Source organism: Phyllobates terribilis, unplaced genomic scaffold (genome assembly GCF_046119375.1).
Source record: "Phyllobates terribilis strain yellow unplaced genomic scaffold, ASM4611937v1 Scaffold_1__5_contigs__length_1240528914, whole genome shotgun sequence".
NCBI lineage: Eukaryota > Metazoa > Chordata > Amphibia > Anura > Dendrobatidae > Phyllobates > Phyllobates terribilis.
This window is the reverse complement of record NW_027362761.1, coordinates 728023711-728167889: the sequence shown is the minus strand read 5'-3', so window position 1 is coordinate 728167889 and position 144179 is coordinate 728023711.

The window sequence follows — 144179 nt, the reverse complement described above, 5'->3', positions numbered from 1 at the left end:
TCAATTTGCAACCTGATGGAGGTCAGTATAGATGGACTAATAGAACAAGTCCCACACACAGCTAGAAGCCCAAATATTTTTTAAGAGGTAGATGCAGAAAAAAATTATATTCAGTTTGCAACCTGATGGAGGTCAGTATAGATGGACTAATAGAACAAGTCCCACACACTGCTAGAAGGCCAAATATTTTTTCAGAGATAGATGCAGACAAAAAATTATTTTTAATTTGCAACCTGATGGAGGTCAGTATAGATGGACTAGTAGAACAAGTCCCACACACTGCTAGAAGGACAAATATTTTTTCAGAGCTAGATGCAGAAAAAAAATATATTCAATTTGCAACCTGATGGAGGTCAGTATAGATGGACTAATAGAACAAGTCCCACACACTGCTAGAAGGCCAAATATTTTTTCAGAGCTAGATGCAGACAAAAAATTATTTTTAATTTGCAACCTGATGGAGGTCAGTATTGATGGACTAATAGAACAAGTCCCACACACTGCTGAAGGCCAAATATTTTTTCAGAGCTAGATGCAGATAAAAATTATTTTTAATTTGCAACCTGATGGAGGTCAGTATAGATGGACTAATAAAACAAGTCCCACACACTGCTAGAAGCCCAAATATTTTTTCAGAGGTAGATGCAGAAAAAAATTATATTCAGTTTGCAACCTGATGGAGGTCAGTATAGATGGACTAGTAGAACAAGTCCCACACACTGCTAGAAGGACAAATATTTTTTCAGAGCTAGATGCAGACAAAAAATTATTTTTAATTTGCAACCTGATGGAGGTCAGTATAGATGGACTAATAGAACAAGTCCCACACACTGCTAGAAGGCCAAATATTTTTTCAGAGCTAGATGCAGATAAAAATTATTTTTAATTTGCAATCTGATGGAGGTCAGTATAGATGGACTAATAGAACAAGTCCCACACACTGCTAGAAGCCCAAATATTTTTTCAGAGCTAGATGCAGATAAAAATTATTTTTAATTTGCAACCTGATGGAGGTCAGTATAGATGGACTAATAGAACAAGTCCCACACACTGCTAGAAGCCCAAATATTTTTTCAGAGCTAGATGCAGACAAAAAAATATTTTTAATTTGCAACCTGATGGAGGTCAGTATAGATGGACTAATAGAACAAGTCCCACATACTGCTAGAAGCCCAAATATTTTTTCAGAGCTAGATGCAGACAAAAAATTATTTTGAATTTGCAACCTGATGGAGGTCAGTATAGATGGACTAGTAGAACAAGTCCCACACACTGCTAGAAGGACAAATATTTTTTCAGAGCTAGATGCTGAAAAAAATTATATTCAATTTGCAACCTTATGGAGGTCAGTATAGATGGACTAATAGAATGATGCTATGCCCAAAAGGTTTTACTTCACTAGGTGCAGTAAAAAAATTGGTATTCTATACACAGGTGGTGTATCTTGCAACACAGATAGGCTACTCCACTGACTAACACACTCTGCAATAGGCCAAAAAAGATTAGCTTTGCTAGATTCAGCCAAATGCTGTGAAAAAAACTTGCACAGCACTGGCAAAGACCTGCCTGGCAAAAACTGATAGGAACTGATGTAACTTAGTCCTGAAAAGGACTGCAATTACAATTAGTCTTTACTCCCACAACCTATCTATTTAAGAGCACAGACCAGCCTTATAAAAGTCGTAGAAAATGCTGTAACCTAGTCCTTAAAAGGACTGCAATCACAACTATTCCCTACTCCCAAGCTATCTGTAGATTTGTGCGAAAATTGGCTTGAAATTAACAAGGTATAGCGCACACAGCAACAGCGGTGCCGTCTAACACGCAGCTGCAGCAGTGAGAAAATGGTGGCGACGGTGAAAATGGCTGGGTCTTATAGGGCAAGGACATGTGACATACACTGCCAATGACACATGCCCTTGCTTGTGTGAAAAAAAGCACTTTTCTCCGTGTGTGCGCTGTTGATAGGCTGACAGATTGCACCTCCCCACTGTAAATGCGGGAAAGAGAAAAAAAAATGGAGATCTTCATTATTCCTGCAGATATCCATCCCCTGCCCCTCCCCCCGCCCCGCTGTACACTCAAACTGCGTATTAACAATAATTTTCATCATTACTGAGAAAAAATCCAGTTATGATTTTGGTGCACGAACAGTTATCGAACATAACCTCGAACAGCCGAATTTTTCTCAAATCGTTCGTGTTCGCCGAGCGGCTCGAACACCGCCCAAAACAACTCGAATTTGAGATTGGCGAACAGTTCGAGTCGAACAACTCTCATCTCTACTCCCTACCTAATACACAATCTCTTCCTCTCTGTAGTCTGACTTTGTTGTGTGCCTTCAGCTCTGAAAAGAGCTATTTTTTGGTGGTGTTATGGAGCTAGTGAGCAGCTCCTTTAAACACAGAACTAGTCTAGTATACACTGCGGATAGCCCTTAAAAGAGCCAAGATGTCTGCGGCATTACTGTGATTGGTTAAGAAGCCCAGCATGTTTAGTGGCTGCAAAGAAGGTGCCAAAACTGCAGGGCTCGACATCCGAATATAGCGAGGCGAGTACACAAATACTCGCAGAATACCGTACTATTATCTGTGCGAATAGCAAATAGTAATGAATACACTCGCTCATCACTACCTGGGAGGTTTGTTGATTGGTTGAGAGTACTACACAATGGGGCAGAAACTTTTGTGCTCGTGAACGGTTGGGTCGGCCATCCTTTTGAGATAAGGTCTGGTGTCCGCCAGGGCTGTCTTCTGAGGCCACTGTTAAAAGTGTTCGCGATCGACCCCTTTTTAAGGAGGATAGAGCGCGGACCGTTGGTGGGAGTCAGGATGGACCATGAAGAGCCAGGGGCCTCCTTGAGGGTGGTAGCGTACACCGATGACATTTCTCTTTTTGTATCATCGAGACTGGAGGCAGACATGGGTCATGTCTAAGGTCAAGCGCTACTTGGTTGCATCTGGGACCATCAACCGGGAAAAGTGTGAGAGTCTCTGGCTGGGAGGGTGATATCGCAATTTTAATCTCCGGACATCTTTCCAGGTCCTCAAGCCTTAGCAAAAATTCTAAGCATCGATTTTGGCCCGGGGGACTACCCCCAACAAAATTGGGAAGGCAGACTTAAGAACACCGCCTAGAAGGTGGACCAGTGGAAGAGTTGGTCCTTGACCCTGAGGGAAAGGGTTATCCTGGCCAAGGGGTATTTGTTCCCTTTGTTAACCCCTTCACCCCGAAGCCTGTTTTCATCTTCCTGACCAGGCCAATTTTTGTAATTCTGACCACTGTCACTTTATGAGGTAATTACTCTCGAACGCTTCAACGGATCCCGGTGATTCTGAGATTGTATTTTCATGACATATTGTACTTCATTATAGTGGTAAAATTTATTCGATATCACTTGCGTTTATTTGTGAAAAAATTGGAAATTTGGCTATAATTTTGAACATTTAGCAAATTTCAACATTTTAATCTTTATGCCCTTAAATCAGAGAGATATAACACATAAAATAGTTAATACATAACATTTCCCACATATCTACTTTACATCAGCACAATTTTGGAACCAAAATTTTTTTTCGTTAGGAAGTTATAAGGGTTAAAAGTTGACCAGCAATTTCTCATTTTTCCAACAAAATGTACAAAACCATTTTTTTAGAGACCACATCACATTTGAAGTGACTTTGAGGGGTCTATATGGCAGAAAATACCCAAAGTGACACCATTCTAAAAAACTGCACCCCTCAAGGTGCTCAAAACCACATTCAATAAGTTTATTAATCCTTCAGGTGCTTCGCAGGAATTTTTGGAATGTGGAAGGAAAAGATAAACATTTAACTTTTTTTACAAAAATGTTATTTTAAACCCATTTTTTTTTACTTTCACAAGAGTACCAGGAGAAAATGGACCCCAAAATTTGTTGTGCAGTTTCTCTTGAGCACACCAATACCCAATATGTGGGGGAAAACCACTGTTTGGGCGTACGGCAGGGTTCGGAAGGGAATGGGCGCCATTTGACTTTTTGAACGTAAAATTTGCTGCCATAATTAATGGACGCCATGTCGTGTTTGGTAGGCCGCTGATGTGACTAAACAGTAGAAAGCCTCCACAAGTGACACCATTTTGGAAACTAGTCCTCTCAGGGAACTTATTTAGATGAGTGGTGAGCACGTTGAACCCCTAGGTGCTTCACAGACGTTTATAACGTTGAGTAGGGAAAATAAAGAAATCAAATTTTTCCACAAAAATGTTTTTTTCAGCCCCAAATTTTGCATTTTCACTAGGGTAACAGGAAAAATTGCACCATACAATTTGTTGTGCAATTTCTCCTGAGTATGCAGATACCCAATATGTGGAGGAAGACTACTCTTTGGGCGCATAGAAGGGCTTGGAACTAAAGTAGCACCATTTGACTTTTTGAATGTAAAATTTGCTGGAATAATTTGTGGACGCTATATCGCATTTGGAGAGCCCCTGATGTGCCTAAACAGTGGAAACCCCCAATAAGTGACACCATTTTGGAAACTAGACCCATCAGGAAACTTATCTAGATGGGTGGGGAGCACCTTGAACCCCAAGGTGCTTCATAGACGTTTATAACATTGAGCTGTAAAAATAAAATTTTCAAATTTTTCCCACAAAAAAGTTTTTCAGTCCCCAATTTTGCATTTTCATAAAAGTAACAGGAGAAATTGCCCCATACTATTTGTTGTGCAATTTCACCTGAGTAAGCCGATCCCCCATATGTGGGGAAAAAACACTGTTTGGGCGTACGGCAGGGCTTGGAAGGGAAGGAGTGCATTTGACTTTTTGAATGTAAAATTTGCTGGAATAATTAGCAGACCCCATGTTGCATTTGGAGAACCCCTGATGTGCCTAAACAGTGGAAACCCCGTACAAGTGACACCATTTTGGAAGCTAGACACCTCAGGGAACTTATCTAGATGTGTGGTGAGCACTTTGAACCCCCAAGTGCTTCACAGAAGTTTACAACATTGAGCAGTGAAAATAAAAAAAAACTAATTTTTCTCGAAAGAATGTTTTTTAGCACAAAATTTTGCATTTTCACAAGGGTAACAGGAGAAAATGGACCCCGAAATTTGTTGTGCAATTTCTCTTGAGTATGCAGATACCCCGTATGAGGTCAAAAACTACTTTTGTGGCATAGTGCAAAGCTCAGAAGGGAAGAAGCACCATATTGGAGTTCAGATTTTGTTGGACTGGTTTGAGGGTGCCATGTCACATTGGTAAAGCCACATATAGTAAAAGGAAAGCCAGCTCACCCAGTACTTATAATCCAGCTTGCACGGAACCAGGTGGATCCACACTAGAATATGCTAAAAAAAAAAGGGATTGTTGTTCCAGTGTCTGGTAAAATAATTCTTTCTTTATTTTTCGTCCATTAAAAACTTGCAAAAATTACAATGATTGCATAGACAGGGTAGGGGAGCAAGGTAATTCCATCATGCATTTTTCTAGTAGTCAACCACGGCATGTAGCTAAAGCCATACCAGTAGGTGAGTTCATAAGATTTGTCAGAAATTGCTCTGATCCCATAGTTATTGAAAATGAAGTAATATCAACCTCAAAAAGATTAAATCAATGGGGTTGACGAAATGGACGAAAAATAAAAAAAGAATTATTTTACCAGATGCTGGAACAACAATCCCTTTGTTCCTGGAGAAACTGATGCTGGAAGAGTCGAAGTTGTGGTGGGATTCAGTAACTTTACAAAAATATATAAACAAAGATATGATACCGAGGGGTCTGAGACTTAAAAAGATACCAACTAAAGTTTACAATGTGGATTTCATGAATGACTGGAGCAGCATTTTGAATATTTGCTCTTTGAATCTCATGAAATTAATTGTAAAATTTGAGAACATACAACTTTTATCGAGGATTGGATTTTTCTGAACAGATTGCTATACTGAATTTGGAAGAACTAAGAGGAAATTCATCTGAAGATGCTTTAAAGTTGGACAACATTAAAATAAAAAAATCCTTATTTTTATCCTATCAACTCAAGGGTTGATTGTATGGAGCGGTTTCAGGAGGTTTTGGAGAGGGAATTGCGTAGTTTAAGCTTAAAAGTTAATAAAAATAACTCCCCTAAAAACCTGAGTTCAGATTTAGTTAAAGCATTCAATGAATTAAAATCCATGAAAGACATCACAGTAAAAAGGGCTGACAAAGGTGGCAAGATAGTTGCTTTTATCTGATGAAAAGACATATTCCTGCTTAAAATTCAATCCAACAAAAAAATTTAGTGAGCAAATCAACATCTTAATAGCGGAGGGTGTAAAACTAGGCATATTAACAAAAAAATCTGTGAATATTTAATATCATTGAATCCTGTAACACCTACAATGCATGCTCTGCCAAAGATGCATAAAGACATTCTTCCACCCCCAATGCGACCAATAATCAAAGGAATTGGATCATTTAATGAACGTCTCGGTGAGTGGTTAGATTCGGTCTTACAACCTTTGGTACAGTGCGTGCCTGGATATATGAAAGACACCAAGGATATTTTAGATCAGTTGTCAAACAAAAGATGGTCATCAAATTACACCTGGATAGGCTGTGATGTTAATTCTTTATATACTTCTATACCATGTTATATAGCTATGGAAGAATTGAGATTCCATTTGGAAAAGTACAGTCCGTATCCTGATGTAATGCAAGAATATATATTAGATGTGACCAATTTTTTATTAAATCATAATTATTTTGTTCTTGACAGAATTTTTTATTTACATATCCAAGGCGTCTCAATGGGTGCTCGTTTCTCACCTTCTTTGGTAAATTTAGCTATGTCATATTGGGAACATTGTTTTTTGTATTCAGACAGTAATCCTTATATACCTAGTTTGTCCTGGTATGGTAGATTCATTGATGATATGATATTCATCTGGCAAGGAGATGAATCTGCCATTCTAGGATTTGTTCCATTTTTGAATGACAATTCATTTAATTTGCACTTTACTGTTTCTTATACAGTTATATGAAAAAGTTTGGGCACCCCTATTAATCTTAAGCTTAATGTTTTCTTAAAATTGGTGTTTTTGCAACAGCTATTTCAGTTTGATATATGTAATAACTGTTGGACACAGTAATGTTTCTGCCCTGAAATGAGGTTTATTGTACTAACAGAAAATGTGCAATCTGCATTCAAACAAAATTTGACAGGTGCATAAGTATGGGCACCCTTATCATTTTCTTGTTTTAAATACTCCTACCTACTTTTTACTGACTTACTAAAGCACTTTTTTTGCTTTTGTAACCTCATTGAGCTTTGAACTTCATAGCCAGGTGTATGCAATCATGAGAAAAGCTACTTAAAGTGGCCACTTGCAAGTTGTTCTCCTGTTTGAATCTCCTCTGAAGAGTGGCATCATGGGCTCCTCAAAACAACTGTCAAATGATCAGAAAACAAAGATTATTCAACATAGTTGTTCAGGGGAAGGATACAAAAAGCTGTCTCAGAGATTTAACCTGTCAGTTTCCACTGTGAGGAACATAGTAAGGAAATGGAAGAACACAGGGACAGTTCTTGTTAAGGCCAGAAGTGGCAGGCCAAGAAAAACATCAGAAAGGCAGAGAAGAAGAATGGTGAGATCAGTCAAGGACAATCCTCAGACCACCTCCAGAGAGCTGCAGCATCAACTTGCTGCAGATGGTGTCACTGTGCATCGGTCAACTATACAACGCACTTTGCACAAGGAGAAGCTGTATGGGAGAGTGATGCGAAAGAAGCCGTTTCTGCAAGCACGCCACAAACAGAGTCGGCTGAGGTATGAAAAAGCACATTTGGAGAAGCCAATTTCTTTTTGGAAGAAGGTCCTGTGGACTGATGAAACCAAGATTGAGTTGTTTGGTCATAAAAGGCGTTATGCATGGCGGCAAAAAAACACAGCATTCCAAGAAAAACACTTGCTACCCACACTAAAATTTGGTGGAGGTTCCATCATGCTTTGGGGCTGTGTGGCCAATGCCGGCAACGGGAATCTTGTTAAAGTTGAGGGACGCATGGATTCACCTCAGTATCAGCAGATTCTTGACAATAATGTTCAAGAATCAGTGATAAAGTTGAAGTTACGCAGGGGATGGATCTTTCAGCAAGACAATGATCCAAAACACCGCTCCAAATCTAGTCAGGCATTCATGCAGAGGAACAATTACAATGTTCTGGAATGGCCATCCCAGGCCCCAGACCTGAATATCATTGAACATCTGTGGGATCATTTGAAGAGGGCTGTCCATGCTCGGCGACCATCAAACTTTGCTGAACTGGAATTGTTTTGTAAAGAGGAATGGTCAAAAATATCTTCATCCAGGATCCAGGAACTCATTAAAAGCTACAGGAAGCGACTAGAGGCTGTTATTTTTGCAAAAGGAGGATCTACTAAATATTAATGTCACTTTTCTGGTGAGGTGCCCATACTTATGTGACACACCCCCTGGGCCTAGTGTGGACGTGTGTGGGCTACCCGGAGCCGGGTCTCTGGGGGTTGTAGTCTCCGTGCCGGTGACCCGGTCCCGTGGCTCAGGGTGGTCAAACCAGTGGCAGTCTTTTATGGGTTTTAGGCTAATTGTCCGACTACGCCACCCGTGGATTGCGGTCAGGGTGTACCGCCGCTGCGAGGCAGTCCGCTGAGGCTGGTGTGGTGTGCGCAGCAAAAGATGGGATAACTCCCCACGGGAAGAGTATGGCCTCAGGGCAGGGAATGTGGATGATGGGAGTGATGGTGCACGGGCGTCCCAGTACTAGTAGTGCTGTATGCAGTGAGAAAGCAGGAACGACTCAGAGTCTTTGCAGTGCAGTTCAGGGTCTTTACTGATGATATTAAGGCAGACCCTCCCGGGAGTACTGGCTAGCATAAGGGGCCTAGTCAGTCTGCGAGCAAACAGGAGTTCCCCTGGCCAGGTGGAGTTGTAGGCCTCCTCGTCTATCTGCACTCTTCCTGGCTACCTTGCTGTAAGCGAGTGGAAGTAGCCCACATCCCTGAGTATACCGTGTGGTGCTCACCCGTATGGCTGGTGACTTGGGGCCTTCTGATAGCCTCCGCTCCTCGATGGCGGTGCTGGTCCCTTCCTTGTGACTGAGCCTCCGGGCTTCTTTGGCCAGAGGACCTGGAATCCCCTGCCGGCTGGTTTCTGCTGCTGGGTGAATATACATCCCCACTGCCTCGGATTCCGGTGTCCGGTACTTGGATTCTTCTTCCAGGGCGAGCTCTGCTCAGCTCCAGCCCCTGGTCTTCAGCTCCTGCTCCTACAGAGCTCCTAGCTGTAACTCTCCCTGTGTCTGGAACTGTCTCCAGGCTCTGACTCCCAGACTCTGACTAACTAATCCCGCCCCAGACCCAGTTTATAAGGGCAGATTCCTCCCCTCCCAGGTCCGGGCAGGAGGTGTTGCATGCTTAAGGGCTCCTGACCAGAGAAACCTCCCACTTGCTCTCAGACGTAATATTTCTATTACTGTGGCAACCAGACCCCTGGGGTGCCACATTCCCCCCTAGTGAATTTTAGTACTCCGGGACTAAACACATTTTTAAGAAAACACAAATACAGGGTATAAACAACAATACAACAACATATACACAAGAAGCTTTAGTCTTTAGAGGTCACGGCGTGTCCGTAACCGGGTGTCCATGTCACCCAACAAGGTGAAGTCTTGGCACAGAGTAGGGGACCTGTCCAAAGCAAACCCCAAACGTTGGCCCTGGGCATGGCTGCAAGGCTGAGGCTAGCTACTTTGGGCCACAAGGAGGCCACGCCAGACAGGTTTTTCTCTTCCGCGGCCATCTTCGCAAGAGGCACCAAGGTGCAACTATCTACATTGTAGTTCCGGTTACTCAGCGTCCATAACCTGTCAGTCCAAATAAACCTGAAGGGCAACTAGAGAAACATAATTAGTAACCAGGTAGCAAAACATAAACCTTTTTCAACATTGGCAATTTACAAGCAAATTCACATTACATTTTAGATTCTCCAGCGAGCGGGCATTTGTCCTCTAGTGCTCCTGGTGGACCTACGTAACCCACTATCTGGTTCTGCACTACAGGGTGTAGGAGGTGTTACGGGTAGGTCTGGCAGCTTTCTAGGGGCACGGCAGGCTCACTACTAGCAGAGGGTTGATTCTCCTGGGCTGCTGGTATGGATTCTTCTGCCTCCTGGGCCGGCTGCTCTTCTGACACTACCTGTTCTTCTGTAGGCCCTTGAGGGGCTGGCTGGAGAAAGGTGAGGACGGGTACCACGACTATTGTTCATTTGAATTCAGGACCGGGGAAAGTCTCCGAGTACGGTACTGATCATTTCTTCCCTTTCCTCTGCGGGTTGAGGGTTCTCTTGATCTTCGTCAGGGCTTTGCAGCTGCTCGGGACACTTTTTCAGGTGGTCTCTGGAGACAATGGCTGTGGTCTCTCCTCCATCCTTACTGATTACACAGACTTTTGGGTTATCATGACTTGAAGGCAGTACTGCGTACAGGTCTTTCTCCCACTGGTCGTCCAACTTGTGGAGCCGCCTTTTTCTATTCAAGACCTGCTCTCCAGGTACCAGGGGAACAGCGGGAGCATGCTGGTTATAAGTCTTCTCTTGCCTTTCTCTTGCTTGAGACAGACTTCGCTCGACGCTCTCCTGTACTTTCCGATACTGCTGCTGCCATTCTGTATCCCAGTCTGCCTCTGGCGAGGTGTCCTCAGGTGTCAGGACTCCCATATCCAGGTCAATAGGCAGCTTACCAGGTCTTGCTCTCATTAGGTAAGCCGACGTACAGTTGGTGGAACCTACAGGGATGTGATTATATAAGTCCACCAGATCAGGCAGTTTTTCAGGCCAGAGATTGTGTTCTTCCAGGGGCAACGTTTTAAGCAAGTCTATCACCACCTGGTTCATTTTCTCACATAGTCCGTTGGTCTGAGGGTGATAGGGCATTGTTCTTATCTTCCTGCAGCCATACAGATTGCAGAACTCTTGGAAGACCTCCGCTTTGAAGGCTGGCCCTTGGTCCGTCAGCACTTGCTCCGGATACCCGTGTGGACGGCAGAAGTGCTGCTGGAAGGCTCTAGCTGCTGTTTGAGCCGTTAAGTCCTTGACGGGAACCACCACCAGGAACCGGGAGTAGTGATCTACGATTGTGAGGGCGTAGACGTACCCAGATTTGCTTGGAGCCAGTTTCACATGGTCCAGAGCTACCAGCTCCAGTGGCTGCCTGGTGATGATGGGCTGCAGAGGAGTCTTCTGGCTGGCACGGTCCTTCCTTCTTAGGTTGCACGGGCCACAGTCTCTGCACCACCTCTCGATGGCTCCTCTCATGCATACCCAGTAGAACCGTCCACGCAACAGGAACTCCAGCTTCTTCCAACCGAAGTGTCCTGCTCTGTCGTGGTATGCCTCCAGAACCATAGCCGCATCTCGTCTTGGGACCACTACCTGCCAGGTCAGCTCATGTGTTCTAGAGTTGACCATTCTTCGGCACAGCTTCTCCTTGTAAAGAAACAGTCTACTTTTCTCCTTCCACAGTTGCTTGGTCTCCTCCGGAGCGTCTGGGTCAAGACGGGCATCAGCCTGTGTCAGCATTTCCTTCACCAGACGGACTGCGGGATCACTGTCTTGCGTCTCCGCCCAGCTGTAGTGGGGTAAGGGATTGAACGTGGCAGAGCGCCTGTCCCTTACACGGTGGGAGTACAGGGTAATCCCATGACGGTGGAACGCAGGGAGTTCAACTTCTTCCAACTTCTTCTGGATCTTCCCCTACGTCCGGTAAGTTTGGCATTCTGGACAGGGCATCCGCGTTGGCATTTGAGCGTCCCGCCCGGTATTTGATGGTGAATTCATAGTTGGACAGGCGGGCCATCCATCTCTGCTCCAGGGCACCAAGTCTTGCAGTGTCCAGGTGTGTCAACGGGTTGTTATCCGTGTACACGGTGAACTTGGAAGAGGCAAGGTAATGCTTGAAACGTTCGGTCACTGCCCACACCACTGCCAGGAACTCTAGCTTGAATGAGCTATAATTCTCAGGGTTTCTCTCTGTGGGCCGTAGTTTTCGGCTGGCGTAAGCGATTACCCATTCTTTCCCCTGCTGTATCTGCGACAGTACAGCTCCTAGCCCGATGTTGCTCGCGGCCGTGTGGAGGATAAAGGGCTGGCTGTAGTCAGGGTACACCAGAATTTCATCCCCCGTGAGGGCCATCTTCAGCTGGCGGAAGGACTCCTCTTCCAGCTTTTCCCACCTGAAGGGCGGCTTCTGGTTTTTGGCCTTCCTGGATTGACCTATCAGGAGGTCCTGCATAGGAGCTGCCATTTTGGTGAAACCGGGAATGAATCTTCGGTAGTAGCCTACCAACCCGAGAAACTGCCGCACTTCCTTTATGCTGGAGGGTCTTGGCCAGTCTTTAATTACGGTGATCTTATCGGGGTCGGGAGCCACTCCGTCAGCACTCACCACGTGTCCCAGGTACTGCACCTTTGGTTTCAGCAGGTGACACTTGGAGGGTTTCACCTTTAGGCCGTAGCTTGCCAGGGCGTCAAACACTTCTGCCAGGTGTTTCAAATGGTCCTCGTAGGTTTTGGAATAAACGATGACATCGTCCAGGTATAACAGGACCGTCTCGAAATTCCGGTGTCCCAGACAGCATTCCATCGACCGCTGGAAGGTTCCTGGTGCGTTGCAGAGCCCGAACGGCATACAGTTGAATTCGCTGAGACCCATCGGGGTGGTGAATGCAGTCTTCTCCTTGTCTGCCTCTGCTACATGAAACTGCCAGTACCCGCTAGTAAGATCCAAAGTGGAGAAGAAGTTAGCAGATTTTAATGCAGCTAAAGATTCTTCTATTCTAGGTAATGGGTACGCATCTTTGTGTGTGATACGGTTGACCTTTCTGTAGTCCACACACATTCTCATTGTGTTGTCCTTCTTTTTCACTAGAACTAGTTTCGCTGCCCAGGGGCTACAGCTGTCCCTGATTACCCCAGCCTCCTTCATTTCCCGCAACATCCCCTTTGCATGCTGATAGTGTGCAGGGGGTACAGGTCGGTATCTTTCCTTTATGGGTGGATGGTCTCCTGTGGGGATGTGATGTTCTACCCCTTTTACTCGCCCGAAGTCTAGCGGGTGTTTACTAAAGACTCTTTCGTACTCCTGAACCACCTGGTAGACTCCCTGTTTTTGGTGTGAGGGAGTGGAGTCAGTACCCAAATGCAGTTGCTGACACCAGTCCTCCATTTGTTTCCTAGAGCCGTTACCTTCCTCTGGTTGAGATGGAGGCAAGGGTTCTACGGCCTTTACAGAATTTTGGTTTATGGTGAACAATTTGGCTAGCGTGGCATACCGGGGCAGGTGTACTTCTCTCTCCCCGATATTTACGATGCGGACAGGTACCCTCCCATGGCGTACATCGACCACTCCCCGTGCTGTCAAAATGGTGGGCCTACTGTCTGAGTAGACGGGCTCTACCATGGCTTGGTAGTCTCTACCTCTTAGACCAATAGCTGCCCGGCACCATATCATCATCTCACTTTTCGGGGGCATGGCAATAGGGAACGGGTCACACATTCTCACGCTACCAATCTCACCACCAGATAATTCCACCTGTTACCGTTTCATCAGTGCCCGTATTTCTTTTTGGAGGACACGCTGCTGGCTGTAACCGGCGTTCTTGGCAACCTGCTGTAAAATGAGAATCACTTCTGCAAGACAATTTTCAATCACATTAGTTCCCAAGGTTATTCTAGGGTGACTCTCATGACGGTCAATGTCCACAATAATCAGTCCTTGTGCCGCCAGTTCGACTTTACCCACCTTAATGGTCACCTCTTTGAACCCCACCTGCGGCACGGGCTGACCATTGCTGGCGATGATACTCAGGTATAGAAGAAATGAGGGGTCGCTCACTGTATAGTATGTCCGGGTGCTCTGAAGTAAAATATTTGCAAAGATACCAAGAGAAACTTCGGCACTCCAAAATAGATGCTGAAAGTATTTTATTCTATTAAAGCAAACCCCATAGGAAATAGGCAGGCCAACGTTTCGACCGCGTTCGGTCTTTGTCAGGGCCTTTACTAAACATAAACAAAGAAACATGCATGGGTATTAACCGTATATCTTAGACATAATGTATACAAAAAGTAAAATCATACATAAGGTAAAGATTAATAATAAATGAATAAGGGTTTTTTTGCAAGAAAAATGACTCAGGAAAGAAATATGGGCTATAGCTATAGTATTAGTATAACAGAGTAATCGAATAAGGAAAAAGAGGAAGAAAAGAGGTGGCAAGGTAACCCTCTTACTGCTCATCTAAAGGATGAATGAGACCAGCACATAGACAAATAGAATGAAAATAAGAAAAGATGTTCAACAATATTCACATACCTGGTGATGTGGGGTGTATACAGAATAAATGCTGCGGTAAGGTGCCGTGTGGTATCGTGAGGAGAGGACATCTCTCTTTTATATCTCATGTGGCCGATGCCGTGATAGGAGCGGCGCGCGTACCGCTACCAATCCGGTCATGCGCAATGTGAACTTCCGGTGCGCGTGCTGGAACGCAAGAGAAAGCGGTGAGACGCAAGTGACTTCTGGACATGCGCAGTACATACGGTGCGCTACAAATCTATTAGTGGACATATATAGACTGCAGGAAAAGGCATCTAGCCTGCGGGGAGAATAAAGTATGTGCCAGATATAAGGTTATAAAAGGATAATCACTTTAGTAGAAGGGAAGGAACCTAAACAGACCGGAACATAGAACTGTAATAAGTGGGGAATCCAGAAGAGTCATAAAGTATACATATGCGATTCTTTTCAAAGGCAACAAAAGACCTTAATTAGTGACCTATAAGACAAAGAAGGAATAATCAGAAATAATAAATGTTAAATCACTATAAAAAAATAATGCTCAGCAAACTTATGAAAATCTTTAACAGCAAAACATTTTTTTGTTAGAAAAGGGAATTTTACGGAGAATTTTCTAGCAATATTGTGCTTCATATTCCCTGTTAAGGCCTTTCGGGGTAAGGGTCTGTAGAGTGTGAATCCAGGATAACTCACGTTTTTTAAGAGCTTGGATCCAATTACCCCCTCGTCTATTTGGTGGTACATAATCAATCACCTGGTATCTCAATTGTGATATACCATGGGACATGGCTGAAAAGTGTGCGGGTATAGGTAGCAATGTGCGTCCACACCGAATTGTCGATTTGTGCTGTGAAATGCGGTCTCGGATGTGTTGGGTAGTCTCACCAACGTATCCGAGACCGCAAGGGCACTTGATCAAATATACTACATAAGTAGAATCACAGGAGAAATATCCTTTAATAGGAAACCGTTTGCCGGAGTGGGGGGGTGTAAATGTGTCTCCCTTTGTGATGTTGGAGCATTGTAAACACCCAAGACAAGGGAAAGTGCCCCTACGTGGAGTAACTAAGGTACGTTGTACTGGTCCTTTATGTGTGGATCCCACATCTGCCCTGACCAGATGGTCACGGATATTTTGAGATCTCCTGTGACATAACAGGGGGACGTCAGTAAATTCCAACACTTCAGGGTATGATTGGCCTAATAGTGACCAATGTTGTTTAATGCACTTGAAAATTGCATCCTCTCAGTCGACCAGATGGATTTTTGTATTGATCTATTAACTTTGATCCTTACAAAAAACTACTTTACGTTTGAGGACCAGTTTTACTTTCAAAATAGGGGTACAGCAATGGGCTCCAACGTAGCACCCCCCTACGCTAACATATTCATGAGTAATTTTGAGACTGATTGTGTTATCCCCAATCGGTATTGGACAGCGGTAAAAAATTAATTTCTGGAAAAAAACGGACTGATCTATTACGTCCTAAAGCAAAAGTAAAAAATGATTTTTTGAAAAGTAAACTTGTCATCTCTCTGCAATATAGTGCACAATTTCCAAATGTGTCCCACAATTTCTTCTGAATGTAGAAATACCCCATATGTGGCTGAACAGTACTGCTTAGCCACACGGCGAGACTCGGGAGGGACGGAGCGCTTTTTGCCTCCTGGAGTGCAGATTTTCCTAGAATAGTTTGCGGACTTCATATACCGAGACCCTACATGCTAGAAAAGCAGAATCCCCCTCAAGTGACCCCATTTTGGAAATTATACCCCTTTGTGAATTTATCTACAGGTGTAGTGACGATTTTGAATCCATGGGTGTTTTCCAGAAACAAGCAGCAGTGGATGTTGCTAAGTGATGATTGCAAACTGCCATTGTGGTGACCAATACTCTGTAGTGACCAGTACATTATGCCCAGCAGGCTCTCATTGCTACAGGAATGCCAAACATGTGAACATTAACTGCGGTTTAGACACACACTGGAGCACAGAATGGAGGGGGACATTTGGATTTGGGAGCTCAGAATTCGCTGGATTTCTTTTGGAGGGTGAGGAGCCATTTAGGTTTTCCAGAGCCTTTGTGCTACCAGTAACGTGGAAGCCCCTATATTATTGTTAACAGATGACGGACCTGAGTGGGGGCTTTTTTTGTGAATGGAGTTGAAGCTTTTATTGGCAACATTTTACAGAACATTTTGGATCACTTTTTTCCTGCACTTTACGCTGAGCACTTATATCGGGGTTTCCATCTAAATCTCCGAGTGATGTGATTTAGATGAAATCCCCAAGGGATCCACTCACTATAATGAGGCAGCAGAGTTAGTCTGGACTCCGTCTGGCCTCTGTTCAGCGTTGTCCTTCTTTTCAGAAGAGCACATAACTGTGGCTGACGGAACTTTTATGAACGTCTAATAAAAAGACGGACACCGTGGGATTATAGGGAAGACGGCATCCACAGTGCCTCCATATGCCTCATTACAGGGAATCTTCCACCGGGGGTCCCGTCTGAATCACATATTTCAGAGATTTACACGGAAACCCCAGTGTAAGCGCTCAGCGCAGAGCGCCGGATATATGTAAGCTGAGCCTTACTGCAATCTTTGGGAAGCACAAAGAACCAATCAACAGCATGTGAAGAATTGGTTTTATATATTTTTTACACCTTTCCTCGTGCGGTATAAGTGATTGGACAACTTTATTCTTCGGGTCGGTGTTAGGAGGGCGGTTGCAAACAACTTTAATATAATGGAACGCAACCCCTAAAAATTTCTGGTGCAAGTGTAAGAGGATGTAACAATAATCACGAATATCCCCGGCACTGTGGATCATTGGCGCGAGAAGACTGACACCTACCGGCCAAACAGGACCATGCGGAGAGGAAGAGTTTCACAGGGGATGATTTTGGATGCAGCACCTAGTCAGGTGCCATTGATGACAGAGTTCCTCAGTACAAAAGGTTTGCGCACCAATCTGGAGCAGGTCTGGAGAGAGGGTTCCAGACAAGCACAGGAGAAGACACTGCAGCCGGAGGGAAATGCCTTAGTAGGAAGTGTATGCCACTTTTGAAAAAGATCTAGGTCCCTCAAGTTCAACCTTTCTCCACCAATTGTAAATTTTGGCACTAAATTAACTATAACCCACAATGTTAAGTGTATTGAGGAAGTCATCCAGCCCTTTTTTAAAAGCTGTTATAGTACCTGCCATTACTACCTCTTGTGGTAGAGCATTCCACATTTTGACTGCTCTAACTGTAAAGAATAGTAACGAGCGAGCACTAAAATGCTCAGGTGCTCGTTGCTCAGGTCGAGCAAATTGGAATGCTCGGGTTCTCAACCCGAGCAACAAGCCCAATGTAAGTCTATGGGAAACTCAAGCATTTTTCCGGCGGCCCCCCCATCCCCGGCAGTCTGCAGGTGGCCTAAAAACTGCCCAAATCGATGAGAACAGTGCTCAAATGACAAGGGAACAGCATGGGGAAGACCCCGGGGAGAATTTCTGACTCCCAGGTCACTGCTGTGAATAATGTTGTCAGAGGTATTATGCCACTTTTATGGACTCACAATAAAACATGCAAAAACGAAACCAAAATGGATTTTCCTGGGAAATATGTTAAGGAACATCCTTTCCAGGGTAATGACTTGTATATAAGGCAACATAAATATACAAAAACAAAAATGCTCCGCCACACCTTGGGCTATGTTCACAAGTAGCATTTTTGATGCATTTTTGCCCTTTTGCATTGCCAACCAAGACAAATGCATTCACTGGGAAATGTCATTTCAACATTTTACAATGTTATCTGGCCATGTGGTGTGTGAGATATCATCAGACACATGCATACAGTGATGAAAAGACATGGAAACAGCATGGGGAAGGACCCCTGGAAGCATCTCTGACTCCGAGGTCACTGCCAAAAAGTGTGGCCATCATAAGTGATGCTTGGCGCATGCGAAGATGCCTCCCGCCATGCACCTGTCATTGCAGACTTACAACAATCACCATCCACGTTTTTGTCCCACCGCAGCATTCAGTTATCCCTACCCCATTCCTAGGAATGCAAGCGCAAGTATGCAGCCATCCAGCCACCCACCCACAGGCTGCAATACTATACTTCCACATGTTTGGACAGCTGCTTGCACTTGAAATGTGGCCTTTTAGGCTCGTGGAGGCGGAAGCTGTCCACAACCTCATGCCGGCGGCGGCCGGGTGTCCATACTTGGTCCCCAGTCGCAACTATTTCTTCCGGTGTCGTCTCCGCCTTCCACAAGCACGGGTCCCGCAACATTACCCGTGCCCTCCCCAGTGCACTTAAGTGGGAAAGGCCGCCTAACAACAAACACATGGAAAGGTGAATATGGCCAGGGACGGTACATCTCACTAGAGCCAAGTCCACAGTAAAAAAGCAGCCATGAAGTGTCTGGGAATGTTCCCACACACTTTTCTTAGCCAGGGCTGCTTCTCGGCAGCGTTGGACGGGCCCACCAGAGAACCGGAGACTCCTCAGGTGGGCCCTGGCTTCTCCATCAGGAGAGTTCATAGTGCCAAGGTGAGGCCGTGACGATGATAGAGGCCACCATCTGCTTAGTTTTCTCTTACTTGGACAACATCTGCAAGGATTTTGTATGTTCTCCCCGTGTTTGCGTGGGTTTCTACCTCAGTAAAAAAGCAGCCATAGAGTGTCCGGGAACCTTCCCACACACTTTTCTTAGCCAGGACTGCGTCTCGGCAGGGTTGGACGGTCCCACCAGAGAATCCTCGGGTGGGCTCTGGCTTCTCCATCAGAAGAGTTCATGATGATATATAAAAAGAAAGCGCAGCAGCACTCCATTATGGCCAAGATACATAAAGACATAACTCTGGACAGAACATGTCACTTCTGGGCTAAAACACCTACAATTTAAATGGGCTGGTAGAATAGAATATACATCACCTGCTGGTTAAATGGGGGGAGTGCAAGGTCAAACAGGAGGCAGTTCCCACCTCCTATAGTAATATGTCAAAAAAACTGACCAGCACATCCTAAATGTGAACAGGTGCAAGCTGCAGAAACTGCATAAGATATATAAAAAGAAAGCGCAGCAGCACTCCATTATGGCCAAGATACATAAAGACAATAAAACCATTTAATTTAAACTGTGTTATTACTCAATAAGCTTTACTGACAAAAAATGGAGGTTCTTAGCGCATAAATTGGCCAATTCATGTGTGCCCATCAACCGCTGCAAGGTGACCTCCCATCTGATGGGTACTACTCTGCCTACATGCCTCTCTTGGGCTACAAGCCTATAACTCTGCACAGAACATGTCACTTCTGGGCTAAAACACCTACAATTTAAATGGGCTGGTAGAATAGAGTATACATCACCTGTTGGTTAAATGGGGGGAGAGCAAGGTCAAACAGGAGGCAGTTCCCACCTCCTATAGTAATATGTCAAAAAAACTGACCAGCACATCCTAAATGTGAACAGGTGCAAGCTTCAGAAACTGCATAAGATATATGCTGGTCAGTTTTTTTGACGAGTTCATGATGATAGCGCAAACTTTGCAGCTGCTATGGGGCTCTTGAGCAGGGAAGAAAGGTGAACCCTCAGAATCAAATCCTCTGGTGGGCCCAATGTTTTTCAGTCTGAAACTGCTTCTCAATGGGAGTTGTATTTCACCACAGTCATATTCTTTAGCTCTGTGAAAGGACTGGCATAGAGGGAAACCGTATCTACTCCGGCTGTCATTTCTCCATCACCAGGTTATGCCCATTGTCACACACGACCATGCCTGGCTGTATGTTCAGCGGTGAGAGCCACAGATCAGGCTGCTTTGTTACAGCTTTCAACAACCCTGCAGCGGTGGGCGGTTTGCCACCTAAGCATTAAGCATGTTATCTTCAGCATAGCCTGTTGCCGCTTGGCTAAGGCAGTGCTGAAGTGCTTTCAGCTTGTGACTGATGTGGTCATTTTGGAGATGGAGGCCAAACTAGAGGAGGAGGAGGTGCAGGAGCTGAACAATGTGATTACATTGAGGTTACATTGGCGACTCTGTTTTTTATACTAAAGAAAGATCCTACTATGTTTTTTTTTTTTACATTATTTTTTAAGACAAATGCATTCACCGGAAAATGTCATTATAACATTTTACAACCTTATCTGGCCATGTGGTGTGTGACACATCATTAGACACATCCTGTTTCATTTATGATGGAGGGACTCTGAAAGTCACAAAGACTATTTTTATAGGGCCATCAGGCATCCGTTACGATTCTTAAAGGGCCAGCAGTCGGCCCTCGCTATTGTTAGAGAGCCATCAGCCGGCTATGCTTTGTTGTTCCCATTATTAACGAGTGGGTCTCCTATACTGTTATTACATATGCAGTGACTGCAAGGGCTGCAAAAAATTTGGACGCAACCCAATACCCCTTTGAAGAGACATAGAGGAGGGTCTCAGTAAAAAAATATTCCCATTATAAAGGAGCAGGTCTCCAATAGTGGTATTGCCCATGCTGTGACTGCAAGGGCTGACAAAATTTGGGAAAAACCCCACTAGCTATTTAAAGACACATAGAGCAGGGCCACAGTAACAAGTACGAAATGTTCCCATTAGAAAGGAGAGGGTCCGCTATTCAGTTATAGGGTATGCAGTGAGTCAAACGGCTGACAAAATTTAGGAAAAACCTCACTAACAATTTAAAGACACATAGCGCAGGGCCACAGTAACGACATATTCCCATTAGAAAGGAGAGGGTCTCCCATACTGTTTGCCTATGCAGTGACTGCAATGACTGTTAAAAATTTGGAAGCAGTCCAATGCCCCTTGCAAGAGACGTAGAGGTCAGAGAGCCTCCTAAAAACAATGTTCCCATTATTAGGAAGTGGGTCTCCCATAGTGTTTGCCTGATGCAGTGAAGCAACGGCTGCAAAAAATTTGGAGGAACTCCAATTCCCCTTGCAAGAGATGTAAATATGTTGATATGGTACATATGGTGGTGATATTGTGGTGGAGGATGAGGATGCGGAGAAGGAGGAGGACAAGAGCAAACAGACAAAATCAGGAAGCGTATACCCATGTCTGGGTGTGAAGACAGAGGTGCTTGGGAATAGAGTTAGACCTCCCAAAAAAAAGACACTGCATTTGAGTTTATGTTACGCTGCTATCATTCGGTGGTGTTGAGAAGTCTGGCCCAATCCAGCCCTTGTTCAAGAGTCAGCCTGTCAGCATTTTCAGTTGACAGGTGCATGCGCCTATCAGTTATAATTCCACCAGCGGCACTAAAAACCCGCTCTGACAAAACACTAGCGGCAGGGCAGGCTAGGACCTCCAAGGCGTAAAGAGCCAGTTCATGCCACGTGTCCAGCTTGGATACCCAATAATTATAAGGCACAGAGGAATCACGGGGGACATTGGTATGGTCGGCAAGGTACACCCTCAGCATCTTCCCAAACTTTCCCCTCCTTGTGAGAGTACCCTGTGCATCAGGGCCTGTGCGATGGGAGGGTCTGAGAAAACTGACCCAGAACTTTGACAGTGTTCCCCTGCCTCTGCTGGATTGGAGTTGTGTCTCTTTCGCCTTTACTCTTTGGTTGTCCAACGAACTGTGACCTCTGCCGCCAGCGTTTTCAGATAGGAATTTTTTTAATAGTTCCGCAACAAGGGCCTTCTGGTACTGCCCCATTTTTGTAGACCTGTCCGCCTCAGGAATAAGAGATATAAAGTTTTTCTTGTAGCATGGGTCTAGACGTGTCTTCAACCAGTAATGACTGTCACCCAAAATTTTGAGAACGCGAGGGTCACGGGAAAGGCAGTGTAACATAAACTCGGCCATGTGTGCCAGACTGCAAATAGGCAAGACTTCTGTGTCCTCACCAATAGGATTACTGACCATGCTCTCATTCTTCTCCTCCCTGTCCTCAGGCCATCCACGCTGAATAGACGGTATGACAGTTGTGCAGGTAGTACCGTCTAATGCGCAGGAAACTAGCTCCTGTTCTTCCTCCTCCTCCTCTTCCTCTTTGTCACCCAATCCACGTTGGGATGAGATGAGGCTGGGCTGTGTGGAATCACCCTGTATGGTTCCTTGCTTCATCTCATCGGAGATGGTACATATGTCTGACATCCATGTCCACTCCTGAGGTCTTATGTGTGGAGTCTAAACTGAATACCGAAGGCCTTGTTGATGCTGGTAGTCAACAACTGCCCTCTTCTGCTCACAAATTCTTCCCAACATCTGCAAAGTAGAGTTCCATTGCGTGGGGACATCACACACCAGTCGGTGAGCCGGAAGCTGTGAATGCTGCTGAAGCATGGCAAGGGCGGCGGAAGCTGTAGCTGACTTTCTAAAATGGGCACACTGGTGGCGTACTTTGACAAGCAGATCCAGCAGATCCAGTTAGGTTTTGAGAAACCGCTGAACCACGAGGTTAAGCACATTGGCCAGGCATGGTACATGTGTGAGCTCACCTCGCCTCAGAGCCGCCACCAGGTTCAGTCCATTGGCATACACGACCATGCCTGGCTGTAGATTCAGTGGTGTCAGCCACAGATCAGCCTGCTCTTTCAGAGCTGTCCACAACTCTTCAGCATTGTGCGGTTTGTCACCTAAGCATATTAGCTTCAGCACAGCATGTTGCCTCTTGGCTGAGGCAGTGCTGCAGTGCTGCCAGCTTGTGACTGATGGGGGTAGCAAAACTAGCAGCCTGACCAGCACCAGCGTGATCAGGCATGAGGCAGCAAAGCACCCGACTAAGTGGGCCGAACCCAAGGGTCCAGGAACAGTGTCTGCATATGACAACACTGCTTCTTCCGCTATTGTGTATGCACGCCAATCCCATGTCCATGGCACATGTGGAGATGCCTCCTGCCCTGCACCTGTCATTGCACACTCTCAACTAGTACCATCAGCAATCACGTCCAAGTCCTTGTCCCAGCGCAGAATTCAGTTGTCCCTACCCCAGTCCTTGGAATGCAAGCGCAAATACGCAGCCTACGCAACACAGGCCACACTACTAAATTCACACATTTCGCGAATGCTTGCGCTCGAAATGTTGCCTTTTAGGCTTGTGGAAACAGAATCTTTCCGCAACCTTATGGTGGAGGCCGTCCCTCGGTACTCGGTCCCCAGCCGCCACTATATCTCCCATTGTGCCATCCACGCATTACACAAGCCCGTGTCCCACAACATTAGCCATGCCCTCCATAATGCAGTTACTGGGAAAGTCCACCTAACCACGGACACGTGGACAAGTGCTTGTGGGCAGGGATGGTACATCTCACTGACAGCACACTGGGATAACATAGTGGAAGCCGGTACCCAGTCGGACCTTGGGACGGAACACGTCCTCCCGACGCAGAGGATTGCGGGCCCTAGGTCAATCAGGGTTGCCCCCACATTCTACAGCTCCTGCACCTCATCCTCCTCTTCAGCCTCCATCACATCAGTCACAAGCTGAAAGCACTGCAGCACTGCCTCAGCCAAGCGGCAACAGGCTGTGCTGAAGCTATTATGCTTAGGTGACAAACTTCACAACGCTGAAGAGTTGTGCACAGCTCTGAAAGAGCAGGCAGATCTGTGGCTGACACCGCTGACCCTACATGTCAAACATATGTACCATCCTCCAAAACATTGAAGACTCCACCAAGATGGTGAGCAGCAATGATGCCATAATTAGCGTCACCATCCCACTTCTCTGTCTTCTGAAATGCTCTCTGCTCACAATTAAAGAGGATGCATTGCAGGTGGAGCACGATGGAGCAAGGAACCATATAGGGTGATTCCACACAGCCCAGCTTCATTTTATCCCAATGTGGATTGGGTAACAATGAGGAAGAGGAGGAAGAAGAACAGGAGCTAGTTTACTGCGCTATAGACGGTACTACCTGCACAACTGTCATAACATCGGTTCAGCGTGGATGGCCTGAGGACAGGGAGGATGAGGAGGAAGAGGATGAGGAGGAGAGCATGGTCTGGCACACATGGCTGAGTTTATATTACGCTGCCTTTCCCGTGACCCTCGCGTTGTCCAAATTTTGGGTGACAGTCATTACTGGTTGGTGACACTTCTAGACCCACGCTACAAAGAGAACTTTCTGTCTCTTATTTCCACGCCAGACAGGCCTAATAAAATGGGGCAACACTAGAAGGCCCTTGTTGAGGAATTATTAAAAAAATTCCCATCTGAAAACGCTGGCGGCAGAGGTCACAGTTCGTTGGACAACCAAGGAGTACAGGAGAGAGAGACACAAATTCAATCCAGCAGACCCGAGCAACGAATACCCGATCATTTTAGTGCTCGCTCATTACTACTTCCATCCCTTGTAATAATCTAGTTGCCCACCTAGACTGAACTTCTGAATATTCTTTTCAAAATGTGAAGCCCAAAACTGAATCTCAGATTCTAGATATGGCCTCACCAGTGATTTATAAAGGGGTACTATCAATACATTGGGATCACAAGATTTTCTCTATCTTTTTATACACCCTAAAACCTTGTTTGCTTTTGATGCTGCTTGACCTTGAGTACTGAGGCTCAGTTTACTTGGTACGAGAATACCCAAGCCCTTCTACTCTGTAGTCCCGAGTATACTCCCATTTAACCCCTTCACCCCCAAGCCTGTTTTCACCTTCATGACTGGACCAAATTTTACAATTATGACCACTGTCACTTTATGAGGCAATAACTCTTGAACGCTTCAACAGATTTCACTCATTCAGAGATTGGTTTCTTGTGAGATATGGTACTTTATGATAGTGGTAACATTTCTTCGATATGACTTGTGTTTATTTGTGAAAAATACAAAAATTTGGCGAAAATATAGCAATTTTCAAACTTTGAATTCTTATGCAATTGAATCAGAGAGTTACCGTATGTCACAAACAATAGTTCATAAATAACATGTCCCACATGTCTACTTTTCATCAGCACAATTTTGTAAACAAACATTGTTTTTGTTAGGAAGTTATACGGGTTAAAATTTGACCAGCGATATCTCATTTTTCCAACAAAATTTACAAAGACATTTTTTTTAGGAACCACATCACATTTGAAGTGACTTTGAGGTTTCTATATGAAAGAGAACACCCAAAAGTGACACCACTCTTAAAACTGTACCTCTCAAGGTGCTCAAAACCACATTCAAGAAGTTTAGTAACCCTTCAGTTGCTTCACAAGAATTAATGGAATGTGGAAGGAAAAAATAAATATTTCACTTTTTTCACAAAAATTTTACTTTAGACACCATTTTTTTATTTTCACAAGGGTAACAATAAAAAATTGACCCCAAAAGTTGTTGTGAAATTTCTCCTGAGTATGCAGATACCCCATATGTGGGGGTAAACCACTGTTTGAGCGCATGGGAGGGCTCAGAAGGGAATGAGAGCCATTTGACTTTTTGAATGCGAAATTTGCTGGAATAATTAGTGGACGCCATGTCGCATTTGGGGAGCCCCTGATGTGCCTAAACAGTGGAAACACCCCACAAGTGACCCCATTTTGGGAACTAGACCCCCCAAGGAACTTATTTGGATGTACAGTACAGACCAAAAGTTTGGACACACCTTCTCATTTAAAGATTTTTCTGTATTTTCATGACTATGAAAATTGTACATTCACACTGAAGGCATCAAAACTATGAATTAACACATGTGGAATTATATACTTAACAAAAAAGTGTGAAACAACTGAAAATATGTCTTATATTCTAGGTTCTTCAAAGTAGCCAGCTTTTGCTTTGATGACTGGTTTGTACACTCTTGGCGGACGTGTTGGAAGTGAACATGAACATTGCATGTATTATAAAAGCATTTGAGCCATTCTGGATAACACCAAAGCCTTAATCAAAGAAATTGACCATGATCTGTAAAGGGGACTGCAAAGCTGTGAGGCAGGAAGACCATTGTGTCCTCTGGTATAGGGCCCTTTGTTATGTTAGTAGAATAAAGAGAGCACTTACATGTAAATGAACATTGAGTCTTTAGCCTCTTTGAGGGTACATAACCCCTGTGGTGCTTGGAGTATAAACCATTGCTCTTAAATTGAACATCCTATCTCTGGTTTCTTTGAAGATACATATGTACACATCCCTTGTGGAATTGGATTACGAACAGTTGTTCTTGGGATTGACATCTAGTCTCTGGCCCAAATGAATACCCTCAGGCCTCTTTGACACAAGGACATTATCCTAGATACAAGTACGCCATCCACAGGAAGATGATGACCACTGAAACCAGACACAATGACTTAATTCTTGATACAAGGACGCCATCCCCAGGAAGATGATGACCACTGCAGCCATATACTTTCTCATGTTACCGGAAGGTGATTGGACATTATATCACAAAGGAAACCGGAGCAAGGGTGGAGTCTTGGGTATATGTGGGTGTGGATGTGACCGTGTTCAGTACTAGGGATGAGTGAATGTTTCAATTTTTGGTTCGTATTACGTTTGCCGAATTTGCAATGTTCGCTTATTTATTCGTCGAATATTCACCGAACATTACTAAACACCATAGGATTCAATGGGGGGGGGGGGCAAAAAAAAACGCATATACAACACCTTCAAATGGGCCCAAAAGCTGCCAAAACACGTAAAATTAGGGGTAGTCTTCAGCTTCCTTTTCAAGGTTTCCACGGTAGGCAACATTCTGATGTGTTAGGGTACAGAGGTACAGAGTTACACAGTAGGGGAGATGCACGGACAAATCTTGTATGCGATTGTGGCAAGAAGAGATAAGAGGGAAGTAGAGAAGGAGATCTTGGAAGGATGGGAGGTTGCATGCAGGTAACTAGTGCAGGAGACTAGGTCACACATGTATGGAGGAGACAGGTTTTCGATGGCTTGGTATGCCAAAGTTAAGCTTTTCAACTGGAGTCTCTGGGCAACAGGGAGCAAGCGCAGGGATTGACAGAGGGTAGAAGCCAGGGAATAGTGGGGTGACAGGTGGATTAATCTGCCAGCACAGTTTAGGATAGATTGGAGGGGTGCGAGTAGTGTTGAGCCACCCCCGTAGTGTTCGAGTTCGGTTCGTCGAACACCCGTATGTTCGCCGAACTGTTCGTCGAACACCTTCGAACACCATTAAAACCAATGGCAGGCAAACAAAAACACATAGAAACACACAGAAAACACATAGAAAACATTTCAAAGGTGTCCAAAAGCTGACAAACTGCTCAAAAGACACAACTAACACATGGAAAAGTGACAAGTACATATAGTCATGCGAAAAGAAAAGAGGTGGAGGAGTAAAAGGAGGGGGAGACACAGATATAGGCATGTCATGCCCTTCTAAAACAAAAAAGGGCGAAGCCGACACGGCCAGTCCGTTCCTGCCCGTGCGACCTCCGTGTCGCCGGGTTTGTGCCAGAGCCGCGGTGGACCCTGACGGCCAGCCCCCCTCTCCCAATACTGGTGCCTCCCTGCAATGGAGGCAGGTCTAATCTTTTTAATTTAAATTGTCTAATTTGAATGAGTACACTTTAAATCCTTTTACAAGGATCTATTGGAGGGCAAGTCTCATGCCAGCAGCCGCGGTAATTCCAGCTCCAGTAGCGTCCACTAAAGCTGCTGCAGTTAAAAAGCTTTTATAAGGATCGAGCTTGGCGGTCCACCGCAAGGCATCCTAACGCCAGTCCCAGCCCCTGTGCCTTGGGGTGCCTCGCCGATGCTCTTCACTGAGTGTCCCGGGGGCCCGAACCATTTCCTTTGAAAAAATTAAGTGTCCAAACTACAGGTGGTGTAGCTTGCTTAACAGCTGGGTTAATCCGCTGACTAGCAGACACTGCTGCTAGGCCCAAAGTATTGCTTGGGCTAGATGCAGTTAAAAATTTGTAATTAGATACTCTCGTTGGATGCTGAGAAAGCATTCCATAGAGTCTCCTGGCACGCCATATATTATTCTCTTAAAAAGCTTGGGGTAGGGGACCCTTTTATAGCCAAAATCATGGCCCTGTATCGCAATCCGTCAGCTAGGCTGAAGATAAATGGAACATTATCATCACCTTTCATAATCACCAATGGGACAAGGCAGGGATGTCCTCTGTCCCCTCTCTTATACATCCTAGTAATGGAGCACCTGCTCTCATCAATTCACGATAACCCCAATATTAGGGGGATTGAGGTGGGAGGCACCGAGTACAAGTGCTCTGCATTTGCTGATGATGTCCTAGTATATATCACTCAACCAGATATATCCATCACTGCTGTTATGGCTGAAATAGATCACTTTGGTACATGGTCAAATTTTAAAATCAATGCAGCGAAGTCTGAGGCCCTCGATGTCTCCCTCCCCAAATCCATACAGGATTCCATCCAGTCCAACTTTCCCTTTGCCTGGCCCTCACAGGGTATCAAATACTTAGGAATTCGTATTCATAGAGACCTCTCCCGTCTATTTTATCTTAATTTTGGGCCCTTTATTGAACAATTCCATAGAGATCTTACTTCTTGGCCGGTGAAGGATTTTTCCTGGTTCGGCAGAATAAATATACTAAAAATGAACGTCCTACCTAAACTCTTATACCTCTTCCAAACCATTCCCGTGGTAATTCCCTCAAATTTTTGGAAGACTACGCAGTAGCTTTTGCAGATTTATCTGGACAAGTGGGCGTCCACGCATTCAGGGGGACGTTCTGATCAGACACAAACAAAAGGGGGGCCTTAGCCTTCCGGATTGTAGAAGGTATTACATGGCAGCAGTACACGCTAGAATCCTGGACTTCTTCCATCATTTGGAGGGGAATTTGTGGGTCAAAATAGCTCAATCCATTTGTCCTAAAGCTCTTACCAATCTCCCATGGTGGTCCCCTCTCTTGGCCTCATGTCATATAGTACTTATGCCACTACTTTGGCTTTGAGATCCCAAAAAAAAAGCTTATCCTCAATCGACCCCCAGGGCCCCTTGCTCCCGATTTCAGATAATCCAGATTTCCCACCAGGACTATCTGCAAATAGATTTCTCAGTTCAAATAAATCCCATCCGATATTATTTTCTCATGTCATCGCCAATACTTCGCTGCTCCTCTTCAATGACTTGTTACAGGGAAGAGCCACTTCCCCGAAGGCTAATTTTGAATATAGCCAGTTACAACACTTCTATTCAACTGTGAAGAAGCGCACACATCTTCATAGAGATCTCACAAACTTTGAAAAATTGAGCCTATCATTGTCACCCCCTACACACTCCATCTCCTTACTGTATAATCTCCTCATTGCCCAGGTAACTGACAATAGGCCAGGATTCTGCGGTGCATGGGAAAGGGAACTGGGGAAGTCCTTCTCTGACTCACAATGGGATAAATGTTTCTTCCTAACACATAAAACCTCAATAGGGTCCAAAGCTCAGGAAACCTCCTTCAAAATTATCTCTAGATGGTACCGGGTACCAGAAGTCCTTCATAGATGGTATCCAGTGGTCTCAGATAGATGTTGGAGATGTGGGGAGGGGGAAGGGACAATGTCACACATATGGTGGGCATGCCCTATAATAAATGCATTTTGGGCAAAGGTGGTTCCCATGATTGAGAAAATAACTGGTTTGACTATCCCTAATACGCCAGAAGCCCTCCTTTTATCAATGTTACCAATAAGTAAACGTAGTTATAAAAGGTCATCAATATGCTACCTAATACAGGCGGCTAAGAATGTCATTCCACGACATTGGAAAAGCAGAGACCCACCCACTGTGGAGGAATGGTTTGCGGAGATCTCCCTCCTTAATAGGATAGCGCATCTGATTGCCATCTCACCCGCTGATGTTGATAGATACTGTGTGATTTGGAGGGATTGGATTGATTTGCAAAACTCTGACGCCTACCATCTAGCCCCCAACTAAAGTTATCCGTGATGCCGGCACAACAATGATCATAATCACACTCTATTGATTGGTGGTCTGCCGTGGTCCGCTCCCTCTCTCTCTATCTTTCATATGGAAAAATACATGCTTGATCTGGATATTGATGGAAAACCCTCCCTGTACCCCCCAATGTACTGTCATTATGCATAGATTTATAGTTATACTACCCCTTTTACTATGTATATTGTATTTTCTTGTACTTTTTCAGCACAAAAATAAAAAAAAAACTTGAATTTGAAAAAAAAAATTGTAATTAGATCTACAGACGGTGGCTACTCCGCTGACTAGCAGACACTGAAGCCTTGGAGCACACCTCTGATTCCCAGGCTATAGTGTGAGTAAACAGCTCTTCAGACTCAACCATCTGTGTTACCCCAAGCCATAGTGTATGTAGTTTCTTACGGTTAAAAGGGGGGGAGAGACCCGACCCACCTGGAATTGATGATGGCAGCGTCATGTAAAACACAGCAAGGGGACTCCAAAAAGAGTCTCCATTTTTTCCCAAAATTGTGGCACAGACACCACTTAAGTGGCATCAATTGTCCCAGAGTTGCTTAAAATGGTTGGTGAGGTGATTTTCCAAAATCCTCAAGCTTTTAGTCTCCCCAGAATGACACAGGTGGGGCAGATGGTGGTTGTCCCGGCCCGCTAGGCCGCATTGTAGCACAGTGAGCTTCGCACTGCAACTTATGCTTCATATCCGTGTGACGGTTCATGCATGAAGTACTCAAACTATGGATTTTTTGGCCTCTACTTAGCTTTTGGTGACAAATGTTACAGATAACACGAGTTGGGTCATCCTTATCGATCTGAAAAAATGCACAGGATATGCAAGGTTTAGAGCACATGCGACTCTGCTACTAGCAATACTATCAAATGATTGGCTGGGTTAGATGCAGAGCGTCTGGGTTGGGTTGGGGGTCCCCACAGTCTGCCTAGGCTAGATGCAGTTAAAAATTATTATTAGATACACAGGCGGTGCAGCTTGCTTCGCAGCTGGGCTAATACGCCCAAAGTATTGGTAGACTCTATACTAAATAAGGAAGGATTCACTGACTGTGGTGGCCCCTCCGTGGGCCGTGGCAATTGGTGGAGATTTGGTGGATGATTATAGGAGAAAGCTCCTTAATAGAGAAAGTTGGTGGATTTATACTTTAAATACACGTGTACCAGCGGGTTTAAACATCAGACATGATTTGATGTATCATTATGAATGATCATTTATAGATTATTATTATATATATGTTCCTTTTTTCTTCTTTTCTTTTTCTTTTGGATTATTTACATTTATATGCATTGTTTCTATGCTATACGATTTTAACATGGTATGTGTGTTTAAATTTCTGATTAACTCAGCCTTGAACAGGTGCATAGCAGGACATGACATATAAATACCACTTCCTTGCTGTTTTTTTGCTATGCAATGATTAAGAACCTTTAGTTCGAAACGCGTTTGCTGTTCTTCTCCAAGGTGGACTTTTAAAATATTTTTTGTATGACCCAATAAAAAGTGGATTTTAGAAGATTTGTTCAGCTGGATCGTCCTGGTTCCTCATGTTCGTCTGGTAGCACTCCTGGCTCCGTGCTGTTGAGGTGCTTCTAGGTGGGTGAGCTGATTTTTTCCTTTCTTTTTCTGCCATGTGGCGATTGGTCATCCTCTTTCGCTGCCCCTTAATCAACGAATTCACAAACATCTCCCGTCGGTTTGGAGTCCCATTATGCCCAACCAAAAACATAGGCCCCACAACTAAAAAAAATCGTTCTTAGGCATCGAAATCGACACCACAGCAAGGTTGTTCCGCCTCCCATGGGAAAAAATACCAAAACATTACACCTGATATAGGTTTTTTGCGCAGTATGGAAAGTAACACTACAGCAAATGCAAGTATTACTAGGTTTCCTCGTGTTTGCGAACCGGGTGTTGCCAGTCGGAAGGGTTTTTTCTCTTCATTTATCGCCCGCAACAAAAGGGGCATCTAAACCGAGTCATACAATCAGAATCAGCAGGCAGCTACGGGCAGACTTAGAGGTGTGGAAAACCTTCTTATAGTCATTCAACGGTCACACGTCATTTATGTCAGCAGAACAGTCCAGCATTCAACTAAGATTATTCACCGGGGCGGCAGAATCAGGCAGATATGCAGCGATACTAAATAACAAATGGTGCACAAGCTTATGGCCTCCGTATTGGGCAGAACAAGTGCTGACAAAAAAACAGACAGTCCTGGAACAGTTTCCAATAGTGGTAGCAATAGAAATATGGGGCGCGCGACTGGCTAAAAAAAATTTACTCTTCATAACAAAAAACACCAGACTAGCTCACTTCATTAATAATAAGGCATCATCGTCTCTCCCAGTGCTAGGCCTACTACGCCGGCTAGCATTCCTGTGCCTAAAACTCAATGTATGGGTCCGCGCTAGCCACGATGCTGAGGGGTCTAACGCTGCTGCTAACGCATTATCACAACTCAATTGGCAGATTTTCACAGAGCTCCTCCCCAACGCCCACCCATCGGGGAACAGTTGCCCAGCCTCCCTATGGGATCTAGTGGAGAATAGTTGATGCCATTAATCAGAGCGTCAGTTGCCCCATCGATGTGGCAAGCATACGGTAAGGCATGGGAACTGTGGACACGACTAGTAGCAGGCAGACTGGTTGACCAATGTGAACAAGCCAGATTACAAGTCACCATAGAATTTCTCCACCAGCTAATGATGAGGAGCATATCAGGGGCATCAACGCAGCGGTGGTTGACCGGAGTAGCATTTCACTTCCAACTACTGAATTGGGGAGATGTGACAAAGAGATTCATCATCAGACAATCCATAAAAGGGTGGAAAAGGGGTCAGCCAAGTCAGGAGTGTAGACGTCCCGTCCCGTGTCACTAAAACTGATTTCTCACATCATATCCCTAACACCATTAACATGATACTCACAATTCGAAGCAACACTACTGTCTACTGTATTTGCGATTGCCTTCTTTGTGGCGCTATGTATAAGCGAATTAGTCCCTCAATCCAAAATTACCACCAGTGGAGGCTTATTACACCAGGACGTAGTCATAGCCAATAATGCAATACGTCTACGCATACGCAAATCGAAAACGGTTCCAGCGGGCAGGGGCACTTGGGTACTTCTACAACCCACAAATGGTACGCTGAGTTGGGTAACAATAGTAAAAACATATATAGCCATCAGATCACAAAGTAATTTCTTCCTATCACACATTGATGGAACACCATTATCAAGATACCAGTTCCAAGCTATATTTAATAAATGCATAACATCGGCAGGGAGCCACCCCAAAGATTATGGGACACACTCATTCCGCATAGGTGCGGCCACAGTAGCAGCAAGAGCAGAACTGTCACAAACGGAAGTTCAGAGGATAAGGAGATGGTGATCCACGTGTTTGGCGAGATGCATAAGACCGGACTTGTTATCCTAACGTGGTTTGTTCCTTTTACAGGTGACGCTAAGCCAACAGTGTGGGTGATAGGCCACTCGTATATATATTGGGCAGAAAAAAGGGCGAAAGTCCACCCAGGGGGGAGGAAATTAGAGTTTCATTACACATATTTCAACTGGAGAGGTATTAGAGGCCTGCAATGGCCACAGGTACTAATGGAGGTAATCAAGGTAGGGAGAGAGGCAAGAGGTCCGGTCATCTTAGTTATACAGGCCGGGGGAAATGACCTAGGTTATCACAAGAGCGCATAACTAATGGCAATAATGAAACTAGACACTGAGCGCTTCAGAGAATTTTTCACAAAAATAGTCAGAGATTGTGCCGAGCGCGGTATGGCAAGGTGCCCTTGACATCACGGCCATCGAACGGACAAGGCGGCTAATAAATATTTGGATGCCAAAATTTATAAGAGACAGAGGCGGACAACTGGAAGGAGATAAAGCAGGCCTCATACGGCCCAACTGTGTTCACTTAATGGATATTGGACTGGACATATTCCTGTCAGGACTCCAGGACGGAGTGGAACAAGCGTTAAGAGTGATGGATGGAGGTCAGAGTCCTGCATACGAGTACGCAGGATCCTCCGTGGCCTGGAAATAGAAAGGACATGTTGGAGAGTTACACTTGTTGGCCAACTTGCCGTTGTGGAGACTGGAGACACAGGGCATGCTGCAACAAGCTGAATTATTTTAGAAATAAAATGCCTTTCTAATGTAATGAGTATAAACAGTTAATAAAGCTGTGACCGACCCTCACCCATCCAGTTGTAAGAGTTACATGATTGTATTGTCAATGAAAGGGGGGCGGTAGGGGGCTGAGCGTCTGGGTTTGGTTGGGGGTCACCACAGTCTGCCTAGGCTAGATGCAGTTAAAAATCATTATTAGATACACAGGCGGTGCAGCTTGCTTCGTAGCTGGGTTACTACGCTGACTAGCAGACACTGAAGCTTTGGAGCAGACCTCTGAGTAAACAGCTCTTCAGACTCAACCATCTGTGTTACCCCAAGCCATAGTGTATGTAGCTTCTTACGGTTAAAAGGGGGGGGGGGGAGACCCAACCCACCTGTAATTGACGATGCCAACGTCACGTAAAACACAGCAAGGGGACTCCAAAAAGAGTCTCCATTTTTTCAAAAAATTTGGGGCACACACACCACTTAAGTGGAATCAGTTGCCCCAGAGTTGCTTAAAACGGTTGGTGAGGTGATTTTAACAAATCCTCAAGCTTTTACTCTCCCCAGGATGACACAGGGGTAGAAAAGTCCATGCGGATCTATGATTTGTTCATCTTTATGAACGTGAGTCTGTCTACATTCTCAGTGGACAGCCGCGTGCGCTTATCTGTCAGCACACCACAAGCAGCGCTGAACACATGTCATGTGGGGCATGACTAGATCTCCAAGGCGTGAGTGGCGAGCTCCGGCCATTAATCCAGATTGGAAGCCCAAAAAGAGCAAGGGTCCAGTGACACAGTCATGGCTTCGATGTTCACTTGGAGATACTCTTGTACCATCGTCTCTAGGCGTTGACTATGTGTCTGACTTCTTGTCTCCTGTGGCCTTGCAAAGGATGGGCTAAAAAAGTGGTGAAAGGATTCTGCAAAATTGCTGTTACCAGCAGATACTGTGTTTCTGTTACGGATTGAGTGCTGAAGTCCCACGTTTGGCAAGTTAGAACTGTGAGATTCACGACGTGCACCACTGGTGCTTTGTGGAAAAGCCCATGTAATATTCTACAACAGTCTCTGCTTATACTCCTGCATGCGTGAATCCCTTTCTATGGCAGGAATTATTTCGGCAAATTTACTTTTGTACCGGGGATCTAAGAGTGTGGCAACCCAGTAGTCAGGATTATTTCGAATTCTGACAATTCGAGGGTCATGTTGCAGGTAGTGCAGCAAGAAGGCACTCATGTGTCTTGCACATCCAGGAGCACCAAGTCCCTGTTGTGTTGGTGGCGAGGTAAGAATCATGCTTCCTTCCTCTGCCCTCTCCCCCCAACCTCGCACAACAGAAATGTGATCAAGGTCTCCCTCATCTGATGAGTCTTCCATGCCCATCGCCAGTTCGTCCTCCACTTCTTCCTGGGCTCCTGCACCTTCCTCACTAATTTGGCTGCTACCATGTGCCCTGGTTAATCCCTCTCCCCCACCCTCCCATGCCTGCCGCCTTGGTGCTGCCGACCGTCTGGACCTTGCAGATGTTATCCCTTCCGCATACAACTCCTCCTTCTCTACTTCCTACACCTCCTCTTGTCACACCACCTGACTCCGAATTCTGTGTAACATGTGCAGCTAAAAATTATTAGTAATTTGAAAGCTGGTGGAGCTTAGTATAGATGGCCTAATAGAAAGAGTACCACACACTGCTAATATGCCCAAAATTATTTTCCAGGCAAGATGCAGCTAAAAATTATTATTAATTTCAAAGCTGGTGGAGCTTGGTATAGATGGCCTAATACAATGAGTACCACACACTGCTACTATGCCCAAAATTATTTTACAGGCAAGATGCAGCTAAAAATTATTAGGAATTTGAAAGCTGGTGGAGCTTAGTATAGATGGCCTAATAGAATGAGTACCACACACTGCTAATATGCCCAAAATTATTTTCCAGGCAAGATGCAGCTAAAAATTATTAGTAATTTCAAAGCTGGTGGAGCTTGGTATAGATGGCCTAATACAATGAGTACCACACACTGCTACTATGCTTTACTTGGCTAGGTGCAGTAAAAAAATTGTATTACATACACAGGTGGTGTAGCTTGCAACACAGATACGCTATTCCACTGACTAACACACACTGCAAGAGGCCAACAAGGATTTGCTTAGCTAGATTTAGCCAAATGCCGTGAAAAACACTTGCACAGCACTAAAACAGACCTGCCTGGCAAAAAGTGATAGGAACTGATGTAACCTAGCCCTCAAAAGGGCTGGAATTACAACTAGTCACTACTCCCAACCTATCTGTCTATTTAAGAGCCCAGACCTGCCTGCTAAAAGTGCTAGGAACTGCTGTAACCTAGCCCTCAAAAGGGCGGGAATTACAACTAGTCACTACTCCCAACCTATCTGTCTATTTAAGAGCACAGAGCTGCCTGCTAAAAGTGATAGGAACTGATGTAACCTAGCCCTCAAAAGGGCTGGAATTACAACTAGTCACTACTCCCAACCTATCTGTCTATTTAAGAGCACAGACCTGCCTGCTAAAAGTGCTAGGAACTGATGTAACCTAGCCCTCAAAAGGGCTGCAATTACAAACTAGTCCCTTCTCCCTAAACCTTTCTGTCTATTTAAGAGAAAATTCGCTTGCAATTCAGTTACACAATATAGCGCTAACAGCAGCAGCAGTGCCGTCTAACACTCAGCTGCAGCAGTGAGAAAATGGTGGCGACGGGGAAAATGGCTGGGTCTTATAGGGCAAGGACATGTGACATACACAGCCAATGACACATGCCCTTGCTTGTGTGAAAAAAAGCACTTCGCTGCGTGTATGCGCTGCTGATAGGCTGACAGACTGCACCTCCCCACCGTAAATGCGGGAAAGAAAAGAAAAAATGAAGATCTTCATTATTTCTGCAGAGATCCATCCCCTGCCCCTCCCCCCGCCCACTGTACACTCAAACTGTGTATTAACATTGATTATCAGCATTACTGTGAAAAAATCCAGTTACCATTTTGGTGCATGAACAGTTATCGAACATAACCTTTTTCAAATCGTTCGGGTTCGTCGAACGGCTCGAACACCGCCCAAAACAGTTCGAATTTGAAATTGGCGAACAGTTCGAACACCGCTCGTCTCTAGGTGCGAGTGAGGTAGAAGGGAGGCCACAGAGCAGGAGCTTGTAGTAGTCGAGGCGGGAGATGATGAAGGCATGCACTGGTGTTTTTCTAGATTCACGGTTGCGGAATGTGCAGATGCCCGAGATACTTTGGAGTTGGAGTCAGTGGAAAGGGCTTGGATCTGAAGTTTGAAGGACAGATCAGAGTCAAGCTTTCGGGACTGGGGAGAGTGGACAGCCATTCACTTTGATGGATAGGTCAGTTGGGGGGATGAATGAGATGGTGGAAAGATGATGGATTCGGTTTTATCCATGTTAAGTTTTACAAATCTAGCAGAGAAGAAAGATGAAATAGAGGACACACATTGTGGGATTCTGGTTAGTAAGTAAGTGATATCAGGTCCAGAGAGGTAGATCTGTGTGTCATCAGCATAGAGGTGAAACTGAAAGCCGTGAGACTATGAGCTGTCCCGTTTTTCCAAAATGATACCATTTAACTCTAGAAGAGGGTAATTATATGTCAATGCTCAAATGTTTAAGTTAAATTCATCTTTTATTGCACACACAAAAAGCAGAAGTACAAACAATTAAAAACTTAAACCCCTAAAACCCATAAAAAATCAGGCTGTATGGTTCAAGGTATGTTAAAAATATTATTCAGATTCTATTGAAACTTCATAATAAATAATGTCTATACTTAATGCATAGTCAGTGTATCATTAATACAATTTCGGTGTTTATTTATATCAAATCATCACACAAAAGATAGCAGTATCTGCAATAAGTAGATCTGTTGACCCAAATCAGTAATTGATTATATAGTTGCAGTCATAGATATAACTAAACACTACAATATCAGCATGTGCAGATTATTAAATCATTTATAAATGTAGCATTAGGTATAATATAATTAGGTACTATAATAGTCATTTGTCAAGCCTTATATACACTATGTGCCATATTAGTATGGAGACCACACTGCCAAGCACCCCTTTGCGCGTTTCGCATGTTGCTTCCTCGGGGGGTACTGGGGCAGTGTGTGCAACCAACATATATAGTGAGAGGGGGGGGGAATATCACCTGACGGTCATCCAGATTAATGGGTGCCTGCGCACTCATCTTTGTGCGTCACCCATCATAGCCCGGACCGCCAGACGTCAGGCCGCCACCATAGTGCTGCATGAAGTCCGGCCTACCCCTGGCCTACCCCTGGGCAGGGGCGGAGAGGTCACGCATCCGGATGCCCCAGCGTTGAATGGCGGGCACACGCCGCTCACCTCGGGTCGCCTCCAGTGACCGGCATCCCGGAAGTCTGACTGCGAAGGCGTGCCAGCTTGATGACCGATTGGATATCAGGCAGAGGAGGAGAGGCCACAGTGACGCAACAAGGGGGCATAGGACGCCATGACAAAAAAGGGCAATATTATAAATTGCTAGCATGCCACAATATAATATAGTAGCCACCAAATATAAGGGCAAGCATTTAATGTATGATTACTAGTGATGAGCGAGCACTAAAATGCTCGGGTACTCGTTGTTCGAGTCGAGCAAATTGGAATGCTCGAGTGCTCGGACTGAGTACCAAGCCCAATATAAGTCTATGGGAAACTCAAGCATTTTTCTGGCGGCTCCCACCGGCGGACTGCAAAGGGACTAAAAATTGCCCAAATCGATGGGAACAGTGCTCAAATGACATGGGAACAGCATGGGGAAGATCCCTGGAAGCATTTCTGACTCCCAGGTAACTGCTGTCAACAATGTTGTCCGAGGTATTACGCCACTTTTACGGACTCACAATAAAACATTCAAAAACGAAACCTAAATGGATTTTCCTGGGAAATATGTTAAGGTATATCCTTTCGAGGATAATGGCTTGTATATAAGGCAAAATAAATATACAAAAACAAAAATGCTCCTCCACACCTTGGGCTATGTTCACAAGTAACGTTTTTGATGCGTTTTTGCACTTTTTCATTGCTTTCAACCAAGACAAATGCATTCACCGGAAAATGTCAATTTAACATATTACTACCTTATCTGGCCATGTGGTGTGTGACACATCATCAGACACATTCTGTTTCATTTATGATGGAGGGACTCTGAAAGTCACAAAGACTATTTTTATAGGGCCATCAGGCGGCCGTTACGATTCTTAAAGGGCCAGCAGTCGGCTATGCTTTGTTGTTTCCATTATTAAAGAGTGGGTCTATTATACTGTTATTGCGTATGCAGTGACTGCAATGGCTGCCAAAAATTTGGAGGAACTCCAATGCCCCTTGAAGAGACGTAAAGGTTGGAGGGCCTCCTGCAAAAAATTCTCTCATTATTAGGAAGTGTGTCTCCCATACTGTTTGCCTACGGAGTGAAGCAACGGCTGACAAAAATTTGGAGGACCTCCAATGCCCCTTGCAAGAGACGTAGAGGTCGGAGGGCCTCCTGCAAAAAATGCTCCCATTATTAGGAAGTGGGTCTCCCATACTGTTTGCCTATGCAGGGAAGCAACGGCTGCCAAAAATTTGGAGGAACTCCAATGTCCCTTGCAAGAGACGTAGATATGTTGATATGGTACATACAGTGGTGGCCAAAAGTATTGGCACCCCTGCAATTATGTCAGATAATACTCAGTTTCTTCCTGAAAATGACTGCAATCACAAATTCTTTGGTCTTATTATCTTCATTTAATTTGCTTGCAAGGAAAAAACACAAAAGAGAATGAAGCAAAAATCAAATCATTGATCATTTCACACAAAACTCCAAAAATGGGCCAGACAAAAGTATTGGCACCCTCAGCCTAATACTTGGTTGCACAACCTTTAGCCAAAATAACTGTGAACAACCGCTTCCGGTAACCATCAATGAGTTTCTTACAATGCTCTGCTGGAATTGTAGACCATTCTTCTTTGGCAAACTGCTCCAGGTCCCTGATATTTGAAGAGTGCCTTCTCCAAACTGCCATTTTGAGATCTCTCCACAGGTGTTCTATGGGATTCAGGTCTGGACTCATTGCTGGCCACCTTAGAAGTCTCCAGTGCTTTCTCTCAAACAATTTTATAGTGCTTTTGGAAGTGTGTTTTGGGTCATTGTCCTGCTGGAAGACCCATGATCTCTGAGGGAGACCCAGCTTTCTCACACTGGGCCCTACATTATGCTGCAAAATTTGTTGGTAGTCTTCAGACTTCATAATGCCATGCACACGGTCAAGCAGTCCAGTGCCAGAGGCAGCAAAGCAACCCCAAAACATCAGGGAACCACCGCCATGTTTGACTGTAGGGACCGTGTTCTTTTCTTTGAATGCCTCTTTTTTTTCCTGTACACTCTATGTTGATGCTTTTTCCCAAAAAGCTCTACTTTTGTCTCATCTGACCAGAGAATATTCTTCCAAAATGTTTTAGGCTTTCTCAGGTAAGTTTTGGCAAACTCCAGCCTGGCTTTTTTATGTCTCGGGGTAAGAAGTGGGGTCTTCCTGGGTATCCTACCATACAGTCCCTTTTCATTCAGACGCCGACGGATAGTACGGGTTGACACTGTTGTACCCTCGAACTGCAGGGCAGCTTGAACTTGTTTGGATGTTAGTCGAGGTTCTTTATCCACCATCCGCACAATCTTGGGTTGAAATCTCTCGTCAATTTTTCTTTTCCGTCCACATCTAGGGAGGTTAGCCATGGGCTTTAAACTTCTTGATGACACTGCGCACGGAAGACACAGGAACATTCAGGTCTTTGGAGATAGACTTGTAGCCTTGAGATTGCTCATGCTTCCTCACAATTTGGTTTCTCAAGTCCTCAGACAGTTCTTTGGTCTTCTTTCTTTTCTCCATGCTCAATGTGGTACACACAAGGACACAGGACGGAGGTTGAGTCAACTTTAATCCATGTTAACTGGCTGCAAGTGTGATTTAGTTATTGCCAACACCTGTTAGGTGCCACATGTAAGTTACAGGTGCTGTTAATTACACGAATTAGAGAAGCATCACATGATTTTTCAAACAGTGCCAATACTTTTGTCCACCCCCTTTTTTAGGTTTGGTGTGGAATTATATCCAATTTGGCTTTAGGACAATTCTTTTTGTGTTTTTTCATTGAAGACAAATTAAATGAAGATAATAATACAAAAGAATTTGTGATTGCAATCATTTTCAGGAAGAAACTGAGTATTATCTGACAGAATTGCAGGGGTGCCAATACTTTTGGCCACCACTGTATGGTGGTGGAGGATGAGGATGCGGAGAATGAGGAGGACAAGAGAAAACAGACAAAATGAGGAAGCGTAAACCCATGTCTGGGTGTGAAGACAGAGGTGCATGGGAATAGAGTTAGACCTCCCAAAAAAAAGACACTGTATTTGAGTTTATGTTACGCTGCTATCATTCAGTGGTGTTGAGAAGTCTGGCCCAATCCAGCCCTTGTTCATTTTTAAAAGATTCAGCCTGTCAGCATTTTCAGTTGACAGGCGGATGCGCCTATCGGTTATAATTCCACCGGCGGCACTAAAAACCCGCTCTGACAAAATGCTAGCGGCAGGGCAGGCCAGGACCTCCAAGGCGTAGGGAGCCAGTACATGCCACGTGTCCAGCTTGGAAACGCAATAGTTATAAGGCACAAAGGAATCACGGAGGAGTTGGTACGGTCGGCAAGGTACTCCCTCAGCATCTTCCGCAACTTTTCCCTCCTTGAAAGAGTACCCCGCACATCAGGGCCTGTGCAATGGGAGGGTCTGAGAAAACTGTCCTAGAACTTTTACTTGTTCCTCTGCCTCTGCGCGATTGCATTTGTGTCTCTCTCGCCTGTACTCCTTGGTTGTCCAACAAACTGTGACCTCTGCCACCAGCGTTTTCAGATGAGAATTTTTTTAATAATTCTGCAACAAGGGCCTTCTCGTACTGCACAATTTAATAGACCTGTCCTGCAAGGGAATAAGAGACAGAAAGTTCTCCTTGTAGCGTGGGTCTAGAAGTGTCACCAATCAATAATGACTGTCACCCAAAATTTGGACAACGGAAGGGTCACGAGAAATGCAGCGTAACATAAACTCAGCCATGTGTGCCAGATTGCAAAAAGGCAAGACTTCCGTGTCCTCACCAAGAGCACGACTGATTATGCTCTCCTCCTCATCCTCCTCCTCCTCCTCCTACCTGTCCTCAGGCCATCCACGCTGAACAGATGGCATGACAGTTGTGAAGGTAGTACCGTCTATAGGGCAGGAAACTAGCTCCTGTTCTTCCTCCTCCTCCTCCTTCTCTTCCTCCTCCTTCTTTTCCTCATTATCACCCAATCCACGTTGGGATGAGATGAGGCGAGGCTGGGCTGTGTGGAATCACCCTGTATGGTTCCTTGCTCCATCTCATAGTGCTCCGCCTGCAATGCATCCTCTTTAATTGGGAGCAGACAGCGTTTCAGAAGACAGAGAAGCGGGATGGTGACGCTAATTATGGCATCATTGCCGCTCACCATCTTGGTGGAGTCCTCAAAGTTTTGGACGATGGTGCATATGTCTGACATCCATGTCCACTTCTGAGGTCTTATGTGTGGAGTCTGACCTGAATACCGGTGGCCTTGTTGATGCTGGTAGTCAACAACTGCCCTCTTTTGCTCACAAATCCTTCCCAACATCTGCAATGTAGAGTTCCAACGCGTGGGGACATCGCAGATCAGTCGGTGAGCTGGAAGCTGCAAACGCTGCTGAAACACGGCAAGGGCGGCGGAAGCTGTAGCTGACTTTCTAAAATGGGCACACAGGTGGCGTACTTTGACAAGCAGATCCGACAGATCCAGGTAGGTTTTGAGAAACTGCTGAATCACGAGGTTAAGCACATGGGCCAGGCATGGTACGTGTGTGAGCTCGCCTCACCTCAGAGCTGCCATCAGGTTCCGGCCACTGTCACACACGACCATGCCAGGCTCTGTAGGTTCAGCGGTGTTAGCCACAGATCTGTCTGCTGATTCAGAGCTGTCCACAACTCTTCAGCGTTGTGTGGTTTGTCACCTAAGCATATTAGCTTCAGCACAGCCTGTTGCCGCTTGGCCGAGGCAGTGCTGCAGTGCTTCCAGCTTGTGACTGATGTGGTCATTATGGAATTGGAGACTGAAGAGGAGGAGATGTAGGACCTGTAGAATGTGGAGGCAACCCTGATTGACCCATGGCCCGCAATCTTTTGCGTCGGGAGGACGTGTACCATCCCAAGGTCCGACTGTGTCCCGGCTTCCATTATATTAACCCAGTGTGCCATCAGCGAGATGTACTGTCCCTGCCCACAAGCACTTGTCCACGTTCCGTGGTTAGGTGGACTTTCCCAGTAACTGCGTTGTTGAGGGAACGTGTAATGTTGTGGGGCACGTGCTCGTGTAATGCGGGGACAGCACACCGGGAGAAATAGTGGCGGCTGAGGGCCAAGTACCGAGGGACGGCCGCCGCCATCGGGTTTCGGAAATCTTCCATCTCCATGAGCCTAAAAGGCAACATTTTGAGCGCAAGCATTCGCAAAATGTGTAAATTTAGTAGTGTGGCCTGTGGGGCGTTGGCTTTGTATTTGCGCTTGCATTCCAAGGACTGGGGTAGGGACAACTGAACGCTGTGCTGGGACAAGGACGTGGACGTGCTTGTTGATGGTGCTAGTTGAGAGTGTGCAATGACAGGTGAAGGGCGGGTGGCATCTTCGCATGCGCCATGAAAAGGGGATTGGGGTGCACGCACAACAGCGGAACAAGCAGTGGTGTAACCCACAGACACTGTTCCTGGACCCTGGGGTTCGGCCCACTTAGTCGGGTGCTTTGCTGCCATGTGCCTGATCCTGCTGGTGGTGGTCAGGCTGGTAGTTTTTCTACCCCTGCTGATGCTGGCCTGGCAGGTGGTGCAAATGGCCTTTTGGGGGTTATCTGCAGAGTCTTTAAAAAACAACCAGACTCAGGAAGACCTAACAGTTGTACTGGCAACTTCCGTCGTGTTGGCGTTACGAGGAACGCTTTCCCGCCTTGTGTCTGCGGCCACCACACTGCTTCCTTCCGGTTGTGGTGCTACACCTCCCTCCCCCTGTGTGCTGCTGTCCTCGCTCTGTATGTCCTCTGCCACGTTGTGTCAGTTACTATATCATTCACTACCTCGTCTTACACTTTCGCACCCTGGTCCTCCTCCTGACGTTTTGGCAATTGTGTCCCATCCTCATCATCCACCTCTTGCGACAGTAATTGCACTTTCCCACTGACGCCTTCGTGTGACCGTGACTGCTCCAATATTTGGGCATTGCTACAAGCGTTCTCCTCTTGACTCGCTTGAAGCTGGCCGGGCGAGAGGCACGAATCTACAAATGGAAAAGTGAACAGTTCTTCTGAGAGTCCATGTGTGGGATCAGTTGTCTCCGGGCACTCGGCATGGTGGGAGGAAGGAGAATCAGGGTGAGGAATATGTGGTCCAGACTCACAGCTTCTGAGACTTGACCGTGTGGAAGACAGGGTGGTGGTGATGGTGGCAAAGTGACTGGAAGCATTATAACTGTGTTTCAAAATCAGCTATTTCTCGTGAATGTAGAAAATATTGTCCTCCATTAAAAATGGGCAAGGGACGGGGAAGTGGACATGATGGTGATGCTGCATGCCAAGGCCGAGGACGTGGCTGTGGCCGTGGGCAAGCTGAAATTGTGCCACAACAAACACCCACATCTTCTCGCTCGACCTTCCAGTCCCAATTAATAGGGGACCGCAGAACACCACTATTGAACACAGAGCGGTGTGGAAAGGTTATTGGTTGGATAGCAGATATTGCTTCCAGTCACTTAGCAACCACCACCACCCTGTCTTCCACACGGTCAAGTCTCAGTAGCCGTGAGTCTGGACTGCATATTCCTCACCCTGATCCTCCTTCCTCCCACCATGCCGAGTGCCCAGAGACAACAGATCCCAAACTTAGACACTCCAAAGAGCTGTTCACTTTTCCATTTATAGATTCGGGCCTCTCGCCTGGTCCACTTGAAGCGTGGCAAGAGGAGATCATTTGTAGAGATGCCCAAATATGGTGGGAAAGTGTCACAAGAGGTGGACGATGATGAGACACAATTGCCAGAAAGTCAGGAGGAGGACCAGGGTGCGGAAGTGGAAGATGAGGTGGTGGATGATATAGTAACTGACCCAACCTGGCAGGAGGACATGCAGAGTGAGGACAGCAGCACAAAGGGGGAGAGAGGCAGAGCACCCCAACAGACAGGAAGAGGCAGTGTGGTGGCCGCAGACAGAAGGCGGGCAACCGTTCCCCGTAACACCAACACGACCGAAGTTGCCAGTACAACTATTAGGTGTAGCAAAACTACCAGCCTGACCACCACCAGCATGATCAGGCACATGGCAGCAAAGCACCCGACTTTGTGGGCCGAACCCCAGTGTCCAGAAACAATGTCTGCGGGTGACACCACTGCTTCTTCCACTGTTGTGCATGCAAGCCAATCCCCTGTCCATAGTGCAAGTGAAGATGTCTCCCGCCCTGCACCTGTCGTTGCACACTCTCAACTAGCAGCATCAGCAAACACGTCCTTGTCCCAGCGCAGCGTTCAGTTGTCCATACCCCAGTCCTTAGAATGCAAGCGCAAATACGCAGCCAATGCCCCACAGGTCACACTACTATATTCCCACATTTCGCGCCTGCTTGTGCTCGAAATGTTGCCTTTTAGGCTCGTGGAGACGGAAGCTTTCCGCAACCTGATGGCGGCGGACATCCCTTGGTACTCGGTCCCCAGCCACCACAATTTCTCCCGGTGTGCCGTCCCCGCATTACACATGCACGTGTCCCACAACATTAGCTTTGCCATCAACAATGTAGTTACTGGGAAAGTCCTGGGCCCTAGGTCAAACAGGGTTGCCCCCACAGTCTACAGTTCCAGCACCTCATCGTCCTCAGCCTCCTCATCCTCACCAGCCTCCATCTCCGAAACAACCACATCAGTCACAAGCTGGAAGCACTGCAGCACTGTCTCAGCCAAGCGGCAACAGGCTGTGCTGAAGCTAATAATCTTATGTGACAAACCGCACAATGCTGAAGAGTTGTGGACAGCACTGAAAGAGCAGGCAGATCTGTGGCTGACACAGCTGAACCTACAACCAGGAATGGTAGTGTGTGACAATGGCCGGAACCTGATGGCGGCTGTGAGGCAAGGCGAGCTCACACATGTACGATGCCTGGCCCATGTGCTTAATCTCGTGGTTCAGTGGTTTCTCAAAACCTACCCGGAGCTGCCAAATCTGCTTGTCAAAGTATGCCGCCTGTGTGCCCATTTTAGAAAGTCAGCTACAGCTTCCGCCGCCCTTGCCGTGCTTCAGCAGCGTTTGCAGCTTCCAGCTCACCGACCGGTGTGTGATGTCCCTACTCGTTGGAACTCTACACTGCAGATGTTGGAAAGGATTTGTGAGCAGAAGAGGGCAGTTGTTGACTACCAGCATCAACAAGGCCGTCGGTATTCAGTTCAGACTCCACACATGAGACCTCAGGAGTGCACATGGATGTCAGACATCTGTGCCATCCTCCAAAAATGGTCAGTCGTCCTCTTGGTGAGGACATGGAAGTCTTGCCTGTTAGCAGTCTGGCACGCATGGCTGAGTTTATATTACGCTGCCTTTCCCGTGACCCTCGTGTTCTCAAAATTTTGGGTGACAGTCATTACTGGTTGAAGACACTTCTAGACCCATGCTACAAGGAGAACTTTATATCTCTTATTCCTGAGGTGGACAGGTCTACAAAAATGGGGCAGTACCAGAAGGCCCTTGTTGCAGAACTATTAAAAAAATTCCCATCTGAAAACGCTGGCGGCAGAGGTCACAGTTCGTTGGACAACCAAGGAGTACAGGCGAAAGACACACAACTCCAATCCAGCAGAGGCAGGGGAACACTGTCAATGTTCTGGGAGAGTTTTCTCAGCCCCTCCCATCGCTCAGGCACTGAGGCGCGGGGTACTCTCACAAGGAGTGTAAAGTTTGGGAAGATGCTGAGGGAGTACCTGTTATGATCTGCTACAGGGACTAAGGAAAGACAGGAGATCTGTCCCTACAATAGAACTAAACTAGATCCCTACGATGTAACGGGGAACCTGATCCTGCGATCAGACCCGCTAAAGTCCTCGGCTAGTCTGTACGAAGACCTATAGAAGTGAGGGAGGGATCCCTACAAGAACTAGGGACTGGGATAAGTTGGACACCTCCTAGCAGAAATAGTAGCAGTCAAAGACAAACACACAACAAAAAGCATAGAGGTCAGAAGACCTAGCAAAACTAACAGAGAACGGCAACAGAGCACCAAGCTAGCTCAAGAGTAGTAAATACAATGAAGTCCTGCAAGGCCAGGAGGGCGGAGCCGGATTAAATAGGCAAAAATGGTCATGTGACCAGCAAACTAAAAAAAACCTAACAGGAGAGTTCTAACAGTACCCCCTCTTCTAAGAGGATCCTCCGGATCCCCTAGGCCCAGGCTTACCAGGAAACCTCCTGTGAAAAGCTCTGACAAGTCTGGAAGCAGAAACATCATCCGCCCTCACCCATGAGTTATCCTCAGGTCCGAAACCCTTCCAAGCGACGAGATACTGCAAACTCCCTCTATACCGTCTAGAATTTAGGATGCGGGAAATTTCATATTCCCCGTCCTCCACCACCGGAGGAACAGTGGCAGAGGCGTCACCATCCGACACATCAGCTTTTTTCAACAGAGAAACATGAAACATCGGGTTAATCTTCCAGGACGTAGGAACCTCCAACCTAACAGCAGATTGGTTAACTATCTGAAGCACCTTAAAGGGCCCTACGAACTTGGGACCCAATTTTTTAGAAGGAATCCTCAATCGCAGATTCTTAGAGGACAACCAAACCATGTCACCAACAGCAAACAAAACCTCTTGCCGTTTCCTATCAAAGTACCTCTTAGATTTTTTGTTAGCCTCCTGAAGATTACCACGCACATCCGTCCAAACTCTCTCCAAATCACCGGAAAAACTCTCCTCCTCAGGCACAGCCGAAACCCAAAAGACGGATGTCTCCCAGAACAACAAAAAAAAGGCGAACACGCAGCAGAAGAGGATGTATGGTTGTTAAGAGCAAATTCAGCAAGTTGCAGAAACTCAGACCACCCCTCTTGATTGTCTGCCACAAAACAACGCAAGAACTGCTCAACATCCTGGTTCTACCTTTCTGTCTGGCCATTAGACTCAGGATGATATCCGGATGAAAACGACAAATGAACTCCCAACCTGTCACAAAAGGCACGCCAAAAACGAGCCACGAACTGAGGTCCCCTATCAGAAACAATGTCAGTAGGAACACCATGTAGTCTGACAATTTCCTTGACAAAGGCCTTAGCGAGTGTCTTAGCGCAAGGCAGTTTGATGAAGGGAACCAAGTGACACATCTTGCTAAAACGGTCCACGACCACCCAGATGACCGTGAAACCTTCAGAGGGGGGAAGGTCAGTAATAAAGTCCATAGCTAGATGTGTCCAAGGTGCACTAGGAACCTCCAGAGGGCAAAGCAACCCCGCAGCAGGAGCATGCGAAGACTTGGATCTAGCACACACAGTACATTGGCGCACCCACTTAATGACTTCCTTCTGCCATCCAGGCCACCAAAAACTGCGACCCACAAGTCTCTTGGTCTCAGAAATTCCTGGATGACCTGCCAACCGAGACTCATGACACTCAACAAACAAATCTCTCCTATAGGTCCTAGGCACAAACAACCTCCCATGGGGAGTGTTAGATGGGGCATTCTCCTGAGCTTTAAGAATCTCATCCTCCAAAATGGAGTCCAAAGCAGCAATCACAACACCTTCTTGTAAAATGCTCTCCCCTTCCTCCTCAACACCGACCATGGGAGAAAAGCTGCGAGACAAAGCATCCGCTTTAACATTCTTGGTACCCGGGATGTAAGTAACGGAAAAATTAAACCGCGAGAAAAAAAGTGCCCACCTAGCCTGACGGGCATTCAAGCGCTTGGCAGCATCAAGATAGATCAGATTTTTATGATCAGTGAAAACCTGAATGGGAAATTCAGCACCTTCCAAGAGGTGACGCCAGTGTTCAAATGCGAGTTTAATCGCCAGCAATTCCCGATTACCAATATTGTAATTAAGTTCAGTCTCAGAAAATTTTTTTGAAAAAAAGGCACAGGGATGTACTCCATCCTTGTTTTCCTGAGACAACACCGCACCGACCCCCACCGAAGAAGCATCAACCTCAACCAAAAACGGCTTAGTTACATCAGGCTGCATAAGGATGGGAGCAGAGGTGAACCTCTCCTTTAGAAACACAAAAGCTTCAATGGCCTCAGAAGTCCACTGAACCGCATTAGCACCTTTCCTGGTGAGATCGGTCAGCGGTTTGACAATAATAGAAACATTTTTTATGAATTTTCTGTAATAATTGGCGAAACCCAAAAACCTCTGTATCGATTTCAAACCAATAGGCCTAGGCCATTCCTGCACAGCTTGAACTTTAACCGGGTCCATCTCAAAACCTTCACTGGAGATAATGTAGCCCAAAAAACGAATTCTCTGTACAGCGAACTCACATTTCTCCAGCTTAGCAAAAAGCGAATTGTCCATTAATAACTGTAATACCTCACGTACGCTCCGCCAATGAGACTCCAGATCAGGCGAATAAATCAGAATGTCATCCAAATACACAACCACATTTTTGCCGATTAAAGGTCTAAGGATGTCATTAATAAGATTCTGAAAAAATGCTGGAGCATTGGTAAGACCAAAAGGCATCACCAGATTCTCAAAATGACCCACAGGAGTGTTAAAAGCAGTCTTCCATTCATCACCCTCCTTCATGCGCAACAAATTGTATGCCCCCCGGAGATCAATTTTAGAGAACCACTTGGCCCCCACTAACTGGTTAAATAAATCAGGAATCAATGGCAGTGGGTAAGGATTGCGTACAGTAATTTTATTAATCTCACGAAAGTCCAGACAAGGACGTAAACCGCCATCTTTTTTTTTTACAAAAAAAAATCCCACAGCCACAGGAGACTTGGAAGGCCTAATGTGACCGGCGGCCAAGCTTGTCTGTATGTATTCCTCCAAAGCCTTTCTCTCAGGAATAGTAAGATTAAATAAACGACTTTTAGGAAGAGTCGCTCCAGGGACAAATTCAATGGTACAATCATAGTCTCTATGGGGAGGCAAAATTTGTGACTCCTCCTCAGAAAAAACTCTCCAAAAATCCTGAATAGGTACTGGTAATTCCCCTTTTTCCACCGCAGCAATACGTCCGTTACAACACTTGTCATAACACTTAGGGCTCCAGGACTTAATTTCATTGGTAGACCAATCCAGTACAGGATTGCGCAATTTTAACCAGGGTAACCCCAATATAACTGGAGAAAGCAAATTATCCAATACCACCAAATCCAAATTCTCTTGATGAATACCATTAATAGTGAGGGGAAATTCACAGACCTTATGAGTAACACTCTTCAAGGGAGAGCCATCAACAGAAACCACAGCAATAGGGGATGACAAAGTTTTAGGTTCTAATCTAAGTTTTTCCAAGAATCCCCCATCAATCACATTCAGAGTAGAACCACAATCCACAAATACCCGAAATTCAATTAATTCATCCTGAGCAGCGGTAGTAGCAGATAGGAATACTCCCTTAGAATTTAAACAGGCAATACGTGCATGACTGACCATTTTTTTTTCTTTCTTCATACGAAGCACACAGTTCTTAATAAAATGACCAGAATTTCCGCAATAGAAGCACAAGCCTTCAGAAAGCCTGCGGTCTTTTTCCTGAGAGCGGGGTGCCATCGCCCCAATCTCCATCGGCTCTCCATTGTCAGCACAGACCCTCTCAGGACTCGGAGCTGACATAGCAGAGGATTTGCTCTCATTAACCCTTGCACGCAGTCTCCTGTCCACCCATATAGCTAATTGCATTGCCTCCTGCAAGTTTCCAGGTGTGGGATAAGCAATCAGTAAATCCTTAACCCTTTCACCTAGCCCTGCAAGAAACAAGCTTTTCAAAGCTGAATCGTTCCACCCCACCTGGGCAGACCACCGACGGAAATGAGAACAATATTTTTCCACATTACCTGATCCCTGCCTCAAACGTCTCAATTCAGACTCAGCAGATGAGACACGATCAGGATCATCGTACAACAAACCCAAAGCAGAAAAAAACTATCCACTGATCTAAAGCACGGATCACTAGGTTGGAGAGAGAAGGCCCATCCCTGAGGATCTTTGCGCAAAAGTGACATTATGAACCCTATGCGCTGTGATTCATCACCAGAGGATCCGGGTCTCAAACGAAAATACAATAAACAAGCATTTTTAAAAGAAAAAAAATCTTGTTGTTCGCCAAAAAATAAATCAGGCAGACGTACCTTTGGTTCCACAAAATATGCTCCAGAACAGCTACTCACATGTTGTTGGAGCTTGCCAACCTCCAGAGAGAGTCCCTGCAAGCGTTGAGCCAAATCTTGAACCGAGACCATGATGGAAAACTGGAGGTCTTTCCTTACAGAAAATTTTTTTTTTTTTTCTTTTAGGGCTGGACTTACTGTTATGATCTGCTACAGGGACTAAGGAAATACAGGAGATCTGTCCCTACAATAGAACTAAACTAGATCCCTACGATGTAACGGGGAACCTGATCCTGCGATCAGACCCGCTAAAGTCCTCGGCTAGTCTGTACGAAGACCTATAGAAGTGAGGGAGGGATCCCTACAAGAACTAGGGACTGGGATAAGTTGGACACCTCCTAGCAGAAATAGTAGCAGTCAAAGACAAACACACAACAAAAAGCATAGAGGTCAGAAGACCTAGCAAAACTAACAGAGAACGGCAACAGAGCACCAAGCTAGCTCAAGAGTAGTAAATACAATGAAGTCCAGCAAGGCCAGGAGGGCGGAGCCGGATTAAATAGGCAAAAATGGTCATGTGACCGGCAAACTAAAAAAAACCTAACAGGAGAGTTCTAACAGTACCTTGCCTACCGTACCAACGTCCTCCATGATTCCTCTGTGCTGGACATGTGCAATGAACTGGCTCTCTATGTCTTGGAGGTCCTGGCCTGCCCTGCCGCTAGTGTTTTATCAGAGCGGGTTTTTAGTGCCACTGGTGGAATTATCACTGATAAGCGCATCCGCCTGTCAACTGAAAATGCTGACAGGCTGACTCTTATAAAAATGAACAAGGGCTGGATTGGGCCAGACTTCTCAACACTACCGAATGAGAGCAGCGTAACATAAACTCAAATCCAGTGTCTTTTTTTGGGAGGTGTATTCCCATGCACCTTTTCACACCCACACATGGGTATATGCTTTCTGATTTTGGCTATTTGCTCTTGTCCTCCTAGTTCTCCTCATCCTCATCCTCCACCACCATATCACCAGGGTGACCGTGGTCCATGATGCAACACCCACATAATTTTTTTAAAGGGTGTTTATGATGCCCATAAAATAAAAAATTATACAGTATGTTCATGTATACCCCCCAGGGGTAAATGTTTGTCAGCCCATACACTTAGTGCATGGGCATTACAAGTATAGGAGGCCCGCTCCTTTTTAATGGGAACATTTTTTCATGAGACCCTCTAAGTCTCTTCCTAGGAGCATTGGAGTGGCTCCAAATTTTTTTTTCAGCCCCTGCATTCACTGCATAGGCCAAAACTATGGGAGACCCACTTCCTAATAATAGGAACATTTTTTCATGAGGCCCTCTACGTCTCTTCCAAGGGGCATTGGAGTGCCTCCCAATTTTTGGCAGCCCTTGCATTCACTGCATAAGCCAACACTATGGGAGACCCACTTCCTAATAATGAGAACATTTTTTCATGAGGTCCTCTACTTCTCTTCCAAGGGGCATTGGAGTGCCTCCCAATTTTTTGGACTCCCTTGCATTCACTGCATAGGCAAACACAATGGGAGACCCATTTCTTAATAATGGGAACATTGTTTTCAGGAGGCCCTCTGACCTCCACGTCTCTTCCAAGGGGCATTGGATTGCCTCCAAATTTTTGGCAAACCTTGCATTCACTGCATAGGCAAACACAATGGGAGACCTATTTCCTAATAATGGGAACATTTTTTCATGAGGCCCTCTACGTCTCTTCCAAGGGGCATTGGAGTGCCTCCCACTTTTTTTTTTCAGCCCTTGCATTCACTGCATAGGCCAAAACTTTGGGAGACTCACTTCCTAATAATGGGAACATTTTTTCATGAGGCCCGCTACGTCTCTTCCAAGGGGCATTGTTTTCAGGAGGCCCCCTGACCTCCACGTCTCTACCAAGGGGCATTGGAGTGCCTCCAAATTTTTGGCAACCCTTGCATTCACTGCATAGGCAAACAGTATGGGAGACCCACTTCCTAATAATGGGAACATTGTTTTCAGGAGGCCCTCCTCTAAGTCTCTTCAAAGGGTTATTGGGGTGCATCCACATTTTCAAAGGGGTATTGGGGTGTGTCCAAATTTTGGGCAGACCTGCCACTCACTGCATATGCAATAACAGTATAGGAGACCCACTCTTTAGTAATGGGAACAACAAAGCATAGCTGGCTGATGGCTCTCTAAGAATAGTGAGGGCCGACTACTGGCCTTTTAAGAATAGTAAAGGCCACCTGATGGCCCTATAAAAATAGGCTTTGTGACTTTCAAAGTCCCTCCTTCTTAAATGAAACAGGATGTGTCTGATCATGTCTCACACACCACATGGCTGGATTAGTCCTCAGAAGGACTGTTAGTTCATATGCATCGAGTTTTTAGCTCGACGCATATGTTCAACTGATGAGTTATTTGAAAATCAAGCTCTAGAATTAAAAAGACAATTTAAAGCCCGTAATTACCATGATATCTTGGTGTGAAGTCATTACATCCCTCCAATATCTCAAAGATCAATATTGGGAACTTACACTCCAAGATTGGGTTGTTACTCTTGTGGATCCTGTGGAGCTTACCCACAGATAGATAGAGCCTTGGAATTCTCAGATTCCTTTGGATCTAGAACTTTTAAAATTCTGCATGTTATTAATTGCCGCTCCACGGGGGTTGTTTACTGGACAATCTGCCCAGTAATATATGCAGGCTTAACCTCACGAGAGCTCTGTGTACGAATATTAGAGCACATTAAGGACATCAAAAACGGGGCAAAAACGCGGCTAAATGTGAGAAAGCAGAAGATATTGCAAAATTAAAAAACATCCCAAAACATTTTGAGGATTATCATAAATGCAACTGGAGACTGCTAAGGTTCAGAGGAATAGATAAAATTACATTAGGGGCCAGACCTGATGATTTGAAGAGACTATTGGAGCAGAAAGGAACAAAATGGATTATGACCTTGGATACAGTTAAACCTAGGGGTTTAAATGACATAATAAACTTTGCGTCATTCCTTTCATAAATTATGACACTGTTGGTCAGGGGTCCTTTGATAAAAAGGAGGCGCTTTAAATAATTGAATAGGATGGACCTTATATTACTCTGGCTTAAAAAATTGTGTGTCTGACAACATATATACTGTATATTATGCTATTTTGCAAGTAAATATTTTCTAAGGGGGATTTAGAATAAGGGTCATCAAAATGGGGAGTGTAATCACTTACCCTAATATTTTTCAAAAAAAATACTTTTTATTTCACTCCAAAAATGATTTATTATAAATAATTTCCACTGAGTGGTATAATATGGGTTACCTAAATAATATAATCAGCATAGGGATTGATTATTGTGACGTGGATAATGCCACTATACATTTTCTTCTAGTAATATTTTATGTGTTATGGCATCTATTGAACCCCAGTTTACCATATTAGCTTTGTTTTTGGGCTCTTTATCATTCAGAAATTATATCAGATAAGAGATCTATGGTCTTTTATTATGTATTAATAATTTTATGCATTTATCCTTGTTATAGTAGTCCTTCTACTTTGACTTTCAATATATGGAACAACCGCAAGGGAGCAGGCTTGTTCTGAAAATATGAATGAATTTGATCCCTTACAAAATAAAGCAAAGTGTAGAAACGATTAAGATGTATAATATAATTCTAAAATCTATCAATCTTCAATGTCACGTTATTTTTAATCATACATTAAATGCTTTCCCTTATATTTGGTGGCTACTATATTATATTGTGGTATGCTGGCAAATTACGATATTGTCTTTCTTTGTCATGGCGTCCTATGCCCCCTGTGGGTGCGCGCCATTCAACACTGGGTGATCCGCATGCATGACCTCTCCGCCCGTGCCCAGGGGTAGTTCGGACTTCATGCTGAACTACGGTGGCTGCCTGACTTCCGGCGGGCTGGGCTTTGATGGGTGGGGCACAGTGATGAGTGCGCAGGCACCCATTAATCTGGATGACCATCAGGTGATATTCCCCCCCCCTCTCCCTATATATATTGGTTGGACACACTGTCCCAGTACCCCCCTAGGAAGCAACATGCAAAACGCGCATAGGGGTGATGGGCAGTGTGGTCTCCATACTAATATGGCACATGCTGTGTATAAGACTTGACAAATGACTATTTTAGTACCTAATTATATTATACCTAACGGTATATTTATAAATTATTTAATAATCTGTACATGCTGATATTGTAGTGTTTAGTTATAACTATGACTGCAGCTATATGATCAATTATTGATTTGGGGTCAACGGATCTACTTATTGTAGATGCTGCTATCTTTTGTGCAATAATTTGATATATATAAACACCCAAATTGTATGATGCACTGACTATGCATTAGGTATAGACAATATTTATTATCAAGTTTCAATAGAATCTGAACAATATTTTTAACATATACTGACCTTGAACTATACTGCCTGATTTTTTATGGATTTTAGGGGTTTAAGTTTTTAATTGTTTGTACTTCTGCTTTTTGTGTGTGCAATAAAAGATGAATTTAACTTAAAAAATTGAGCATTGACATATAATTACCCTCTACTAGAGTTAAATGGTATCATGTTGTAAAAATTAATTAGTGTGGGGATCTCCATTGGAATTAACACAACAAGCAACAAGCTCTGACACAGTATGTCATGTCCTATAGCCTCGGCCAACGCAGTACGGACGTGGAGCATATCACGTTTACGGAGTGGGAACAGATTAAGGACCACTGCACTCTTCTGCACAGTTTTGAAATGGCTACTGAACTGGTTAGTGCTGACGATGCTGTCATCAGCATCCCCTCTCGATTGAACGTGGTTGGCAGGAGGGGACGGAGGAAATAAGCATCAGTGTTACACAGACCACAATACAGCCTGGCTTTGGACCTCCTGGATGAGCCCAACACAAGAGTGCCTTCTTGATGCACTATCTGCAACATGATCCCCGTATAGTTAGGATTCGAAATAATGCTGACTACTGGGAGTATCGAAACAAGTTTTTAAGCAACCTTAATAGAGTTTTTCCCCAAGATAGCAGTGAGGCACACAGTGTGCATCGCAGCTGTAGTCTTTCAACCTCCGGCACGTCAGTTCATCAACGCCAAAACATTAGCAGTAGCAGCAGAGTAAGTGGCAGAAGCAATTTCTGTGAGTCCTTTCACACATCTTTTAGACCACCTCGTGCACCAGCACAACAGAGTAGAAGTGTGACATGTGATGAACGACTGGAGAGGATGGTGAAGGAGTATCTAGAGCTTAATATGAATACCATCAGGGAGGATTTGGAACCTTTTACATTTTGGTCTTCAAAAATGGATGAATGGCCTGAGCTTGCCTGTCACGCCTTGGAGGTTTTATCATGCCCGGCAGCCAGCGTTCTCTCAGAACGTGTCTTCAGCGCTGCTGGTGGTGTCTTGACGCATAAGCGCAGCCAGCTGTCCCATGAAAGTGTAGACCGCCTAACTTTCGTCAAGATGAACAAGTCATGGATCTCCAAGGACTTTTGCACCCCATTTGCAGACTGTACTGAGTAAGCGATGTTGTAGTTTTTAGTGTGCTGCATTGATCTCGCGGAATTGCAGTCTGTGATATGGCTTCTGTGCCTGCTCTTGCTGCTGTTGCTGCAGGTTTTAGGCCCTAAATTTGGGAAATGTGAAGAATCCTGATTGGGTCTCCATCCATTGGGTTGGCTGTAGTGGGAGAGGTTTGGGTCTCCGTTAAACTACTTATAGTCTGATGAAATTTATGCCACTACGGTGGTGTTAGGCCCTCATTTAGGGAAATGTGAACACTCCTGGTTAGGTCTCCATCTCCTGGGTTGGCTGTACTGGAAGAGGTGTGGGTCATATTTAGAATATTTCTACTATAGTGAAATTGATTACACATTGCTAGTGTCTGCCACTAATTTTTGTACATGTGGAGAATCTAGATTGGGTCTCCATCTATTGGGTTGGCTGTAGACGAAGAGGTTTTGGTCTCCTTTGCAATAGTTATACTCTAGTGAAATTGATGCCACTTCAGTGATGTTAGGCCCTAATTTAGGGAAATGTGAACAGTCCTGGTTAGGTCTCCATCTCCTGGGTTGTCTGTACTGGAAGAGGTGTGGGTCTTATTTACACTATTTCTACTATAGTGAAATTGATTACACTTTGCTGGCATCTGCCACTAAGTTTTGGAAATGTGGAGAATCCTGATTGGGTCGCCCTCCATTGGGTTGGCTGTAGTGGAAGAGGTGTCGGTCTCCTTTACAATAGTTACACTCTAGTGAAATTGATGCCACTTCAGTGGTGTTAGGCCCTAATTTAGAGAGATGTGAACAGTCCTGGTTAGGTCTCCATCTCCTGGGTTGTCTGTACTGGAAGAGGTGTGGGTCTTATTTACACTATTTCTACTGTAGTGAATTTGATTACACTTTGCTGGCATCTGCCACTAAGTTTTGGAAATGTGGAGAATCCTGATTGGGTCTCCATCTATTGGGTTGGCTGTAGTGGAAGAGGTGTCGGTCTCCTTTACAATAGTTATACTCTAGTGAAATTGATGCCACTTCGGTGGTGTTAGGCCCTAATTTAGGGAAATGTGAACACCCCTGGTTAGGTCTCCATCTCCTGGGTTGGTCGGAGTGGAAGAGGTTTTGGTCTCCATCCATTTGTATAGTTATACTGTAGTGAAATTAATTATTTGGTGCAGATATTGTTCTCCACAAAGGGGTACACAAACAAGATAAACTCAAAATTGGTTTTCAATAAACAACATCAGCCGCCCCATCAAATGCATCTGCTGCTTCCTCCTCCTCCTCTGTTACCGCGCCAAGTATTGTCACACAGGTCTTCGACTGCATAAGCTACGGTTGTATACTCGCTCCAGTCAGGCTGAGTGAGAGTCCGTCAGCTGTAACAGAATTGGACATGCCTGCTGTGCTTGTATCACTGAGCACACCACATGTTTCTCAAGCCACAGAAAAATCTCCACCTGCACCTCACTCACGGTCTAGCAGTTTGTCCATTTCACCGTACTCTGCCCTCTCTCAGCACTGAAGCCAGCCCTCGGTCCCGCAGTTGCGGTCACGTAAAAGATTGTTTACTCCTACACATGACAAAGCTAAAAGGTTGAACTCCACCAACTCCAATCTGTAGGCCACGGAAAGGTCTTAAGCCCTAATTTTCTTAAATGTGAACAGTCCTGATTGTGTCTCCATCTACTGGGTTGGCTGTAGTGAAAGAGGTGTCAGTCCTAATTATTAGGGTTGAGTGAGTATGTTCTGTCCGAGTATGTTCGGGCTGAGCTTCGAGTATTTATAGCTGCTCGATGATATGGTTGAATCGCTCCCGTGTGCATGATTTGCAACTGTTTGACAGCTTTATTACATGTGAGGAATGTGTAAGAAATAGACATTCCTCACATGTAATAAAACTGTCAAACAGTTGCAAATCATGCACACGGGAGCGATTCAACCATATTACCGAGCAGCTATAAATACTCGAAGCTCGGCCCGAGCATAGTCGGCGAAAGGGTTAATAGAACATACTTGTTCAACACTACTAATTATACTATTTGTACTGTAGTGAAATTGATGCTACTTTGCTGGTGTCTGCCACTAATTTTTGGAAATGTGGAGAATCCTGATTGGGTCTCTATCTATTGGGTTTGGCTGTAGTGGAAGAGGTTTCTGTCTCCATTAAACTACTTCTACTCTAGTAAAATTAATTCTTTGGTGCAGATATTTTTGTCACAGGGGTACACAAGATAGAAACAAAATTGTTTTTTTTAGTACCGTGGTATATAAAGCAGGCTATATTTCATCTTTTAATTTTTTTGGTGCTGATATTGTTCTCCATACAGGGTTACACATTAGTAATGAGAGAGCACTAAATGTGCTCAACTTACTGGTTCAGCAATTTCTCAAATCCTACCCAGATCTGCCACAGCTGCTTGTGAAAGCACAACGCGTGTGTGCCCATTTGAGAAAGTCAGTTATAGCTTCCACCACCCTGGCAGTGCTTCAGCAGTGTTTGCAGCTTCCAGCTCACCAACTGTTGTGCGATGTCACCACTTGTTGGAAATCAACATTGCAGATGTAGGGAAGGATTTGTGAGCAGCAGAGGGCAGTTGTTGAGTACCAGCTTCAACACGGCCAGGTCAGCCTCCGCACATAAGAGGTGATGAGTGGGCATGGATGTCTGTGCCGTCCTCCAAAACTTTGAGGACTCCACTAAGATGGTGATTGGCGATGGCGCCATAGCTAGCGTCACCATGCCGTTTCTCTGCCTACTGAAACACTCGCTGCTCACAGATAAAGAGGAGGCATTGCAGGTGGAGCAAGGAACTATGCAGCCGAGTCTCATCTCATCTCAATGCGGATTGGGTGATAATGAGGAGAATGGGGAGGAAGATGAGGAGGAGAACATGGACAGTCGTCCTCTTGGTGAGGACAGGGAAGTCTTGCCTGTCTTGGAAATCTTGATACTCCTCTTTCAGTCTGTGGGAAAGCTGTATGAGTTTCGCTTAATGACCTTCAGTGGCCTAAACCGTGGCTATGCTTATGCACGTTATTTCTCAAAATGTATTGCAGATCAGGCCATTGTCCAACTCTGTAGTGATTAAATTCAAGGCGTAAAGAAAGATCTTTGTAGGTGGCTAAGCACCAACGAGAAGTGTGAGCTGATGTTGAAAGAACTGCCATTGCTTATGCAAGAAGATGCATTGGAGGACTTCCTGGGAGAAATGACAGCTGGAGTTGGTTTCCCAAGTCCTTTCACCGAGCTAAAGAATATGGCTGTGGTGAAATACAACTCTCACGTCAAGCTGTGGACTGGCTCCGTACCATCCCTGGCCACATTCACTTGTCCACGTGTTTGTAGTTAGGCAGTCCTTCCCAGTAAGTGCCCTGGGTAGGGCACGGGTAATGTTCTGGGACACAGGCTCTTCTCCATCTACACCTTCGGCCTGGGACAGCTCATGGTCTCACGGCTTTCAGTATCACCTCTATAACACTCAGATCTATCGTCTTTCCACCATCTTATTCACCCCCCCAAACTGACCTATCCTTCTAAGTGAATGGCTGCCCACTCTCCCCAGTCCCGCAAGATTGACTCTGATCTGTCCTTCAAACGTCAGATCCAAGCCCTTTCCACTTGCTGCTGACTCCAACTCCAAAGCATCCGCACATTCGTCAACCATGCATCTATAAAAACACCAGTGCATGCCCTCATCATCTCCCGCCTCTTTTAATACAAGCTCCTGCTCTGTGGCCTCCCTTCTACCACTCTCGCATCCCTCCAATCTATCCTAAACTGTGCTGGCCGATTAATTCACCTGTCACCTCACTATTCCCAGGCGTCTCCCCTCTGTCAATCCCTGCGTGGTCTCTCTGTTGCACAGACACTCCAGTTGAAAAGCCTAACTTTGGCATACCAAGCCATCAAAACCTGTTTCCTCCATACATGTGTGACCTAGTTTCCCTGTGCTAGTTACCTGCACGCAACCTCCCATCCTTCCAAGATCTCCTTCTCTACTTCCCTCTTATCTCTTCTTGTCACAATCGCATACAAGATTTGTCCGGTGCATCTCCGGTACTGTGTAACTCTGTACCCCAACACATCAGACTGTCGCCTACCGTGGAAACCTTGAAAAGGAAGCTGAAGACTCACTTCTTGTGACAAGCGTACAATCTGCGGTAACCCTTGCTCCAGCATACCATTGTACGACTAGCTGTACCCTGACTTACTGTATCCTCCCCCATCCCTTGCAGATTGTCTGTACGCCCTCGCAGGCAGGGTCCTCTCTCCTCTTACACCAGTCGGTGACCCCTTTTGACATGTAAAGCGCCACAGAATAAATGTGGCTGTCATAGTAATATAGTACTTGTACTCTGGGTCAATTGATTGCACTTCCAGGGTGTCTACACCTAATTTGATGTGTTTTGACAGCTTTTGGACTCATTTGTAGCTGTTGTATATGCATTTTTTTGGTCCCCCATGGACTCCTATGGGATTCGGAAATGTTCGTCGAATATTCAATGAATAAATTTGGCAAATGTCTATTTGTTCGTCGAACTTTCCCGAATCAAACATTGAAATGTTCGCTCATCTCTAGTCCTCACCAAGAGGACAATTGTCCATGCTCTCCTCCTCATCCTCCACCTCCTCTTCCCTGTCCTCAGCCAATCCACGCTGAACAAACGGTATGACAGTTGTGCACTGGTACTACCGTCTAAAGCGCAGCAAAGTAGCTCCTGTTCTTCCTCCCCCTCCTCCTCTTCCTCATTGTCACCCAATCCACATTGGGATGAGATGAGACTGAGCTGTGTGGAATCACCCTGTATGGTTCCTTGCTCCATCTCAAAGTTTTGGAGGATGGTACAGATGTCTGACATCCATGCCCACTCCAGAAGTCTTATGTGTGGAGTCTGACCTGAATACCTACATCTGTGTTGATGCTGGTAGTCAACAACTCCCCTCTTCTGCTCACAAATCCTTCCAAACATCTGCAATGTAGAGTTCCAACGCGTGGGGACATCGCTCACCAGTTGGTGAGCTGGAAGCTGCAAATGCTGCTGAAGCACGGCAAGGACGGCGGAAGCTGTAGCTGAATTTCTAAAATGGGCACAAACGCAGCGTACTTTGACAAGCAGATCCGGCAGATCTGGCTAGGTTGAACCATGAGGTTAAGCACATGGGCCAGGCATGGTACGTGTATGAGCTCGCCTCGCTTCAGAGCCACCACCAGGTTCCGTCCATTGTCACACACTACCATGCCTGGCTGTAGGTTCAGAGGTGTCAGCCACAGATCAGCCTGCTCTTTCAGAGCTGTCTACAACTCTTCAGCATTGTGCGGTTTGTCACCTAAGCATATTAGCTTCAGCACAGCCTGTTGCTGCTTGGCCGAGGTAGTGCTGCAGTTCTTCCAGCTTGTGACTTATGTGGTCATTTCAGAGATTGAGACTGAAGAAGAGGAGGAAGAGGTGAAGGAGCTGTAGAATGTGAGGGCAACCCTGATTGACCCAAGGCCTGCATTTCTCAGTGTCGATAGGACGTGTTCCGTCCCAAGGTCCGACTGGGTCCTGACTTCCACTATATTAACCCAGTGTGCCATCAGCGAGATGTACCGTCCCTGCCACAAGCACTTGTCCATGTGTCCGTGGTTATGTGGACCTTTCCAGTAACTGCGTAGTTGAGGGCACGGCTGGTTCTGGGACACGTGCTTGTGTAATGTGGAGATGGCACACCGGGAAAAATAGGGGCAGCTGGGGACCAAGTACCAAGGGATGGCCGCCGCCATCATGTTGCGGAAAGCGTCTCCACGAGCCTAAAAGGCAACATTTCAAGCGCAAGCATTCACGAAATGTGTGAATTTAGTAGTGTGGCCTGTGGCTGCGTATTTGCGCTGTGCTGGGACAAGAATGTGGACGTGCTTGCTGATGGTGCTAGTTGACAGTGTGCAACGACAGGTGCAGGGCGGGAGGCATCTTCACATGCACCATGGATAGGGGAATGGCGTCCACGCACAACAGCGGAAGAAGCACTGGTGTCACCCACAGACACTGTTTCTGGACCCTGACATTCGGCCAACCTGATCTGGTGCTATGCTGTCACGTGCCTGATCATAATAGAGGTGGTCAGACTGGTAGTTTTGCTACCCCTGCTGATGCTGGCCTGGCAGATGGTGCAAATGGCCTTTTTGGGGCTATCTGCAGATTATTTAAAAAAGAACCAGACTCGGGAAGACCTAACAGTTGTACTGGCAACTTCGGTCGTGTTGGTGTTCCGGGGAACAGTTGCCCGCCTTGTGTCTGCGGCCACCACACTGCTTGTTTCTGCCTGTTGTGGTGCTACGCCTCCCTCCCCCTGTGTGCTGCTGTCCTCGCTTTGCATGTGCCCCTGCCAGGTTGAGTCATTGACTATATCGTCCACTACCTCGTCTTCCACTTCCGCACCCTGGTCATCCTCCTGACTTTCTGGAAACTGTATCTCATCATCATCCACCTCAGTAATTGCACTTTCCCACCGCTGATAAAATATTTGGGCATCGCTACACACGTTCTCCTCTTGCTCCGCTTTAAGTTGGCCGCTCGAGAGGCCCGAATCTATAAATGGAAAAGTGAACAGCTCTTCAGAGTGTCTAAGTGTGGGATCAGTTGTCTCTGGGCACTCGGCATGGTGGGAGGAAGGAGGATCAGGGTGAGGAATATGCGGTCCAGACTCACAGCTACTGAGACTTGACCGTGTGGAAGACACGGTGGTGGTAGTGGTGGCAAAGTGACTGGAAGCCTTATTTGCTATCCAACCAACAACCTTTTCACACAACTCTGTGTTCAATAGTGTTGTTCTGCAGTCCCCTAGTAATTGGGACAGGAAGGTCGGGCGACAAGATGTGGGTGTTTGTTGTGGCACAATTTCAGCTTGCAGATGACCTCGGCCTCTGCATGCACCATCACCATCACGTCCACTTCCCCATCCATTGCCACGCGCCTTGCCCATTTTAAATGGAGGATACAATTTTCCAAGCTCACTTCAAATGGCAGGATTTTTACCGCAATTATGTGATACGTCTGATGGACAACCACGGTTTTAAACAGCGGGCTTGTAGTTTACTATTCTTCACAGTGACCACGTTTGAATAGCTTCACTGACACACTGATGCAAAACTCTAAATGGAGGACAGAAATGGCTGAATTTGGACCGCAGTTACATGTGATACGTCTGACGGACAACCACGGTTTTAAAAAGCGGGCTTGTAGTTTGCTATTCTTCACAGTAACCACGTGTGAATAGCTTCACTGACACACTGCTACAAACTGTAAATGGAGGACATAAATGGCTGGGTTTGAACCGCAGTTATATGTGATACGTCTGATGGACAACCACAGTTTTAAATAGCAGGCTTGTAGTTTACTTTTCTTCACAGCGACCATATTTGAATAGCTTCACTGACACACTGATGCAAAACTCTAAATGGAGGACAGAAATGGCTGAATTTGGACCTCACTTATATGTGATGCGCCTGACGGACAACCATGGTTTTCAATAGCAGGCTTGTAGTTAGCTATTCTTCACAGCAACCACGTGTGAATAGCTTCACTGACACACTGATGCAAAACTCTAAATGGAGGACAGAAATGGCTGAATTTGGACCTCAATTATACGTGATGCGTCTGATGGACAACTGTGTCACCCTGGCCTGGATGCCACAAAATGTAATAAAGCTGTGTCTGAGAGCAAGGGGGAGGTTCTCTTGTCAGGGGAACATTAGCATGCAGTACCTCCTGTCTCAGGCCAGTAGGGGGAGCAGGCTGCCCCTATAAAAGCTGGTGCTGGGGGCAGGGTTAGAGAGAACTTGATGGCCTGTCTCAGCACTGAGACTTGTCCCAGAGCAGAACAGGGACAGACAGTTGCACTGCACCTAAGAGGAAGTGTGGCAGGAGGAGAGCCACAAGCCAGAGACAAGAGGCGAAGAGAGCCTGTCTTGGCAGAAAGAGGACTTAATTTACCAGACTTTGGTGTCTGAGGCTGAGAGGATTCTACATCCTCCAGCAGATAACCAGTCCGCAAGGGACTGTATATTCCTTGGCCTAAGAAGCCTGGAGGCCCTGCCACAACCGAAGGGACCAGTAAAGCCGTACCAGGCTGGGAGCAGAAAGGAACCCACGTCGCAGGCCATACAGGCGAGAATACACGGAAAGCTCGGAAACGTGGGCTGTTACCCTATAACGAGGAGATAGCCAGAAGGAGCGCAGAAAGCACGGTAGGCCTACACCCTCACCCTGACCAGGGCCAATTTCCCCGTTGCTCTCAGACATCCAGGTCCCCTCCTAGCTGGGACTGTTTATGGGTCAGTTTACCTGTTTCAGTAAAGACCCTGGACTGCAACCTATTGTCTGTGTGCTCCTTCGTGCCTCCAGCACTACCGGTACTGGGACTCTCACCACCATCACTCCCACCATCCACTACACTGCCCTGGGGCCACACTTTTCCCGTGGGGAGTCACACAATCCCAGCTGCACATATCATCTGCCCCAGCGGTCTGCCTTGCAGCGGCGGTTCCTAATGACCGCAAATCCACGGGTGGCGTAGTCGGACATAATCAACAACACGTAACGGACTACCACTGGCCTGACCACCCTGAGCCACGGAACCGGGTTGCCACTACTACTCCCATCGTTCCCCCTATTGCCCGGATCCGAGTGCCCCACGGCCCAGGGGGGCGAGTCAGCTTTGGCGTAGTCGGCAGGATTGCAACCAACCCGCCACAAACGGGTATTGCGTGCCTGAAAAAGACTTGTAACTTACCTGTGGCGAAGTTTCCCACCGTCCGGAGTCGTTTCCCGCCATCCGGAGCCTATTCCCGCCATCAGACGCCATCTTGGACCGTTTCCCGCCATCTTCTGCCGTCTTCCCGCCATCCGCAGCTGCTTCCCGCCATCGGACGCCATCTTCAGGACGCCGCGCGGGAAGAAGAGGGGCGTGGACGTCAAAACCGCTCGAGATCCGAAGCTCCGCCCCACGCACCGACGCTGCGCAAGGTCCTGGAAGGGAGAGAGAGCGACACTGACGTCATCAGGACGCGACGCCAGGTCCTCGTCCAGAGCAGCAGCAGCGGAGCCGCGGCCTACAGAAGAGGATCGTCGGAAGGTAGGCCACGCTTGACTAGGGGGGAGGAAGATGTCGGACACAGAGGCCCCCACTACCACCAACGCAGCTGCAGCAGCGGTGATGCCATTTTCCCTGCCTTACATCCCTGGAGCGGCCTGGCTGCCTAAGTACTCTGGGGAGCCCCATGCCCTAACTGACTTTAAGGAAAGGCTGTACAGTTTGTTCCAGGTTTACCCCCTGACAGAGGAACAGAAGGTCAGCATACTAACAGGGCAGTTAACTGGCGCAGCCCAAAGGGAGGTAAAATCATGGCCCACTGAGGAGAAAAGGACTGTGAAGGGTATTCTGGCCCGGCTGCGGGGTACCTTTGACACACGTACCTCCGCTGAGATTAAAATTAGGTTCTATGGATGTAAGCAGAGGACACAGGACAGCATCAGAGACTATGCCCTAAATCTGCAGGAAGCCTTGAGGGCTATTCAACAAACTGACCCTGGCAGTGTGCAGGAAACGGATAAGCTGCTAACAGAACAATTCATAGAAGGTCTGCTGTCTAGCGCCCACAGGGCCCAACTGCGCCTCATGTTCTTTCAGAACCCCGACCTGACCTTTGCCCAATTTAAGAACAGGGCCATAAGGGTGCTCCGTGAATCTGCAACCAGTGGCGCTATAAACCCCCGGCGCCCTGCTCTCACCTACCACCAGGAGGCGGCGCCCTCCTCTATGGACCCCGTGGGGGCTGATGCACAGGCCCTGAACCAAGCCCCGTCGAAAGACCTGCACCACCAAGTCCAGGAGCTGACCAGGAACGTCGCGGCGTTGACCAGGACCGTCCAGGCGTTGCAAGTGGACCCGTCAAGACCCATCGAGCTGGCTTCAAGTCCGGAGGATGTCCCGTGGCGTCGACAGAGGAGGATCCCGTCATTCCGAGGGAGGCCCACAGACCGCTATGCAGAGGATGGACAGCCCATTTGCCGTCGATGCAACCAGCCCGGACACATTTCCAGGTACTATAATTTAAACGGGTCCAACCTGGGGCAGAGGGCCAACCCCCAGGCATAAGATCACCAGGCCCTTACAATTGGCGTAATAAGTATGTTTGGGGGCGCCCGGTTTTACCCGTGGTGCTGGACGGTATCCCCATGAGCGCCTTGCTGGATACTGGGTCGCAAGTAACCACTATCCCTTATGTACTTTTTAAGCAGTATTGGACTGATGCTGATATCACACGGTATCCAGACAGTAACTTGAGCATCATCGCCAGTAATGGCTTACCCGTGCCGCAGATGGGGTTCAAGGAGATGACCATTAAAATTGGTAAAGTCGAACTGCCGGCACAGGGAGTAATTATTGTGGACATTGACCATCGTGAAAGTCACCCTAAAATAACTGTGGGTACTAACGTAATTGAAAATTGTCTTTCAGAGGTAATTGTAATTCTACAACAGGTGGCAGTGAATGCTAGTTCCAGCCAACAGAGAGTCCTCAACAAGGAGATAAAAGCCCTGATGAGATGGCAGCAGGTAGAACTGTCTGGTGGTGAGATCGGTAGCGTAAGACTGAGTGACCCATTCCCCATTTCCATGCCTCCCAAAAGTGAAATGATGATCTGGTGTCGGACTGCAATCGGGTTGAGAGGTAGAGACTACCAAGCCATGGTAGAACCCGTGTACTCAGACAGCAGGCCCACCATTTTGACAGCCCGGGGGGTGGTTGATGTCCGTCATGGGAGGGTGCCCGTCCGCATCCTCAACATTGGGGAGAGGGAAGTACACTTACCCAGGTACGCTACACTCGCCAAACTGTTTGTTGTCGAACACAAAGCTATCAGGGCCGTGGAACCCTTGCCTCCATCTCCACAGGCGGAGGGTAATGGCTCCCAGAAACAAAAGGAGGACTGGTGCCAGAAACTCCATGTGGGTGCTGACTCCACTCCCCTGCACCAAAAACAAGGAGTCTACCGGGTGGTACAGGAGTACGAGAGAGTCTTTAGTAAGCACCCGCTAGACTTCGGCAGAGTAAAGGGGATAGAACACCACATCCCCACAGGGAGCCACCCACCGATAAAAGAAAGACACAGACCTGTACCCCCTGCACACTACCAGAACGCAAAGGGCATGCTAAGAGAGATGAAAGAAGCTGGGGTCATTAGAGACAGCTGTAGCCCCTGGACAGCCCCCTTGGTTCTGGTGAAAAAGAAAGACGGCACCATGAGAATGTGCGTCGACTATAGACAAATCAACCGTATCACCCACAAAGACGCATATCCGCTGCCTAGAGTAGAGGAGTCTTTAGCCGCACTAAAATCAGCTAACTTCTTTTCTACTTTGGACCTTACTAGCGGGTACTGGCAGGTTCGTGTGGCAGAGGCTGACAAGGAGAAGACCGCCTTCACCACCCCGATGGGACTGAGTGAGTTCAACTGTATGCCTTTCGGGCTCTGCAACGCACCAGGGACCTTCCAGCGGCTGATGGAATGCTGTCTAGGGCACCGAAACTTCGAGACGGTCCTCCTTTACCTGGACGACGTGATCGTCTATTCGAAAACCTACGAGGACCATCTAAAGCACCTGGCCGAGGTGTTCGAAGCCCTGGCAGGCTATGGCCTGAAGGTGAAACCATCGAAGTGTCACCTGTTGAAACCAAAGGTCCAGTACCTAGGGCACGTGGTAAGCGTGGAAGGAGTGGCCCCCGACGCTGACAAGGTCACGGCAATCAAGAGCTGGCCAAGCCCCTCGAACATCAAAGAGGTGAGACAGTTTCTCGGGTTGGTAGGCTACTACCGAAGATTCATCCCCGGGTTTACCAAGATGGCAGCTCCAATGCAGGACCTCCTGATCGGACAGTCTAAGTCCAGAAGTCAAAAGCCACCCTTCAAGTGGGATAAACCGGAAGAGGAGTCCTTCTGCCAGTTGAAGATGGCCCTCACAGGGGACGAGATCCTGGCCTACCCTGATTATGGCCAGCCTTTCATTCTCCACACAGACGCCAGTAATGTGGGACTGGGAGCCGTACTGTCCCAAAACCAACAGGGCAGAGAACGGGTGATCGCATACGCCAGCCGGAAGCTGAGGCCCACCGAGAGGAACCCGGAGAATTACAGCTCCTTCAAGCTAGAATTCTTGGCGGTGGTGTGGGCCGTGACGGAACGCTTCAAGCATTACCTGGCCTCCGCAAAGTTCACCGTATACACGGACAACAACCCGTTGACACACCTGGACAATGCAAGACTGGGTGCCCTGGAACAGCGGTGGATGGCCCGTCTCTCCAACTATGACTTCGTGATCAAGTACCAGGCAGGCAAAACCAATGCCAACGCGGACGCCCTATCAAGAATGCCTCACTTACCTGAAGGTGACGAAGACCCAGAAGAGCTGGAGGAGGTAGAACTCCCCGCGTTTCACCGGTATAGAGCCGCTCAATACTCCCACCGCGTGAAGGAGGAGGATCTAACAACCGTGATGATCAATCCCCTACCTCACCACAGCTGGGCCGAGATCCAAGATAGTGACCCTGCAATCCGCCTGGTGAAAGATCTGCTGACCCGGGAAGACGCCCGCTTAGATCCAGATGCCCCAGAGGAAGCCAAGCAGCTATGGAAGGAGAAGAGCAAGCTGTTCCTCTACGAAGGCAAGTTGTGCAGAAGGATTGTTAACCACCGGACGCACGAGCTGACCTGGCAAGTCGTGGTCCCAAGACGGGATGCAGCCATGGTCCTGGGGGCTTACCATGACAGAGCGGGACACTTCGGTTGGAAGAAACTGGAGTTCCTGCTAAGAGGAAGGTTCTTTTGGGTCGGCATGAGAGGAGCTGTAGAAAAGTGGTGCAGAGACTGTGGCCCTTGTCACCTAAGGAGGAAGGACCGCACCAGCCAGAAGACACCCTTGAGGCCCATCGTCACCACACAGCCTCTTGAGCTGGTAGCTCTGGACCATGTCAAATTGGCTCCCAGCCGGTCAGGGTACATCTATGCCCTGACAATCGTGGACCACTATTCCCGTTTTCTCGTGGTGGTCCCGGTAAAAGACTTGACAGCCCAAACAGTGGCCAGAGCCTTCCAGCAATATTTCTGCCGTCCACACGGGTATCCGGAACAGGTCCTGACAGACCAGGGTCCAGCGTTCGAGGTTGAAATCTTCCAGGAGTTCTGCAACCTCTATGGCTGTAAGAAGATTCGTACAACGCCTTACCACCCCCAAACCAACGGGATGTGTGAGAAGATGAACAATATAGTCATTGATCTCCTGAAGACGTTGCCCCTGGAGGAACGCAGCCTGTGGCCAGAAAAACTGCCGGACCTGATAGACCTATACAACAATATCCCTGTGAATGCTACAAACTGCACCCCGGCTTACCTGATGCGAGCCAGACCAGGTAAGCTGCCCGTAGACCTGGAGATGGGAGTCCTAATACCTGAGGACACCTCCCCAGATGCGGACTGGGATACGGAAAGGCAACTGCAGTACAAGAAGGTACAGGAGAGTGTGGAGAGGAGCTTGGCCCAGGTGAGAGAAAGGCAAGAAAGACTCTTCAACCAACACGCCCCTGCTGGTCCCCTAGAACCTGGTGAGCAGGTCCTGAAGCGGAAGAGAAGGCTACATAAGTTGGACGACCAGTGGGAAAGGGAACCCTACACCGTACTGCAGTCTGACCACGACAACCCAAAGGTGTGCGTAATCACCAAGGACGGGGGAGAAACCACTAGTGTCGTCTCCAGAGACCACCTCAAAAGGTGCCCCGAGCAACTCCGTAGTGCAGAAGAGGATCAGAGTGACCTTGAACCCGCAGAGGACAAGGAAGAAATGATCAGCACTGTTCTCGGAGAGTTCCCTCAGTCCTGGACTCGCATAAATGATGCCATAGTGGTACCCGTCCTGCATTTCCTGCAACCGGCACAGCAACAACCAACACCAGAGCCGGAAGGTGAAGAGGAGCAAGCGGTTCCAGAAGCAGAAGAGCCTGTACCAGCAGCCCAGGAGAGTCAACCCTCTGCTGACAGTGAGCCTGCCATGCCTGCTGTAAGCCAAAGGACCCGCAGACAGCTGCCTGCCCTACCTGTACACCCAGCTGGTAGCTGTACCCCTAACGCTAGTGGGGAAAGCCAGGTTGGTCCACCACCAGACAGTGGGCTACGTAGGTCAACCAGGAGCACAAAGGGGCAGATACCCGCTCGCTGGAGAATATAGAGCACGCTAAGATTGTAAATGACCCTGTTGCCAAATGTTGAATTGTTTGCAAAGTTACATGCATGTTTGGTAATTCTGTGTTTCAGTTTCTTGCAGCTACCGTAAGGACTCAAAGGTTATGGACTTTGTATAACCGGGACCTTGTATGGACTGCGTTTGGAGCCTAACCAAGGAATGAACTAAGACTGTAAAGGACTTGGGGTAGGACAGACCCCCACCTGGTTAAGGCTCCCTGTTGTATTGGTGATATGGCCACCCGGTCACAGGCCACACTGTGACCTTAAGAACTCAATTTGTGCGTCGTCTGTCTATTAATGTTTTATGGTTATGCATATTGTCTTTGTTTATTGTTTAGTCCCGGAGTACTAAATTTCACTAGGGGGGAATGTGTCACCCTGGCCTGGATGCCACAAAATGTAATAAAGCTGTGTCTGAGAGCAAGGGGGAGGTTCTCTTGTCAGGGGAACATTAGCATGCAGTACCTCCTGTCTCAGGCCAGTAGGGGGAGCAGGCTGCCCCTATAAGAGCTGGTGCTGGGGGCAGGGTTAGAGAGAACTTGATGGCCTGTCTCAGCACTGAGACTTGTCCCAGAGCAGAACAGGGACAGACAGTTGCACTGCACCTAAGAGGAAGTGTGGCAGGAGGAGAGCTACAAGCCAGAGACAAGAGGCGAAGAGAGCCTGTCTTGGCAGAAAGAGGACTTAATTTACCAGACTTTGGTGTCTGAGGCTGAGAGGATTCTACATCCTCCAGCAGATAACCAGTCCGCAAGGGACTGTATATTCCTTGGCCTAAGAAGCCTGGAGGCCCTGCCACAACCGAAGGGACCAGTAAAGCCGTACCAGGCTGGGAGCAGAAAGGAACCCACGTCGCAGGCCATACAGGCGAGAATACACGGAAAGCTCGGAAACGTGGGCTGTTACCCTATAACGAGGAGATAGCCAGAAGGAGCGCAGAAAGCACGGTAGGCCTACACCCTCACCCTGACCAGGGCCAATTTCCCCGTTGCTCTCAGACATCCAGGTCCCCTCCTAGCTGGGACTGTTTATGGGTCAGTTTACCTGTTTCAGTAAAGACCCTGGACTGCAACCTATTGTCTGTGTGCTCCTTCGTGCCTCCAGCACTATCGGTACTGGGACTCTCACCACCATCACTCCCACCATCCACTACACTGCCCTGGGGCCGCACTTTTCCCGTGGGGAGTCACACCATCCCAGCTGCACATATCATCAGCCCTAGCGGTCTGCCTTGCAGCGGCGGTTCCTAATGACCGCAAATCCACGGGTGGCGTAGTCGGACATAATCAACAACACGTAACGGACTACCACTGGCCTGACCACCCTGAGCCACGGAACCGGGTTGCCACTACTACTCCCATCGTTCCCCCTATTGCCCGGATCCGAGTGCCCCACGGCCCAGGGGGCGAGTCACAACCACGGTTTTAAATAGCAGGCTTGTAGTTTACTATTCTTCACAGCGACTATATTTGAATAGCTTCACTGACACACTGATGCAAAACTCTAAATGGAGGACAGAAATGGCTGAATTTGGACCTCAATTATATGTGATGCGTCTGACGGACAACCATGGTTTTAAATAGCGGGCTTGTAGTTTACTATTCTTCACAGCGACCACGTGTGAATAGCTTCAATGATGCAAAACTCTAAATGGAGGACAGAAATGGCTGAATTTGGACCGCAGTTATATGTGATACGTCTGATGGACAATCACGGTTTTAAATAGCGGGCTTGTAGTCTACTATACTTCACAGCGACCATGTGTGAATAGCTTCACTGACACACTGCAACAAACTGTAAATGGAGGTCAATATTTTCCATGTTCACTAAAAATTTCTGGATTTTTATTGCTGTAATATGGAAAAGATCTGGCTGTATTTTGCAGTGCTAACAAGCAAATGGAGCAGAAAAATGGTGTACTCTGGATTGCTTTTTAAGCAAATAATCAGAATTAAGATAAAAAAAATTAGCCCTGGCTCCTGATATCTGGGGCTATGTCTACAAATATCTGTAACAGCTGGATCAGACAGAACGTGCAATTGACCCTCTTGTGCAGCATGCACTGCCACAAACCCTGCCTGCCTTGCTTTTTAAACAAATGATCAGGATTGAGATAAAGAAAAAATTAGCCCTGGCCCTGGTATCTGGGGCTATGTCTGCAAATATCTGTAACAGCAGGATCAGACAATGGATCCTTTTGTGCTGTATGCACTGCCAAAAACCCTGCCTACCTGCCTAACTCCTGCTATCACCAGTGATTATATGCAGCTGGATTAGTCCTCAGAAGGAATGTTAGTTCAGATGGATATATAGATATGTTGTGGACTATCTACTGTACACTAACTAATAAACAAGCAAATCTCTCCCTGACTCAGCAGCAGCCCTCCCTACTCTGCCTGTTTCAGGGGTAGACTGTGACGAGCCTAGCGTTACCGGGTCTTAAATAGACCCAATGACGCTATGCGGCCAGCCAATTACTGTAATGCCACAACCAACATGGCTACTGCATTACAGTGTGTGACAAGCAATCCCTGCATGTTCATTGGCTCTCTAAAGAGGGCCAAACATGCAGGGCGGGGACCTGAGCTCCCGCCCGAACAACCTGGAAATACTCGCCAAGCATGTCAAACACAGTGATGCTCGGGCGAGTACCGAGTAGTGGCGAGCACGTTTGCTCATCACTAGCTTTCAGGTTTAGTCTGAAGGATCCGAATTTGGTGGATAATCGGACATGTTGAGGCACAAAGTTTTTGAGGATAAGGGATATTTGGTAGAAGTAGGTCTTAGGAAAGGAGAGTTCATAGCGCAAACCTTGCAGCTGTTATGGGGCTCTTGAGCGGGGAAGAAAGGTGGGCCCTCAGAATCAAATCCTCTGGTGGACCCAATGTTCTTCAGTCTTACACTGCTTCTCAATGACAGTTGTATTTCACCTCAGCCATTTTCTTTAGCTCAGTGAAAGGACTGGCATAGAAGGAAACCGTATCTACTCTAGCTGTCACTTCTCCCAGGAAAGTCCTCTAATGCAGCTTGTTCCATAAGCAATGACAGCCTGTCCAACATCAGCTCACACTTCTCAGTGGTGCTTCGACACACAAAGATCTTAATTTGCACCTTGAATTTCATGACTACAGAGTTGGGCAATGGCCTGATCTGCAATAGGTTTTGAGAAATAACTTGCATAAGCAAATCCACGGTTTAGGCCCCTCAAGGTCATCATTAAACAAAACTCATACAGCTTTCCCACACACTGAAAGAGGGGCATCAAGACTTCAAACACAGCCAAGACTTCCCAAGACTCACCAAAAGGATGACTGTCCATGCTCTCCTCCTCCTCCTTTTCCTCATTATCACCCAATCCTCGTTGAGATGAAATGAGACTGGGCTGTTTAGTATCACCCTGTATAGTTCTTTACTCCGCCTGCAATGCCTCCTCTTTAACTGTGAGCACCGAGCGTTTCAGTAGACAGAAGCGGGATGGTGATGCTAATTATGGCATCATCGCCGCTCACCATCTTGGTGGAGTCCTCATAGTTTTGGAGGATGGCACAGATGTCAGACATCCATGCCCACTCAACAGCTCTTATGTGCGGAGGCTGACCTGAATTCCAATGGGTGTGTTGAAGCTGGCACTCAATATCTGCCCTCTGCTGCTCACAAATCCTTCCTAACATCTGCAACGTTAATTTCCAAAGTGTGATGACATCGCATAACAGTTGGTGAGCTGGAAACTGCGAATACTGCTGAAGCACTGCCAGGGTGATGGAAGCAGTAGCTGACTTTCTGAAATTGGCACACACATTGTACTTTCACAAGCAGATCTAGGTAGGTTTTGAGAAACTGCTGAACCACTAAGTTGAGCAGATTTAGTGGTCTCTCATTACTAATGTGTACCCCTGTATGGAGAACAATATCAGCACCAAAGAATTAAAAGATGAAATATAGCCTGCTTTATATACAACAGTACTAAGAAAACCAATTTCGATTGTATCTTGTGTACCCCTGTGACAACAATATCTGCACCAAAGAATTAATTTCACTAGAGTAGAACTAGTATAATGGGGACCAACAACTCTTCCACTACAGCCAACCCAGCAGATGAAGACCCAATCAGGATTCTCCACATTTCCAAAAATTAATGGCATACACCACCGAAGTGGCATCAATTTCACTAGATTAGAAGTAGTATAATTGAGACAAAAACTTCTTCCACTACAGCCAACCCAGGAGATGGAGACCTAACCAGGAGTGTTCACTTTTCAAAAAATTATGGCCTGACACCACTATTTCCATAGCCAACTAATTAGAGAAGGTGGAGTTCAATCTCTTAGCTTTGTCATGTGTAGACGGAAACAACTTTTTACGTGACCACAACTATGGGACTGAGGGCTGGTTGCATTGCTGAGAGAGGGCAGAGTACGGTGAACTCAGTGCATCAGTGTTACACAGCCCACAGTACAGCCTGGCTTTGGACCTCCTGGAAGAGCCCGACATATGAGTGCCTTCTTGATGCACTGCAACATGATCCCCGTATAGTTAGGATTTGAAATAATGCTGATAACTGGGTTGGCACTTTGTTAGATCCACATTATAAAAGAGTCAATTTTGCCAGATGCTTCCCGCCCTGGAAAGGGACCCGCTTATGTTGGAGTATCAAAAAAAGCTTTTAAGCAACCTTAATAGAGGTTTTCCCCAAGATAACAGTGGGGCAGACAGTGTGTATCGCAGCTGTAGTCTTTCAACCTCTGGCACGTCAGTTCGTCAACGCCAAAACATTAGCAGCAGCAAAGTAAGTGGCAGAAGCAATTTCTTGGAGTGCTTTTACACATTTTTTGCACCAGCTTGTGCACCAGCACAACAGAGTACAAGTCTGACACGTGGTGAACGACTGGAGAGGATGGTGCAGGAGTATCTAGTGTTCAATATCAATACCATCAGGGAGGGATTGGATCCTTTTACATTTTGGTCTTCAAAAATGGATGAATGGCCTGAGCTCGCCTCTCACGACTTGGAGGTTTTATCATGCCTGGCAGCCAGCATTCTCTCTGAACGTGTCTTCAGCGCTGCTGGTAGTGTCTTGACGGATAAGCGCACCCGGCTGTCCCCTGAAAGTGAAACCATTCATCAAGGTGAACAAGTCATGGATCTCCAAGGACTTTTTCACCCCAATTGCAGACTGTACAGAGTAGGTGATGTTGTCATTTTGAGTGTGCTGCAATGATCTCATTGCAGTCTGTGATATGGCTTCTGTGCCTGGTCTTGCTGCTGCTGCTGCTGCTGCTGCGGGTTTTAGGCCCTAATTTTGGGAAATGTGGAGAATTCTGATTGTGTCTCCATCCATTGGGCTGGATGTAGTGGGACCGGTTTGGGTCTGTTTTAAACTATTTGTAGTCTGATGACATTGATGCCACTTTGGTGGTGTTAGGCCCTCATTTAGGGCAATGTGAACACTCCTGGTTAGGTCTCCATCTCCTGGGTTGGCTGTACTGGAAGAGGTGTGGGTCTTATTTACACTATTTCTACTGTAGTGAAATTGATTAGACATTGCTAGTGTCTGCCACTAATTTTTTGAAAGGTGGAGAATCATGATTGGGTCTCCATTAGTGTTGAGCGAGCATGCTTGACACTGATCGGTACTCGCCCGAGCATCTCACTATTCGGAATGTTCGGCGAGCACCGAGCATTTTTGGGTTATTCGGGCGGGAGCTCGGGTCTCCGCCCTGCATGTTTGGCGCTCTTTACAGAGCCAATGAACATGCAGGGATTGCCAGCCAGTCACTGTAATGCTGCAGCCATGTTGGTTGTGGGCATTACAGTGATTGGCTGGCCGCACAGCGTCACCTCGAGTATTTAAAACCAGGCGCCGCCATCTTGGACACAGTCGCTCCGCATCAGACAGTGTAGGGAGAGTGCTGCTGAGCAAGGGAGAGATTTATACTGCGAAATAGGTAGTGTAGGGTCTCTAAAGCCTGCAAAATCAAACAAACAGTCCTTCTGAGGACTAATATCCATCCCAGATATCAGGTAGGCAGGCAGGCAGGCTGTATAGGATACGCAGTGGTTATACCAACAAACACTGCATTACAGTCCTGTGTTACTGTCCTACCAGGTCTCAGGGGCCAGGAAAAATCCTTTTTTTTTTTCATCTAAATCCTCTTCTTTCTTTTTTTTTTTTCTCAGTCAGACTGTACAAATATCAGTCTTATTAACCTTTTGGTATTTTTTACCCCAAAAAAAAAAATTGAGTGTGTCTGTGAGTGTTCAGACACAAATATATCTGTTTAAAAGAGTCTGGTTTCGGCCAGATAACTAGAACTGTGGTTTTGCAGTTCCACGGTTCAAATCTCTGTATTATCCACTTTTTTGCCCTTTTTCCATAAAAAAAAAAAAAGTTTGAGTGTCTCGCTGACTATTCAGACACAAATATATCTATTTAAAAAAGTCTGGTATACGCCAGGAAATTAGAACTGTGGTTTTCCTCTTCCACGGTTCAAATCTGGGTGTTATCCACTTTTTTTCCTTTTTTCCATAAAAAAAAAACAGTTTGAGTGTCTCGCTGACTGTTCAAATCTGGGTGTAATCCACCTTTTTGCCTTTTTTACATAAAAAAAAACAGTTTGAGTGTCTCGGTGACTGTTCAGACACAAATATAACTATTTAAAAAAGTCTGGTGTAGGCCAGAGAAATAGAACTGTGGTTTTCCTCTTCCACGGTTCTAATCTCCTTTTTATTACCCTTTTGCCATTGAGGACGGGGCCGTGGCCAAGGTGAAAATGTGCCACAACCAAGAGCCGCATCTTCTCGCTCCCAGTTCTTGACCGAATTACTAGGGAAGCACACAACAACACCACTATTGCGAACTGATCAGTGTGAACAGGTTATTAATTTGAAAACAGATAATACTTCCAGTCACCTGTGCACCACCACCTCCGGTCTGTCTTCCATACAGTCAAGTCTTAGTAGCCGTGAGTCTCGACCGCATACTCCTCCTCACCCTGATGCTCCTTCCTCCCACCATGCCGAGTGTCATCAGACAGCAACTGATCCCACAGTTGGATGCTCTGAAGAGCTGTTCACTGGTCCATTTCCATATTTGGGCCGCTCGCCTGCTCCACTTGAAGTGGTGGAAGAGGAGATCCCATGTAGCGATGGCCAAATATTTGAACAGCCACGGCCACAGGAAGGCGAGGCTGGCAATTTTTCACAAGAGGTGGACGATGACGAGACACAATTGCCACGAAGTGAGGAGGAGGACCGTGGTGCGGAAGTAGAAGAGGAGGAGGTGGTAGATGATCTAGTAACTGACCCAACATGGCAGGAGGACACGCAGAGCAAAGTCAGCAGCACACAGAGGGAGGGAGGCAGAGTACCCCAACAGGCAGGAAGAAGCAGTGTGGTGGCCGCAGACAGAAGGGGGGCAACCGTTCCCCATAACACCAACACGAGGGACGTTGCCAGTACAACCAGTACGTCTTCCAGAGTCTGGAATTTTTTTAAAGACTCTGCTGATAACCCCAAAAAGGCCATTTGTACCACCTGCCAGGCCAGCATCAGCAGGGGTGACAAAACTACCAGCCTGACCATCACCAGCATGATCAGGCACATGTTAGCAAAGCACCCAACTTTGTGGGGCGAACCCCAGGGTCGACGACCAGTGTCAGCGGGTGTCACCACTGCTTCTTCCGCTGTTGTGTGTGTAAGAGAACCCCCTGTTGTGCATGCAAGGCAATCCCCTGTCCATACTGCATGCAAAGATGCCCCCTCCTCTCAGTCTTCACTTGTTATGGCAGTTTCTCAAGAAACAGCATCAACGTCCACGTCCACGTCCCACCGCAGCATTCAATTGTCCATATCCCAGATCTTTGAACGAAAGCGCAAATTCGCAGCCAACGCCCCACAGGCCACAGTCCTAAATTCGCACATTTCATGACTGCTTGGAAATTCTGACTTTTAGGCTGGTGGAGACAGAATCCTTCCACAACCTTATGGCGGTGGCTGTCCCTCGGTACTCGGTCCCCAGCCGGCACTATTTTGCCATCCCCGCACTACACAAGCACATGTCCCAAAACATCTGCCGTGCCCTCAACAACGCAGTTACTGGGAGAGTCCACCTGACAACGGACACGTGGACAAGTGCTTGTGGCCAGGGACGATACATCTCCCTGATGGCACAGCCAAGTGGCAACAGGCTGTGCTGAAACTCATAAGCTTAGGTGATAAACCTCACACTACTTGTGAGTTGAGGACAGCTGTGAAAGAGCAGGCAGATCTGTGGCTGAGACCGCTGAACCTACATCCAGGCATGGTCGTGTGTGACAATGGCCATAACCTGGTGGCGGCTCTGAGGCGAGGCGAGATCACACATGTACCATGCCTGGCTCATGTGCTTAACCTCGTGGTTAAGCGGTTTCTTAAATCGTACCCCGAGTTGCCAGATCTGCTCATCAACGTATGCCACCTGTCAGCTCATTTTCGGAAGTCGGCTACAGCTTCCGCCGCCCTTGCTGTGTTGCAGCAGCATTTGCAGCTTCTGGCACACCGACTGGTGTGTGATGTCCCCACACGTTGGAACTCTACCCTCCACATGTTGCAAAGGATTTGTGAGCAGAAGAGAGCAGTTGTGGAGTACCAGCTGCAACAAGGCCATCGATATTCAGGTCAGACACCTCACATAAGACCTCAGGAGTGGACCTGGATGTCTGACATATGTACCATCCTGACAAACTTTGAGGAGTCCACCAAGATGGTGAGTGGTGATGACGCCATCATTAGCGTCACCATCCCACTTGTCTGTCTTTTGCAACGCTCTCTGCAGAGAATTAAAGAGGAGGCATTGCAGCCAGAGTATGATGAGATGGATCAAGAAGCCGTAGAGGGCGATTACACACAGCCCAGCCTCATCTCCTCCCAACGTGCATTGGGGGACAATGAGGGAGAGGAGAAGGAGGAGGAAGAACAGGAGCTGGTATCATGCGCTGTAGACGGTAGTACCTGTACAACTGTCATACCGTCGGTTCAGCATGGGTGGCCTGAGGACAGGGGGGAGGAGGAGGAGGAGAGCATGGTCAGTCGACATCTTGGTGAGGACACGGAAGTCTTGCCTGTTACCAGTCTGGCACCAGGGGCGGAACTACCGCCCGTGCAGCCGGTTCATTGAACGGGGGCCCCGAGGGAGAGGGGGCCCCTCCAGCCTCCAGCAGGGCCGCCATCAGGGCATGACTGCCCTGACTCCAGTATGGGGCCCGGCCGGTAGGGGCCCCCTCGGGGGCCCCCCTCTTGTGCGTCTCTCTCCGGGGCCCCATGCTATGCGCCGGGTCCGGGACATTTCAGCGCTGAGCTGCGCTGTTGCAGCAGCGCCTTGATGATTCCCCTGACTTCCGGTCATGTGACGGTGCCGTCACATGGCCGGAAGTCAGGAGAACCTGCTGTCAGCGATTTGGACGAGCGCCAGGATTCTGCAGGGATCGCATGGGGGTAAGTATAACAAGTTTTATTTTTTTTTAAAATACAATTAACTAGGAGTGGAGAGATGGGAGAAGCACATGTGTGTGTGTGTGTGTGTGTATGTGTGTGTGGGGGGGGAGATGGGAGATGCACATGTGTGTGTGTGTGTGGGGGGGGGGAGATGGGAGATGCACATGTGTGTGTGTGTGTGGGGGGGGGAGATGGGAGATGCACATGTGTGTGTGTGTGGGGGGGGGAGATGGGAGATGCACATGTGTGTGTGTGTGTGGGGGGGGAGATGGGAGATGCACATGTGTGTGTGTGGGGGGGAGATGGGAGATGCACATGTGTGTGTGTGGGGGGGAGATGGGAGATGCACATGTGTGTGTGTGGGGGGGAGATGGGAGATGCACATGTGTGTGTGTGGGGGGGAGATGGGAGATGCACATGTGTGTGGGGGGGGAGATGGGAGATGCACGTGTGTGTGTGGGGGGGGAGATGGGAGATGCACATGTGTGTGGGGGGGGAGATGGGAGATGCACATGTGTGTGGGGGGGGGAGATGGGAGATGCACATGTGTGTGGGGGGGAGATGGGAGATGCACATGTGTGTGGTGGGGGGGGAGATGGGAGATGCACATGTGTGTGGTGGGGGGGGAGATGGGAGATGCACATGTGTGTGGTGGGGGGGGAGATGGGAGATGCACATGTGTGTGGGGGGGGAGATGGGAGATGCACGTGTGTGGGGGGGGGGAGATGGGAGATGCACATGTGTGTGGGGGGGGGAGATGGGAGATGCACATGTGTGTGGGGGGGGGAGATGGGAGATGCACATGTGTGTGGGGGGGGGAGATGGGAGATGCACATGTGTGTGGGGGGGGAGATGCACATGTGTGTGGGGGGGGGAGATGGGAGATGCACATGTGTGGGGGGGAGATGGGAGATGCACATGTGTGGGGGGGAGATGGGAGATGCACATGTGTGGGGGGGAGATGGGAGATGCACATGTGTGGGGGGAGATGGGAGATGCACATGTGTGGGGGGAGATGGGAGATGCACATGTGGTGGAGGGGGATGAGAGAGGGGCACATGTGGGGGAGGGGGATGAGAGAGGGGCACATGTGGGGGAGGGGGATGAGAGAGGGGCACATGTGGGGGAGGGGGATGAGAGAGGGGCACATGTGGGGGGGAGGGGGATGAGAGAGGGGCACATGTGGGGGGGAGGGGGATGAGAGAGGGGCACATGTGGGGGGGAGGGGGATGAGAGAGGGGCACATGTGGGGGGGAGGGGGATGAGAGAGGGGCACATGTGGGGGGGAGGGGGATGAGAGAGGGGCACATGGAGGGGGGAGGGGGATGAGAGAGGGGCACATGGAGGGGGATGAGAGCTGCACATGGGGGAATTGGGAGTAGGGGGATAATGAGCTGCACATAACGAATGTGGGGTGGGGGAGAGTAAATGATAAATGATGATGGGGTGGGGAGAGCACGGACATGATATAATGAATTGGGGCAGGGGGTGCATGTAAATATTGAATGCGGGGAGCAGGAAGTATAGAGTAGGGGGCGTTGCGGATGCAGGAGTGTGACTGGTAACAAATTGGCGGAAAGAGTAGAGGTTCTAATTAAATTATATATTAAGTGCCTATTTACAGTTAATGGGGGCACAGTGGTGGATTACAATTTATATTTGGAATGGTAGGTTGCCTAATAACTAACCATATATTGATGGTGGATGCACGTCTGTATTCAGCTGCGTAATGTAGAAGTTGGGGAATGTGCTCTAGATAACTGTGTTATTTTATGCAGAGACGAGTGATGGCGGTCTGTGCTGGATGAAGGAGAAAAGCGAAGATGAAGGACTTCACCTAGAGACGTCACCGGTGAGTCAGTCTATTACATGTACACTGTGTATAATGTCACTGGTGATCACTGTATTACCTGTACACTGACACTATATACAGAGCTCCTGTGTATAATGTCACTGGTGATCACTGTATTACCTGTACACTGACACTATATACAGAGCTCCTGTGTATAATTTCACTGGTGATCACTGTATTACCTGTACACTGACACTATATACAGAGCTCCTGTGTATAATGTCACTGGTGATCCCTGTATTACCTGTACACTGACACTATATACAGAGCTCCTGTGTATAATGTCACTGATGATCACTGTATTACCTGTACACTATATACAGAGCTCCTGTGTATAATGTCACTGTATTACCTGTACACTGACACTATATACAGAGCTCCTGTGTATAATTTCACTGGTGATCACTAGATTACCTGGACACTTACGTTATACATACCATGTATAGAGCTCCCGTGTATAATGACACTTATGGTAATATTAGTAATGTGGTGGTAATATTAGTAATGTAGTGGTAATATGTGGTCTGGTCATGGTGTGGCAGTTTTTCTCCCTTCTGTGTGGTATTATTCGGTCACTATGTTGTGGTAATATGTGGTCTGGTCATGGTGTGGCGGTATTCCCTGTATGTGGTATTATTGGTCATTTAAAAAAAAAATGTATATGACACATTCCCTTAAAGAAAACTAAATAAAAATATATCTAAAAAGAGTATTGGATATTTTAAGAAAATTTTAATAGGTTAGAGTAGGGCCCGCCCAGAAGAGTCTACCTTATCGTGGTGGCGGCTTTAAAAATCTTTTGGCCAAAACAAAAGCTGATGGCTATGTATGTGGCGCCGTCACATGGCCGAACGTCAGGAGAACCTGGTGGCAGCGACGTGGACGAGCGCCAGGATTCTGCAGGGATTGCATGGGGGTAAGTATAACAAGTTTTATTTTTTTTAAATACAATTAATTAACTAGGAGTGGGGGGAATCAGAGATGCACATGGGGGGGATGAGAGATGCACATGGGGGGGGATGAGAGATGCACATGGGGGGGGGATGAGAGATGCACATGGGGGGGGATGAGAGATGCACATGGGGGGGGATGAGAGATGCACATGGGGGGGGATTGAGAGATGCACATGAGGGGGATGAGAGATGCACATGGGGGGGATGAGAGATGCACATGGGGGGGATGAGAGATGCACATGGGGGGGATGAGAGATGCACGGGGGGTGAGAGCTGCACATGGGTGGGATGAGAGCTGCACATGGGGGGGTGAGAGATGCACATGGGGGGTTATGTTTACATAACTTTGTTGCCTTATGAAGGGCAGGGGGGGCCCCCCAAAATTTCTTGCACAGGGGCCCACTACAGTCTGTGTCCGCCCCTGTCTGGCACGCATGGCTGACTTTATGTTACGCTGCCTTAACCGTGACCCTTGCGTTGTCAAAATGTTGGGTGACAGTCATTACTGGTTGGTGACACTTTTAAACACCCGCTAGAACTTTCACTCTCTTATTCCTGAGGTGGATAGGTCTACAAAAATGGGGCAGTACCAGAAGGCCCTTGCTGCAGAACTGTTAAAAAAATTCCCATCTGAACACGCTAGCGGCAGAGCTCACAGTTCGTTGCCCAACCAAGGCGTACAGGCGAGAGAGACGCAACTCCAATACAGCAGAGGCAGGGGAACACTGTCAAAGTTCTGGGACAGTTTTCTGAGACCCACCCAGCTTACACGCCCTGAGGCGCGGGGTACTCTCACAAGGAGTGGAAAGTTTCAAAAGATGGTGAGGGAGTACCTTGCCGACCGTACCAGCGTCCTCCGTGATTCCTCTGTGCCTTTTAATTATTGCATATCCAAGCTGGACACTTGGAATCAACTCGCTCTTTACACCTTGGAGGTCCTAGCCTGCCCTGCCGCTAGCGTGTTATCGAAGCGTGTTTTTAGTGCCGCTGGAGGAATTATAACAGATAAGCGTACTCGCCTGTCAACTGACAATGCTGACAAGCTGACCCTTATCAAAATGAACAAGGGCTGGATTGGGCCAGACTTCTCATCACCACCAAATGACAACAGAGTAACATAAAGTCAAATCCACTGTGTTATTTCGGGAGATGTATTCCCATGCACCGCTTCACACCCACATATGGGTATACGCTTCCTCATTTCGGCTGTTTTTTGCTCTTCTGCTTATCCTCAGCCTCCAACACCCGTATACCACCAGGGTGACAGTGGTCCGTGTTGCCAGCATTGCAAGTTCCTCTGTCCTAATTTTTGGCAGCTTTTGCTTGGAAGGCATAGGCAAAGACTATGGGAGACCCACTCCCCAATAATGGGAATAATGTTTTTAATATGCTGTACTGCATGGCTCTTGTAAGGGGCATTGCAAGTTCCTCCGTCCTAATTTTTGGCAGCTTTTACTTGGAAGGCATAGGCAAAGACTATGGGAGACCCACTGCCCAATAATGGGAATAATGTTTTTAATATGCTGTACTGCATGGCTCTTGTAAGGGGCATTGCAAGTTTCTCCGTCCTAATTTTTGGCAGCTTTTGCTTGGAAGGCATAGGCAAAGACTATGGGAGACCCACTCCGCAATAATGGGAATAATGTTTTCAATATTCTGTACTGTAAGGGGCATTAAAATCGTCTTGTTAAGCTACTGTGACCTCCACGTCTCTTCCAAGGGTCATTGATATTGTCTTTTTATTCCACTGGGACCTCCACGTCTCTTCCAAGGGGCATTGATATTGTCTTTTTATTCCACTGCGACCTCCACCACTCTTCCAAGGGCCATTAAACCCATCTTGTTAAGCTACTGTGACCTCCACGTCTCTTCCATGGGGCATTGATATTGTCTTTTTATTCCACTGTAACCTCCACCACTCTTCCAAGGGGCATTGATATTGTCTTTTTATTCCACTGCGACCTCCACCACTCTTGCAAGGGGCATTAAAACCGTCTTGTTAAGCTACTGTGACCTCCACGCCTCTTCCACGGGGCATTGATATTGTCTTTTTATTCCACTGTAACCTCCACGTCTCTTCCAAGGGGCATTAAAACCATCTTGTTAAGCTACTGTGACCTCCACTTCTCTTCCAAGGGGCATTAAAACCATTTTGTTAAACCACTCTGAACTCCACAGCTCTTTCAAGGGGCATTGAAATGTTGTTTTTAATTACCTCTAACCTCCACGACTCTTCCAACGGGCATTGCATTTCCTCCTAATTTTAGTCAGCTTTTGCTTTTCAATGCATAGGCAAACACTAAGGGAGACCCACTCCCCAATAATGGGTAGAAGGTTTTTAGTACGCTGTAATCCACGTCTGTTTGAAGGGGCATTGCAGTTCCTCATAATTTTTGGAAAGCCTTCCATTCACTGCTTAGGCCAACAGTGTACAGGAGACCCAGTTGCTATAAATGGAAAAAACGGTTTAGTTAAGGCCCTCTGACCTCCATGTCACTTCCAAGGGGCATTGGAGTGCCTCAAAATTTTTGGTAGGCATTGCACTCACTGTATGCCCTATAACTGTGCAGCCAAACCGCTCCTTTTGGCACAGAAACATATCCTACAAGACATGTGTGGTTGACTGGCCTGATATTGATGTGAATGGTCCCTGTTCCTCCTGCTCTTTCTCCTTTGCCACCACCTCATCCATCATTCATCACCTGAAGCTTTGTTTTAACGGGAGTCATAGAACTGGGATAGTAGCAGGAAAACATCCAGCAATCCTCGGATGAGGTAGGATATGCGCCAAAACGCTGACCACCTCAGGCCTAGCCGCTACTACTTACATGCGCTTGCATTCCAAGGATCAGAAAGCTAAGGAGATGGATGGCCTCATGATCATGAATAATTTACTCGTTGTGTAGGAGGCCGACCACTGCTGCTGTCTACCTTCTGAACTTTGTGTTGAAGCCTGATTGACACAGGACCCGCAATCCTCTATGTCTGGAGGACGTGTTGCATCCCAGTGTCCAACTGTGTCCCGGCTTCCATAATATTAACCCAGTATGAAGGCGTCAGTGAGATGGACCATCCCTGGCCACATTCACTTGTCCACGTGGTTGTGGTTAGGCTGTCCTTCCCACTAAATGCACTGGGGAGGGCACAGGTAATGTTTTGGTATGCGTGCTTGTGTATAAGGCACACCGGGACAAATAGGGGCGGCTGGGGACTGTGTGTGGGCACCCGGCCGCGGGGCGGCTGGGGACCGAGTATGGACACCCGGCCTCCCCGTGGCGGCTGAGGACCAAGCGTGGACACCCGGCATCCGGGCGGCTGGGGACTGAGTATGGATACCAGGCCGCCGAAGCAGCCATGACGTGGTGGCCAGATTCCGCCTCCACATGCCTAAAAGGCCCAATTTCAAGTGCAAACAAGCAAGCAGTATGGTGTTGCAGCCTGGGGGTGGGTGGGTGGCGCTTGCATTGCAAGGAATGGGGGAGGTGCAATTGAGCACTGCCCTGGGACAAGGACTTGAACGGGGATAGTTGCAAGTCTGCAACGACAGGTCCAGGGCGGGAGGCATCTTCGCATGTGCCATGAACAGGGGGTTGGCGTGCATACACTACAGCAGAATAGGCTGTACTTCCCACTAAATGCACTGGGGAGGGCACAGGTAATGTTTTGGTATTCGTGCTTGTGTATAATAGGGGCGGCTGGGGACCGAATATGGACACCTGGCCGCCCCCTGGCGGCTGGGGACCGAGTGTGGACACCCGGCCGCCGGGCGGCTGGGGACTGAGTATGGATACCAGGCCGCCGACGCAGCCATGACATAGTGGCCGGCGTCTGCCTCCACAAGCCTAAAAGGCCTCATTTCAAGTGCAAGCAGGCAAGCTAGCAGTATGGTATTGCAGCCTGGGGGTGGGTGGGTGGCAGGCTGCACACTTACACTTGCATTCCAAGAAAACAAAGCAGATGCTAACTTCTATCATCATCATCATGCTCCTCACCTTGGCACTCTCAACTCCCCTGATGGAGAAGCCAGGGCCCACCGGAGGAGTCTGGTTGTCTGGTGGGCTCGTCCAATGCTGCCCTAAAGCAGGCCAGGCTAAGAAAAGTGTGGGGAAGGTTCCCGGGACAAATAGTGGCAGCTGGGGACTGAGTATGGAGACCTCGCTGCCGAAGCAGCCATGAGGTAGTGGCCAGCTTTGGCCTCCTCCAAACTAAAAGGCCCCATTTCAAGTGCAAGCTAGCAGTATAGTATTGCAGCCTGCAGGTGGGTGGGTGGTTGGCTGCATATTTGCGCTTGCATTGCAAGGAATGGGGAAGGTACAATTGAACACTGCCCTGGGACAAGGACTTGCACGGGGATAGTTGCAAGTCTGCATCTTCTGATGCGGCAAGGATCACTTCTGATGGGCACACTTTTAGGCAGTGACCTGGGTGTCAGAGATGCTTCCAGGGGTCTTCCCCATGCTGTTCCCATGTCTTTTCAGCACTGTATGCATGTGTCACACAGCACATGGCCAGATAAGGTTGTAAAATGTTAAAATGACATTTCCCGGTGAATGCATTTGTCACAGTTGAAAGCAATACAAAAGTGCAAAAACGCATAAAAAATGCTACTTGTGAACATAGCTCAAGGAGTCGAGGAGTATTTTTGCTTCTGGTTATTTATTTTACCTTATACACATGTCTTTACCCTGGAAAGGATGTTCCTTAACATATTTCACAGGAAAACCGTTTCAGTTTAGTTTTTGAACGTTTTATTGTGAGCCCGTAAAAGTGGCTTAATACCTCTGACCACATTGTTTACAGCAGTGACCTGGGGGTCAGAAATGCTTCCTGGGGTGATCCCCATGCTGTCCCCATGTCATTTGAGCACTGTCACTATAGTTTTGGGCACTTTTTAGGCTTTCTACAGACTGCTGGGGGGTGCCGCCGCAAAAATGCTCGGATCTCCCATAGACTAACATTGGGCTCGTTGCGCGGGTCGAGCACCCGAGTATCACGGTGATCTCGGCCCGAGCTTCGAGCACCCGAGCATTTTAGTGCTCACTCATCACTAATTAAGACATCATCAGTTGATTATGACATCATCGAACGATTATGACATCATCAAATGATTATGACATCATCAAACGAATATGACATCATCGAACGATTATAACATCATCATTTGATTATGACATCATTGAACGATTATGACATCATCAGTTGATTATCACATCATCGAACGATTATAACATCATCATTTGATCATGACATCATTGAACGATTATGACATCAGTTGATTATGACATCATCAATCAATTATGACATCATCAAACAATTATGACATCATCAATTGATGACATCATTAAACAATGATGATATATCATCAGTTGATTATGACATCATTGAACAATTATGACATCATCAGTTGATTATGACATCATCAGTTGATTAAGACATCATCGAATGATTATGACATCACCAGTTAATTATGACAACATTGAACAATTATGACATCATCAAATGATTATGACATCATCAAACAAATATGTCATCATCGACTGATTATGACACCATCATTTGATTATGACATCAGTTGATCATGACATTATCAGTTGATTATGACATCATTGAATTATTATGACATTATCAGTTGATTATGATATCATTGAATGATTATGTCATCATCAATTGATTATGACATCATCAGTTGATTATGACATCATCGAACGATGATAACATCATCAGTTGATTATGACATCATCGAACGATTATGACTTCATCAGTTGATTGCGACATCATCAAATGACTATTACTAGAGTTGAGCGAGTATGTTCTGTCCGAGTATGCTCGGGCCGAGCTCCGAGTATTTACTGCTGCTCAGTGATAAGGTTAAATCGCTCCTGTGTGCATGATTTGCAACTGTTTGACAGCTTTTTTACATGTGAGGAATGTCTATTTCTTACACATTCCTCACATGTAATAAAGCTGTCAAACAGTTGCAAATCATATACACAGGAGCGATTTAACCTTATCACCGAGCAGCAGTAAATACTCGGTGCTCGGCCCGAGCATACTCGGCGAAAGGGTTAATAGAACATACTCGCTCAACACTAATTATTACATCATCAAACGAATATTACATTATCGAACGATTATAACATTATCATTTGATTATGACATCATCGAACGATTATGACATCATCAGTTCATTATGACATCATCAGCTGATTATGACATTATCAGTTGATTATGACATCATCAAATAATTATTACATCATCAAATAATTATAACATCATCAAACAAATATGACATCATCGAACGATTGTAACATCATTTGATTATGACATCATTGAACGATTATGACCTCATCAGTTGATTATGACATCATCAGTTGATTAAGACATCATCAAATGATTATGACATCACCAGTTAATTATGATAACATTGAACAATTATGACATCATCAGTTAATTATAACATCATTAGTTAATTATTAAATCATCAAATAATTATGACATCATCAAACAAATATGTCATCATCGACTGATTATGACACCATCATTTGATTATGACATCATCGAACGATTATGACATCATCAGTTGATCATGACATTATCAGTTGATTATGACATTCAATTATTATGACATTATCAATTGATTATATCATTGAATGATTGTCATCATCAAATGATGACATCATCAAACGAATATGACATCATCGAACGATTATAACATCATCATTTGATTATGACATCAATGAATGATTATGACATCATCAGTCGATTATGACATCATCAGTTGATTAAGACATCATCGAATGATTCTGACATCACCAGTTAATTATGACGTTGAACAATTATGACATCATCAGTTGATTATGACATCATCAAACAAATATATCATCATTGACTGATTATGACACTATCATTTGATTATGACATCATCAGTTGATCATGACATTATCAGTTGATTATGACATCATTGAATGATTATGTCATCATCAAATGATTATGACATCATCAATTGATTATGACATCATCAAATGATTATGACATCATCAGTTGATTATGACATCATTGAACGATTATGACATCATCAGTTGATTATGACATCATCGAACGATTATGACATAATCAGTTGATTACGACATCATCGAATGATTATTACATCATCACATGATTATGACATCATCAAACGAATATGACATCATCGAACGATTACAACATCATCATTTGATTATGACATCATTGAACGATTATGACATCATCAGTTGATTATGACATCATCAGTTGATTATGACATCATCGAATGAGTTTGACATCATCAGTTGATTACGACATCATCAGTTGATTAGGACATCATCAGTAGATTTTGACATCATTGAACAATTATGACATCATCAGTTGATTATGACATCATCGAACGATTATGACATCATCAGTTGATTTTGACATCATCAAACAAATATGACATCATCAAACAATTATGAAATCATCAGTTGATTATGACATCATCAGTTGCTTATGACATCATCAAACAATGATGAGATCATCAGTTGATTATGATATCATTGAACAATTATGACATTATCAGTTGATTAAGACATCATTGAACGATTATGACATCATCAGTTGATCATGACATCATCGAATAATTATGAGATCATCGATTGATTATGACATCATCAGTTGATTACGACATCATCAAACAATTATAACATAATCATTTGATTATAACATCATTGAACGATTATGACATCATCAGTTGATTATGACATCATCGAACGATTATGACATCATCAGTTGATTGCAACATCATCAAATGATTATTACATCATCAAATGATTATAACATTATCATTTAATTATGACATCATCGAACGATTATGACATCATCAGTTGATTATGACATCATCAAACAATGATTAGATCATCAGTTAATTATGATATCATTGAACAATTATGACATCATCAGTTGATTAAGACATCAAAAAATTATTTTGACATCACCAGTTAATTATGACAACATTGAACAATTATGACATCATCAGTTGATTATGACATCATCAAACAAATATGTCATCATCGACTGATTATGACAACATCATTTGATTATGACATCATTGAACGATTATGACATGATCAGTTGATCATGACATTATCAGTTGATTATGGCATCATTGAATTATTGTGACATTATCAGTTGATTATGATATCATTGAATGATTATGTCATCATCAAATGATTATGACATCATCAATTGATTATGACATCATCAAATTATTATGACATCATCAGTTGATTATGACATCATTGAACGATTAAGACATCATCATTTTATTATGACATCATCGAACGAATATGACATAATCAGTTAAATACATCATCGAATGATTATTACATAATCAAATGACTATGTCATCATCAAATGATTATGACATCATCAAACGAATTTGACATCATCGAACGATTATAACATCATTATTTGATTATGACATCATTGAACGATTATGACTTCATCAGTTGATTACGACATCATGAAATGATTATTACATCATCAAACAAATATGACATCATTGAACGATTGTAACATCATCATTTGATTATGACATCATTGAACGATTATGACATCATCAGTTGATTAAGACATCATCAAATGATTATGACATCACCAGTTGATTATAACAACATTGAACAATTATGACATCATCAGTTGATTATAACATCATTAGTTAATTATGAAATCATCAAATAATTATGGCATCATCAAACAAATATGTCATCATCGACTGATTATGACACGATCATTTGATTGTGACATCATCAAACGATTATGACATCATCAGTTGATCATGACATTATCAGGTGATTATGACATTCAATTATTATGACATTATCAATTGACTATGATATCATTGAATGATTATCTCATCATCAGTTGATTATGACATAATCGAATGATTATGACATCACCAGTTGATTATGACATCATTGAACGATTATGACATAATCAGTTGATTAAGACATCATCAAATGATTATGACATCATCAAACGAATATGACATCATCGAACGATTATAATATCATTTGATTATGACATCATCAGTTGATTGTGACATCATCAAACGATTATGACATCATCAGTTGAAATGATTATTACATCATCAAATTATTATGACATCATTGAACGATTATAACATTATCATTTGATTATGACATCATCGAACGATTATGACATCATCAGTTGATTACGACATCATCAATTGATTATTACATCATCAAATAATTATGACATCATCGAACGATTATAACATTATCATTTAATTATGACATCATCGAACGATTATGACATCATCAGTTGATTATGACATCATCAGTCTATTATGACATCATCGAATAAGTATGACATCAGTTGATTATGACATCATCAGTAGATTTTGACATCATCAAACAAATATGACATCATCAAACAATTATGACATCATCAGTTGATTATGACATCATCAAAAGATTATGACATCATCAAACAATGATGAAATCATCAGTTGATTATGACATTGAATGATTATGACATCATCAGTTGATTATGAGGTCATCAGTTGATTAAGACATCATCGAATGATTATGACATCACCAGTTAAATATGACAACATTGAACAATTATGACATCATCAGTTGATTATGACATCATCAGTTAATTATGAAGTCATCAAATGATTATGACATCATCAAACAAATATGTCATCATTGACTGATTATAACACCATCATTTGGTTTTGACATCATCAGTTGATCATGACATTATCAGTTGATTATGACATCATTGTATTATGATAATATGAATTGATTATGATATTATTGAATGATTATGTCATCATCAAATGATTATGACATCATCAATTGATTATGACAACATCAAATGATTATGACATTAACAGTTGATTATGACAACATCGAACGATCATGACATCATCAGTTGATTATGATATAATTGAACGATTATGACATAATCAGTTGATTACGACATCATCAAATGATTATTACATCATCAAATGATTATGACATCATCAAACGAATATGACATCATCGAACGATTATAACATCATCATTTGATTATGATACCATTGAACGATTATGACATCATGAGTTGATTATGACATCATCGAACGATTATAACATCATCATTTGATTATGACATCATTGAACGATTTTGACATCATCAGTTAATTAGAAAGTCATCAAATGATTATGACATCATCAAACAAATATGTCATCATCGACTGATTATGACACCATCTTTTGATTATGACATCATCGAACGATTATGACATCATCAGTTGATCATGACATTATCAGTTGATTATGACATCATTGAATTATTATGACATTATCAATTGATTATGATATCATTGAATTATGTCATCATCAAATGATTATGACATCATCAATTGATTAGGACATCATCAAATGATTATGACATCATCAGTTGATTATGACATCATCGAATGATTATGACATCATCAGTTGATTACAACATCGAATGATTATTACATCATCAAATGATTATGACATCATCAAACGAATATGACATCATCAAACGATTATAACATCATCATTTGATTATGACATCATTGAGCGATTATGACATCATCAGTTGATTATGACATCATCGAACGATTATGACATCATCAGTTGATTACGACATCATCAAATGATTATTACATCATCAAATGATTATGACATCATCAAACAAATATGACATCATCGAATGATTATAACATTTTCATTTAATTAGGACATCATCGAACAATTAGGACATCATCAGTTGATTATGACATCATCAGTCGATTATGACATCATCGAATAAGTATGACATCAGTTGATTATGACATCATCAGTAGATTTTGACGTCATCAGTTGATTATGACATCATCGAACAATTATGACATCATCCGTTGATTATGACATCATCAAACAAATATGACATCATCAAACAATTATCACATCATCAGTTGATTATGACATCATCAAAAGATTATGACATCATCAAACAATGATGATATCATCAGTTGATTATGACGTTGAACGATTATGACATCATCAGTTGATTATGACATCATCAGTTGATTAAGACATCATCGAATGATTATGACATCACCAGTTAATTATGACAACATTGAACAATTATGACATCATCAGTTGATTATGACATCATCAGTTAATTAAGTCATCAAATGATTATGACATCATCAGTTGATCATGACAATATCAATTGATTATGACATCATTGAATTATTATGACATTATCAGTTGATTATGATATCATTGAATGATTATGTCATCATCAAATGATTATGACATCATCAATTGATTAGGACATCATCAAATGATTATGACATCATCAGTTGATTATGACATCATCGAACGATGATGACATCATCAGTTGATTATGACATCATCGAATGATTATTACATCATCAAATGAGTATGACATCTTTAAACGAATATGACATCATCGAACGATTATAACATCATCATTTGATTATGACATCTGTAACATCCCAGGCGGCGTGCTTGCCTAGTCCACCACCTCCCACTATGCAAGACCGCAATCTTACCTGTCTGTCCAGTCTGCTATTCCTGCTCCAGTGCATGCTGTGTGCATGTCCCTTGACTGACTGCTTAGAGCGGCGGCCCGATTACTTCCTGATTCTTATAGCTGCTGTGGGCGCACCCCTAATGCGTCTCCAGCCTATTGCTGTGAGTCACTGGATATTTAAACCCCCTCCACCCAGTAGGAGGTGCTTGAGCAACTCTTACCTTCAGAGGGCTCCTTGCCTCTGATGTGCCAGATCCCATCCCGTTTTGTTTCTTGCCTGTCCTCCAACCTGGGGGCTGTATTCCCAGGCCTGTCTGAACTATCTCTTAGCCTGTTTGTCCACCTCTCTGGGGGCCGTATACCCAGACTCGCTCCTGTATCTTGTTGCAGTGTCAGTTTCTGTCAGAACACTCTCCTAGCCTGTTTGTCCGCCTCTCTGGGGGCCGTATACCCAGACTCGCTCCTGTATCTTGTTGCAGTGTCAGTTCCTGTCTGAACACTCTCCTAGCCTGTTTGTCTTTGCGTCCGTACCTTCCTTTTTTCTGCAGTCTCTGAACCTGCACCTAACTCCTACTCGATGTCTCTGTACTTCTGTTGTGAGTTTAGAGTTCACTCGCTACTTCACTGCAAGTATCTTGTGTGTATCTGGTTCTGCTTGTCCCTTCCAGTCTGTTCAGTGTGAACAGAGCCCTGTCCTCTCTGCTCTGCCTTGTTCACCGCTCCGGCGGTTTCGCTCTGCTCTGCCTTGCTCACTGCTCCGGTGGTTCCTTCCTGCGCTGCCTTGCTCACCTCTCCGGCGGTTCCTTCCTGCTCTGTCTTGTTCACTGCTCCGGCGGTTTCGCTCTGCTCTGCCTTGCTCACTGCTCCGGCGGTTCCTTCCTGCTCTGCCTTGCTCACTGCTCCGGCGGTTCCTCTCTGCTCTGCCTTGTTCACCGCTTCGGCGGTTTCGCTCTGCTCTGCTTTGCTCACCGCTCCGGCGGTTTCGCTCTGCTCTGCCTTGCTCACCGCTCCGGCGGTTCCTTCCTGCTCTGCCTTGCTCACCGCTCCGGCGGTTCCACTTTGCTCTGCCTTGCTCACCGCTCCGCCTGTTCCTCTCTGCTCTGCCTTGCTCACCGCTCCGGCGGTTCCTCTCTGCTCTGCCTTGCTCACTGCTCCGGCGGTTCCTCTCTGCTCTGCCTTGCTCACCGCTCCGGCGGTTCCTATCTGCTCTGCCTTGTCCACCGCTCCTGCGGTTTTGCCCTCCTCTGCCTGGCTCACCGCTCCAGTGGTATCTCTCTGCTCTGCCTTGCCCACCACTCCAGCGGTTCCTCTCTGCTCTGCTTGTCTACCGCATCTGTGGTCCTGTTCCTGAATCCCAGTCTGTACTGGACCCTATCCAGCCTGCGCTCCAACCTGCTAGTGCCTCCCTGTCTGCACTCCAGCCGTGCTTGCCAGTACCCCCGTGTCTGCATACCAGCCGTGCTTGCCAGTATCCTCCTGCCTGCACTCCAGCCGTGCCTGCCAATACCCACCTGTCTGTGTGCCAGCCTAACCTGCCTGTTCCTGTATTCCCTGGTGTGGGTCAACAGCTGTGACCGGGGTCTGACCTGGAGTGGCACCTGGTCCCTCTGCTCGGTTCCTCCTTGGTTCACGGAGTCATTAGCCGCCGTGCGACCTTGGTCGGATCGGGTAGATACTTAGTTACGCCCCTCCAGGCATGCCTCGGTTCATGGCACAGTGGGATCACTAATCACGCTCACGCCAGTCAGCCCGGGCGCGAGCGTAACAACATCATTGAACGATTATGACTTCATCAGTTGATTGCGACATCATCAAATGATTATTACATCATCAAACGAATATGACATCATCGAACGATTATAACATCATTTCATTATGACATCATCGAACGATTGACATCATCAGTTGATTATGACATCATCAGCTGATTATGACCTTATCAGTTGATTACGACATCATCGAATGATTATTACATCATCAAATAATTATGAAATCATCAAACAAATATGACATCATCGAACGATTGTAACATCATAATTTCATTATGACATCATTGAACGATTATAACATCATCAGTTGATTATGACATCATCAGTTGATTAAGACATCATCGAATGATTATGCCATCACCAGTTAATTATGACAACATTGAACAATCATGACATCATCAGTTGATTATAACTTCATTAGTTAATTATGAAATCATCAAATAATTATGACATCATCAAACAAATATGTCATCATCGACTGATTATGACACCATCATTTGATCATGACATCATCGAACGATTATGACATCATCAGTTGATCATGACATTATCAGTTGATTATGACATTATCAGTTGATTATGACATTCAATTATTATAACATTATCAATTGATTATATCATTGAATGATAGTCTCAAATGATTATGACATCATCAAATGAATATGACATAATCGAACGATTACAACATCATCATTTGATTATGACATCATTGAACGATTATGACATCATCAGTTGATTATGACATCATCAGTTGATTAAGACATCATCGAATGATTATGACATAACCAGTTAATTATGACAACGTTGAACAATTATGACATCATCAGTTGATTATGACATCATCAAACAAATATGTCATCATCGACTGATTATGACACTATCATTTGATTATGACATCATCAGTTGATCATGACATCATCAGTTGATTATGATATCATTGAATGATTATGTCATCATCAAATGATTATGACATTATCAATTGATCATGACATCATCGAACAATTATGACATCATCAGTTGATCATGACATCAGTTGATTATGACATCATTGAACGATTATGACATCATCGAACGATTATGACATCATCAGTTGATTATGACATCATCAGTCGATTATGACATCATCGAACGATTATGACATCATCAGTTGATTATGACTTCATTGAACGATTATGACATAATCAGTTGATTACGACATCATCGAATGATAATTACATCATCAAACGATTATGACATCATCGAACGATTATAATATCATTATTTGATTATTAAATCATTGAACGATTATGACATCATCGAACGATTATGACATCATCAGTTGATTATGACATCATCAGTTGACTATGACATCAGCTGATTATGACATCATCAGTTGTTTATGACATCATCAGTAGATTTTGACATCTTTGAACAATTACGACATCATCAGTTGATTATGACATCATCGGACGATTATGACATCATCAGTTGATTATGACATCATCAAACAATGATGATATCATCAGTTGATTATAACATCATTGAACAATTATGACATCATCAGATGATTATGACATCATCAGTTGATTAAGACATCATCAAATGATTATAACATTACCAGTTAATTATGACAACATTGAACAATGATGACATTATCAGTTGATTATGACATCATCAGTTAATTATGAAGTCATCAAATGATTATGACATCATTAAATATGTCATCATCGACTGATTATGACACCATCATTTGATTATGACATCATCGAACGATTATGACATCATCAGTTGATCATGACATTATCAGTTGATTATGACATCATTGAATTATTATGACATTATCAATTGATTATGATATCATTCAATGATTATGTCATCATCAAATGATTATGACATCATCAATTGATTATGACATCATCAAATGATTATGAAATCATCGAACGATTATGACATCATCAGTTGATTATGACTTCATCGAATGAGTATGACATCATCAGTTGATTAGGACATCATCAGTTGATTATTACATCATCAGTTGATTAGGACATCATTGAACAATTATGACATCATCAGTTGATTATGAGATCATCGGACGATTATGACATCATCAGTTGATTATGACATCATCAAACAATGATGATATCGTCAGTTGATTATGACATCATTGAACAATTATAACATCATCAGTTGATTATGACATCATCAGTTGATTAAGACATCATTGAATGATTATAACATCACCAGTTAATAATGACAACATTGAACAATTATGACATTATCAGTTGATTATGACATCAACAGTTAATTATGAAGTCATCAAATGATTATGACATCATTAAATATGAAATGATGACACCATCATTTCATTATGACATCATCGAATGATTATGACATTATCAGTTGATCATGACATTATCAGTTGATTATGACATCATTGAATTATTATGACATTATCAATTGATTATGATATCATTGAATGATTATGTCATCATCAAATGATTATGAAATCATCAATTGATTATGACATCATCAAATGATTATGACATCATCAGTTTATTATGACATCATCGAACGATGATGACATCATCAGTTGATTATGACATCATCGAACGATTATGACATAATCAGCTGATTACATCATCAAATGATTATTACATCATCAAATGATTATGACATCATCAAACGAATATGACATCATCGAACGATTATAACATCATCATTTGATTATGACATCATTGAACGATTATGACTTCATCAGTTGATTACGACATCATCAAATGATTATTACATCATCAAACAAATATGACATCATTGAACAATTATAACATTATCATTTGATTATGACATCATCGAACGATTATGACATCATCGAACGATTATGACATCATCAGTTGATTATGACATCATCAGTTGACTATGACATCAGCTGATTATGACATCATCAGTTGTTTATGACATCATCTGTAGATTTTGACATCTTTGAACAATTATGACATCATCAGTTGATTATGACATCATCGGACGATTATGACATTATCAGTTGATTATGACATCATCAAACAATGATGATATCATCAGTTGATTATAACATCATTGAACAATTATGACATCATCAGATGATTATGACATCATCAGTTGATTAAGACATCATCAAATGATTATAACATTACCAGTTAATTATGACAACATTGAACAATGATGACATTATCAGTTGATTATGACATCATCAGTTAATTATGAAGTCATCAAATGATTATGACATCATTAAATATGTCATCATCGACTGATTATGACACCATCATTTGATTATGACATCATCGAACGATTATGACATCATCAGTTGATCATGACATTATCAGTTGATTATGACATCATTGAATTATTATGACATTATCAATTGATTATGATATTATTCAATGATTATGTCATCATCAAATGATTATGACATCATCAATTGATTATGACATCATCAAATGATTATGACATCATCAGTTGATTATGACATCATCGAACGATTATGAAATCATCGAACGATTATGACATCATCAGTTGATTATGACTTCATCGAATGATTATGACATCATCAGTTGATTATGACATCATCGAATGATAATTACATCATCAAATGATTATGACATCATCAAACGAATATGACATCATCGAACGATTATAACATCATTATTTGATTATTACATCATTGAACGATTGTGACATCATCGAACGATTATGACATCATCAGTTGATTATGACATCATCAGTTGATTATGACATCAGTCGATTATGACATCATCGAATGAGTATGACATCATCAGTTGATTAGGACATCATCAGTTGATTATTACATCATCAGTTGATTAGGACATCATTGAACAATTATGACATCATCAGTTGATTATGAGATCATCGGACGATTATGACATCATCAGTTGATTATGACATCATCAAACAATGATGATATCATCAGTTGATTATGACATCATTGAACAATTATAACATCATCAGTTGATTATGACATCATCAGTTGATTAAGACATCATTGAATGATTATAATATCACCAGTTAATTATGACAACATTGAACAATTATGACATTATCAGTTGATTATGACATCAACAGTTAATTATGAAGTCATCAAATGATTATGACATCATTAAATATGTCATCATCGACTGATGATGACGCCATCATTTCATTATGACATCATAGAATGATTATGACATCATCAGTTGATCATGACATTATCAGTTGATTATGACATCATTGAATTATTATGACATTATCAATTGATTATGATATCATTGAATGATTATGTCATCATCAAATGATTATGAAATCATCAATTGATTATGACATCATCAAATGATTATGACATCATCAGTTTATTATGACATCATCGAACGATGATGACATCATCAGTTGATTATGACATCATCGAACGATTATGACATAATCAGCTGATTACATCATCGAATGATTATTACATCATCAAATGATTATGACATCATCAAACGAATATGACATCATCGAACGATTATAACATCATCATTTGATTATGACATCATTGAACGATTATGACTTCATCAGTTGATTACGACATCATCAAATGATTATTACATCATCAAACAAATATGACATCATTGAACAATTATAACATTATCATTTGATTATGACATCATCGAACGATTATGACATCATCAGATGATTATGACATCATCAGCTGATTATGACATCATTGAACGATTATGACATTATCAGTTGAATATGACATCGAATGATTATTACATCATCAAATAATTATGACATCATCAAACAAATATGACAACATCAAACGATTGTAACATCATCATTTGATTATGACATCATTGAACGATTATGACATCATCAGTTGATTATGACATCATCAGTTGATTAAGACATCATCGAATGATTATAACATCACCAGTTAATTATGACATCATCAGTTGTTTATAACATCATTAGTTAGTTATGACATCATCAAATAATTATGACATCATCAAACAAATATGTCATCATCGACTGATTATGACACCATCATTTGATTATGACATCTTCGAACGATTATGATATCATCAGTTGATCATGACATTATCAGTTGATTATGACATTCAATTATTATGACATTATCAATTGCTTATGATATCATTGATAGTGTTGAGCCACCCCCGTAGTGTTCGGGTTCGGTTCGGTTCGTCGAACACCGGCATGTTCGACGAACGGTTCGTTGAACACCGTTAAAACCGATGGCAGGCAAACAAAAACACATAGAAACACATAGAAAACACATAGATAACAACTTCAAAGGTGTCCAAAAGCTGACAAACTGCTCAGAAGACACAACTAACACATGGGAAAGTGACAAGTACATATAGTCATGCGAAAAGAAAAGAGGTGGAGGAGTAAAAGGAGGAGGAGACACAGATATAGGCATATCATGCCCTTCTAAAATCAAGAAAGGCTGGAGTAAAAATCTAAAATCAGCCTATCAACACCCAGACGTCGTGACAAGAAAATTAAAAAAAGAAATATCTTTAGGTCGAATGGCGGTTCCATTCAGAACACTTTCCTTACAAGACGTAGTGGTATCCCCGTTGGGAGTCGAGCCAAAAACGGAACCCAATACATTCGGACTAATCCACCATTTGTCATATCCAAGGGGCAGGTCAGTAAACGACAACATCGACGCAGAACCAAGTACAGTACTATATACTATACCTCCTTTGACAAGGCAATCTGGCGGGTCAAGAAGTTGGGAAGGGGCACCCTAATGGCCAAAACAGACATTGAGGGGGCGTTCCGGTTACTTACTACTTGTGCATCTGAATAGTGTCCGCCTATTGGGCTGCTTCTGGAAGGAACATACTATATAGATCGCTGTTTGCCCATGGGGTGCTCCATATCCTGCTCACTATTTGAGGCGTTAAGTTGCTTCCTCGAATGGGTCGTCATGGACGTTTCTAAGGGGGCACATATTATCCATTACCTCGACGACTTCTTATGCCTGGGCCCAAAAGATTCACCATAGTGAATACACGCGGTAGTCCACCTGTGAGAAGGAGAGAGGGAACACCACAGAGCCGAGGGGTTAGATGGAGAACGGAAGAAGGAAAGAGGGTGAGGGAGGTAAGGGAGTACGGTGGAAGTCCGACCTGAGCTCCCCCACGTTCCTGCTGGGCGGGGAACAGCCCTGGGAAGAAAAGCCACTTGCGCATCCCTTTGAGGTTACGGGCGCAAGCGGGCAGAGGGACTACGCTAGAGTGCGAGGCCAACACGGCCAGGCCGTTCCTGCCCGTGCGATCTTCGTGTCGCCGGGTTTGTGCCACAGCCGCGGTGGACCCTGACAGCCAGCTCCCCTCTCCCAATACTGGTGCCTGTCCGCTGGTGGGTCAAGACTAGAGATGAGCGTTGTTCTACTCGAACTGTTCGCCAATCTCAAATTCGAGCTGTTTTGGGCGGTGTTCGAGCCGTTCGGCGAACACGAACGATTTGAGAAAAATTCGGCTGTTCGAGGTTATGTTCGATAACTGTTCGTGCACTAAAATCATAACTGGATTTTTTCTCAGTAATGATGAAAATTAATGTTAATACGCAGTTTCAGTGTACAGCGGGGTGGGGGGAGGGGCAGGGGATGGATCTCTGCAGGAATAATGAAGATCTCCATTTTTTTTTCTCTTTCCCGCATTTACAGTGGGGAGGTGCAATCTGTCAGCCTATCAGCAGCGCACACACGGAGCGAAGTGCTTTTTTCACACAAGCAAGGGCATGTGTCATTGGCAGTGTATGTCACATGTCCTTGCCCTATAAGACCAAGCCATTTTCCCCGTTGCCACCATTTTCTCACTGCTGCAGCTGCGTGTTAGACAGCACCGCTGTTGCTGTGTGCGCTATACCTTGTTAATTTCAAGCAAATTTTCGCACAAATCTACAGATAGCTTGGGAGTAGGGAATAGTTGTGATTGCAGTCCTTTTAAGGACTAGGTTACAGCATTTCCTACGACTTTTATCAGGCAGGTCTGTGCTCTTAAATAGATAGATTGTGGGAGTAAAGACTAATTGTAATTGCAGTCCTTTTCAGGACTAGGTTACATCACTTCCTATCAGTTTTTGCGAGACAGGTCTGTGCCAGTGCTGTGCAAGTTTTTTCACAGCATTTGGCTGAATCTAGCAAAGCTAATCCTTTTTGGCTTATTGCAGAGTGTGTTAGTCAGTGGAGTAGCCTATCTGTGTTGCAAGATATACCACCTGTGTATAGAATACCAATTTTTTTACTGCACCTAGTGAAGTAAAATCTTTTGGGCATAGCATCATTCTATTAGTCCATCTATACTGACCTCCATCAGGTTGCAAACTGAATATATTTTTTTTCTGCATCTACCTCTGAAAAAATATTGGGCTTCTAGCTGTGTGTGGGACTTGTTCTATTAATCCATCTATACAGACCTCCATCAGGTTGCAAACTGAATATAATTTTTTTCTGCATCTACCTCTGAAAAAATATTTGGGCTTCTAGCTGTGTGTGGGACTTGTTCTATTAGTCCATCTATACTGACCTCCATCAGGTTTCAAATTAAAAATAATTTTTATCTGCATCTACCTCTGAAAAAATATTTGGGCTTCTAGCTGTGTGTGGGACTTGTTCTATTAGTCCATCTATACTGACCTCCATCAGGTTGCAAACTGAATATAATTTTTTTCTGCATCTTGCTCTGAAAAAATATTTGGCCTTCTAGCAGTGTGTGGGACTTGTTCTATTAATCCATCTATACAGACCTCCATCAGGTTGCAAACTGAATATAATTTTTTTCTGCATCTACCTCTGAAAAAATATTTGGGCTTCTAGCTGTGTGTGGGACTTTCTCTATTAGTTCATCTATACTGACCTCCATCAGGTTGCAAATTAAAAATAATTTTTTGTCTGCATCTAGCTCTGAAAAAATATTTGGCCTTCTAGCAGTGTGTGGGACTTTCTCTATTAGTCCATCTATACTGACCTCCATCAGGTTGCAAACTGAATATATTTTTTTTCTGCATCTACCTCTGAAAAAATATTGGGCTTCTAGCTGTGTGTGGGACTTGTTCTATTAATCCATCTATACAGACCTCCATCAGGTTGCAAATTAAAAATAATTTTTATCTGCATCTACCTCTGAAAAAATATTTGGGCTTCTAGCTGTGTGTGGGGCTTGTTCTATTAGTCCATCTATACTGACCTCCATCAGGTTGCAAACTGAAAATAATTTTTTGTCTGCATCTAGCTCTGAAAAAATATTTGGCCTTCTAGCAGTGTGTGGGACGTTCTCTATTAGTCCATCTATACTGACCTCCATCAGGTTGCAAATTAAAAATAATTTTTATCTGCATCTACCTCTGAAAAAATATTTGGGCTTCTAGCTGTGTGTGGGGCTTGTTCTATTAGTCCATCTATACTGACCTCCATCAGGTTGCAAATTAAAAATAATTTGTATCTGCATCCAGCTCTGAAAAAATATTTGGCCTTCTAGCAGTGTGTGGGACTTTCTCTATTAGTCCATCTATACTGACCTCCATCAGGTTGCAAATTAAAAATAATTTTTATCTGCATCCAGCTCTGAAAAAATATTTGGCCTTCTAGCAGTGTGTGGGACTTTCTCTATTAGTCCATCTATACTGACCTCCATCAGGTTGCAAATTCAAAATAATTTTTTGTCTGCATCTAGCTCTGAAAAAATATTTGGCCTTCTAGCAGTGTGTGGGACTTTCTCTATTACTCCATCTATACTGACCTCCATCAGGTTGCAAATGAAAAATAATTTTTATCTGCATCTAGCTCTGAAAAAATATTTGGCCTTCTAGCAGTGTGTGGGACTCATTGTATTAGTCCATCTATACCAAGCTCCACCAGCTTTTAAATTAATAATAATTTTTAGCTGCATCTAGCCCTGAAAATAATTTTTCTTCCCAATAGTGGTAGCAATAGAAATATGGGGCGTGCGCCTGGCTTACAAAAATATATGCTTCATAACAAAAAACACCAGCCTAGCGCACTGCATTAATAAGATGGCATCATCGTCTCCCCCAGTGCTAGGCCTACTACCCAGGCTAGCATTCCTGTGCCTAAAACACAATGTATGGGTCCGCGCTAGCCACTATGCTGAGGGGTCTAAAGCTGCTGCTAACGCTTTATAACAATTCAATTGGCAGATTTTCACAGAGCTCTTCCACAACGCCCACCCATCGGGCAACAGTTGCCCACCTTCCCTATGGGATCTAGTGGCGAATAGTTGATGCCATTAATCAGAGCGTCAGTTGCCCCGTCGACGTGGCAAGCATACGGTAAGGCATGGGAAGAGTGGACACGACTAGTAGCAGGCAGACGGGTTGACCAATGTGAACAAGCCAGATCACAAGTCACCATAGAATTTCTCCACCAGCTAATTATGAGGGGCATATCAGGGGCGTCAGCGCAGCGGTGTCTGACCGGAGTAGCATTTCACTTCCAACTACTGAATTGGGGAGATGTGACAAAGGTTCATCATCAGACAATCCATAAAAGGGTGGAAAAGGGGTCAGCCAAGTCAGGAGTGTAGACGTCCCGTCCCGTGTCACTAAAACTGATTTCTCACATCATATCCCTAACACCATTAACATGACACTCACAATTTGAAGCAACACTACTGTCTACTGCATTTGTGATCGCCTTCTTCGGGGCGCTATGCATAAGCGAATTAGTCCCTCAATCCAAAATTACCACCAGTGGAGGCTTATTACACCAGGACGTAGTCATAGCCAATAATGCAATACGTCTACGCATACACAAATCGAAAACGGTTCCAGCGGGCAGGGGCACTTGGGTACTTCTACAACCCACAAACGGTACACTGAGTTAGGTAACAATAGTAAAAACATATCTAACCATCAGATCACAAAGTAATTTCTTCCTATCACACATTGATGGAATGCCATTATCAAGATACCAGTTCCAAGCTATATTTAATAAATGCATAACATCGGCAGGGAACCACCCCAAAGATTACGGGACACACTCATTCCGCATAGGCGCGGCCACGGAAGCAGCAAGAGCAGGACTGTCAGAAACGGAAGTTCAGAGGATAGGGAGATGGCGATCCACGTGTTTGGCAAGATACATAAGACCGGACTTGTTATCCTAACGTGGTTTGTTTCTTTTACAGGTGACACTAAGCCAACAGTGTGGGTGATAGGCCACTCGTATATGTATTGGGCAGAAAAAAGGGCGAAAGTCTGCCCAGGCGGGAGGAAATTAGAGTTTCATAACACATATTTCAACTAGAGAGGTATTAGAGGCCTGCTATGGCCACAGGTACTAATGGAGGTAATCAAGGTAGGGAGAGAGGCAAGATGTTCGGTCATCTTAGTTATACAGGCCGGGGGAAACAACCTAGGTCATCATAACAGCACATAACTAATGGCAATAATGAAACTAGACACTGAGCGCTTCAGAGAATTTTTCACAAAACTAGCGATAGTATGGTCAGAGATTGTGCCGATAGCGGTATGGCAAGGTGCGCGAGACATCACGGCCATCGAACGGACAAGGCGGGTAATAAATATTCGGATGGCAAAATTTAGAAGAGACAGAGGCGGTGTAGTGGTACGACACCGACAACTGGAAGGAGATAAAGCAGGCCTCATACGGCCCGACGTTGTTCACTTAATGAATATTGAATTGGACATATTCCTGTCAGGACTCCAGGACGGAGTGGAACAAGCGTTAAGAGTGATGGGTGGGGGTCAGAGTCCTGCATACGAGTACGCAGGATCCTCCGTGGCCTGGAAATAGAAAGGACATGTTGAAGAGTTACACTTGTTGGCCAACTTGCCGGAGTGGAGACCCAGGGCATGCTGCAACAAGCTGAATTATTTTAGAAATAAAATGCCTTTCTAATGGAATGAGTATAAAGAGTTAATAAAGCTGTGACCGATCCTCACACATCCAGTTGTAAGAGTTACATTATTGTATTGTCAAGGAAAGGGGGGCAGTAGGGGGGCTGAGCGTCTGGGTATGGTTGGGGGTCCCCACAGTCTGCCTAGGCTAGATGCATTTAAAAATTCTTATTAGATACACAGGCGGTGCAGCTTGCTTCGCAGCTGGGCTACTATGCCCAAAGTATTGCCTAGGCTAGATGCAGCTAAAAATTCTACGCTGACTAGCAGACACTGAAGATTTGGAGCAGACCTCTGAGCTCTTCAGACTCAACCATCTGTGTTACCCCAAGCCATAGTGTATCTAGTTTCTTACAGCTAAAAAGGGGGGGGAGCGACCCAACCCACCTGGAATTGACGATGCCAACGTCACGTAAGACACAGCAAGGGGACTCCAAAAAGAGTCTCCATTTTTTCCCAAAATTGTGGCACAGACACCACTTAACCCTAGAACGCATACCTGGGGCCTCGCAGGCCCACCCTGTTAATTGTTTTCTATTTTCTGCAAGATTACTTTAGTTAGAATTTTGAAACTCTAGGTATTCTTCATGTATATAGTTGTTTGTCATTTGAGTTTGAGTTATTCCATGTTATTTGCACACGAGCCTAAAAGGCCCCAGGTATATGAAAGTGTAGATTTTTATGGTCATGCGTTCTAGGGTTAAGTGGCATCAATTGCCCCACAGTTGCTTAAAACGGTTGGTGAGGTGATTTTACCAAATCCTCAAGGTTTTAGTCTCCCAAGGATAACACAGGGGTAGAAAAGTCCTTGCGAATCCATGATTTGTTCATCTTTATGAACGTGAGTCTGTCTACATTCTCAGTGGACAGACGCGTGCGCTTATCTGTCAGCACACCACCAGCAGCGCTGAACACACGTTCAGAGTGAACACTGGCTGCAGGGCATGACAAGATCTCCAAGGCGTGAGTGGCGAGCTCCGGCCATTTTTCCAGATTGGAATACCAAAATGAGCAAGGGTCCAGTGACACAGTCATGTCTTCGATGTTCACTTGGAGATACTCTTGCACCATCCTCTCTAGGCGTTGACTATGTGTCAGACTTCTTGTCTCCTGTGGCCTTGCAAAGGATGGTCTAAAAAAGTGGTGAAACGATTCCACAAAATTGCTGTTACCAGCAGATACTGTGTTACTGTTACGGTTTGAGTGATGAAGACTCGACAGTCCCACGGTTGGCAAGTTAGAACTGTGAGATTCACTACGTGCACCACTGGTGTTTTGTGGAAAAGCACATGTAAGATTCTGCAGCAGCGTCTGCAGATACTCCTGCATGCGTCAATCCCTTTTTATGGCAGGAATTATTTCGGCAAATTTACTTTTGTACCGGGGATCTAAGAGTGTGGCAACCCAGTAGTCGGGATTACTTCGAATTCTGACAATCTGAGGGTCATGTTGCAGGTAGTGCAGCAAGAAGGCACTCATGAGTCTTGCGCATCCAGGAGGACCAAGTCCTTGTTGTGTTGGTAGCGAGGTAAGAATCATGCTTCCTTCCTCTGCCCTCTCCCCCCAACCTTGCACAACAGAAATGTGATCAAGGTCTCCCTCATCTGATGAGTCTTCCATGCCCATCGCCAGTTCATCCTCCACTTCTTCCTCAGCTCCTGCACCTTCCTCAACAGTTTGGCTGCTACCATGCGCCCTCGTTAATCCCTCTCCCCCACCCTCCCATGCCTGCCGCCTTGGTGCTGCCGACCGTCTGGACCTTGGTGATGTTATATCTTCCGCATACAACTTCTCCTGTACTTCCTCCCCCTCCTCTTGTCCCACCACCTGAATACTGTTTAAAGTGTGCTCCAGCATGTAAATGACTGGAATAGTCATGCTGATAATGGCATCGTCAGCACTAAACATCTTCGTCGCCATTTTAAAACTGTGCAGAAGGGTGCATAGGTCCCTGATCTGAGACCACTCCTGCAGCGTGATTTGCACCACCTCTGGATCTCGTTGGCCCAGGCTATACGTCATAACGCATTGCACCAGGGCTCGTCGGTGCTGCCACAGTCGCTGCAACATGTGCAGAGTTGAATTCCATCGTGTCGGCACATCGCATTTCAGCCGGTGAAGTGGCAAGCCCAACGACTTCTGTAGAGATATAAGTCGTTGAGCTGCGGGATACGAACGGCGGAAGTGAGCACACAGCGACCGTGCCCTCTGCAGAAGGCCATCTAGTCCGGGATAGTGGGCTAAAAATTGCTGGACAACCAGGTTCAACACGTGAGCCATACAAGGCACGTGTGTGACATTGCCCCGGCGAAGGGCCGCACCCAGGTTTACAGCATTGTCGCACACGGCCTTCCCTGGCTGCAGGTTCAGTAGAGACAACCATTCATGAAACTTGGTCTCCAGAGCTGACCACAACTCCTCAGCTGTGTGACTCACATTTCCCAGACATTTCAAAGTAAACACCGCCTGATGCCGTTGAGCCCTACTGCCAGGATAGTAAGGAGGTGTGCAGGATTCCTTCTGCGCAGTTAGAACGTGGGTGGCATTACCAGACAGGCTTTGGGTGCAGGTGGAGGAATGAGAGGAGGTTGAGGAGGCAGAAGCAGTGGAGGAACTTCTAGATAAAGAGGATTGACACACAACTCAAGGGGACGGCAAGACTTGGACAGCAGCCCCTTGTCCTGCTGTCACCATAGTTAACCAGTGCCCAGTCAGAGACATGTAACGCCCCTGTCCATGCCTACTCGTCCAAGTGTCTGTGGTGAAATGCACCCTGTCACACACAAAGTTTCTCAAGGAAGCGATGATGTTGTGTGCGACATGCTGGTGTAGCGCAGGCACAGCTTTCTTTGAGAAGTAGTGGCGACTGGGCATCTGGTACTGGGGCACTGCGACGGACATAAGGTCTCAAAAATCCTCTGTGTCCACCAGGCGGAAAGGGCTGGCTGTTGTGCTTAGACGGGGTTGAGTAGGGTGTCCCCGGCAAACTGACGGTCTGTGAGGAAGATGCAGGCGGACATGTTATGTTGCCTTGATCCAAAGGTGGTGCTCTCGATGTCAGAAAGCGCTCAACACCAGCAGGTGTTTCCAAATGAACTGACGACCTGCCAATCACACTGGCTGTTGCGGGTAAAGAGGTGGCAGGTCTGCATCCAAAAACATGTGTGACTGCTGTCACCCCAGGCACAGAGGATGAAGAGGCCGCGGATGCACAAGATGGGGCAGACGGTCTGGATTCACAGAAGCTCTAGAGCAGACCTCTGATTCCCAGTCTATAGTATGAGTAAACAGCTCTGCAGACTCAACCATCTGTGTTACCTCATACTCAGATGGGCAGCTGGAGACTTGGGAGCTGTGAGGAAGCAAGAGCGATTGGGGTGACACCTCTGAGGACTGGAGTATTTGTGATGCTGAAGTTGAGGTGGAGGAGAGCCCACTTGAAGGAGCACTTGATATCCGTTGAAGCACCTGCTGTTTTTCTGCCTCATCTGGAATTTGTAGTGATGGGCGTGTCCGTAAGAAAGTAATCATATCACATTGTCCACGAATAGAAGTAGACATCTTTGTTTGGCTGGAAGATGGTCATTCTTCTGCAGATGTTACTGTTGCTTTACCACCTACCCCACGGACACAACCTTTTTTTCCCTTTCCAACATGCCTATTCCCCTTTCCACCAGCAGCACACCTTTTGCCACTCATTTTGGTGGTTAACTAATTGGCAACTCTGTAGTTGTTTGCACAAAAAACAATGGATGGAAACCGAGCAGAGCTGAGTGGTCAAACTGTGGTACTAGCCCAAAAGGATTGGCTGGGTTAGATGCAGTAAAACAATTTTATTAGATACACAGGCGGTGTAGCTTGCCTCACAGCTGGGCTACTCCAATGACTATGAGACACTGCTGCTAGGCCCAAAAGGATTTCCTGGGTTAGATGCAGTAAAAAATTTGAATTAGATACACAGGCGGTGTAGCTTTCTTCACAAGTGGGCTACTCCGCTGACTACGAGACACTGCTACTATGCCCAAAAGGATTTACTGGGTTAGATGCAGTAAAAAATTGATATTAGATACACAGGTGGTGTAGCTTGCTTCAGATGGGCTACTAAACTGACTGCCAGACACTGCTACTTGGCCCAAAAGGATTTCCTGGGTTAGATATAGTAAAAAATTAGACTTAGATACACAGGCGTTGTAGCTTCCTTCACAGGTGGGCTACTCCGCTGACTACGAGACACTGCTACTATGCCAAAAAGGAATTACTGGGTTAGATGTAGTAAAAAATTGTTATTGGATACACAGGTGGTGTAGCTTGCTTCAGATGGGCTACTCCACTGACTACCAGACACTGCTACTAGGCCCAAAAGGATTTCCTGGGTTAAATGCAGTAAAAAATTAGAATTAGATAAACAGGTGGTGTAGCTTGCTTCAGATGGGCTACTCTACTGACTACCAGACACTGCTATTAGGCCCAAAAGGATTTCCTGGGTTAGATGCAGTAAAAAATTAGAATTAGATACACAGGTGATGTAGCTTCCATCACAGGTGGGCTACTCCGCTGACTACAAGACACTACTACTATGCCCAAAAGGATTTACTGGGTTAGATGCAGTAAAAAATTGTTAATAGATACACAGGTGGTGTAGCTTGCTTCAGATGGGCTACTCCACGGACTACCAGACACTGCTACTATGCCCAAAAGGATTTACTGGGTTAGATGCAGTAAAAAATTGTTAATAGATACACAGGTGGTATAGCTTGCTTCAGATGGGCTACTCCACTGACTACCAGACAATGCTACTATGCCCATAAGGATTTACTGGGTTAGATGCAGTAAAAAATTGTTATTGGATACACAGGTGGTGTAGCTTGCTTCAGATGGGCTACTCCACTGACTACCAGCCACTGCTACTAGGCCCAAAAGGATTTCCTGGGTTAGATGCAGTAAAAAATTAGAATTAGATACACAGGTGGTGTAACATGCTTCAGATGGGCTACTCCACTGACTACGAGACACTGCTATTAGGCCCAAAAGATTTCCTGGGTTAGATGCAGTAAAAAATTAGAATTAGATACACAGGTGATGTAGCTTCCTTCACAGGTGGGCTACTCCGCTGATTACCAGACACTGCTACTATGCCCAAATGGATTTACTGGGTTAGATGCAGTAAAAAATTGTTATTAGAAACACAGGTGGTGTAGCTTGCTTCAGATGGGCTACTCCACTAACTACCAGACAATGCTACTATGCCCAAAAGGATTTACTGGGTTAGATGCAGTAAAAAATTGTTGTTAGATACACAGGCGGTGTAGCTTGCTTCAGTTGGGCTACTCCACTGACTACCAGACACTGCTACTTGGCCCAAAAGGATTTCCTGGGTTAGATGCAGTAAAAAATTAGAATTAGATACACAGGTGGAGTAGCTTCCTTCACAGGTGCGCTACTCCGCTGACTACCAGACACTGCTACTAGGCCCAAAAGGATTTCCTGGGTTAGATGCACTAAAAAATTGTTATTAGATACACAGGTGGTGTAACTTGCTTCAGATGGGCTACTCCACTGACTACCAGACACTGCTTCTTGGCCCAAAAGGACTTCCTGGGTTAGATGCAGTAAAAAATTGTTATTATATACACAGGTGGTGTAGCTTGCTTCAGATGGGCTAATCCACTGACTACCAGACACTGCTACTAGGCCCAAAAGCATTTCCTGGGTTAGATGCAGTAAAACATTAGAATTAGATACACAGGTGGTTTAGCTTGCTTCAGATGGGCTACTCCACTGACTGACAGACACTGCTACTATGCCCAAAAGGATTTACTGGGTTAGCTGCAGTAAAAAATTGTTATTAGATAAACAGGTGGTGTAGCTTGCTTCAGATGGGCTACTCCACTGACTACCAGACACTGCTAGTATGCCCAAAAGGATTTATTGAGTTAGATGCAGTAAAAAATTGTTATTGGATACACAGGTGGTGTAGCTTGCTTCAGATGGGCTACTCACTGACTACCAGACACTGCTATTAGGCCCAAAAGGATTTCCTGGGTTAGATGCAGTAAAAAATTGTTATTAGATACACAGGTGGTGTAGCTTGCTTCAGATGGGCTACTCCACTGACTACCAGACACTGCTTCTTGGCCCAAAAGGATTTCCTGGGTTATATACAGTAAAAAATTGTTATTAGATACACAGGTGGTGTATCTTGCTTCAGATGGGCTACTTCACTGACTACCAGACACTGCTTCTTGGCCCAAAAGGATTTCCTGGGTTAGATGCAGTAAAAAATTAGAATTAGATACACAGGTGGTGTAGCTTCCTTCACAGGTGCGCTACTCCGCTGACTACGAGACACTGCTACTAAGCCCAAAAGGATTTACTGGGTTAGATGCAGTAAAAAATTGTTATTATATACACAGGTGGTGTAGCTTGCTTCAGAAGGGCTACTCCACTGACTACCAGACACTGCTACTAGGCCCAAAAGGATTTACTGGGATAGATGCAGTAAAAAATTGTTATTAGATACACAGGTGGTGTAGCTTGCTTCAGATGGGCTACTCCACTGACTACCAGACACTGCTACTAGGCCCAAAAGGATTTCCTGGGTTAGATGCAGTAAAAAATTAAAATTAGATACACAGGTGGTGTAGCTTGCTTCAGATGGGCTACACCACTGACTACCAGACACTGCTACTAGGCCCAAAAGGATTTCCTGGGTTGGATGCAGTAAAAAATTAGAATTAGATACACAGGCGGTGAAGCTTACTTCAGAGGTGGGCTACTCCACTGACTGCGAGACACTGCTACTATGCCCAAAAGGATTTAATGGGTTAGATGCAGTAAAAAATTGTTATTAGATACTCAGGTGGTGTAGCTTGCTTCAGAAGGGCTACTCCACTGACTACCAGACACTGCTACTAGGCCCAAAAGGATTTCCTGGGTTAGATGCAGTAAAAAATTAAAATTAGATACACAGGTGGTGTAGCTTGCTTCAGATTGCCTACTCCACTGACTACCAGACACTGCTACTAGGCCCAAAAGGATTTCCTGGGTTAGATGCAGTAAAAAATTAGAATTAGATAAGCAGGCGGTGTAGCTTCCTTCACAGGTGGGCTACTCCGCTGACTACGAGACACTGCTACTATGCCCAAAAGGATTAACTGGGGTAGATGCAGAAAAAAATTGTTATTAGATATACAGGTGGTGTAGCTTACTTCAGATGGGCTACTCCACTGACTACCAGACACTGCTACTTGGCCCAATAGGATTTCCTTGGTTAGATGCAGTAAAAAATTAGAATTAGATACACAGGCGGTGTAGCTTCCTTCACAGGTGGGCTACTCCGTTGACTACGAGACACTGCTAATAGGCCCAAAAGGATTTACTGGGTTAGATGCAGTAAAAAATTATTATGAGATACACAGGTGGTGTAGCTTGATTCAGATGGGCTACTCCACTCACTACCAGACATTGCTACTAGGCCCAAAAGGATTTACCGGGTTAGATGCAGTAGAAAATTGTTATTAGATACACAGGTGGTGTAGCTTGCTTCAGATGGGCTACTCCACTGACTACCAGACACTGCTACTTGGCCCAAAAGGATTTCCTGGGTTAGATGCAGTAAAAAATTGTTATTAGATACACAGGTGGTGTAGCTTGCTTCAGATGGGCTACTCCACTGACTACCAGACACTGCTAATAGGCCCAAAAAGATTTCCTGGGTTAGATGCAGTAAAAAATTAGAATTAGATACAAAGGCAGTGTAGCTTCCTTCACAGGTGGGCTACTCCGCTGACTACCAGACACTGCTACTATGCCCAAAAGGATTTACTGCGTTGGATGTAGTAAAAGAATTATTAGATACACAGGTGGTGTAGCTTGCTTCAGATGGGCTACTCCACTGACTACCAGACACTACTACTAGGCCCAAAAGGATTTCCTGGGTTAGATGCATTAAAAAATTAGAATTAGATTCACAGGTGTTTTAGCTTGCTTCAGATGGGCTACTCCACTGACTACCAGACACTGCTACTAGGCCCAAAAGGATTTCCTGGGTTACATGCAGTAAAAAATTAGAATTAGATACACAGACGATGTAGCTTCCTTCACAGGTGGGCTACTCCGCAGACTACCAGACACTGCTACTATGCCCAAAAAGATTTACTGGGTTAGATGCAGTAAAAAATTGTTATTAGATACACAGGCGGTGTAGCTTGCTTCAGATGGGCTACTCCACTGACTACCAGACACTGTTACTATGCCCAAAAGGATTTCCTGGGTTAGATGCAGTAAAAAATTAGAATTAGATACACAGGTGATGTAGCTTGCTTCAGATGGGCTACTCCACTGACTACCAGACACTGCTACTATGCCCAAAAGGATTTCCTGGGTTAGATGCAGTAAAAAATTAGAATTAGATACACAGGTTGGTGTAGCTTGCTTCAGATGGGCTACTCCACTGACTACCAGACACTGCTACTAGGCCCAAAAGGATTTCCTGGGTTAGATGCAGTAAAAAATTGTTATTAGATACACAGGTGGTGTAGCTTGCTTCAGATGGGCTACTCCACTGACTACCAGACACTGCTTCTCGGCCCAAAAGGATTTCCTGGGTTATATACAGTAAAAAATTGTTATTAGATACACAGGTGGTGTATCTTGCTTCAGATGGGCTACTTCACTGACTACCAGACACTGCTTCATGGCCCAAAAGGATTTCCTGGGTTAGATGCAGTAAAAAATTAGAATTAGATACACAGGTGGTGTAGCTTCCTTCACAGGTGCGCTACTCCGCTGACTACGAGACACTGCTACTAAGCCCAAAAGGATTTACTGGGTTAGATGCAGTAAAAAATTGTTATTATATACACAGGTGGTGTAGCTTGCTTCAGAAGGGCTACTCCACTGACTACCAGACACTGCTACTAGGCCCAAAAGGATTTACTGGGATAGATGCAGTAAAAAATTGTTATTAGATACACAGGTGGTGTAGCTTGCTTCAGATGGGCTACTACACTGACTACCAGACACTGCTACTAGGCCCAAAAGGATTTCCTGGGTTAGATGCAGTAAAAAATTAAAATTAGATACACAGGTGGTGTAGCTTGCTTCAGATGGGCTACTCCACTGACGACCAGACACTGCTACTAGGCCCAAAAGAATTTACTGGGTTAGATGCAGTAAAAAATTGTTATTAGATACACAGGTGGAGTAGCTTGCTTCAGATGGGCTACACCACTGACTACCAGACACTGCTACTAGGCCCAAAAGGATTTCCTGGGTTGGATGCAGTAAAAAATTAGAATTAGATACACAGGCGGTGTAGCTTCCTTCACAGGTGGGCTACTCCACTGACTGCGAGACACTGCTACTATGCCCAAAAGGATTTAATGAGTTAGATGCAGTAAAAAATTGTTATTAGATACACAGGTGGTGTAGCTTGCTTCAGATGGGCTACTCCACTGACTACCAGACACTGCTACTAGGCCCAAAAGGATTTCCTGGGTTAGATGCAGTAAAAAAATAAAATTAGATACACAGGTGGTCTAGCTTGCTTCAGATGGGCTACTCCACTGACTACCAGACACTGCTACTAGGCCCAAAAGGATTTCCTGGGTTAGATGCAGTAAAAAATTAGAATTAGATAAGCAGGCGGTGTAGCTTCCTTCACAGGTGGGCTACTCCGCTGACTACGAGACACTGCTACTATGCCCAAAAGGATTAACTGGGGTAGATGCAGTAAAAAATTGTTATTAGATATACAGGTGGTGTAGCTTACTTCAGATGGGCTACTCCACTGACTACCAGACACTGCTACTTGGCCCAAAAGGATTTCCTTGGTTAGATGCAGTAAAAAATTAGAATTAGATACACAGGCGGTGTAGCTTCCTTCACAGGTGGGCTACTCCGTTGACTACGAGACACTGCTACTATGCCCAAAAGGATTTAATGGGTTAGATGCAGTAAAAAATTGTTATTAGATACACAGGTGGTGTAGTTTGCTTCAGATGGGCTACTCCACTGACTACCAGACACTGCTACTAGGCCCAAAAGGATTTCCTGGGTTAGATGCAGTAAAAAAATAAAATTAGATACACAGGTGGTCTAGCTTGCTTCAGATGGGCTACTCCACTGACTACCAGACACTGCTACTAGGCCCAAAAGGATTTCCTGGGTTAGATGCAGTAAAAAATTAGAATTAGATAAGCAGGCGGTGTAGCTTCCTTCACAGGTGGGCTACTCCGCTGACTACGAGACACTGCTACTATGCCCAAAAGGATTAACTGGGGTAGATGCAGTAAAAAATTGTTATTAGATATACAGGTGGTGTAGCTTACTTCAGATGGACTACTCCACTGACTACCAGACACTGCTACTTGTCCCAAAAGGATTTCCTTGGTTAGATGCAGTAAAAAATTAGAATTAGATACACAGGCGGTGTAGCTTCCTTCACAGGTGGGCTACTCCGTTGACTACGAGACACTGCTACTAGGCCCAAAAGGATTTACTGGGTTAGATGCAGTAAAAAAATATTATGAGATACACAGGTGGTGTAGCTTGATTCAGATGGGCTACTCCACTGACTACCAGACATTGCTACTAGGCCCAAAAGGATTTACCAGGTTAGATGCAGTAAAAAATTGTTATTAGATACACAGGTGGTGTAGCTTGCTTCAGATGGGCTACTCCACTGACTACCAGACACTGCTACTAGGCCCAAAAGGATTTCCTGGGTTAGATGCAGTAAAAAATTGTTATTAGATACACAGGTGGTGTAGCTTGCTTCAGATGGGCTACTCCACTAACTACCAGACACTGCTAATAGGCCCAAAAAGATTTCCTGGGTAAGATGCAGTAAAAAATTAGAATTAGATACAAAGGCAGTGTAGCTTCCTTCACAGGTGGGCTACTCCGCTGACTACCAGACACTGCTACTATGCCCAAAAGGATTTACTGCGTTGGATGCAGTAAAAGAATTATTAGATACACAGGTGGTGTAGCTTGCTTCAGATGGGCTACTCCACTGACTACCAGACACTGCTACTAGGCCCAAAAGGATTTCCTGGGTTAGATGCAGTAAAAAATTAGAATTAGATTCACAGGTGTTTTAGCTTGCTTCAGATGGGCTACTCCACTGACTACCAGACACTGCTACTAGGCCCAAAAGGATTTCCTGGGTTACATGCAGTAAAAAATTAGAATTAGATACACAGACGATGTAGCTTCCTTCACAGGTGGGCTACTCCGCAGACTACCAGACACTGCTACTATGCCCAAAAAGATTTACTGGGTTAGATGCAGTAAAAAATTGTTATTAGATACACAGGCGGTGTAGCTTGCTTCAGATGGGCTACTCCACTGACTACCAGACACTGTTACTATGCCCAAAAGGATTTCCTGGGTTAGATGCAGTAAAAAAGTAGAATTAGATACACAGGTGGTGTAGCTTGCTTCAGATGGGCTACTCCACTGACTACCAGACACTGCTACTATGCCCAAAAGGATTTCCTGGGTTAGATGCAGTAAAAAATTAGAATTAGATACACAGGTTGGTGTAGCTTGCTTCAGATGGGCTACTCCACTGACTACCAGACACTGCTACTAGGCCCAAAAGGATTTCCTGGGTTAGATGCAGTAAAAAATTGTTATTAGATACACAGGCGGTGTAGCTTGCTTCAGATGGGCTACTCCACTGACTACCAGACACTGTTACTATGCCCAAAAGGATTTCCTGGGTTAGATGCAGTAAAAAATTAGAATTAGATACACAGGTGGTGTAGATTGCTTCAGATGGGCTACTCCACTGACTACCAGACACTGATACTATGCCCAAAAGGATTTCCTGGGTTAGATGCAGTAAAAAATTAGAATTAGATACACAGGTTGGTGTAGCTTGCTTCAGATGGGCTACTCCACTGACTACCAGACACTGCTACTAGGCCCAAAAGGATATCCTGGGTTAGATGCAGTAAAAAATTAGAATTAGATACACAGGCTGTGTAGCTTCCTTCACAGGTGGGCTACTCCGCTGACTACCAGACCCTGCTACTATGCCCAAAAGGATTTACTGGGTTAGATGCAGTAAAAAATTGTTATTAGATACACAGGTGGTGTAGCTTGCTTCAGATGGGCTACTCCACTGACTACCAGACACTGCTACTAGGCCCAAAAGCATTTCCTGGGTTAGATGCAATAAAAAATTAGAATTAGATACACAGGTGGTTTGGCTTGCTTCAGATGGGCTACTCCACTGACTGCCAGACACTGTTACTATGCCCAAAAGGATTTACTGGGTTAGATGCAGTAAAAAGTTGTTATTAGATACGCAGGTGGTGTAGCTTGCTTCAGATGGGCTACTCCACTAACTACCAGACACTGCTACTAGGCCCAAAAGCATTTCCTGGGTTAGATGCAGTAAAAAATTAGAATTAGATACACAGGTGGTTTAGCTTGCTTCAGATGGGCTACTCCACTGACTGCCAGACACTTCTACTATGCCCAAAAGGATTTACTGGGTTAGCTGCAGTAAAAAATTGTTATTATATAAAAAGGTGGTGTAACTTGCTTCAGATGGGCTACTCCACTGACTACCAGACACTGCTAGTATGCCCAAAAGGATTTACTGGGTTAGATGCACTAAAAAATTGTTATTAGATACACAGGTGGTGTAGCTTGCTTCTGATGGGCTACTCACTGACTACCAGACATTGCTGTTAGGCCCAAAAGGATTTCCTGGGTTAGATGCAGTAAAACATTGTTATTAGATACACAGGTGGTGTAGCTTGCTTCAATTGGGCTACTCCACTGACTACCAGACACTGCTTCTTGGCCCAAAAGGATTTCCTGGGTTATATACAGTAAAAAATTAAAATTAGATACACAGGTGGTGTAGCTTGCTTCAGATGGGCTACTCCACTGACTACCAGACACTGCTACTATGCCCAAAAGGATTTCCTGGGTTAGATGCAGTAAAAAATTAGAATTAGATACACAGGTTGCTGTAGCTTGCTTCAGATGGGCTACTCCACTGACTACCAGACACTGCTACTAGGCCCAAAAGGATTTCCTGGGTTAGATGCAGTAAAAAATTGTTATTAGATACACAGGCGGTGTAGCTTGCTTCAGATGGGCTACTCCACTGACTAACAGACACTGTTACTATGCCCAAAAGGATTTCCTGGGTTAGATGCAGTAAAAAATTAGAATTAGATACACAGGTTGGTGTAGCTTGCTTCAGATGGGCTACTCCACTGACTACCAGACACTGCTACTAGTCCCAAAAGGATTTCCTGGGTTAGATGCAGTAAAAAATTGTTATTAGATACACAGGCGGTGTAGCTTGCTTCAGATGGGCTACTCCACTGACTACCAGACACTGTTACTATGCCCAAAAGGATTTCCTGGGTTAGATGCAGTAAAAAATTAGAATTAGATACACAGATGGTGCAGCTTGCTTCAGATGGGCTACTCCACTGACTACCAGACACTGCTACTATGCCCAAAAGGATTTCCTGGGTTAGATGCAGTAAAAAATTAGAATTAGATACACAGGTTGGTGTAGCTTGCTTCAGATGGGCTACTCCACTGACTACCAGACACTGCTACTAGGCCGAAAAGGATATCCTGGGTTAGATGCAGTAAAAAATTAGAATTAGATACACAGGCGGTGTAGCTTCCTTCACAACTGGGCTACTCCGCTGACTACCAGACACTGCTACTATGCCCAAAAGGATTTACTGGGTTAGATGCAGTAAAAAATTGTTATTAGATACACAGGTGGTGTAGCTTGCTTCAGATGGGCTACTCCACTGACTACCAGACACTGCTACTAGGCCCAAAAGTATTTCCTGGGTTAGATGCAGTAAAAAATTTGAATTACATACACAGGTGGATTTGCTTGCTTCAGATGGGCTACTCCACTGACTGCCAGACACTGCTACTATGCCCAAAAGGATTTACTGGGTTAGATGCAGTAAAAAATTGTTATTAGATACACAGGTGGTGTAGCTTGCTTCAGATGGGCTACTCCACTGACTACCAGACACTGCTACTAGGCCCAAAAGCATTTCCTGGGTTAGATGCAGTAAAAAATTAGAATTAGATACACAGGTGGTTTAGCTTGCTTCAGATGGGCTACTCCACTGACTGCCAGACACTGCTACTATGCCCAAAAGGATTTACTGGGTTAGCTGCAGTAAAAAATTGTTATTAGATAAACAGGTGGTGTAACTTACTTCAGATGGGCTACTCCACTGACTACCAGACACTGCTAGTATGCCCAAAAGGATTTACTGGGTTAGATGCAATAAAAAATTGTTATTAGATACACAGGTGGTGTAGCTTGCTTCAGATGGGCTACTCACTGACTACCAGACACTGCTATTAGGCCCAAAAGGATTTCCTGGGTTAGATGCAGTAAAAAATTGTTATTAGATACACAGGTGGTGTAGCTTGCTTCAATTGGGCTACTCCACTGACTACCAGACACTGCTTCTTGGCCCAAAAGATTTTCCTGGGTTATATACAGTAAAAAAAATAAAATTAGATACACAGGTGGTGTATCTTGCTTCAGATGGGCTACCTCACTGACTACCAGACACTGCTTCTTGACCCAAAAGGATTTCCTGGGTTAGATGCAGTAAAAAATTAGAATTAGATACACATGTGGTGTAGCTTCCTTCACAGGTGCGCTACTCCGCTGACTACGAGACACTGCTACTATGCCCAAAAGGATTTACTGGGTTAGATGCAGTAAAAAATTGTTATTATATACACAGGCGGTGTAGCTTCCTTCAGAAGGGCTACTACACTGACTACCAGACACTGCTACTAGGCCCAAAAGGATTTACTGGGATAGGTGCAGTAAAAAATTGTTATTAGATACACAGGTGGTGTAGCTTGCTTCAGATGGGCTACTCCACTGACTACCAGACACTGCTACTAGGCCCAAAAGGATTTCCTGGGTTAGATGCAGTAAAAAATTAAAATTAGATACACAGTTGGTGTAGCTTGCTTCAGATGGGCTACTCCACTGACGACCAGACACTGCTACTAGGCCCCAAAGGATTTACTGGGTTAGATGCAGTAAAAAATTGTTATTAGATACACAGGTGGTGTAGCTTGCTTCAGATGGGCTACACCACTGACTACCAGACATTGCTACTAGGCCCAAAAGGATTTCCTGGGTTGGAAGCAGTAAAAAATTAGAATTAGATACACAGGCGGTGTAGCTTCCTTCACAGGTGGGCTACTCCACTGACTGCGAGACACTGTTACTATGCCCAAAAGGATTTAATGGGTTAGATGCAGTAAAAAATTGTTATTAAATACACAGGTGGTGTAGCTTGCTTCAGATGGGCTACTCCACTGAGTACCAGACATTGCTACTAGGCCCAAAAGGATTTCCTGGATTAGATGCAGTAAAAAATTAGAATTAGATAGACAGGTGGTATAGCTTGCTTCAGATGGGCTACTGCACTGACTACCATACACTGCTACTAGGCCCAAAAGGATTTCCTGGGTTATATGCAGAAAAAAATTAAAATTAGAAACACAGGTGGTGTAGCTTGCTTCAGATGGGCTACTCCACTGACTACCAGACACTGCTACTAGGCCCAAAAGGATTTCCTGGGTTAGATGCAGTAAAAAATTAGAATTAGATACACAGGCGGTGTAGCTTCCTTCACAGGTGGGATACTCCGCTGACTACCAGACACTGCTACTATGCCCAAAAGGATTAACTGGGTTAGATGCAGTAAAAAATTGTTATTAGATATACAGGTGGTGTAGCTTACTTCAGATGGGCTACTCCACTGACTACCAGACACTGCTACTTGGCCCAAAAGGATTTCCTGGGTTAGATGCAGTAAAAAATTAGAATTAGATACACAGGCGGTGTAGCTTCCTTCACAGGTGGGCTACTCCGTTGACTACGAGACACTGCTACTAGGCCCAAAAGGATTTACTGGGTTAGATGCAGTAAAAAATTGTTATTAGATACACAGGTGGTGTAGCTTGCTTCAGATGGGCTACTCCACTGAATACCAGACACTGCTACTAGGCCCAAAAGGATTTACTGGGTTTGGTGCAGTAAAAAATTGTTATTAGATACGCTGGTGGTGTAGCTTGCTTCAGATGGGCTACTCCACTGACTACTAGAAACTGCTACTAGGCCCAAAAGGATTTCCTGGGTTAGATGCAGTAAAAAAGTGTTATTAGATACACAGGTGGTGTAGCTTGCATCAGATGGGCTACTCCACTGACTACCAGACACTACTACTAGGCCCAAAAGGATTTACTGGGTTACATGCAGTAAAAAATTGTTATTAGATACACAGGTGGTGTAGCTTCCTTCAGATGGGCTACTCCACTGACTACCAGAAACTGCTACTAGGCCCAAAAGGATTTCCTGGGTTAGATGCAGTAAAAAATTAGAATTAGATACACAGGTCGTGTAGCTTGCTTCAGATGGGCTACTCCACTGACTACCAGACACTGCTACTATGCCCAAAAGGATTTCCTGGGTTAGATGCAGTAAAAAATTGTTATTAGATACACAGGTGGTGTAGCTTGCTTCAGATGGGCTACTCCACTGACTACCAGAAACTGCTACTAGGCCCAAAAGGATTTCCTGGGTTAGATGCAGTAAAAAAGTGTTATTAGATACACAGGTGGTGTAGCTTGCTTCAGATGGGCTACTCCACTGACTACCAGACACTACTACTTGGCCCAAAAGGATTTCCTGGGTTAGATGCAGTAAAAAATTTGAATTAGACACATAGAATCATAGAATCATAGAATGGTAGAGTTGGAGGGGACCTCCTGGGTCATCTGGTCCAACCCCCTGCTCAAAGCAGGATTCACTAAATCATCTCAGACAGATTTCTGTCCAGCCTCTGTTTGAAGACGTCCATTGAAGGGGAACTCACCACCTCTCTTGGCAGCCTGTTCCACTCATTAATCACCCTAACTGTCAAAAAGTTTTTTCTAATCTCTAATCTGTGTCTCCTCCCATTTAGTTTCATCCCATTGCTTCTAGTCTTTCCTTGTGCAAATGAGAATAAAGATGATCCTTCTACAATGTGACAGCCCTTGACATATTTGTAGACAGCTATTAAGTCTCCTCTCAGTCTTCTTTTTTGCAAGCTAAACATTCCCAAATCCTGCAACCGTTCCTCATAGGACATGGTTTGCAGACCAGTCACCATTCTGGTCGCTCTTCTCTGAACTTGCTCCAGTTTGTCTATGTCTTTTTTAAAATGTGGTGCCCTAAACTGTACACAGTATTCCAGATGAGGTCTGACCAAAGAGGAGTAAAGACCGATAATGACTTCACGTGATCTAGACTGTATGCTTCTGTTAATACATCCCAGAATTGTATTTGCCTTTTTTGCTGCTGCATCACACTGTTGACTCATGTTCAGTCTATGATCTATTAGTATACCTAAGTCTTTTTCACATGTACTGTTGCTTAGCTCTATTCCTCCCATTCTGTATATGCTTTTTTCATTTTTATTGCCCAGATGTAGTACTTTGCATTTTTCCCTGTTAAAAACCATTCTGTTGGTTGCTGCCCACTGCTCCAGTTTATTTAGGTCTTTTTGAATCTTCCCTCTCTCTTCTCTAGTATTAGCTATCCCTCCTAGCTTTGTGTCATCAGCAAATTTAATCAGTTTACCCTCAATTCCTTCATCTAAATCATTGATAAAGATGTTGAACAATACAGGTCCCAGGACGGAGCCCTGTGGTACCCCACTTGAGACATTCATCCAGCTGGATGTGAAGCCATTTACAACCACCCTTTGAGTCCGATCACTAAGCCAGTTATGAATCCACCTAACAGTTGCCTGGTCCATTGCATACTTGGTCATTTTTTCAATAAGGATGGTGTGAGATACTTTGTCAAATGCTTTGCTGAAGTCAAGATATACTATATCTACAGCATTTCCCTGATCCACCCAGTCAGTGATTCTGTCATAGAAGGAAATTAAGTTAGTCTGACATGACTTGTTAGTTACAAACCCATGCTGACTCTGGTTAATCACTTCATTCTTATCCAGGTACTTACATACATGTTGTTTAATAATTTGTTCAAAGATCTTTCCTGGTATAGAAGTCAGACTCACCGGCCTATAGTTCCCTGGGTCCACCTTCTTCCCCTTTTTGAAGATAGGAACAACATTTGCTCTTCTCCAGTCTTCTGGGACTTCTCCTGTTCTCCAAGAATTTTCAAAGATTATGGAGAGTGGTTCTAAAATTTCTTCTACGATCTCCTTCAGTACTCTGGGGTGTAATTCATCTGGACCTGGAGACTTGAACTTATTTATGCTAGCTAAATATTCCCTCACAATCTTTCTGTTTACAGATAACTTGGATTCCTCTATTCCTTTAAAAGGACAGTGAAGATTAGTTGATGTTACATTTTCTTTCTGAGAGAAAACATATGCAAAATAGGAGTTAAAAAGTTCGGCCTTCTCAACATCCTCTCTTACCATTTCTCCATTTTCATCCCGTAAAAATCCTATAGCATCTTTGACTTTTCTTTTACTTTTGACATACCCCCAAAATCCTTTTTTATTGCTTTTGACATCTCTTGCAAGCCTTAATTCATTGTCAGCTTTAGCTAACCTGATACGTGCCCTACAGGATCTGCAGACTGCATTATAATCTTCTTTAGATATGCCTCCCTCTTTCCATTTAATAAACATTTCTTTCTTTCTTTTTAGCATGTGTTTAAGTTCTGTGTTCATCCATCCTGGTTTCCTTAAATGCTTCCCATTCTTCCTACTTTTCGGGATTGTTAACGATTGTGCTTTGAGAATCTCATTTTTAAAAATTTCCCATCCTTCCTGGACATTTTTGTCCTTAAGGACATCCAGCCATTGGATCCCTCCTATTCTCTTTCTGAGTCTCTTAAAATCTGCCTTTCTAAAATCTAACCTTGAAGTTTGAGTCTTCACATGTCTTCCTCCTCTAGTTATCCAAAATTCTATAATAGCATAATCGCTGCCTCCTAGGGTCCCAGCCACCTTTACCTCCTCAACCATTTCCTCCCTGTTTATAAGGATTAGATCCAAAGTAGCAGATCCCCTTGTTTTCTCCCCTACCTTTTGGAAGATAAAGTTGTCAGCAAGAGAGGATAAGAATTTGCTTGACCTGTTAGTTTTACTTGAGAGAGATTCCCAACAAATGTCTGGATAGTTGAAATCTCCCATGACCACTACGTCATATTTTTTGGAGAACTTGGTCATTTGATACATAAAGAGTTCATCCATATCTTCAGCTTGCCCAGGTGGCCTGTAGTAAATGCCTACAATGGTGTCCTTTCCGTTGTTCTCTCCTTGTATTCTTACCCAAACAGTTTCCACAGAACTCCCAGTCTCTGAAGCTTCAATCTCTGTGCAGATATACGCTTTTCTAACATACAATGCGACACCTCCTCCTCGTTTATCAAGTCTGTTTCTTGCAAATAAGTTGTATCCTTTTAGCCTTGTATTCCAATCATGTGTATCATCCCACCAAGTTTCAGTGATTCCAATGACATCATATTCCTTTTCCTGCATTAGTAGTTCAAATTCTCCTTGTTTGTTGCCCATGCTTTGTGCATTTGTATAAAAACATTTTAGTTTGTGATTGGTTTCTCTTCCTCCCATATTTTTATTATTTAAATTGTTTTGTCTTTGTTCTTCCTTTCCACTTCCAGTAGCAGAGATCTCAATAGTATTTGTCAGCTGTATGGCTTTTTCTGGCCTTTTGCTTCCCTTCCCACATTGTTCTAGTTTAAAGCTCTCCTGATGAGTGTAGCAAGGCGACTTCCAAATACACGTTTTCCAGTCTTCGTAAGGTGCACCCCATCTCTAGCAAGTAGTCCATCGTATAGGTAATTCATTCCGTGATCCAGAAATCCAAATCCTTGTTGACGGCACCATCGACGTAGCCAGTTGTTCACCTGTAGAATCTTATTCCACCTCATTGTTCCATGGCCATCCACTGGGAGGATGGATGAGAAGACCACCTGCGCTCCCAATTCTTTCACTTTCTTGCCTAAGTCTTCAAAGTCAATGCAGATGGTTTCCAGGTCCTTTCTTGCGGTGTCATTTGTCCCCACATGTATTAGCAGGAATGGGTAGTGATCTGTAGGTCTGAAGAGTCTTGATATCCTGTCAGACACATCTTTAATTTTTGCTCCTGGAAGACAGCACATTTCTCTTGAGGTTATGTCTGGTCTGCAGATAGCGGCCTTTGTTCCTCTTAGCAGGGAATCCCCCATGACCACCACTCTCCGTTTTTTCTTCACAACATTCTTCTTTCTCCATCCAGGAGGATTCTGAGGGCTTACAAGGTTATTCATTGCTGGCAAAGTCTTATTTTGCGGTATTTCTTCATGGTTCTCCTGCGTGAGAGCCTGGTACTGGTTCCTGAGCAGTATGGGTGCTGACTGCCTCTCGATCCTCCTGCTTCTGTGGGTCACATGCTTCCATTCCTCTGTTTCATCAGGTGCAGTTCGAATTTCTTCTCTTTCTGAATCATGAAGAGATAATTCTGCTCTGTCTAAGAACTCTTCACCTTCCTTAATGATTTTCAAGGTAGTTAACCTCTCTTCTAGATTTCGCAACTTTTCCTCCAACAGGGACACAAGCTTGCATTTCTGGCATGTGAAGTTTGGCTTTTCCACTGGCAAGTCGGTGAACATGTAGCAGGATATGCAGCTCACCAAATGGCTCCTGGACTCTTCCATGTTCTTACTGTTAATGTTCTGAAAACAGTGAAAAAAGCTTCAAAAAGGTTTACCGATGTCCTCTTTTCAGCTCCAACAGCCAAAATCCAGTGTTCTTTGAGCTCGCGGAGACTCTTCACTTACCCCAAAATGCAGTGGAAATATGCAAATTATCCCCTCAGGACTCCTCCCCTGGTTTAACGATGTCCTCTTTTCAGCTCCAACAGCCAAAATCCAGTGTTCTTTAAGCTCGCGGAGACTCTTCACTTACCCCAAAATGCAGTGGGAATATGCAAATTATCTCCTCAGGACTCCTCCCCTGGAGGGGTGGTGTAGCTTTCTTCAGATGGGCTACTCCACAGACTACCAGACACTGCTACTAGGCCCAAAAGGATTTCTTGGGTTAGATGCAGTAAAAAATTAGAATTAGATACACAGGCGGTGTAGCTTCCTTCACAGGTGGGCTACTCCGCTGACTACGAGACACTGCTACTAGGCCCAAAAGGATTTACTGGGTTAGATGCAGTAAAAAATTGTTATTAGATACACAGGTGGTGTAGCTTGCTTCAGATGGGCTACTCCACTGACTACCAGACACTGCTACTAGGCCCAAAAGGATTTACTGGGTTAGATGCAGTAAAAAATTGTTATTAGATACACAGGTGGTGTAGCTTGCTTCAGATGGGCTACTCCACTGACTACCAGAAACTGCTACTAGGCCCAAAATGATTTCCTGGGTTAGATGCAGTAAAAAAGTGTTATTAGATACACAGGTGGTGTAGCTTGTTTCAGATGGGCTACTCCACTAACTACCAGACACTACAACTAGGCCCAAAAGGATTTCCTAGGTTAGATGCAGTAAAAAATTAGAATTACACACATAGGTGGTGTAGCTTGCTTCAGATGGGCTACTCCACAGACTACCAGACATTGCTACTAGGCCCAAAAGGATTTACTGGGTTAAATGCAGTAAAAAATTGTTATTAGATACACAGGTGGTGTAGCTTACTTCAGATGGGCTACACCACTGACTACCAGACACTGCTACTAGGCCCAAAAGTATTTCCTGGGTTGGATGCAGTAAAAAATTAGAATTTGATAGACATGTGGTGTAGCTTGCTTCAGATGGGCTACTGCACTGACTACCAGACACTGCTACTAGGCCCAAAAGGATTTCCTGGATTATATGCAGAAAAAAATTAAAATTAGAAACACAGGTGGTGTAGCTGGCTTCAGATGGGCTACTCCACTGACTACCAGACACTGCTACTAGGCCCAAAAGGATTTCCTTTGTTAGATGCAGTAAAAAATTAGAATTAGAAACACAGGTGGTGTAGCTTCCTTCACAGGTGGGATACTCCGCTGACTACGAGACACTGCTACTATGCCCAAAAGGATTAACTTGGTTAGATGCAGTAAAAAATTGTTATTAGATATACAGGTGGCGTAGCTTAATTCAGATGGGCTACTCCACTGACTACCAGACACTGTTACTTGGCCCAAAAGGATTTCCTGGGTTAGATGCAGTAAAAAATTAGAATTAGATACACAGGTGGTGTAGCTTCCTTCACAGGTGGGCTACTCCACTGACTACCAGAAACTGCTACTAGGCCCAAAAGGATTTACTGGGTTAGATGCAGTAAAAAATTGTTATTAGATACACAGGTGGTATAGCTTGCTTCAGATGGGCTACTCCACTGACTACCAGAAACTGCTATTAGGCCCAAAATGATTTCCTGGGTTAGATGCAGTAAAAAAGTGTTATTAGATACACAGGTGGTGTAGCTTGCATCAGATGGGCTACTCCACTGACTACCAGACAGTACTACTAGGCCCAAAAGGATTTCCTGGGTTAGATGCAGTAAAAAATTAGAATTAGACACATAGGTGGTGTAGCTTGCTTCAGATGGGCTACTCCACAAACTACCAGACACTGCTACTAGGCCCAAAAGGATTTCCTGGGTTAGATGCAGTAAAAAATTAGAATTAGATACACAGGCGGTGTAGCTTCCTTCACAGGTGGGCTACTCCGCTGACTACGAGACACTGCTACTATGCCCAAAAGGATTTCCTGCGTTACATGCACTAAAAAATTAGAATTAGACACACAGACAATGTAGCTTCCTTCACAGGTGGGCTACTCCGCAGACCACCAGACACTGCTACTATGCCCAAAAAGATTTACTGGGTTAGATGCAGTAAAAAATTGTTATTAGATACATAGGTCGTATAGGTTGCTTCAGATGGGCTACTCCACTGACTACCAGACACTGCTACTAGGCCCAAAAGGATTTCCTGGGTTAGAGGCAGTAAAAATAAGAATTAGATACACAGGTGGTGTAGCTTGCTTCAGATGGGCTACTCCACTGACTACCAGACACTGCTACTAGGCCCAAAAGGATTTCCTGGGTTACATGCAGTAGAAAATTAGAATTAGATACACAGACGGTGTAGCTTCCTTCACAGGTGGGCTACTCCACTGACTACCAGACACTGCTACTATGCCCAAAAGGATTTACTGGTTTAGAAGCAGTAAAAAATTGTTATTAGATACACAGGTGGTGTAGCTCGCTTCAGATGGGCTACTCCACTGACTACCAGACACTGCTACTATGCCCAAAAGGATTTACTGGGTTAGGTGCAGTAAAAAATTGTTATTATATACACAGGTGGTGTAGCTTGCTTCAGATGGTGTACTCCACTGACTACCAGACACTGCTACTATGCCCAAAAGGATTTCCTGGGTTAGATGCAGTGAAAAATTAGAATTAGATTCACAGGTGGTGTAGCTTGCTTCAGACGGGCTACTCCACTGACAACCAGACTCTCCTACTTGGCCCAAAAGGATTTCCTCGGTTAGATGCAGTAAAAAATTAGAATTAGATACACAGGTGGTGTAGCTTCCTTCACAGGTAAGCTACTCCACTGACTACGAGACACTGCTACTATGCCCAAAAGGATTTACTGGGTTAGATGCAGTAAAAAATTGTTATTAGAAACACAGGTGGTTTAGCTTGCTTCAGATGGGCTACTCCACTGACTAGCAGACACTGCTACTAGGCCCAAAAGGATTTCCTGGGTTAGATGCAGTAAAAAATTAGAATTAGATACAAAGGCAGTGTAGCTTCCTTCACAGGTGGGCTCCTCCGCTGACTACCAGACACTGCTACTATGCCCAAAAGGATTTACTGTGTTAGATTCAGTAAAAAATTATTAGATACACAGGTGGTGTAGCTTGCTTCAGATGGGCTACTCCACTGACTACCAGACACTGCTACTATGCCCAAAAGGATTTCCTGGGTTAGATGCAGTGAAAAATTAGAATTAGATTCACAGGTGTTTTAGCTTGCTTCAGATGGGCTACTCCACTGACTACCAGACACTGCTACTAGGCCCAAAAGGATTTCCTGGGTTACATGCAGTAAAAAATTAGAATTAAATACACAGACGATGTAGCTTCCTTCACAGGTGGGCTACTCCACTGACTACCAGACACTGCTACTATGCCCAAAAAGATTTACTGGGTTAGATGCAGTAAAAAATTTTTATTAGATACATAGGTCGTATAGCTTGCTTCAGATGGGCTACTCCACTGACTACCAGACACTACTACTAGGCCCAAAAGGATTTCCTGGGATAGATGCAGTAAAAAATTGCTATTAGATACACAGGTGGTGTAGCTTGCTTCAGATGGGCTACTCCACTAACTACCAGACACTACTTCTAGGCCCAAAAGGATTTCCTGGGTTAGATGCAGTAAAAAATTAGAATTAGATACACAGGCGGTGTAGCTTTCTTCACAGGTGGGCTACTCCACTGACTACCAGACACTGCTACTATGCCCAAAAGGATTTACTGGGTTAGATGCAGTAAAAAATTGTTCTTAGATATGCAGGTGGTGTAGCTTACTTCAGATGGGCTGCTCCACTGACTTCCAGACACTGCTACAGGCCCAAAAGGATTTCCTGGGTTAGATGCAGTAAAAAAGTAGAATTAGATACACAGGCGGTGTAGCTTCCTTCACAGGTGGGCTACTCCGCTGACTACGAGACACTGCTACTATGCCCAAAAGGATTTACTGGGTTAGATGCAGTAAAAAATTGTTATTAGATACACAGGTGGTGTACCTTGCTTCAGATGGGCTACTCCACTGACTACCAGACACTGCTACTGGCCCAAAAGGATTGGCTGGCTTAGATGCAGTAAAAAATTGGTATTAGATACACAGGTGGTGTAGCTTGCAACACAGATAGGCTACTCCAATGACTAACAGACACTGCTTCAGGCCCAAAAGGATTGGCTGAGCTACATTTCGCCAAATGCTGTGAAAAACACTTGCACAACACTGGCAGAGACCTGCCTGGCAAAAAGTGCTATGAACTGCTGTAACCTAGCCCTCAAAAGGGCTGCAATTAGAACTAGTCCCTACTCCCTAAACCTATCTCTCTATGGAACTGGAAATTCGCTCGCAATTCACACAGTTATACTGTATAGCGCCCATAGCAGCAGCGGTGCCGTCTAAAACTCAGCTGCAGCAGTGAGAAAATGTTGGCGACGGGGAAAATGGCTGGGTCTTATAGGGAAAGGACATGTGACATACACAGCCAATGACACATTCCCTTGCTAGTGTGAAAAAAAAGCACTTCGCTGCGTGTGTGCGCTGCTGATAGGCTGACAGACTGCACCTTCCCACTGTAAATGCGGGAAAGAAAAAAAAAATGGAGATCAGCATTATTTCTGCAGAGATCCATCCCCTGCCCCTCCTCCCACCCACTGTACACTGAAACTGTCTATTAACATTGATTAACAGTATTACTGTGAAAATATCCAGTTACGCTTTTGGTGCACGAACAGATATCGAAAATAGCCTCGAACAGCCAAATTTTTTGCAAATCGTTCGAGTTTGTCGAGTCGAACATCGCTCATCTCTAATCATTGAATGATTATGTCATCACCAGCAGACCATTTACCAATGGTGGATACCGCGTCTGTCTGTCTGTCTCTGTGCACAAGGACATCCCTCCAAGGACACTGCGCTCCTCATTCCTCCCTCCTTTCCCCAACTCATTAGCATTTGGTACACTGACGAAGGTCCGTAAAAGGGCCGAAACGTTTGATGTGGACTGCTGTAATAAAAACTAACTAATATTCAGCTAATGGTGTGCCGAAATTTTACTACTAACTTCATGGTCTTGGATTCCTCTCATGCACCCTGGTCCAGTTGTGCTGCGTGTTCTATCTTTAATCATCAGTTGATTATGACATGATCGAACGTTTATGACATCATCAGTTGATTATGACATCATCAAATGATTATGACAACATCAAACAAATATGACATCTTCGAAAGATTATGACATCATCATTTGATTACGACATCATTGAATAATTATGACATCGTCAGTTGATTATGACATCATCAATTGATCAAGACATCATTGAAAGATTATGACACCATCAATTGATTATGACATCATAGAAGGATTATGACATCATCAAATGATTATGACATCATCAAACGATTATGACATCATCAGATGATTATGACATCATTGAACGATTATGACTTCATCAGTTGATTATGACATCATCAGTTGTTTATGACATCATCGAACAATTATAACATCATCAAAAGATTATGACATCATTGAATGATTATGACATCATTGAACGATTTTGACATCATCAAACGATTATGACATTATCAGTTGGTTATGACATCATCAGTTGATTATGACATTATCGAACGATTATGACATCATCAGTTGATTATAACATTATCCAACTATTATAACATCAACAGTTGATTATGACACCATCGAACAATTATGACATCATCAGTTGATTTTGACATCATCAGTCGATTATGACATCATGGAATTAGTATGATATCGTCAGTTGATTATGACATCATCAGTGGATTGACATCATTAGTAGATTATGACATCATCAGTTGATTATTACATCATTAGTCGATTATGACATCATCAACTGATCATGACATCTTCGAACAATTATGACATCATTGAATGATTATGACATCATCAGTTGAATATCACATCATCAGTTGATTATGACATCATTGAACGATTGTGACATAATCAGTTGATTATGACATCTTCGAACAATTATGACATCATTGAATGATTATGACATCATCAGTTGATTATGACATCATCAAACAATTATGACATCATCGAAGAATTATGACAACATCAGTTGATCGTGACATCATCGAACAATTATGACATGATCAGTTGATTATGACATCATCCAACTATTGTGACATCAACATTTGATTATAACACCATCGAACAATTATGACATCATCAGTTGATTTTGACATCATCAGTCAATTATGACATCATTGAAAGAGTATGATATCGTCAGTTGATTATGACTAGTGTTGAGCCACCCCCGTAGTGTTCGAGTTCGGTTCGGTTCGTCAAACACCCGTATGTTCGCCGAACTGTTCGTCGAACACCTTCGAACACCGTTAAAACCAATGGCAGGCAAACAAAAACAAATAGAAATACATAGAAAACACCTGCAAAGGTGTCCAAAAGCTGACAAACTGCTCAGAAGTCACAACTAACACATGGAAAAGTGACAAGTACATATAGTCATGCGAAAAGAAAAGAGGTGGAGGAGTAAAATGAGGGGGAGACACAGATATAGGCATGTCATGCCCTTCTAAAACCAAAAAAGTGCGAAGCCGACACGGCCAGTCCGTTCCTGCCCGTGCGACCTCCGTGTCGCCGGGTTTGTGCCAGAGCTGCGGTGGACCCTGACGGCCAGCCCCCCTCTCCCAATACTTGTGCCTGTCCGCTGGTGGGTCGAGCGAGCCCCCCTGTGGTGGAGGCAGGTCTAAGCTTTTTAATTTAAATTGTCTCTCTAATTTGAATGAATACACTTTAAATCCTTTTACAAGGATCTATTGGAGGGCAAGTCTCATGCCAGCAGCCGCGTAATTCCAGCTCCAGTAGCGTCCACTAAAGCTGCTGCAGTTAAAAAGCTTTTATAAGGATCGAGCTCGGCGGTCCACCGCAAGGCGTCCAACCGCCAGTCCAAGCCCCTATGCCTTGGAGTGTCTCCCCGATGCTCTTCACTGAGTATCCCGGGGGCCCGAACCATTTCCTTTGAAAAAATTAAGTGTCCAAACTACAGGTGGTGTAGCTTGCTTAACAGCTGGGATAATCCGCTGACTAGCAGACTCTGCTACTAGGCACAAAGTATTTCCTGGGCTAGATGCAGTTAAAAAATTGTAATTAGATACTCTCGTTGGATGCTGAGAAAGCACTCCATGGAGTCTCCTGGCACACCATATATTATTCCCTTAAAAAGCTTGGGGTAGGGGTCTAGGTTACCCTTTTATAGGCAAAATCACGGCCCTGTATCGCAATAAGTCACCTAGGCTGAAGATAAATGGAACATTTTCATCACCTTTCATAATCACCAATGGAACAAGGCAGGGATGTCCTCTGTCCCCTCTCTTATACATCCTAGTGACGGAGCACCTGCTCTCATCAATTCGCCATAACACCAATATTAGGTGGATTGAGGTGGGAGGCACCGAGTACAAGTGCTTTGCATTTGCCGATGATGTCCTAGTATATATCACTCAATCACATATATCCATCCCTGCTGTTATGGCTGAAATAGATCACTTTGTTACATGGTCAAATTTTAAAATCAATGCAGCGAAGTCTGAGGCCCTCGATATCTCCCTCCACAAATCCATACAGGATTCCATCCAGTCCAACTTTCCCTTTGCCTGGCCCTCACAGGGTATCAAATACTTAGGAATTCGTATTCATAGAGACCTCTCCTGTCTATGTTATCTTAATTTTGGGCCCTTTATTGAACAACTCCATACAGACCACGGTTGGCAAGTTAGAACTGTAAGATTCACTACGTGAACCACTGGTGTTTTGTGGAAAAGCACATGTACACTGTGTTCCAAATTATTATGCAAAAAGTGTTTAGGAGTGATAAGGGAAGAATTTGTTTGTTTGTCAGTTAAACTCATTGATGGTGATGTGTGTCAGGGCTCTTTATATCACTGTAAGCAATTGCAGACACCTGTGCTAATTAGTTTGGCAGGTGTGTCCAATGAAAGGCAAGACTACTTAAGAAGGCTGTCCCACATTATTAAGCAGCCTACATTTTCTGCCAAAATGGGAAAGAAAAAGGATGTGTCAGCTGCTGAGAAGCAGCAAATTGTGGAGTGTTTAGGTCAAGGCATGACTACAATCAACATTACCAAGACACTTCATCCTGATCATCGCACAATCAAGAAGTATGTAGCTGATTCACAGTACACACGTGTGCGTGCTGATAAGGGAAAATTGAGGACTCTTTCCTCCAGGCAATTACGTCAGGTTAAAAGAGCAGCGGCAAAAAAGCCTTGTCAGAGCAGCAGACAAGTTTTTGAAGCTGCTGGTGCCTCCAACGTTCCCCGAACAACAAGATACAGGGTCCTTCAGAGGTTTGCAGCTGTGCGTAAGCCATCCTGTCGACCTCCTCTATCCACTGCACACAAGCAGAAACGGCTCCAGTGGGCCAAACAATACAAGAAGACTGACTTCAAAACTGTTTTGTTCACCGATGAGTGCCATGCAACGCTCGATGGTCCAGATGGATGGAGTGGAGGATGGCTGGTTGATGTACACCCCACGCAAACACGGCTACAGCACCAACAAGGAGGAGGTGGAGTAATGTTTTGGGCTGGAATCATGGGGAGAGAGATTGTCAGCCCCTTTAGGATCCCTGAAGGGGTAAAGATGAACTCCATAATGTATGTGGAGTTTCTCAAACAGCACTTCCTGCCATGGTTCAAGAAGAAGAACCGTGTATTCCGCAGCAAGATCATTTTCATGCATGATAATGCACCGTCTCATGCTGCACATAACACATCTGCATCCCTGGCTGATATGGGCATAAAAGGGGATAAACTTATGGTGTGACCCCCATGCTCCCCTGACCTCAACCCCATTCAGATCCTCTGGAGCATCATCAAAAGGAGTGTCTATGATGGCGGGAGGCAGTTCACATCTAAGCAACAGCTCTGGGAGGGTATTCTGTCCTCATGCAAAACAATTGAAGCAGAAACCATCCAAAACCTGACAAATTCAATGGACGAGAGAGTTCAGAAGCTCCTTTCGAACAAGGGGTCCTATGTGCAAATGTAACATCACCTAGAATAAAGTTTTGAGTTGAAAACTGTTTGATTTCAGTTTCTAATAACCTGCTAATGCTTATGATTTCAAAAATTACCATTTTTTTGTTCTTTATTAAAATGAAAAGGTAGATCGAAGAGTGTGGTGGATCTAAGAGTGTGGCAACCCAGTAGTCAGGATTACTTCGAATTCTGACAATCTGAGGGTCATGTTGCAGGTAGTGCAGCAAGAAGGCACTCATGTGTCTTGCGCATCTAGGAGACCCAAAATTATTTTCCGGGCTAGATGCAGCTAAAAATTATTATTCATTTGAATGCTGGTGGAGCGTAGTATAGATGGCCTAATAGAATCTGTACTGCAAACTGCTACAAAGCCCAAATTATTTTCCAGCCAAGATACAGATAAACATGATTAGTAATTTTAAATCTGGTGGAGCTTAGTATAGATGGCCTTATAGAATCAGTACTGCACACTGCTACAAGGCCCAAATTATTTTCCAGTCAAGATACAGATAAACATGATTAGTAATTTTAAAGCTTAAAACGGTTGGTGAGGTGATTTTAACAAATCATCAAGCTTTTACTCTCCCTAGGATGACACAGGGGTAGAAAAGTCGTTTCGGATCCATGATTTGTTCATCTTTATGAACGTGAGTCTGTCTACATTATCAGTGGAGAGCCGCGTGCGCTTATCTGTCAGCACACCACCAGCAGCGCTGAACACACGTTCAGACAGAACGCTGGCTGCAGGGCATGACAAGATCTCCAAGGCGTAAGTGGCGATCTCCGGCCATTTATGCAGATTGGAAGCCCAAAAAGAGCAAGGGTCCAGTGACACAGTCATGGCTTCAATGTTTACTTGGAGATACTCCTGTACCATCGTCTCTAGGCGTTGACTGTGTGTCAGACTTCTTGTCTTCTGTGGCCTTGCAAAGGATGGGCTAAAAAAGTAGTGAAATGATTCCGCAAAATTGATGTTACCAGCAGAAACTGTGTTTCTGTTATGGTTTGAGAGCTGAACACTCGACGGTCCCACGGTTGGCAAGTTGGAACTGTGAGATTCACTACGTGCACCACTGGTGTTTTGTGGAAAAGCACATGTAAGATTCTGCAACAGTCTCTGCTGATACTCCAGCATTCGTGCATCCCTTTCTATGGCAGGAATAATTTCTGCAAATTTACTTTTGTACCGGGAATCTAACAGTGTGGCAACCCAGTAGTCAGGATTATTTCTAATTCTCACAATTCGAGGGTCATGTTGCAGGTAGTGCAGCAAGAAGGCACTCATGTGTCTTGCGCATCCAGGAGCACCAAGTCCCTGTTGTGTTGGTGGCGAAAGTGAGCACACAGCGACCGTGCCCTCTGCAGAAGGCCATCTAGTCCGGGATAGTGGGCTAAAAATTGCTGGACAACCAGGTTCAACACGTGAGCCATACAAGGCACGTGTGTGACATTGCCCCGGCGAAGGGCCGCACCCAGGTTTGCAGCATTGTCGCACACGGCATTCCCTGGTTTCAGGTCCAGTGGAGACAACCATTCATGAAATTGGTTCTCCAGAGCTGACCACAACTCCTCAGCTGTGTGACTCACATTTCCCAGACATTTCAAAGTAAAAACCGCCTGATGACGTTGAGCCCTACTGCCAGCATAGTAAGGAGGTGTGCAGGATCCCTTCTGCGCAGTTAGAAAGCTTGTGGCATGACCAGACAGGCTTTGGGTGCAGGTGGAGGACCGAGAGGAGGTTGAGGAGGCAGAAGCAGTGGAGGAACTTTGCGATAAAGAGGATTGACGCACAACTCGTGGGGACGGCAAGACTTGGACAGCAGCCCCTTGTCCTGCTGTCACCATAGTTACCCAGTGCCCAGTCAGCGACATGTAACGCCCCTGTCCATGCCTACTCGTCCAAGTGTCTGTGGTGAAATGCACCCTGTCACACACAGAGTTTCTCAAAGAAGCGGTGATGTTGTGTGCGACATGCTGGTGGAGCGCAGGCACACCTTTCTTTGAGAAGTAGTGCCAACTGGGCATCTGGTACTGGGGCACTGCGACGGACATAAGGTCTCGAAAATCCTCTGTGTCCACTAGGCGGAAAGGCAGCATTTCTGTAGCCAAGAGCTTGCAAATGGTGAAATTCAACCTCTTACCTTTCTCATGGCTAGGAGGAAATGGTCTTTTACTTGTCCACATCTGAGGGACCGAGGGCTGGCTATTGTGCTTAGACGGGGTTGATAAGGGTGTCCCCGGCAAACTGCCTGTCTGTGAGGAAGATGCAGGCGGACATGTTAGGTTGCCTTGATCCAAAGGTGGTGCTATCGATGTCGGACAGCGCTCAACACCAGCTGGTGTTACCACCTCCAAAGAAAATGATGACCTGCCAATCACGCTGGCTGTTGCGGGTAAAGAGGTGGCAGGTCTGCGTCCCAAAACAGGTGTGACCGCTGTCCCCCCAGTCACAGAGGATGAAGAGGCCGCGGATGCACAAGATGTGGCAGATGGTGGTTGGCCCGGCTGGCTAGGCCGCATTGTAGCACAGTGAGCTTCCCACTGCAACTTATGCTTCATATCCATGTGCCGGTTCATGCATGAAGTACTCAAACTATGTATTTTTTGGCCTCTACTTAGTTTTTGCTGACAAATGTTACAGATAACACGAGTTGGGTCATCTTTATCGATCTGAAAAAATGCCCAGGCTATGCAAGGCTTAACACCCATGCGTCCTGAAGAGCCACCGCGACTTGTGGTCAGAGGCAGAGTTGTGTTTGAGGATGCAGTTGTTGACGTGCTTCCAGTACTACGTCTCTGTCCAGGAAGGCGCAACCTGACCTCGTCGTCACTAGCATCCTCCTCCACCTTTTCTGCTGACCTCATCTCTTGTCTGACTGTGGGTTGACAGTAAGTGGGATCTCCAACCTCATCATCATCACCCTGTGTGTTATCACACCCGTCGTCCTCAGAGCCAATCTGTTCCTGCCCTGACAAAAAACTAAAGTTGTCGCTCCAATCAGGTATTTGAGTCTCATCATCGTCTTCCTCATTGTCTCCACCAACAGGAGTTACAGTTTGGGAACGAGGGTCTACATTATGGTCAGAACCTTCTGCGTCTGGTCCTGGATCCGACTCATAAAGATTCTGGGCATCAGTGCAGATCACTTCCTCGTCTGGATTCACAGAAGCTCTGGAGCCGACCTCTGATTCCCAGGCTATAGTATGAGTAAACAGCTCTGCAGACTCAACCATCTGTTCTACCCCATACTCAGACGGGCAGCTGGAGACTTGGGAGCTGTGAGGAAGCAAGTGCGATTGGGGTGACACCTCTGAAGACTGGAGTATTTGTGATGTTGAAGTTGAGGTGGAGGAGAGGCCACTTAAAGGAGCACTTGATATCAGTTGAAGCACCTGCTGTTTTTGTGCCTCATCTGGAATTTGTAGCGATTGGCTTGGCCGTAAGAAAGGGATCTTATCACATTGTCCGCTAAAAGAAGTAGACATCTTAGTTTGGCTGGAAGATGGTCTTTCTTCTGCAGATGTTACTGTTGCTTTAACACCTACCCCACGGACACAACCTTTTTTTCCCTTCCCAACATGCCTATTCCCCTTTCCACCAGCAGCAGGCCTTTTTCCACTCATTTTGGTGGTTAACTAATTCACAACTCTGGAGTTGTTTGCACAAAAAACAATGGATGGGAACCGAGCAGAGCTGAGTGGCCAAACTGTGGTATTAGCCCAAAAGTATTGGCTGGGTTAGATGCAGATAAAAATTATATTGAATTTGCAACCTGATGGAGGTCAGTATAGATGGACTAATAGAACAAGTCCCACACACTGCTACAAGCCGAAATATTTTTTCAGAGCTAGATGCAGAAAAAAATTATATTGAATTTGCAACCTGGTGGAGGTTAGTATAGATGGACTAATAGAACAAGTCCCACACACTGCTACAAGTAGAAATATTTTTTCAGAGCTAGATGCAGAAAAAAATTATATTGAGTTTGCAACCTGATGGAGGTCAGTATAGATGGACTAATAGAACAAGTCCCACACACTGCTAGAAGCCGAAATATTTTTTCAGAGCTAGATGCAGAAAAAAATTATATTGAATTTGCAACCCTATGGAGGTTAGTATAGATGGACTAATAGAACAAGTCCCACACACTTCTAGAAGCCTAAATATTTTTTCAGAGCTCGATGCAGGAAAAAACTATATTGAATTTGCAACCTGGTGGAGGTTAGTATAGATGGACTAATAGAATGATGCTATGCCCAAAAGGTTTTACTTCACTAGGTGCAGTAAAAAAATTTGTATTCTATACACAGGTGGTGTAGCTTGCAACACAGATAGGCTACTCCACTGACTAACACACAAATCCTTTTTGGCAATAGGCCAAAAAGGATTTGCTTTGCTAGATTTAGCCAAATGCTGTGAAAAATCTTGCACAGCACTGGCACAGACCTGCCTGGCAAAAAGTGATATGAACTGATGTAACCTAGCCCTGAAAAGGACTGCAATTACAATTAGTCTTTACTCCCAACCTATCTATTTAAGAGAACAGACCTGCCTGATAAAAGTCATAGGAAATGATGTAACCTAGTCCTTAAAAAGACTGCAATCACAACTCTTCCAACTCTTCCCTACTCCCAAGCTATCTGTAGATTTGTGCGAAAATTGGCTTGAAAGTATAGCGCACACAGCAACAGTGGTGCCGTCTAATACGCAGCTGCAGTAGTGAGAAAATGGTGGCGATGGGGAAAATGGCTGGGTCTTATAGGGCAAGGACATGTGACATACACAGCCAATGACACATGCCCTTGCTTTTGTGAAAAAAAAGCAGTTCGCTCCGTGTGTGCGCTGCTGATAGGCTGACAGATTGCACCTTCCCACTGTAAATGCGGGAAAGAGAACAAAAAATGGAGATCTTCATTATTTCTGCAGAGATCCATCCCCTGTCCCTCCCCCCGCTCCGCTGTACACTCAAACTGCGTATTAACATTAATTTTCAGCATTACTGAGAAAAAATCCAGTTATGATTTTGGTGCACGAACAGTTATCGAACATAACCTCGAACAGCCGAATTTTTTTCAAATCGTTCGTGTTCGCTGAACGGCTCGAACACCGCCCAAAACAGCTTGAATTTGAGATTGGCGAACAGTTCGAGTCGAACACCGCTCATCTCTAATTATGACATCATCAGTGGATTGACATCATTAGTAGATTATCACATCATCAGTTGATTATGACATCATTGGTCGATTATGACATCATCAATTGATTATGACATCATCAAACAATTATGACATCATTAAACGATTATGACATCATCAGTTGAATATGTCATCATCAGTTGATTATGACATCATTGAACGATTATGACATCATCAGTTGATCATGACATCATTGAATAATTCTGAGACCATCGAATGATTATGACATCATTAGTTGATTATGACTTCATCAAATGAATATGACATTATTTAACGATTACAACATCATCATTTAATTAGGACATCATCAAACGATTATGACATCATCAGTTGATTATGACATCATCCAACAATTATGACATCATCAATTGAGTATGCCATCATCGAACGATTATGACATCATCAGTTGATTATGACATCATCGAAAGATTATGACATCATCATTTGAATATGACATCATTGAATGATTATGACATCAGTTTATAATGACAATATCAGTTGATAATGACTTCAACGAATGATTATAACTTCATCGAATGATTATGACATCATCAATTGATTATGACATCATCGAATGATTATGACATCATCAAATGAATATGACATCATCGAAAAATTATGACATCATCATTTGGTTATGACATCAATTAATAATTATGACATCATCAGTTGATTATGACATCATCAGTTGATGATGACATCATCGGATGCTTATAACACCATCAATTGATGATGACATCATCGAAGGATTATGACATCATCAAATGATTATGACATCATCGAACGATTATGACATCATCAAATGATTATGATATAATTAGTTGTTTATGACATAATCGAACAATTCTGACATCATCAGTTGATTATGACATCATCAACAATTATGACATCATCGAAAGATTATGACATCATCAGTTAATCATGACATCATTGAACAATTATGACATCATCGGTTGATTATGACATCATCCAAC